The following is a 144179-nucleotide window of genomic DNA, read 5'->3' on the forward strand; positions in this document are numbered from 1 at the left end:
TCTATTTTCCTCTCTTTTTCTCTCTTATCTCCTCTCTTTTTTTGTCTTTTTTCTCCTCTCTTTTCTCCTTTTTCTCCTCTCTTTTTCTCTCTTTTTCCTCCTCTCTTTTCCTCTCTTTTCTCCTCTCTTTCCTTCTCTCTTTTTCCCCACATGAAGCTTCAATAGCCTACCATTAAGCAAGTAGATACAAACTTCTGTCACTCTAATTCAAAGAATGCAAGAGTCTGTAAATGCTTGCTCAATGTCAAGCTGTAGGATTCTAAGCTTGCTCAATGTCTTACAGGTATTCTAAGCTGTAGGATTAGTGTACCAATAATCATGATGTGTTAGTGTAATTATGATTATGCTATATTATTGACATGACTTCTTTGTTGCTTTGAAAGAGGGGAAAAGAGAAAGAAAAGGGGGAAAGAGAGGTGAGAATCATCATGTATGTTTGAGAATCATCATTATTCGAAGCCTATGTATGTTTGAATTGTGATAGGTTGCTCCACAAGATGTTGCCTGCACCAAATACCATGCCCGCATCAAGAGATGAAGTGAAGAAGATGCTAACAACGGGGGATATGGATTATGATACCATCCATGCTTGCCGTAATGACTATATTCTCTTTCATCGTGAGCATGGAGATTTGGCTAGTTGTCCAAAGTGTGGGGAACAACGATATAGAGATGACTTGTAGGGTGGGTAGATACCGGTAAAGGTCTTGAGACACTTTCCCATCATTGCAAAAGAATACAGCACATGTTCCGATGCAAATCCATAGCAGAGTTGATGACTTGGCATGCATCTCATCGGTCCACTGATGACACATTGAGGATTCCCACAGATTGTGTAGCTTGGAAGCACATAGACAATCAGTGGTGGTCGGAGTTTGTGAGGGAGCCACACAACTTACATCTTGGGCTCTCGCCATGGACGGCGTGAATCTTTCGGCTTACGCTCGACATCTTGGTCGACATGGCCCATAGTCTTGGTGAATTACAATATCCCACCATGGCTAACAATAAGGAAGGGACACCTCATGCTTGCACTACTTGTGCCAAGAAAGTACAAGGCCAAAAATATGGACGTGTACATGGCACCTTTGATAGAGGAGTTATAGATCTTATGGAGAGGAGTGCGAGTCTTTGATATTTCTAGAGCTCCTAGACATACCAATAATATTTTGGTCAAGGGTATCTTGATGTGGACCATGCATGACTACCCAAGATATGGAGAGTGCGCAGGTACGTGGTTGTGTCTTTACATGTATAATATAGGATTATGCTTTTATGACTCTCTTTCGCACACATGTCTTATACTAACACATTCATGCACGCATGCAGGACTTGTTACAAGTGGGTACCATGCTTGTCCTATTTGTGGATCGGGTTTGAAATCGCTTGCATGATACTCCAAACATATGAGGAAAAATGCTTATGAAGGTCATGCTCGATACCTTCTACTGGACCATCTTGTGCGTGGAGGTTAGCTTGATCCACCACCACCACATTTGAAGGCAAGTGACTAGATTCAGGCTTGGAGGGTGAATGGAGAGGAACCTCCTCATGGTATGAAGAGGCTATCTATCTTTCATGAGCTTCCTTATTCGGGTCAATTACAAATCAATCCTCTCTTGGATCCCATGCATATCTTCAAGAATGTTGGGGCTACTATTTGGGCACACTTGGTTGGTTCTAAAGACTCGAGAGGAGTGCACAAAGACTTGCATGCTATGAATAGGATGTCTTGTTTGTGGCCCCAAGTGCGTGATTCGGGAAAAGTTATCCTCTCGAAAGCAACATGGATCCTCTGCACAAGAGAGGAGGCAGCGGCAGTCAAGGCAGACATTGCCTCTTTTCAAACACCCACAGGGTACATGCGTTGCTTGAAAGGAGCATTTTCAAAGGACAATAAGCTTAGTGGGCTCAAGTCCCATGATTGGCACAAGGTCTTATAGGTATTCTAAGCTGTAGGATTAGTGTACCGATAATCGTGATGCATTAGTGTAATTATGATTATGTTATATTATTGACATGACTTCTTTGTTGCTTTGATAGTTCATCCTCCCAATAACAATAAAAGGGTGCTTACAAAGAAGATGTTAGAAATGCTATATTCAAGATCAGTGGTATTGTGAGGTATGCTTACTATCAAATCGCATTGATTGCATTTTCTTCAATTTAAGCTGAATAATCTATAGATTGATTATGAATATATCTTACATGGGCATGTGAAATAGATGGATATCTCAAAAAGACATCTCCATATCAAGCATCGAGAAGGCTAGGGTGGAATCCATTGAAGCCGTATGCTTGCTTGAGAAACACTTTCCCTCGATCATTATGACAACTCAAGTGCACTTGCTTGTGCACATAGGTGATGAGGTGGCCATTGCAGGCCCCCATTCATAGTCGGTGGATGTTTTTTCTCAAGCGGTTTATGAAAACTTTGAAGCGATTTGTAAGACAAAGAGCAAGACCAGAAGCAAGCATAGCAACACTTAACGAATCCCGCTTTGGTTACTGATGATTAGCGCCCCGTGCACGCTAAACATTGATAATTAAGCATTGGAATAGGGCCCGTGTCTAGTAGTGATTGAGGGGAGAAATCCTCTACCTTTCTCAATCCCAAAAGTTGGATGAAAAGACCCATCACAAAGTTTTGCAAAAGTTTACAAGTTGAATTATGTAATATCGTTGCTCACCTATCCAACAAGAGGTGTTTAGATCAAAGATGTGCATGCCACAAATAGTCTAATCGCATTAAAAAATGATGGGTAAGAAAAGTTATTTTCAAAGCAAAAAGGGAGAACTTACCAAATAATTTTGTATATGTGAACTCTGTTGTGGTTTCAAGCCCATATTTCAATTTTTTCTCCTAAATTCATCATCAATGCAAAAAATGATTCCTTCAACTAAGTATAGATGTGAAAATTCCAATTAAATGATTGGAAATTTCTAAATGAGTGTATCCATGCTAATGTGGAACACTTTTTGGCCTATATAGTTGCCTCAAGTTATCTTCCAATTTGGGGCCTAATAGTGGAATATCCAGTATTAAACATTTTTTAGTTTTAAACTTCAGTTACAACCCATGCATAGCCTTTGAATTATGGTATTCCAAGTAGATTTGGTAAAAGTCTATTCTATTACTTCATTGCAAAATCATTATTGTGACCAATTGGTTTGGTGTGTCATCCTTTCAATCTAGATTCTCTCCTTCTAGGTTGCCTTTTTAGTCGCTCTTGCCATCCAAGATGTTCTTCTACTTTTCTCTCTTTGTTAGTCTTTCCTTCCAAGTTGCTTTTATCACTTCCATTAGCTTCATGGCAAAGTCTCCAAGCAGCTTAAGGTAGCATGCACAAAAATGAATGTTCCACCTCTCAAGCGCATTTTTGTGACAAAACAACACAAACGGTATGGGTTGAGGTTAATAGGGATGAATGCAAGAGACTTGAGCATCCAAGATGTACCAAACTAGTTATGGCTGGCAATTTTTTGTGAGATCAAAAGTGGCAAACGACAACACAACTCCTTTTTTGAAAAAAAACAAAAAAAGTAGATTTTTCCCAAAATATGGAGACAACGTATTCAATTTTATGTCAAACATATTTTTAAAATGGCTACTTTTATGGAAAAAATGTTACTTACATCTTACTCTAAAACATAAAAATGTCCAATATTATGAATTGGTAAAAGTGTTCTAACGTGTATACTTTGGAAAACATGACAAATTACGAAGGAGAAGTAACTATTCTATTCAACTGGGAAAGTCCTTGGACCTTTTGCTTTAAAAGATCAATTATTTTTTGTGCTTGATTGTCCAAATTTTTTAAAGTCAAAACCATACACAAGAATTTCTACAGTTTGCAATTTAAACATTTCTACACATTGATGAATTCCAATTTTCTTTTATTTTTATTTTTTGAAAGCATCTTTGACTCAGCTTTCCATTGAGCACTTTTGTTAAAAGAGTTTTATACCAATTACTTCCATATAAGTAATAGCATTGCCCTCAAGTATAAGCTTTGTACCAATATATATTTCCAAACTCCATGTTGTATGTAATGTGCTATCCATAAAGCTATAGGAATGCATTGTCATTAAAAGAATCTTTTTTTTTATACAAGGTTATCCAATGCTTGAATTTAAGAATATCTCAATATTGAAATAGGTAGTTATATGGAGTTCATTGCCATAGAAAAGGTTTGTTCAATGTAAAGATGTTTTCATAATTAAATATTAACTAAAGATGTCTATCATCTTACATTATTTGGATCAAATAGTATATTTCTGATCTAAATAGTCACGATTTTAAGTTTATCAATTTACTTTATTTTAATCCAAGCCGTTGTGATGTGAACTTGGATTTTGGAATCTAAAATTGCATGAGGGATTGATATTTCTATCATCGGAGTGAAATTTCCATCCAAAAAAGGAGGAAAAGAAGCATTCCAAAATGTGTGAAATCGTACTTTCGTCCAATCAAACTTTCAGCGCCAAAATCTGTCGCGGATGAGAAAAGAATCGTCCAAAAATTCCGACGGAAGAATTTTCATCCGTTAGAAAATTTATGTCGACTAAAATTTTTCCGTCATCAAAATCGGGATTCCAGAATCCAAATGGATTCTAGAATCCCAAATTCCATCGATGGAGAAAAAGTTTCCGTCGACGGACTGAGATTTCCATCGTCGACGGATTGAAATTTCCATGGACAAAAATTTCAATCCATCGACGAGATTTTTTCTCCCATCGATGGAATTTGGGAATCCCGATTTTGATGACGAAAAAAAATTTCCGTCGATGGAAATTTCATGACAGACGGAAATTTTTCCATCAACGGAATTTTTGGATGATTCTTTTCTTATTGGCAAGAGATTTTGGCGCTAAAAGTTTGATTGGATGAAAGTGCAATTTCACACATTTTGGAACGCTTCTTTTTCCCCTTTTTTTGGATGGAAATTTCACTCCATGGATGGAAATATCAATTCCTCATGCAATTTCGGATTCTAGAATCCAAGTTCACATCATTATTTTTTAGCAACAATTGTTATCTTCATGACTTAGAATTTATTTTTTATAAACTAGAAGTTATATTTTTTCGATGGCTTAGATCGAATAAAGTAAACTCAAAACTTACTACCATCTAAATATTGACCATTAGGTTGAAATTGAGCCATTTGGTCCAAATGACAATAAATTGTATTACTTTCTTCTCTAAACTTTGGCCATTTAGATAGTTTAGTTACTATCTAATTCTAGAGACAATTTAAGTTTCAATAAACCTCTTCTATGAGCATGGACTCCATATACTTATTATCTTAACATACAAAATATGCTCTAATTCAAATATTGGAATGAACTACACTGATTGAGATGAAATTGTTAAATTTATTGTAGAAAATAAAGCATATTTTGGTAATTACAAGTAGAGGATGTATTATACATTTCATAGTCATGCACGAAGTACTAGTAGCTCTTAAAATATTGAATCTTGTCATTGACTTGGTTTTAATATTTGTTTTGTTTGGCATGAAAAGCAAACAAAATCGCACCTTTAAACTAGCAATATGTAAATTTTTTAAAAAGTTCAAAAGTATACTAAGTTTGCAAAATTTATGAAATGAGTTCTCTTTAATGTCACCAAAATATTGTAAAATTGATTAAAATTTAGTAGCAAAAAATTAGATAACGTGTTGCAAACGACAATTCATGACTCGTTGTTGTTTTTCATGACTTGTTGTTTTGATAGAAAATTCAAAGATGGAATGAGCACAACAACGGATGGAACACTCCATGCTAAGGATTTTGAAACTTTTTCCCTACACATCGTGAACAATCAAATGTCAAGTCCATGACTAGGCCTATCGGATTTCAAGGCATTGGGTAATAGCCAACCATGGAATATTCATTATGTCAAAGACGTCCTAGATAATCGGAAGTTGAAGGAAGCCTTGGAGGAAAATTAGTTAAACACAGAGGTTGTGAATAAGGAAGCTAGAGAAAATTGCAATACGCAAGAAGGACTTGCACTGAGGGGCCAGGGATATTCAGTATAGGATCAAAGCCAAATCTCTACGTTTAAATTGAAATGTTGTAGTTTAGTAAGAGCCTCCTAGTGGAAATTTGTAAAAGCTTGGACCTCGATCTTGCCAATGCAAACTAATGTCTTGCATGATTAGTGTCTGCTCCAAAATTAGCATATTTTAAGAAAAGCTATTTGTAATCTTTTTCTTGTAGGAAAAACTATTATCCATAAATCTAGAGTTGGACAAGTTATAGGTGCACATGGAGTTGATTACAGATATGTAGAGACTTAGTGATAATAGGCCATGCATTCTTGTCCTTCCTCTTGTTTCAAAGATCGTACTTGCAACGCTAAATGAAATGGATGGTGCATGCCATGGACGTGAATCTAGCTTCACAAATGATGATATGGTGGGTATTTGTGTGCTGCCATGCAAACTCTGGAAAACAAAATGTATAGTCCTTCAACTTTACTTGAAATGCTGAAATAGCAAGCAAGAATCGAGAGAAATGCATGAAAATGTCCATTTTATCCCTCGTGCAACATCAAATAATGTGTTTGACTAGTACAAGCTGTCCATAAATTGTAGGTTGGGCATTTTGGAATTTGCATAGGTTTTTTTCATGACTTGGAGGACATTAAAAGCATTTATGAATTTTATTTTGATGGTTTTGTTGTGTGGTTTCGTCTCCAAAGTTTTCGGGTAATAAGTATAAAGTTTTCATGCCTAAAGTTTACAATTTATACCTATTTGCCTTGCTTGCATCATTAAAGGAGACAATGCCATGATGGTAAGCATCCTATGTATTGATTTATATTTTATGGTCTTTTAATGTAATGTGCTTTGTTAGGTCTGCTAATGTAATGGTTGTTGAATTGATGCAGGAGGCATTTGAGATCACTCATTGGTGCACTATATTAGTCGAGCAAGAGAATATGTTGTGGTCTTCCACATCCAATTTTTAGAATGGCCTACTTAACTACTAAAGTGCATCAAAGTATTGACAGCTTGATCATTGTGATCCACATCACATGGCTTCCCTATTGCATTGTATCCCATTGGCAATGGTGTAAAAAACTTTGTGCCTAGCTACCCTGAGAGGAGAGCCTTAATGGTATTAGTATTAGGATCTTACTTGGGAATTTCAAAAGCCTCTTTTTTCTATGTATTAGAGATAGCAAAGAGGAGGTACAGGCTATGAAGAGTCTTTGTATTTGAATGGAGAGATTATAATACAAAAATGTACATTTTATCACATTCTCTTCCTTGCAAGATACCATGTCATAAGCAATAATTTTGATTCAGTCATGGTTGAATTTTTGAATGTGTTGTTAATTCAATATAAGGTAATATCACTTTGAATTGTAGAGTATTGAATACACCACCTCCAAGTTGTTGTGTAGAGAGGTGAACCTTTTAGATGTAAACTTGTCCCTTTTCCTTCATTTGTATCCAAAGTAATTACAAATTTATGACCCCCTGAAGTTGTGACTGATTTTTGAAGGTCTTCTACATTGAATTTGAACATTCGGGTCCATTCAAATATCATAGAGCTACTCATGCTCTTGATTTTGAACTAAAAAAATTTGCAATCGGAGTTATAGTGCAAAAGTTATAGCTATTTTAATATTCTCTTCATATTCCATGCAATTAAGTTCTATTACTTGTATATATATTTTTGTAAAATTAATTTAGGAGAATATTATGAATATTCCAAGTAAAAATAATACTCTCGACCAAGTTTGGTAATTTTGGTGACCATTTTTGGCAAATGTAGTAGGAATTTGACCACAACGCAGAAGGCAAAGTTGGTTAGGACACATCGTGGCGAGTTTGTGCATTTTGGGACACCCCATGATGTCGTGACCAACTTTGCCTTTTGCACCAATCAGATGGCCAAATTTGCATCGTGGCGAGTTTGTGCATTTTTGGACACCCCATGATGTCCTGACTAACTTTGCCTTCTACACCGTGGTCAAATTCCTTGTTTATTTGCCAAAAATGGACATCAAAATGGCTAAAGTTGTCAAACTCCTTCATCTACCCCTTCAAAATCTATATTTCTTCATAGGAAATCATGAAGTGCATCAATCCTTTACAAGGTGATATAATAGCCAACCTAAAATTAAAATAAAAGATACATGGACATAGCCAACCTCCATGACTAAGAAAACATAGAAAATGAAATTTTTAGATTCCTCTTCAAAATATATATTTTCTCATGTAATGCATCAAATTATTTCAAGGTGATTTAGTGATATGAAATCAAATATTTCATTGACATAGCCAACCTAAAAGGTGGCTCTAAAGGAAAGATAAACAAAGAAAATGAAAATTTACAAGGTGATGTAGTGGAAGATCAAAGTCTTCTAGATTAAATGAAAAATTACATTGACATAGCCAACCTACAAGGTTCCTCCAAAGCGCAAGAAATTATATAGAAAATATATTGCCTAAGGGTCTTACCAGAGCTGTGCTACAAGGCACATAAGTTGTCATATTGACCAACCGTCATTTGCTAAGTTACTTTGTAAATATTTTATTTTCCATGTTTATCTATGTTGAAGTTGATGCATCTATAAAGACACATAGATTTCAATCAGGTAGATGAAGGAATTTGACAATTTGGGACATTCCAATGTCCATTTTTGGCAAATGTTGAAGGAATTTGACTGCGGCACTGAAGACAAAGTTGGTCTAGACGTCATGGGGTGTCCAAAAATGCAAAAACCCATCACAGCGTGAATTTGGCCATTTGGAGGGTGTCCAAATGGCCAAATTCATGCCATGGTGGGTTTTGGCATTTTTAACCACCCCATGATGTCCCGAACAACCTTGCCTTCTCTACCGCATTCAAATTCCTCCTACATTTGCCAAAATTTTTTGAAATGGCCAAAGTTGTTAAATTTCTTCATCTACTCGTTCAAAATCTATATTTCTTTGTACAAAATCATGAAATGCATCAATCCTTTACAAGGTGATGTAGGAAAATCTCAAATTTTGGTTTTTAAACACTCCATCTAATCAATGTGGTGCCATGGTCAAATCCCTTCTACATATGTATTGGAATAGCCAAACTCGGCAAACAACATTTTATTGACTTGTAAATTACATCAAAATGTGATATAACTTTTGTGTGCAAGCTGATATAAAAAAAGATGCAATATTAAAAACAACAGATAATTAAAATAGACATAACAAAAGATTCACCATTTGGCCATAGATACATGAAATCTTTTTGCTTTAGATAGAAGAATATTATTAGAAATAGGTGTTTGTATTTCAAATTGTATTACAAAGAGGCTTCATAGCCTGTTTCTTTTCTTCTTCAACTCTAATACACCAATAATAGGGTCTTTGAATCCTCGACTAAGTCCTTAGAAAGACCGCTATGCTATTTGGACTCTCACATTCAACTTGTAAGTTCTTGAAATCTCATGTACAACACATTGGAATGGATCACTTAGGTTGCCTTGTGTCAATATTGTGAATTCTCCATGCCTTCTTGTTCCAAATGGATAGATTCTCCATTCTTGCTTGCTACTACACACATGAAGAAACATCATTTTAGAAATTTAAATTTAAATAGATGTAATGAATCATGTGAATTCTTCTTCTTCAATAAACTTTTGAGCTTCAAGACTTACATTTGTAGCATCACAAGCTCCAGGCATCTCCTTTGCATCACCATTCCCTTCAAGTCCTGCATCACCTCCAAAACAACTTGCTCATGCATGACTTTGTGTCTTTCGATATGAAGAGTCCATATCATCCATGCCCACCATTCTCATATCATCCTCCATGAAGTTCCTAAAAGAACAAAACTAAGGGAACCTTAGCAAAAGCAATGCACCACTGTGGATAATCCAAAGTAAGAAATTACATTGAAACACTATGAAATTAACATTTTATCTCATATTCTCCTCTTTAGAGAACCTACTAAGGTTCAAGATGCTTCTTTTCTTGAAAAAAACAATCATGGATCACATATTAATCCTGCAACTGTATGGTCATATGGTAACATGGGAGATCTCCTCAAATGGTGCCATCAATAGTCACAGAGTTTACAGAGACTGTGATAGGCCATGATAGAAGATAGGTGATGTTTGAGGAGGGATGAGAAGGACCATGAATGATTACAAGGGAGGAGAAGCAAGCGGAGGACTAGGTGTGAGGATGAGGGCAGACAAATAAGCATGAGTAGGAGGAGTAGAAGCAACAAGAGAAGGCATGAGCATAACACAAGAGGAGGTTGCATGAGAGTAGGAGGAAGGAGGAGTAGGCATGAGCATGAGGGAAGATGAGAATGGATGAGTAGGAAAAAGCAGCAAGGGGTGGAAGGAGGAGAACATATGTGGGAAGAGGGAGGAGGAGGAAAAAGCAGCAGGGGGGAGAGGAGGAGGATGCATGTGGGAGGAGGGTGTGGGGGTTAAAGGTCACTGTGCCTTTACCCCGGTTATGTACAATACTCAAACACATATATAAATGAATGAAAAAGAAGATTAGGGTGGTTCTGTACCCACCAAAACTTGTGTGGCTCTCTGTTTCTCTCTCTCCCTCTACCGTTCTTGCTTCCGTTGAGAGCACTCTCAACTGGTATCAGAGCCCGGGTGATCTAGCTGAGCGTGCGTGAATGCTTGAAGCTCAGCAGCTCTGTGGGAGGAAGGAGAAGCTCTGTGGGAAGCTTTGTGGGTGACTTTACTTGCATCCAAGTGTGTAGAGACCTTGGAGGAACCTTTGGAAAAGTCACTTTGGTTTTGTGAAGTGGTTTTGAGAGCCTGTTAAGTGTTTTCAAAGAAAAAATCGTTTTTTGAGCTTTTCTTTGCAGATCTGTCAGTTCTGGTGGACTCAGGAGGTCCTAAAACTTCTATGTTGCTCATCATTCACACTCCGGTGGAGTTTACAAATAGCTCTATTTCCAAAAACGTTTTTCAGTCCGTGTGTTGGACCCAATGATTGAGACCACGGTTTCCAAAACCGTCTGTCCCATTGCGTTCCGGACGCCCAAAAACCCCTATTTGTCAGTTCTTACGCGATTCGGTGGAGGAATTTCAGAGTTAAAGATCTCTGTGTATTCGATTTCGTCTCTCTGTTATGCATTTTTCATTCTAAGGTTTTGAAACCTTAGATTTATGCCACATGGCAGTGGATAAGTGTTGACTCCCATTTCTCACTCATCGGTTGGGATTTTGGAGTTCCGACAGAAGAGAGATATTTGCAGATTTTCTTGCTGGGTCCGATTATGCAATGGCTCCCATGTTTTGAGGCATCTCAGGTTCTATTTTCAGTAGCGGTCATTACCGTGGGACTATGATTTCTTGAGCATACCTTACGCAGATTACTCTGGTTGCAGTGTGCGCTCATTCGTGGTGTGCATTGGGTTGCAGTGGATGATTTATAGGCCATTTGGATGCATTGCGGTCCTTATTAGATGCGCTGATAGGCCCAAATTGCCTTGTGGGATGCTATTTTTATGGACGCTTTGCACATGGATGCTATTTTATGCTGAGGGACAGATTTGACACATTGCAGGTGATGCACTGATAGTGCTATGCTCTCTTGGATGAGATATTATTAATGCATATGCCAGTGGATGGTGTTTATGCTTGAGTCATTTGGCACTTATTGGCATTTTGGATTGCCATTGCAGTTGGCATTTTCTTTTGGGCCAGATTTGCTCATATGGAAGCATAGTATATGCACATGAGTCAGATGCTTTGAGACATGAGTTTTGGTGATATTTCACTCTATTGTGGCATACACATTCGGGTGCACCTGGTATTTGGTGTGATTCTCTCTTGTAGGCACTAGCATTTGGTATTTTGCTTTATTTGCATCATGCATCCTCTTCCATGTCTGAAAAGGAGTTTTCCAACATTAAAAAGTTTGATGGGACAAACTTTTCTTTGTGGAAAGAAAAGATAAGGGATGTGCTTATTCAAAAGAAGTAGATTAAACCCTTGGTAGGGATTGAAGCTAAGCCTGCAAATATGTCTGAGGATGATTGGAATGAGTTCGATGCATTAGCAAAATCTACTATTAGACTTCATCTTGCAGAGTTAGTTTATTTCACAGTAGTAAATGAGCAGACTACGGAAGACTTGTGGAAGAAACGGTGTCCATGAGCGGTAAGCATGTACAATAGCAAGAAACTCCTTATCTTATGTTATAGCTCGGAAGAGTGATGTGTTCTAGGTATTTCAGAAATGGCTGGCCTTGGTTGAGAATCAGTCAAGTAGAACACTTAAATGCCTACCGACTGACAATGGTGGAGAGTATCTCTCTCATGACTTTCAGTATTTTTGTGATACACGTGGGATTAAGAGGGAGCTCACATCCCCTCGTACTCCAGAGCAAAATCCAGTTGCAAAAAAGATGAACCGTACCATTCAAGAAAGGTTGCAATGCATGCTTTCCAATGCAAGTCTTTTTGGTAGTTTTTAGGCTGAGGCAATGAAGACTGTAGTGCATGTGATCAATAGATCACCTAGTAAGAGTTTGGATGGTGGTATTCGTGAAGAGGCATGGAGTGGCAAGAAGCCCTCTTACTCTCATTTGTGTATATTTGGGTGTGAGGCATATGCACATGTGCCAAAAGAGCTTCGAAAGAAGCTAGATCCTAAGTCTAGGAAATGCATCTTTCTGGGTTATGGTGAAAGTGGAGAGATGGGCTATCGTCTCTGAGATCCAGAAGCAAAGAAGATCATACACAGCCATGATGTAGTCTTCCAATCAGAAGAAGATGCATAAGGCACCCATGAGGGATGTGGAAATGAGGAGAATCACTTTCCAGGATGTGAATCCACCTACATATGTTGATAGACAGCAAGTTGTCCATGCACCAAATGTGCAAGAAATGGTACCACCAAGTACTCCCACAGGTATACAATCAAGGGTAGATGATGGATCATCTATTGGTGGAAATGATGAGCCAAATGTGGCTGATATGCAAGTGGGACAGCAAGCTGAAATGCCCTTGAGAAGATCATCTAGAGAGTCTAGACCACCTAATAGGTTTGTTCCAGGGGTAGACTATGTGATGCTTACTGATTGCGGGGAGCCTTCTTGCTACAGAGAGGCTATGATGCGCGAGGATCAATGCAAGTGGGAGTATGCTATGCAATCAGAGATGAGTTCACTTATGAAGAATAAGACTTGGGACTTGGTTTCTTTGCCACATGGAAAGAAAGCATTGCCATGTAAATGGGTCTACAAAATGAAGGTCACATGTGATGATGTGCCTAGGTACAAGGCCCGTTTGGTCGCTAAAGGGTTCAAGCAAGAGAAGGGTGTGGACTTTGATGAGATATTCTCTCCGGTTGTGAAGATGACCACACTTAGATGCATGCTTGGACTAGTGGCATCAGAGGATATGGAGCTTATGCAGATGGATGTCAAGACAGCTTTCTTGCATGGGGATTTGCATGAGGAAATTTACATGGTGCAGCCAGAAGGCTTTGAAGAAAAGGGCAAAGAGCATTTAGTTTGCAAGCTGAAGAAGAGTCTCTATGGTCTTAAGCAAGCGCCTAGAGAATGGTATCAGAAGTTTGATGCTTTCATTTGGTCCCATGAATTTAGAAGGAGTGAAATTGATCACTGCTAAAAGGGCTAAGGATAATAGCCTGATAATCTTGGCACTATATGTGGATGATATGCTATTGGCTAGCAAGAATACTTATGAGCTAGATGCATTAAAGTCCAAGTTGCATGAGGCCTTTGATATGAAGGATTTGGGACTTGCAGGTCATATTCTTGGTATGCGCATCACGCGTGATCGGAGTAAGAAACTCCTTTGGCTTTCACAGAAGGAGAATGTTACAAAAGTGTTGCAACGTTTAATATGGAGGGGGGGAAGGCAGTGAGTACTCCATTGCCTCCATATGTGACATTGAGTCATACAGAGAGTCCCAAATTAGATGAGGAGAGGGCCATGATTTCCAAGGTTCCTTATGCATCAACGGTTGGGAGTTTTTTGTATGCTATGATAGCTACTAGACCAGATATTGCATTTGCAATGGGAGTTGTTAGCCGGTATATGGCTAATCTAGGAAAGAGCCATTGGGAGGCACTTAAGTGCATCATGAGGTACATGAAGGGTACCAAGGAGATGTTGTGGGGATTAAAGGTCACTATGCCTTTACCCCGGTTATGTACAATACTCAAACACATATATAAATGAATGAAAAAGAATATTAGGGTGGTTCTGCACCCACCAAAACTTGTGTGGCTCTCTATTTCTCTCTCTCCCTCTTTCATTCTTGCTTCTGTTGAGAGCACTCTCAACTGGTATCAGAGCCCGGGTGATCTAGCTGAGCATGTTTGAATGCTTGAAGCTCAGTAGCTCTGTGGGAGGAAGGAGAAGCTCTGTGGGAAGCTTTGTGGGTGACTTTACTTGCATCTAAGTGTGAAGAGACCTTGGAGGAACCTTTGGAAAAGTCACTTTGGTTTTGCTAAGTGGTTTTGAGAGCCTGATAAGTGGTTTCAAAGAAAAAGTCCTTTTTTGAGCTTTTCCCTGTTCCATTCGATGACAGAGACTCCGTATTGACTTGTAGAGGCAACTATTGCTTGCTTTTGGTATCCACTTCACTTCAAGAGCTTGGAAACACCTTCATTCTTGAATCTGGGATCTATTTGTGGAAGAATCTGTGTGCCACTTATGAAAAGAAAACTACCTCTAATAAAGTTTACCTCATGAAGAGGTTGTTTGAGCTGTAGATGAAGGAAGGGGTCTCCATTGCTTCTCACTTGAATGAATTCAATATTATTTTCAACCAGCTTCAAGCTCAGAAGATGAATTTTGATGCGGAGACTAAGGCAATATTTATTTTATGTTCATTGCCATCCTCATGGGATACCTTCCATACAACTGTCAGTAACTCTGCACCTGGTGGAGTACTGAAATTTGATGATGTTGTGGGTAGCTTGTTGGCCCATGAGATTAGACGGAAGTCTATGGATGGCAACAAGCAGGATGCAGCCTTAAATGTGCAAAGGGGCTGATCAAAGTTCAGGGGGAAGTCCCAAGAAAGAGGGAAGTCTCGTAGCAAATCCAGGGCATGGAACATTGAGTGTTACCACTGTGGCAAGAAGGGCCATATGAAAAAGGATTGCTACAAGCTGAAAAGAGAGCAAAAGGATAAGAAAAAGAATGCAAATTGGGGTGAAAATCAAAAGGAAGAGAGTCCAAGGGAGGACAAAGGAAAAGTGAAGATCGAGGAGATCAATGCAGTCACACATGATAGTGACAATGACGTTCTCTTCATGTCTAACTTATCTGCAGAGTTGCTTACCACTTCAGATGATGCATATTCCCAGGATTGGATTTTGGATTCTGGTGCTTCATTCCATGTTACTCCCCATAGGGAAAGGGCCATGATGGCCAAGGTTCCTTATGCATCAGCAGTTGGGAGTCTTATGTATGCTATGATAGCTACGAGACAAACATTGCATTTGCAGTGGGAGTTGTTAGCCGGTATATGGCTAATCCAGGAAAGAGGCATTGGGAGGCAATTAAGTGCATCATGAGGTACATGAAGGGTACCAAGGAGATGTGTATCTTCTTGGGTAAAGGAGACATGCGTGTACTTGGGTACACAGATTCAAACTATGCAGGGCATGTGGATAGTAGGAGATCCGCTTCTGATTATGTGTTCACCTTTGCAGGTGGTGCAGTGTCGTGGATGTCTCACGCACAGAAATGCGTTGCTTTGTCTACCACAGAGGCTGAGTATGTTGCAGCCACAGAGGGTTGCAAGGAGGCTATATGGCTTGATCGGCTAGTGGGAGATTTGGGGATTCATACAGGTGTACCGACATTGCATAGTGATTCCATGAGTGCTATTCAGCTAGCACGGAATCCGGTCTTTCATGCAAAGACAAAACACATTGAGGTCAGGTACCATTTCATCAGGGAGGTGCTTGAGGACAAGCGCATAGAGCTTGTTACGGTTCATACAGATGATAACCCTACAGATATGCTGACGAAGAGTCTACCTAGTCAGTGGTTTGAGTATTGTCGTGTATTGATGGGCATTGGATAGTATGCTCACTGGTTGTTCTCCCTTAAAGGCACATTGTCCTTTAAGTGGGAGGTTGTGGGGGTTAAAGGTCAGTATGCCTTTACCTCGGTTATGTACAATACGCAAACACATATATAAATGAATGAAAAAGAAGATTAGGGTGGTTCTGCACCCACCAAAACTTGTGTGGCTCTCTGTTTCTCTCTCCCTCTTCCGTTCTTGCTTCCGTTGAGTGCACTCTCAGATGTGCATCTGCTTTGGTAGAGGAGACATGCGTGTACTTGGGTACACAGATTCAGAGTATACAGGGCATGTGGATAGTAGGAGATCCACTTCTGATTATGTGTTCACCTTTGCAGGTGGTGCAGTGTCGTGGATGTCTCGCGCACAGAAGTGCATTGCTTTGTCTACCACAGAGGCTGAGTATGTTGCAGCCACAGAGGGTTGCAAGGAGGCTATATGGCTTGATCGGCTAGTGGGAGATTTGGGGATTCATACAGGTGTACCGACATTGCATAGTGATTCCATGAGTGCTATTCAGCTAGCACGGAATCCAGTCTTTCATGCAAAGACCAAACACATTGAGGTCAGGTACCATTTCATCAGGGAGGGACTTGAGGACAAGCGCATAGAGCTTGTCAAGGTTCATACAGATGATAACCTTGCAGATATGCTGACGAAGAGTCTACCTAGTCAGCGGTTTGAGTATTGTCATGTATTGATGGGCATTGGATAGTATGCTTATTGGTTGTTCTCCCTTAAAGGCACATTGTCCTTTAAGTGGGAGGTTGTGGGGGTTAAAGGTCACTGTGCCTTTACCCCGGTTATGTACAATACTCAAACACATATATAAATGAATGAAAAAGAAAATTAGGGTGGTTCTGCACCCACCAAAACTTGTGTGGCTCTTTGTTTCTCTCTCTCCCTCTTCTGTTCTTGCTTCCGTTGAGAGCACTCTCAGAGGGAGGAGGAGGCATGAGGACAAAGGGAGGAGGGTGGGGGAGGGAGGAGGGAGGCAAGGGAAGGGAGGCAGGGGGAGGGAGGAGCAGGAGGAGGAATGGGACGTGTTGAAGAGGAGGGAGGAGGGAGACAAGGAGGAGGATGGGAAGAGGAGGAGGGAATTCAAATTCAAATTTCAAAATTCAAAAGTTTGACTTTGGAGGATGGGGGGAAGAGGGAGAGAGAGGGAATTCAAGTTCGAAATTCAAAATTTTGACTTTGGAAAAAGTGCCCCCTCCTTGGTGTAAGAGGTGTAAGAGGTGGGATCAACTGGGCTTAACCCACCTAGGTAGGGGGGGTTAAGACTCCCTTATACCCCACAAGAGGACTTGCATTAGGCCTAATCCATTTCTTAACCCATTCCTTATGAGGCCCTTTTGAGACCCCAATTCTCCCCTAATGCATTGGTTTATCCTGTTGTTAAGGTGAAATGACCATTCCATAGCTTTCTCTCAAAGACACTCCTTGAAATGTTTTTTTGAGCACATCTCATCTGTAATCTAGGGTTTAATCTAGGGTTTAGGAGGATGGTGGAGTACAACTGATTGATTAGATTGGGCTTAAGCAAAATTTGCTCAAAAACGCGATTTGAGCTCTTTATTTGTTTTTCTCTTCCATATCGCGTTTTCTAGCAAAAAGTCCTTTCTCTTGACGCAAAAACATCATGTCCAGACAAGTTCAGGTAAATGCCTAATAGCTGCTGATGTAGTAGAATTAGATAGATCAAGACTATGGCTTTTGCACAAGTATAGGTAGGTGGGGATAATGATGGGAGAAAACACATGCCAAAATTGGTCTTCAAGGTACTATATTTAGAGTAGCTAGTGATTGCATGCAGCTATTTTTAGACCAGACTTTTTAGAGTATCATTCATTTTGTCCTCCCTACAAGCTTGTGCACACCTAGCATGTTTTGCTAATAAACGCGATATAGGGTGTTTTTATGGAAAAGAGCATCAAATTGCATTTTCTAGAAAAAAAAATGTTATCCTCTATGGACCAAGTACTAGCACCTAAGAACAGATGAGGTCTACATAATCACAAATCAAGAAAACACTAATGCAAACAAATATACCAAATTCCTAAGTGGTAGAATGAGTACCTTGATTTTTTATGTCTATGACTTGCCCTAGTGACTTGTTTATGGCTCTTACATAGGTACAATAAGGGTGGGGGGGGGGGGTTGGGGGGATGATGGGAGTAAGGGGGGGGGATGATGATGGCAATGATGCAAATCAGAACTGCTAGAGGGATGGAGGAAAGTGTAGATCAAAACTACTAGAGGGATGGAGAAAGTGTAGATAAGAGGAAAGGGCACTATTTCTAATGAATGTCACATCTGTCTTGTCAGCCACACGTGTGAAAAACGGTCTTCTAGGTTCCTATGCATTTATTTCCTCATCATTGTTTGCACAGATTTTGAGACAAAACCCCCTCTAAGTGGAGCTACCCTTCATTTCATTGCTATCTCTAGTTTCAGTTGCCTCCAACCTCACCACCTCCAGCTCCAACCTCACTACCTCACCACCTCCATCACAGATTCCCACTGCAGCTCCAAATCCAACCTCCCTCACCAGCTCAACCACCCTCTGCAGCTATAGCCACAACCTCCCCAAGTCCATCTCACACCTCCCCAACTCTAGCTCCAGCTGTACACACAAGCCTAGGTAAGCAATCTGTCACAAGTCATTGGTTTTTCCTCTTAGTAAGGTGAAATGACCATTCCATATCTTTCTGTCAAAGGCACTCTATGAGTTGTTTTTCTAAGCACATCTCATCTGCATTCTCATCTGCATTGTAGGGTTTAGGAGGATGGTAGAGTCCAAACTGATTGATTAGAGTAGGCTTTAGTATATTTGCTGAAAAATGAAATTTGAGCTTGTTCTTTGTTTTTCTCCTCCATATCGTGTTTTCTAGAAAACTTTTACCATGCTGGGTGTTCCTAGGGTATGTCCAAAAACATTTGTTGAAAAACGCAATTTCAGCCTTTTCTCTATCTTTTTACACCATATCATGTTTTCAAGCAAACTCTTAGGTTGCTGATTTCCTTGTGATGTTTGGGTTTTTTTCTAGGAGAAGAGCACAATATACTATGGCAAGAACCAAAGCAACAGCTAGAAGGAAAGGAAAAGGACCTGACATTGCAAGGGCTACCACGGCTCCTCCAGGAAATCTTCAAAGAAGGGGAAGCATGTGCACATGCTAGCAAGGAACAAGAAGAAAAGAGTGAGCCAAAGCAGATCTATCTGATGGAGATCAGAAAGTCTTAGAAAGCCATAGGATATGCAGTACCCATGGCACCATTCCACGGGCTAGTCAGGGCAATATGCATGAACTAGCATGTGGACTTTAGATGGCAAAGGACTACACTACTTGCTCTCCAAGAGGCTGCTGAAGAGTGGCTCATAGAGTTTTTCATGGACACCATGATGGTAGCAGCACATGCACACAGGGTCACCATCATGAAGAAAGACATCCAAACACTTGTCAGGGTTAGATATAGATATGACAAGATCCTTAATGCAGAGGATTGGGATGATCTAAAAATGAGAGATATCTTGTTGATACCTCCAGCCAGGAAACCTAAAGATGATGGATTCAAGGTTGTAGAGGTGTTTCACCAACTTCGTACCAGAGGCAAGGTTGCCTATGAAGAGTCCCTCAGGGAAAGAATCAAAGAAACAGTGTCTGTCTTGCAGTCCCAGACATTAGTGAGGATGGTGCAAATTCAGCAGAAGCTCCTACAACTTGGACCAAGGATCAGAGTAGCCATCCAGATTGTGAATGATGACCTGACCTAGGACTTGATAGAAGACTGCATCATGGCTTTAGCACAGAAAGAAAAACATGTAACTTGCACAATCATGCTTGTAGCTCTATAGTAAGTATATCTTTCTATGTCAATTGTGTTTATGTCTCTGTAGCATTCACTTTTTCATAAGCTAAGTGAAGTTATTTTTTGTAGTTTTTTGAAGAGTCAGATCCACCAGAGCCTTGAGCACTCTGTGTATATAGTTGATCTAGCTCTATCTTTCAAGCTGAAAGATAACAAGACATCAACCAAAAGCATTTCCAAGTGGTTTTCGTTTTGTAATTTTGATGTGGTTGATATGATTCTCCTCCCATATTGCTCAAAGTATGTTCCCTGACCTTTTCCACTACTACCCTCTGTTGTCAAAATCCTGATTGTTTAAATATAATTTACAGTTCCATCGAGTCTCATACCTGAGTATCAAAAAATATGTATTTGCTTGCTCTTACCATACGTTCCTTAATTAATATTATTCACTTTAAGGCCCGTGCAAATTTTCATACCCATCGAACACCGTTTGCATGGGTGGGCATGTTTATTTTCTTGTTTTCCATCACGTCTCATATACCTAAGTGACAAAAAATATGCATCTGCTTGCTCCCATCGTACGTATCTTTGTACGATGGGTACAATACTTTGCACACACCTTAGTCTTATTCACTTTAAGACCCGTGCAAAGTTTCATGCCCATCGGACGTCATTTGCATGGGTGGGCATGCTTATTTTCTTATTTTCCACTGAGTCTCATACCCAAGGATCAAAAAATATGCATTTTCTTACTCGCATCGTATGTGCCTTTTTATGATGGATACTATACTTTGAACATGCCTTACTCTTATTCACTTTAAGGCCTGTGCAAAATTTTGTACCTATCAGACACCGTTTGCATAGGTGGGCATGCTTATTTTCTTGTTTTCCATTAACTCTCATACCCGAGTATCAACAACTATGTTGGTCGAAGAAGATCACTTGGGTGATCAAGAGTGGGGCATTTTAATTCCCGGAGGGCAATATCAACTTGTGAATCCGAGGTGAGTTGTTAGTTTTCTATATGTCCCTGATTTTGGCTCAGGGAGGCCTTGTTGGGAGCTCATCCTACTAACGTTTAGAAAGGTTCATTATGCTTAACATTGTGATCAATCGAAATTTTATGATTGGACCATCATCAAGCTCACGTGTTGATAGGTGAGCCAATGCATGGTAAGACATGTGGTTGGCAATGGTTTGCATGCAGGATGTGAAAGACCCCTGTGGTGGTTTGAGTGGCTCTTGGCGGTGAACTAAGGTGGAAATCGACTCTTTTGGCTCCTATAGTTCTGCAAGAGCACGAGCTCTGAGGTCTCTTTACCGACCTGAGCAAGTCCGGGTGCGTGTGTGTCTCATGAGAGTCGGTGTAGTGCTTTACATATAGGGATGTTGTAGAGTAGTAGATATACAGCCATGTTCTTGCACGAGCTCCAACAAGGTCGGTTGACCTCAGAAGACAATTATGGCAGTCTTGATAGTTTGAGTCCTTTTTGCTATGTGTATTCTTTGATCATGCATCATATAGAATTAATAGAAGGCTTTTGTGAGTTTATATTTTGAGCAAGTTATCTTGTCATTTCATGTGAGTTAAATGTCATTTTATGCAGTTCAAGTGTTTCTCTTTGCCCACTAGTTTTTTAAAAATCTACTTCCCTTCCTTTTTTCTATAAGAAAAATCATAAGGAATAGCAAGATATAGTAAAGAACCATAAGGTTTTGCTTCAGCCACCACTAGTTTTTAAAAAACATTTGAGGTGTTTGCTTTGTTTTGGTGTCGGTTTCTTTTGCTTCACCCACACTAGTTTCATCCTTTATTCTTTAGCTCCTTCTATTCTTCTCTCTTTATATTTTTTATATATGTTGCAATGGCCATTTGCTACCACCTTAAGTGCTAGAAAATGTGATGGGCGTAGGACTCTTATCTCCCTTCACTCACTCTCTCTCTCTCTCTCTCTCTCTCTCTCTCTCTCTCTCTCTCTCTCTCTCTCTCTCACTCGCTTTCTTACTCTCTTCCTCTTGGTCTCTCATTCTCTTTTTAGGACTCTCTCTTTTCCTGTCGTTCCCTCGTTCTCTCTTTTATCTTTTGTTCTTCTCTTTTCCTCTCTTCCTCTCTTCCTCTCTTACTCTGTTTTCCGCTCTTACCATCTTTTCTCTCCTTTCCTCTCTTACTTTCTTCCTCTTATCCTCTGTTTCCTCTCCGCCTCTTTCTCTTTTCCTCTCTTTCTCTCTTCCTCTCTTTTCTCTCTTTTCCTCTTGTTCTTCCATTCTTTCTTTTCTCTCTTTTCCTCTCTCTTCCTCGCTTCCCCTCTTTCCTCTTCTTGTCTTTCTCTTTTCTTACTCTTTTTCTCTGTTCCTCTCTTTTCTCTCTTTTGTCTCTTGTTCTCTCTTTTCTCTCTTTTCCTCTCGTTCTCTCTTTTCCTCTCTCTTGCTTGGTGCTCTCTTCCTCTCTTCCTATCTTTCTCTCTTTCCTCTCTTTTCCTCTCTTTCTTTCTCTTTTCCTCTCTTCCTTTCTCTTTTCCTCTTTTTCTCTTTTCCTCTCTTCCTTTCTCTTTTCCTCTCTTTCTCTTTCCTCTCTTTCTTTCTCTTTTTCTCTCTTTCTCTTTCCTCCTCCTCTTGTTCTCTCTTTTCCTCTTCCTTTGTTCGTCTCTTACTCTCTTCCTCTCTTTTCCTCTCTCTTTTCTCTCTTGTTCTCTCGTTCATCCTTCCTCTCTTTTCCTCTCATTCTCTCTTTTCCTCTTCCTCTCTTACTCTTTTTCTCTTTTCCTCCCTTTTCCTTTATTCCTCTTTCTCTAATTCTTTCTTTACTCACTTTTCCTCTTCCTCTTACTCTCTTTCTCTTTTCCTCTCATTTCCTCGTTCTCTCTTTCCTCTCTTTCTTCTTCTTTTCTTCTCTTCCTCTCTTACTCTCTTTCTCTCTTTCTCTCTTTTCGTCTCGTTCCTCTTTTCATAATCTTTTCCTCTCTTCCTCTTTGTCTCTTCCTCTCTTTCTCTCTCCCTCTCTTCCTCTCTTTCTCTCTTTTGTCTCTTTTCCTCTCTTTCTTTCTCTTTTCCTCTCCTTATTTCTCTTTTCCTCTCTTTTCCTCTATTTCTTTCTCTTTTCCTCTCTTTTTCTCTCCTCTCTTTCTTTGTCTTTTCCTCTATTTATTTGCAAATGCGAGTACAATTATATGCGATGAGTAATTCATTTGTCATGGTCTTAGTTTGTAATGTGTTTTCTATGCCCCTACTTGCTTGTTGTTTTCTACTAGATTAATGCGCCTCCTAAATCCTTGGAAGTCTTTAGTATACCCAAAACTTCTTCCTCATGTTGCCACGATATGGCATTTGGAAGCCCTACCATCCCCTGTCAAAAAAAATTTTAATACAACGAACAATGGGTGAAGTTTAATGTGGAAGTCCATGCATGTGGGTGGGATCAAGACAGAGCTTCAGAGTTACAAGATAACATGAGGAGCCTCTAGAAGCTTTTGAGAAATCAGCTCGAGCCCAAAATTAATAAATTCTGTACCGTGAAGGAGATAACCGTTTGTGTTAAGATCTTCTTTGGACCATGAGTACATCATCCAAGAAGAGTACTAGTATATAGAATAAGATGTGCAAGATGAGGTCTTAAGTGACCCTTCTAGCCATGATGAAGAGAGCGACCATACGAGTGACAATAATGCAGAGAGTAGTAGGCAACTTTTTTCTTCAATATATACATAACATTTGGAGACCAATTTTGTTTACGAATCTAGATACATAATAATGTCTTTTTTGGAGACCAATTTTGTTTATCTTGATATGAATTCTGTTTAATGCAAATTGTTTTCTGCTTTTATCTTTATTTTCTATTTTTGTGCTAGATGGCATGTATAATATAAGATAGTTGTAGGCAATATATTTTTTAATACATGATGAGAGAGTTGTAGAAAATTTTGTAGCTCAGATGGAATGTATTGATCTCTATACTACCTTGTAATAAAATATACACAGTGGCAAAGAATGGGGCTATAACTAGCCCTATTCTACCCCACCAAGAAAAATTTGTGTTGATATATACTAATAATTTTAGTATTGGTATATACTGAGACTAATACCGATGCACATTTTTTGACACTTATTCTAATGATTTTTCAATGCTTTGCACCACCCAAAAATAATTCTAGTGTAATTTCTATCGATATTAGTGTCAAAAACTAACCAATACATTGTGGTGATTAGTCAAGGGAATCCTAATCAATGAACAAAGTAAATTCCTTAGAGTTGGGTAAATGTAAATTTCATGCATAAGATCAGAGGAGTAGGGTATAGTAGATTTATATATGGAGGATATTAAAATCTCAGGTGGGTCACTCATCATATGTAACCCTATCACATGATTTCAACAGAAGGACATTTTTAATATCTAAATTTTACAAAAGTTAATTTACATAAGGGAGTATTTACAATAATTTTGGAAAAAAATTACAGATTTGTATAGAAAAAGGATGCATTTTATTAATGAAAATTTACAGATAAGGGATTTTAGAAATAGGCCTTGAACGCACGTGATATAGAGGGTTTATACATAGTGACCCCCCCGAGATTAAAATATTGGAGGTCAGCCAATTCATTTCATCCCTAGCCTCTTGTGAATTAAATAGAGCATCCTGGATCCTTCATAATTTTGTCAAATATAATAATTCTACAACAAGCTCCCTTACAAAACCCTCAAACTCATGTAACAAGCACATCAACAATTCATGATCAAGTTTTTAGAGTTATGAAGTAACTTGTGCCCATGCATCCTTGGAATATGGTTCAACACTTTTCATATTTTTGCCCTTACTTTCTTGTGTTGCATCAGCCCACTATCCAGCGACACTACATGGTTCCAGGGCCTTTTAGTCAATTTCCTAAGCTTAGTTCCTGACAGTTACAAATTTTTCATTCCCCTCCTTAAAAGTTAACCAAAGGTCCAACAACACTACATGGTCCGAGGGCCTTTTAGTGAATTTCCTTAATCTTAGTTCCTGATAGTGACATAGTTGTTCAATCCCCTCTTAAAACTTAACCAAGGATTGTATAGAGTAGCACCAAGGTCATGCCTAAAAATTCATCCAAAAATTAAATGCTTGATTAAAACATTGAATTCAAAGAATCCCACCCTACGCAAGAACCAGTATAGCAACTTTTTTACAAAAAATTATTCAAATGAAGGGTTTTTTAATAAAATGTGGATGAAACCAATGCTTTGTTTTTTTTCAGAGTGAGAAAAGATAGACTGCCATGGGGTGGAGAAGCAACTCATCTTAGGGCTAAGTCATGTATCTACAAGCACTCAATACGAATCATCATAGAGTATGTGTTTAATTAGCATCCTGCTAGTTGCATTGTGCATAACTAACATCGTCTTTCCACCACTCAAAATCTTGGATGCTTTTATGTGAGATTTTGCACTATCAAGGTGGACTAAAAATTTTGCTTGAGGTTGCCATTCATTTCTCCTCAAAATAGTAGTTTGAATCATAGAATATGCCAAGGAACCACATGATGCCCTTCCTCTAACCATGTTGCCCCTTGATGAAAGTCGCTCTCTTTTCACGGGGCCCACATTCCTAAAGCTGGTCCCCTCTGGTATCCGTATTATTCCTTCACCACCATAAGAGTAAACCATAGTTTAATTTTGTGGAATAAAAGGCAACATTATGTCCTTTTCCAAGTTCTTCAAAGTGGTAAGAATGAATTTCCTCATGTAGAAAAATTTGATGGAGGCCTTCCCAAACAACACCATATTAATAGTCTCCATAAACATTAAAAATAATTTAAAGGACACCTTCAAAGTTATCCCTGGGAAGAAAGTAGTTAGATTATTCACTGTGAACTAGATCATTGTGTGGTCAAACCACAAGGTTGGGCCGCTCCCACATTCTTTTATTTTCATCATCAACTTCTGGTAGTTTGGAGTGTGGGCACAAGGTTGATAGAACAAATTGCTCAGGGTCGACTATGATAGAGGAGTAGAGGGAAATCAGGCCATGTTGTGTTACTAGAATCCTATGGCTCATTTTGGACCTAAGCCTCGTCTGGCTATCATGAATATTGAACTACAGGATGCTCTGATCCTATTTGGGCAACATCGAAGTAATACGTCGAGTCAAACAAGGAGGAACTAGCTCCATATTAGATGGATAGCTCTGTAGCCGACTTTGAAGAGATGGTTAATAGAACAAATTTGGAGCGTGGTCACAAGGTTGAAAGAACAAAGTCTAGTGCTGGCAATGAGTGTATCTACATATTCATGAGCCTTTTCGGGTGGAGTCTCTAGCTCAGATGTATCTATTGGCATAGTCATCCAAAGTAGAAGCACGAAAATCATATTTGAAAAAGCGTGCCAATGCATGAAGGTCTATAAGAATCCTCACCTGAGCTTGAAGGTAAGGTCCCTTCATCTCGAAGGTTTTTCTCTAGTGCAGAGCTTCATTTAGCCGCCGTGAAGAATGAAGTTCATTGTTTCCAACACGGATTAGGATAGATTTGGGGGGTATAGTTTGTATAAGGTGGGTGGAGGAGGGACCCATGCAGGCCAGTGGATTTTCACGATGTCGGTCTGGCAATTATAAACAATTGTTTCTAGTCATATGTTTATAAACATATGACTATAAATTTCTGCATGCAAGCATGTGATAGTGCAGTGGTAGAGGCTTACAAGGAGAACTCAGAGGTTGCAGGTTCAAACACCATCGCTTATAATTGCTTACAATCTTTTGTCCATAACAATTTTGTCATTTTTCAGTCTCGATCGCGCTAGTCCCCTGCACACAAAAAATGACAAACCATACACCCCGATATCTATCCCCAAGCTTCCAACACACAAAGATAAGTATATTTTAATGCTACTCATCCCTCTCTTCATGGTCATGTCCTTGTTTCTCCATGCAGGGAGCTCGGAGGGCCATCGACTCAAAAGATTAGGGAGGTTGTTTGAAGGAAGGTGGAGATGTACTCGCTCACGTCTATATCTTGCAGTTCAATTACACGCAATTGTGTAATAGGCTTCCCCATCCTTTCCAACTCTGTATTGGTCCTCGTGATCTTTTATGATCATTCTTGGAACCACAGTCCAATCAATCTCCAATTAACTAGAGATTTCTTCCTTGAGCTACACGCCCAAGTACTAAGTCAATATCAATGTCCCTTATTAGTCCTGTCTCTCTCATCCAAGCGAGAATATTTACTAGAATATTTCTTACCCTTGGGCTTAGAAGGTAGCCATTACCCCATGTGTTCCCAACCCTCCGTGGAGGGATTTAGGAGGCTTCTACTTGAGCATCAAGGTCTAAGAAGTACTTCGACGAGCTCCATGACTAAGTGGATAGACCTAGGGGTCCAAGTGTCACCCTATGAAGTGGTGGTCCAAAAGATACCTAGGGTCCAAAAGATACGTATTGAATATAACCCATGCTTTTCTTCCTGGGCTAAAAGATCTTTAGGGGGATGCCTAGCTTCCACGGGTCAAAGTAGGTGCTCTAGAATACTGTCTTGGTAAAGTCTACCCCCGTTAGAGCCAAGAGATACCATCTTTTCATTATCAAACATGTAGAGTAAAATATAATATGTTTAATCCACTAGAGGGCATAAGAAATCAATAGGTATTTCTTTCAATGACATGGGATCAAAGCCAGTAATCATTGCATGGGTTATCCAAATATCGATAACTCCAAGATCACAAGCATCCTTAAGGGGATGTGTGTGTGTGTGCGCGCGCTTGGGAGAGGGGGGTTTGGGTATGCAATAAGAGAGTATTTAAGAGTGAAATTTCCCTCTTACCATAATAAACTTGCCCCACTTGCATATACTTATCAGTTTAGGAAAGGGGATCTACTACTAGGAAACCATATAAGGAGAATCCAATGGTAGGGGAGCTTCAATGAGACCCTGACACCCTCTTCCATAATCATGCTCAAAGGCTCAGGTAATGGCATGAAGTAATAGAGTAATGTCCTAGTAAAATTCCTAGTAATAGAGTAATAGAGTAATGTCCTAGTAATATGGTTTCATGAATAATAGAGTAATGTCCTAGTAAAATTCAAAGTAAAGGACAACTTTAAACTTCATCCTAAGCTCCACAACCAGCAAAGAGATCCATATCTACTATAAATAATTCAATAATCAAGATTTGTAAAAAACTTGATTATAATGACACATAAACAATATATAAGGAAGGAAAAAGGAAGCCTCGTCTAATAAGTTAAAGCTTACAAACTTAATACAATAAATAGTCTCATTTATTTTCTTTAAATTATTATGCACAAAGTGAAGAGATAATAATTGAACAAGAATTTCAAAAAATTAATTACCATGACAATTAAATACTGTGAAGAAAGAAAAGATATCTCACATTAAATAAAAGAGTATAATGTCATACACCAAATATGTATTCTATCAAATGAAAGATTTCACATCTTAAATGTCATACAACTAATCTATAGGCTTCTCAATAGATTGTTAATTTTCTTGCACTATAGAATCAGGGACAACCCCTTAAGGCGGCTTCCTCAAAGAGCTCTATGAGCTTAGATTCTTCATTATTAAAGGTAGGCTGGGTCTCTCTAGATGCCATTTGCATTGTTGCATTGTCATCACTATTGTATTTTGCTCCAACTTCCTTATCAACATCAAGAAGATCATTGATTGCACAGACACTGTGCAAGATTAATGTAGCTTGCATAGTATCCTTCACAATAGAAATATAGTTTATATACTTTTGTAAAGCAAGAAACAGTGGTTATTCCTATCCCACCAAAAAAGTCACAAACCCAATAATCTTGCACTGTAAACAAATTCAAAATCTTATATATCAAACATTGTGGCTTCTAGTATAGATTAATGGCGGATTTGTTACTACCAATATACCTAAAAGTTTTGAGTGATAGGAAGAAAATGAAACACACTATTATAGTTTCTACGAGGAGAATGTAAAACAATTCTACAGTTCTCCATTATGGAAAAGTATCCAATAAACAGCATGTACCATCTATTTCCTGGTACATGCTTTAGATTGGCCTTTACCCTATTAAGCAAATTAATGAAAGAAAATAGCATAATATATTCAAAGGTGTCATAATAAATCTCAGTATACTAAAATTCATGGTCAAAGTTCTGAGAATTTACCATATAATCTTCTCCCATGAATGGGTATGATCCATTAGAGCTTGTGCAACTGATGCTGCTTATGAAAAATAATAAAGCTCCACACATGAGATGTGTTATGTGCTCGTTATGTGCCTTGACTGTTGACACCATGGCATCTATCTATTTGTGTCCTAGATCTCAATATCATTGACACTTCCCTTGAATTTAAAACCATAGGGAATGCTAGCTATAGCTAACTTATAGCCACATTTAGGGACATTAGCTACAAAATCTTTCATATCATAGCAAAGACATTGTAATAATTGACCCTTAGGGTCAGAGAGAGGGCTAAAGCTTTTCATGTTGGCATCCTTCTCTAAAATAAGGAGACCATCTCTCCTCTTGTTTTCAATCCCTACTGTTTCAATATGGGCTTGAAAATTGCTTTGGACAAGGAAAGTCCAAGCTATTAGATTTTGCTCTAGTTTTTTGCATTATAAACAACAGAAAAATTAGACAATGCTATGCTTCAATTATATAACCTTTTCAAATAAGATATTTGATGATATACTTACTATTTCTTGACTGCAATAAAGAATGGATTCAGAGGCTCAAATGCACTAGAGATTGGATAATCTGTTACTAGATCCCTATCCCCAAGATTGTACATTGAGTCAGACCATCATTTGCTCTTGCATTTTCATGTAAATCTTATGGTTGCATTAAAAAAGATACATTGAATTATATTACAAATCTTAAAAACATATATAAAATAAATTTATTTAGAAAATGAGCATAGGTGCTTACTCTTCAAAAAATTGAATGTTTTTTTGAAGATATTCCATCAAGGGTCAATTCTCATGCCTTGATCTAAGCCAATGTTGAAAGGATGACCTTTATTCCTTGCATAGATCTCCAAACTGTGATTTTCATATCCTTTTATAAAGCTTTGATACACACATCACTTCTTTTGCTTTGTCCTTTAAAAATGATATTGGGATCATCTTTGCCCTTCATTTGCTTCTGCCCCTTCCCTTCCCCCTTTTCCCACATGTCAAATATTTCATCTTGTAAATCCCATATTGGTCCTAATCTGAATGCCAATTAAAAAAATTTATTGTACCTCCTCATGGCATCAAAACATTTTGTTTCGTCAAAAACTAAAACTACTTCTTGGCAACAATGAATCCTAAATTGAAGAGTGACCTTCTCAATAATTCTCATGAAGTCTAGGTATTCATTGTGGAAGAAATAGATTCTCTAAATAAATGTCATACCCTATTGGTATTCATTGTCTTTGTTGTGATCCCACGCCAAAAAGGTTAGTTTCTTCCCTAGTTAGACCAGCATATATTTTAAAATGTGGGGAGTTAGGATACTTAGGGCATAATTGTCTCCTAGCCTCTACACTATGACACCCTCCAATAACAAAATAAGCATACGTATTTGTTTTGGTCAGTTTAAAACTGATCTTATTATAGGAAATTGAGCTAGATCCACCATGACCAAAATGGGACCACATTAGCAAAAGGGTTTATCTTCATCTTTGACTTTAGATGTGACACATGTAGATGGTGAGGTGGTCTGTTTTCAAGATGTTTGGGTCCATAGGAGGCCAAATAAGCTTCCTTGTCTGAATTAGGAATGTCTTAGCATCAACAAGCTTTGTATTGTTTATCCACTCTCTTAAAACATTATGTTTAGTATCAACTATGCCTAAAGTCTGTTGCATGCCAAGAACACCACATCCTTTAATCTTGGTGCTAAGTTAGAATCCTAATTCATTGAGTTTGATTTTTTTTCTTAACTACCCCCTTTGCATTTCCCTCTACTAGCCAAGGTGAGGAGTTAGTCTTGGTCATCTTCTTGTTCTCAGCCTATAAGGGAGGACTTCTTTCTTTGTATCTCCATTGACACCTTCTTTGAAAAAGTGTAAGGGACCAATTTTGGCAAGAGGTTGGAGTTGGTCCTTGTTGTTTCCTTTACATCTTCTTTCAATTAGGTAGGCTTAATCTTGTCAAAATCACAATTGATCTCTATTATTTATATCTCCTTGATAGTTGAGCCCACATCCTTTGAAACTAAAAGGCTACAAAATCATTTTCATCCTCACTGTAAGTGAGTGACCTTACAAGACCACAACACTTATAACTCTTCTCATTCTTAGAGAAAATAAAACCCCTTAACAAAAACGATAATAACGCATTGTCCTTATTCTCCAAATACCACATATTGTGAGGGTACTAGTGGGTGACCTCAAAAATATATTGGGGGCCTTCTTGGGGGGACTACTCTACTGCCAACACTTTTGATGACTAGGTGTCTTTATCTAAGCATCCCTCTTTGCTAACCTCCATGCACAAAGAGATTATTTTGAGCTATAGGTGAAGAAGCTCTGGACCTACTTTTCTTGGTCAGCTTGGTATGAGTTTGAAAAGGAGAGGAACCTAAAGGGTCATAGTCATTAATGGGCTGCTTGATTTTTAACTTGATTGGTCTACAACAAGAGAAACATCACAAATTTGTATTTATGTTAGAAGATTCATAGGACAATGGATTCACAAGTTCATAGAAAGACAAGACACATTTCTTTTAGCATTGATTAGAAGAAATCTATAGAAAACTAAGGTTTCTTAGATGCAAATATTGGAAATTTTATTCAAAGTTATTTGGTAATCTTTAGAGAGGAACCATGCAACACAAAAGGTTGAGTTATGGATGCCTCTATGAAAAGCTTGGTAATCCATCAAACAATATCTGCATTGGAAAAGATTTCCTAGGAAGACTGGGATATTCACCGATTATATTTCATCTAGTTCTCCATGACTTGGAAATATAATCCTTTGTGGGGCTGCTCCGTTAAGGGAACTCTTTAGCTAAATGAAAGGGGGGCTAAAATCTAGAATGATTTTTTAAAATGAGATTCCATAAGGCCAAAAAATAGATCAAATAAATTAGGCTGAGTATGAATGTCATGGTTTTGACCTTCAACTTATCCATGATAGGATAAGTCTAAGGGAAATGCACTCATATGTATGGGAGGTAGAGTGCATAGGTAAAGCAATGCAGATTTATTTCTCAGGTTCATCTTTTTCCAGTCCCAGTTCTAGGAGGGGCACACCTTATCTAGTATCTAAATGAAAATGGCACATATAAGAGCCATTCAAAGTTTGGGGCCTTAGTATGGATGAAAGGATACTTGAGAAACAATCTTGCTTTTTGTTATTGATAATACATGCAAATTTTAGGTCTAAAAGCAAGACTCATGTGGTAGGGCAATGTGATGGGGTATGCTATAGGTGCCTTAGAAGTTAAAAAGATCTCCCTCACTTTTTTTTAATGAGAGGGGTCTAGTGACAGAAAGTATGGGAGGTTGTCAAATGCAATATTGGTCCCGTTCAATTTTCCTCATAGAATATAATGGAATTGGATTGTTCTCAGAAGCACTATCAAATAAATTATATGCTTGTTAGTTTGTGAGTTCATGGATGCTGGTCAACTTACTATAATTTTGAGGTGAAACTTTACAGCACTATAAAATACTTATTCAACAATTACATTCAGGCCTTAGAAAATACATTCAACTAGCTATGAAACATTTGGAGCTATCAAAGAATTTGTGTATTTTTTTGTGTGACATCATCAACACTAGCAACTTCCAAAACCCAATTTGAGAATATATTACATGTTTTTTGCTCCATACGGTACATATCCACACGATTATTTTTCTAAGAGCGTAATGTTGCAAAAATATTTAACAAACCACTCAAAAAGTGCTTTTTGAGGAACATTATCAACCTATTAGTTTGGCTTAGAGGAACTTCATTCCCACTAAGGGGTGTGATGGAATGTAATGTTCAATCCTTCTTGAAATATCATATTAAGGGGGCGTGAACTTCGTGATCATAATGTTGAGGGAAGGTGTTGAATGAGAATTTTTATCCCTCTTGTTTTTTTCCAAATCAAAGTTGAGTTATGACAAACTTTTAAAGAACCTAGTCTACTATCTCTACTAATTTTAATATAGATCTGTATTTTACTCTTGGTCAGTCTTACCACCATGATGTATAGTAAGGTTGCAATGATGTTTACAGGGGGGGTGATTAACATTATTGAATTGATGATCCTAGAGTCTTAGTTACAAGGAGAGGAGTCAATAAATTGTATTTTTAAACTTTTCTATCTTAACGATCCGAGAGAAAGCAATCTCAAGGTCCCACCATGTCTGAAAATGCTCAATAGGGAATGATTGTATCTTCCAGAAAAGTATGTAAGATGGCATGATAATTCTCAAGGCCTTTCAAATCCCTTGGCTTTTTAGGCTATGGGAAACTCTCTTACACATACTTTTGCATACTCGTGTAGTTGGACTCTCTCTATGGAATTGAGAACTATCTCTTACCACTCTAGGGTTTGAACTTGTTGCAAACGTTAAAGCACCCCCTAATCGAATGGTTCCATGGGGACATATGGTGGAAAGACCTAGGGGAGGAAAATACCATTGGGGGAGACCATACTAGTGCACAAATTCACTACCAATGCAAACATAAATGGAGAGTGCATGGAGGTGTTGAAGGTGCTAGCTAAACTACCAATGAAAAAGGGGTGCAAAAGGAGATGGAGCATGCATAGAAAGTGTGGAAAATGTTGAACGTTGTGAAGGCATTACCAATGAAAATGTAAGTGTACATAGAAGATGCAAAAGTCATTGAGGATGCAAGAGTCGTTAGGAAAGAGAGAGATGGAATAGAAGCAATGTATGATCTGTAATAAGCAATAGAAAGGACATAGACACTTGGTATAGCAAATTAGAGAGAATATGGACAATGCAAGGGACATGATCAAGATAAAATGAGAAATATGGAGTAAAATGGGTGTAGAAGCTAAAATTGGTAGGAAACCAAGGTTGTTGTTAGCATACTAGAGGTAGCAACAACCACATTGGCTTGCATTTAGGTAGATGCTATAAACTAGTCACCAACCCTAACCAAGTAGCAGCTAATGAAAACCTACTTGTAGGAGAGGAGAGGATGTCTTCTTGACCTTTGTAAAATTTTGATGAAGTCTCATCCTCCTCGCATTTTTCCTTCACCTACTCTCCACTTTACACTTCTCCCCCTTCAGAGTCTTGACTTAGATACAACAACCATAGACCTTGTCTCAATAACGCTTTGGTTAAAATGGTAGCTCTAGTGATTTCTCCAATGGTTTCACTTTGTGCTTAGATTGCAAACTTCCCAAACCTTGAGGAAGACACAAATGTGACATTGACCTAACAAGAAGAAAAACAAAAACAAGGGGCACCCCTTCCTCTTCTTTCATTCATGAATTTCTTTCTCATTGGTTTGTCATACCCCCTTGCTATATTTCATGCTCTTTGACCCTCCTTGTTGAGTAGCCTGTTGCCCTTGCCACATTTGCAATCATACACCCTATCACATTTTGCTTAGATTATGTTCTACATAGTCTACCCTATGTTTTTATTCTGATAACCAATAAAACCCAAGCATCAAACTCAAATTTCCAATCACAACATTGATAATAGATGACAATGTTTATTTGCTTGAAGGTTGTTTTTCTTTCATTAATAATGGTGATCAAGAAAACTATCTTAGAAGTAGGACAAGCCCTTTATACTCCTACAGTTATACCCTATGATCCTTGATGGCCTATACTGGGGGGAGGATACATTTACAGTCTAGCACTTCTACTCTTTAAATCCTCGATAGCATGTGATTGAGGCACAATGCCTAGGAGAATACCTCAAGGAGTTTACCAGAAAAAAATGAGTGTACCACGTGCATTCAAAGGGAGGGGTATTCTAATTCAACTTTTTGAAAAAATTTAATAGAATTACAATAACAAAAGGGGGTTTTCAATTCAATTTTTGAAAAAAATCACTTAGCTCATAAGTAAAGAGGGGTGTTTTTATTGGGGTGAAATTTTAGTTAAGGGAGTTTTTTAAAACCCTTTGTACACAAGTGATATATAGGGTTTCTAGTAGTGTACCCCCCGAGGAGAATACTCTTTATACTCTAACACTTTAGGGAAATGGTCCAACCCATACACATGGAGGGACTATTTCCCTCCTTGTGATGGTTTGGTTGTACCACAGCTATGAACCATGGTAGCTAGGCAAGATTTACAAACACTCACGCACGCACGCATGCACAAGCACATGCATGCTCAAACACACACACACACACACACACATGTACATACGCACAAGCACACACTGAGGAATCCACCATTTTGTATAGTAAGGGAGAAAACAATAACACAATCTCTTTTAGGGTGAGATTATGGCCTCTTTCAAAATGTGCCTCATCTAGAGATGATGGAATGGCAAGATATGTGATTTAGATGTAGTAGTGATTGACACTTTAGTGATAATACTGTGACATGAAGTTGGGGGTAATAAACTTCACGCACCTCTTCACTTCCTATTGCTTTCGAACTGAGTGATAGAGATATTCATCACTGGGAAAGGGACATTAAAAAGAAGCTTTTATATGAAGAGACCACACCATACTATCCTCCCTTATATGAGAATGAAGATGGTAACATCCCAATGATGTTGTACCCAAGCATAGGGAGAAGGAAAGGATCAGCGGAGGCCATAATCTTAGCAAGCCGGTCTGTGCCAACAAAGAGAAGAGCGATACGTTGTTGAAAGAAGATCTTGCGGCTCAACATGACATGAACTGATATATATCGAGGAGTTTGAAGGGGCTGATTGGGTCAGATGGGTAGGTTCCGGGAAAACATTGCACCTCCTTCATAGATACCTTTACAATTACCTCAAAACACTCTACAAAATATCATAAGACAGAGAGACCTATAACTTTCACCAAAGGCATAATATCAAATATTCAAACACTTATCAAGATGCACCTTAAAATGGGCTTCGCTCTTATATAAGTTTCATAAGAAACAGAGAAGCAGTTGAAAAGATATAGGCAGTTTATTGAACGGGGGTAAAAACTGTCTGAAAAAGAAATAGTCACACGCACAGAGTCATAGATTTTTGGTTTGACATGTAAATCAATAACTGAAGTAGCATGATGCTCCTTAAAGAGAGCTTCGCGTTGATATAAGTTTCGTCCAAATCGGACCACCGAGCGAAAAGTTATGAGCAAAATACTGACAGGGGGTCAAACTGTCATGAAAAAACACCTACTCCTTCTACTGGTGCCGACTTGGGAGAATATTACCTCCATGTCAAATCGTGGGATCGAGCTCTCCTAGTCACTAAGAAAACATCCTAATACAACACTAATCTAAGGAGGATGCAACCTAAGTGCAAACATGATGAAGAGAGTGCTCATGACATGTACCTCAAGTCAATTAGGTTCCAAGATAGATTAGCTTGGACTCATAAAGAGAATCTTGAGATAGTGCAAAGTGCTTGATTGATATTACTTCAAATGAACCTCCCTTCTAATGTTAATTTTTCTACAAAGCTTTACTCCATTGTAGATGAATATTGAAAAAGGAGTCATGCTGGCTCACATGTGGGATATCTCCTCCATGCCATGTGGCAGCTTGCCCTTTACTCAAACCTTTGCTCTACATGTGCTCATGGCACCACAACTCTCAACACCTCCCCTTGGTGCCATGATCCTTTGGCTACTGCAAGGTGGTCAGATGTGAGTTACAAGATCAAATCATCCCCTGGGTGCCTACATGGCTACTCTTAGGTGGTGAGGTTTGATTTACAAAATATAGGCAAGGTTGGCAAGGTTTTTGTTTGTCGATGGCATTCGCTTCTTCTCTTGACGTAGCTTGATGCATGATGCTTTGTTCTTCCATGTGCCTTAATGCTTTATGTGTGGATGCCATGCTATGTGCTATGGTCATCTCATGCACTTGTGCTTTTGGCATGCTTATTGCATTCATGCGTCACTTTTCCATTTGTTGCAAAGGTCTTACCATGAGCTTTATTTTGCTTCAATCGCATTGTCTAATTGCTAACAATGATTCTGACTTGATAGACGCGCAGAGCTTGAAAAGACAATCATTTTTCCTTTTTGGAGCACATACAAATTCTTCCTGTATTGGAAGTTACAGCTTGTCGAAGTTCTTGTGAAGAAGAGGGGCTTTGATGATGTGTCACAGGCATTCATATGCTGCTTGCAGAACTGTGCTTGGCAAGGGGTCACTGTGCTAAGGTGGCACTACTGACTGTGCATGCTTATGTGGCACAACTTTAACCAAACTGAAACTCAACCAACCTGTAACTGAACCAAACTTTTTGAACTCAAGGTTAGCTAAACTTAACCATGGTCCAACTAAACTGAACCTAACTATAAACTTAACCAAGGTTGAACTTAACCACAGTTAAAGGCCTTATTTGCCACGTATCCTTATCCTTGCACACCTTGGGTCAAATGAACTTAACCAAGGTTTAATGTTATCCTTCCACGTGTCTTTGACATCTGCTGCCACGTGTCTTAAGGTTTACAACCTTAGAAAAAAAAAAGCTTTGAAGCTTTCTCTAGAACGCAAGATGATGGCGAAGCGGTGGGCAGGAGTCTAGAGCGTTGTAGTTTGATGGAGCTGTTGGTGAAGCCGAGGTCGCAACGAGCTAGATGCTTTGTGTTCCAAGGTCAGGGAGAGAGAGAGTTCACTCAGAAAGAAGAGTAGAGGCTCTGCTAAGGCTGCCATCGATGACTGCACTTCAATCTGTTCGGTGATGAAAATCCTGCGGCGAATTCAACAACCTACGAATTATATTGGATTACCTAAGTGGTGCCTATTCGCAAAAATGTGTTCATCTCTGGGGGCGATCTGCTAGTCGAGCGCGATCTGCAACCCGTCTCTAGAGCGCTTCTCGATTCACCGAATACTCTGTGTTCTGGAGAACATGCGGAAAAGGGAGTCGCTCGTCTTCTGACTATAGAGGTGCTAGAGGGCACTAGAGATGGAGAGCTACTAGAGGGTGCCACTGCTTGGCTAGGCATTTGGTTGTCGAATGTCTGTGAGGCTTGGACGTTGCAGCTTGTTTTGTCAGTAGGAGAGCCGTCGGAGCAGTGGTCGCTGGCTTCTGCTTATTGACGAGTGGGCTATGTGTTTGGTTCCTAGAGCTGCTATAGGAGGTTCATGTGCAGGTTGATGGAGCCGCTGGGGAGGCGCTAGCGTTGATGGTGGTTGTAGCTAGAGGTGGCCAGCAGTTGCTGGGCTGTTCCTCAAAGCCTTAGTTGCTGTAGGAGGTGGTGCACGTTGTTGCAAGACCAGTCCTTTGTGGGTGCTGCTACCATGAGCCCGTGAGGCTTAAAGTATGGGAGGAGCCTTTGAAGATGCACATTGATGGAGATGTCTTGCAAGTCAGCTACTTGCGTTGTTAGAGAAGTCGGCATACATAGCTCTTGAAGAAAGTAACTCTTTCCATGAAGAATGTGTCAACAAAACAAATCACAAAAGAGAACAGTCTCTCAAACTCAAGCTAAAACTCAAGCTAAAGAATTCTCTCAAGAGACAACCTCTCATGAGGAGCTCTCAAAAGCTCTCACAAACTCTCAAACTCACAAGATCACGAAGATGGAAGGAACTCTCCCTCTCGAAAGAAGATCTCTCACAATCTCTCAAGAAATGGATGGACGGAAAATATCTCTCTCAAGGGACGAAAATTTGTTCTCAATCTAAAACTAAAACTAACCTAGGAGAAAAACATGAGCTCCTAAAACATGCCTACAACTAATCTAGGAGACTAGACCTAGGCTCTGATACCATGTCAAATCGGGGGATCGAGCTCTCCTAGTCACTGAGAAAACATCCTAATACAACACTAATCTAAGGAGGATGCAACCTAAGTGCAAACATGATGAAGAGAGTGCTCATGACATGTACCTCAAGTCAATTAGGTTCCAAGATAGATTAGCTTGGACTCATAAAGAGAATCTTGAGATAGTGCAAAGTGCTTGATTGATATTACTTCAAATGAACCTCCCTTTTATAGGTGAGGGTAGTTACATCCATATGCTTGCTCACATGTGGGATATCTCCTCCATGCCATGTAGCAGCTTGCCCTTTACTCATACCTTTGCTCTACATGTGCTCATGGCACCACAACTCTCAACACTCCATGCTTAGAATTCATCAACGATCCAAAGTCCCATAGAGGTTGCCTAAGGAGGGAAGGAAGATTTCCTAAGGAGGGAAGGAAGAACCCCCTTTGTGGCTTGGGAAATAGATAAACCATGTATGCGCAATGAGCGGCCGAATAGACAACACTTTTGAGCACTTTGGAAGAGAAAACAATGGAAAAAGGGAAGAGACACTCAAGAGAGAGAACCTGAAGTGACCTTCATTACCAATAGAGTGAGACTCCACTCCAATGCAACTCAAAATACTACAAACACAAGGGAGAAGAAGAGGTTTCATACGTACAAGAGGGAGCAGAAGCTCCAAGACTACTCATAGAGAGAGAATGAACTAGAGAGATGGATTCAAGAGTCTACATAAGAGAATATCTACAAAAGGGAGAGGAGGCTCATGGAAGAGGCTTAAGGAGACTAGAGCTATAGCAACATGAGGCCTAATGGTGGAAGAGATGCTGGAATAAGGGAGAGGAGGGCTCCTTTTATAGAGATTTTGTCACCCTCCACCCATTTACAATTGCTGCCTGTAGATTCCTTTCCCCATCCATCACCCATATGTCACCATCCATGTCCTTTTTGGCTACTCTTGCCATGTGTCCCATCAAAAGATGCTCAAGACTCTTAAAATATTGAGAAAGTTAAGAGTCTCCCCACATGGAGCCCATAGGGACCCTCTCTTTTCCATCCTTATTCCACATAGGAATTCTAAAAGGATTCCTCTTGACTCCACACTCCTCCACATGCCTTCCACATGCTTGGCATGTGGCCTCTCTTATATTATTGGAACACATGGACATGAGCCCACCTCTTTATATGACTCACTCTTCCTATTTTCTAAAAACCCCATTATATCCCATACACAAATAACTCTCACCCCATACCAAGGTATTTATCATTCATACACATGGTATTTACAATGATCCATTCCACTCATCCTCTCAATCCCATACAATATCTTAGAAAATAGAAATAAGTGAGAGCCGCTACGCTATCACTTGATACTCAAACTCTTATCAAACATAGAAGAAAACAATACCAATGCCAAATAAAAAATATCAATTTTTGGCGTCACAGTATCCTCAGTCATTTTATCATTACTATAGAGATCTTGTTACTGCACCACCAAGCACACTATTTTTCCAATTGTGGTTTTCTTCAAACATGGTTCATTCGATATCTCATTCCCAAATACACATCAGCTACTACTACTACATCCATTGTAAGCCTTCCTTGCCCATTTGTTTTCCACCATGTATTCAAGTGTTCAAGGCCATTCTCCATTGACTTTGGTCAAATCCTACATTCCAAATATTGAAAGATCATGATTTTCACCAAATTTTTAGCATAGTTAACCCCTTTTAGACATGATTTCAAGACCCAAACTAAGCAATAGTTCCCATCACTTATTATAATTGGATGTAACTTCACCAACACACTAAACCATTCAAGGAGAATATGCATAATTCTTTAGCTCATTGGGCAATTTAGCAAAATATTACTCAAGGGGAAACACTTCATCGACAAAGTAGCATTTTTTATCAATGACATCAACAATTCAAGAGTTTCAACATCAACGCAAAAACAAGCTCATGAAATCCACATTAGCAAGGACCATCAACTCATTTCAATATCAATTAAAAGAATTTTGCGACAAAAAGAGTAAGATCAATCAACTTATGCAGCTCAATTGACATTTCAAGCATTGAAAAATCAGCTTGATTCATCGGTGGAACATCCAACAAAGGGCAACTCACATTGATTAAATTCTTTTAATTCGTGCACATCAAGCTCAAATTCTATACTTGAGATAGATACTTTCAAGATTTCATCAATGATTGACCTAAACCTACTTTTATGTGCAACTTACTCAATTTGTGCAATGTCAAGAGAAGTAATGTTTGTCTCTATAAACAACATCTACAACAACAAAGAGATTATATCATCTTATTCATCAAGAAGCTATCTACGACAATCAATTCACTCAAGTGACATCATCAAGCATCAACATGACTCAAATGACTTCATCAACTATAAATGATCAAAAGAACTAGTGAAGAACACTTGCTTTATAACAATTAATATCACCCAAATGGCTTCATCGAGAAGCTATCTACAACGCTTAATATCACTCAACTTAACTTTTCAACAATCAATATCACGCAAATGACTCCATCAATAGTCGATGATGAAAAAAACCAGTGAAAAACACTTCCTCTTAGCAAGCTATCTAAAACAATCAATATCGCTCAAGTGACTTCATCAACAATCAATGCTTAAAAGAACCAATAAAGAATACTTGATTTTTAGCAAGCACATTCATTTGAAAGAGCAATGGATTTCAATGATTTTTTCATCATCAACAAACAAGGCATTTATGTTAGCAATTTTGATCCATGTTGGCAACCATCGACAAAGAAGACATTTATGCTAGCAACAATTTCCAGAAACTCAAATTTTTTGAGATGAAAAATCAATTGTTTAATCATTACAATGGGATTGACATAAAAATAAATTATGGTTTTAATGATGACAAGTCAAAAGCAGTCACCAAATACTACACAAGTATGCACTGCTCAATCAGATTCCTTGAAGCATGAAGATCTCTAAGTAAGAAAAGATACTCCACTTTTTTAGCATGATCTAGATTTGGAGATAATATAGACATATAAGCATTCAGTTATGACACTTTTCCATTAGCCTATAATCAATTTTACATCAATTTTGACAACTTGTAATAAATACACAACAATGTGCATCATCAAGATACAAGTCAAATAATGGACTTAGATATCAAAGAACAAATGCACAACAATGTGCATCATCAAGATACAAGAAAGTCTCTACTTAGATATTTGAGAAAAACCATTGCCATCAACTTTCATTATAAACTTGAAGAGATCACCAATTCATTAATCACTATCTTAAATGTGTGAAGTTCAATCGAGACAATATAGAAGATCAACAAGATGCAAGCAAAGACAATAATGAAATTAGATGCAAATATATCATCAACTTTTTAAGAAGCAACATTCATGCAAATGTCAAAGAAAATCAACATCTATTACTACTTCATAATGAATTAAATACTTCATTAAACCAATCTCAAAGTCATAATGCATTATCGTGGAAACAACCATGCAACATATCAATATATGTCTAACAAAACATGAGTATCTTAGGTAGTAGATACTAGAAAAGTGAAAGAAGCCTGTAGGCTATAGGTACTACACCAAAAAATCAAAGGCAAGCTGGAAAACATCATATAACAAACTGAAAAGGCTGCCACATCTAGGAAACAAAACTGAAATGCATCACAACCGCTGAGGCTCAAGCCTCAAGTTGCATCCTCATCCTGTGCCTCATCCTCATCATCATTAGCATCAACATTCATCCTTCTTGTAACAAGAGGAGATGGTCCGGCTGGAATCTCTTCTTCTCCCTCCGTAGTCTCTTGCAAAGCAATCAGCCTCTCATCATCCTTCTCCTTGTTGATCATTTCCAAGGTCACTTCTATCTTCTCAAATCCCCTTTCCTTGATTTTGGAAATCAGTCACAAATTTGTATGGATGTATACTAATTTTTATGTATTCTTTGGAGAGCACTCGAATAGCCAACTGCTACAAATTTGGAGTGTGAGCCCCAAATGTCTCCCACCACTTCACCCCTTGGTGCAAATGTGCCTGACATGGACTTGTAAACATCAAACTCATCAAATAAGATGCCCTATCTCTCAACATCATACTTCGTGTACCGCTCAATGACATCCATCCACCCATCACCTCCTTATCACCATCTAGATTTTTCTCTCTCCAAATAGAATGGAGGACCAAAGCTGTTGCAGGTAAAGGAGAGTGCATCATATCCAACCTATTATCACACAAGGCTCCAACATTAGCCAACTTTGAGGAGTCTATTCCTTCTCCACCATTCGATCAATGACCTCATAGACAAGTCCCATGGTAGCCCCTTCCCTATCAGCCAAACGAAGGATCTTTAGAATAGGTGCACATATCTTCACTATGACTCTTGCTTCCTACCAGAATGAGGCACCCAATACAATGGAAGACACCAGTTGTGCTTTCACAGTGCCTGATACTTTCTTCCTATAGTACTCATCACTCACAACCATACGAGGCAATCCATTGTAGACTCTTTTATCCGACAAGTTTGCTAACACTATAAACATTTAAGCAAACCGAGTCTATGCAAGTTTCACTAATTCCTTCTTGCTGAAAGTTCTATATAATGCGAACACGTTGTGCTTCCAAGTAACAAACATCACAATCATGTTAGCATGTACTAACACTGGCTTCACCCAAGCAAGTTGCCCAATGTCCTCAAACAAGAGGTCAAGGCAATGACATGTGCATCTAGTATAGAAAATATGGGGGCATTCCTCTACCAATTCTCCTACTCGCACACAGTTAGATGTATTGTCCATGCAAACCTGCACCACATTATCTGGCCCAACATCAAGAATGGTATCTTTTAATATTCCAAAAATGTATTCCCCTGATTTATACTGCCCACTAGTATCCATAGATTTCAAGAATACTGAGCCAAAGAACATGATATTAATGATAGGCCTACGCTGAGTGTCAGACCAACCATCACACACTATGTTGCATCCATACTTTTTCCCTCTCTCTCGAAACAATAGCAACTCTTGATCCATGCATACCACCTCATTTTTCATCTCCAAAGTGCACAAGGCTTTATAAGATGGAGACTTAAAGCTAGGCTCAACTTAGCCAATTGCATGAACCATTTCCAAAAAATATGGACGACTCACCTTCCAATGAGGAATGAAAAAGCGCCGAAGAGCAATGTAGGCATCCTTCCGTGCCTGGGACTCCCATGCCTTGGCCAAGGATCCCTTTGACACCTTTTGTTTCTTCTGTTTTGGTTCATGTGCAGAGATGTACTTGCACTTGCAACACCACTCTCCAAGGCATCTCCCAAATCTGCTACATCTGCATCAAGCTCTTCTGCAAATTTATTTTTACCTACCTTTGCTTGCAACCTTCTACAAGTGTCTTTCACATTTTCAAGGGGGAGGTAAAAGGGTCCAACCCCAAGGCCTGTCAGCCCAAGAAAGTGTGCTCTTATGCGGGTAGGTCATCCATCCCATTTTTTAGGGAAGTACTTGCATTTACAAGTGAATTTCCCCTTTCCCAAACGCTTCAGTGTCTCCACAAATTCCATTCTTCTCCTTTCTTTCTTCCCATCTGCGAGAGAGAGAGAGAGAGAGAGAGAGAGAGAGAGATATTAAAATCTGAAATTTAAACTGAGAAGAAAACTCTTCAAGACTCAAGATACAGACATGGGAGAGAGATGGATAATGCCTAAATGATTTAGCATTTTTTAAATAAAATTTGATGAGCTTGAGAGGTGTTCTAGGCTAAAGTGGAGTTTTAACCATTGGTTGGATCAAATATTTGTGTTTCATTAAGACGCATTGGTTGACTTATTATCATTTGAGAATGGAATGTCTCTAGGACTTGAAGATGAGCCCAAAAAATAGTGTGCACAGTTTAGAGAATTGGCCATAAAGATTCCTTGATAAAGAAAATAAGCTTTTATGTTGGTAATTGAAAGAATTTTTATGTATGGAGGGGATTATTACTAGCCTTCTTTAAATGACCTTTGTGAAAATTGATCTGATGTCGTTAGCTCTCTTTAAATTATCTCTTTGAAAGCTGCTCTAATGTTGAATTTTCTTGCCATAGTGTGTACTTGCACATGATTGCATGCGAATAAGTCTTATTATCAATGTTGATGATATTGAGAGTTCTGGTGCCATGAGCACAAAATAGAGGCGAAGATATGAAGCAAGAGCATGCTGCCACATGGCACAGAGGCATTATCCCACGTGGCAATGCAAGTATATATAAAAGGATGTTTGTGCATACCTTGCTACTTAAGGCGGTTAAGTGTGGTATTACAACATGTACCTCCCCTAGGTACTTGCATGGCTACTCTCAAACAGTTAGTTAAAGTCTACTCATATGGTGACCTTTTACAATCATGGGCTAAAGTGGTAAGGTTTTTTTATTGCTTCTTTTTATTAGAGAAGTGAGTTTCTAGGCCGGCTTCTTTTTAATCGAATTATGTACATTCGTATCGTACGTGTACGGCACGATATTTCGTATGTTTTGTTTTTGCCTCAAAAAATGCCAAAGTTGAGAGTCCGTGATTTCGCCTGTACATTTGCACATTTCATGCATTTCGAGGCCGTCCGGACTCCATACCCTATCTGCCGTACGCATTCGTCTCCAAGCCGTACAACCAATCGTACAGCAGTGGCACATACACCGTAAAGCTAGCCAGCCACCTATACAACCAACCACAAGCTCAAGCTTGAGCCTGGCCTTCAAAGTTCATTAAGCTCCTTCAAGAGCTGAGAGGAGTCAAGACTCAGCCTTCAAGACTCATGTGTTTTTCTCATACTAATGGCGTCTAAATAATAAAATTAAATCCCAAAATATAATGCTTCCGAACTCGAAGTGTGTGTATTACTGCAAGTACCTTTTGTCATACACATCATAATTAAGCTCAATATATTTCAATCGTCTACTTGACCTTCCTGCAAGAGATTTGCTTCAATACAACCTCCAACTAGCATCGGCTTGAATTATGAAGGGTTTTTTGTAAATCTGGCATGACTAAGATTGGAGCTGAAGTAAGGACCTTCTTCAACTCTTCAAAAGCTACCCTCTCTTCCTCTTTCCAAAAAGCCCTAGTCTTTCGTGTCAAATCATGCGAACGCGAAGCTTTACGAGCAAAGTGATGAATGAACCTTTTGTAAAATGAACACAATCCTATAGAGGGTTGACTTCATGTACATTCTTTAAATCTGGCCATTTAAGTGTTACCTTTAGCAGATCCATTTTAATTTTTCCTTCAGATACTATATGTCCAAGAAACCATTTCTCAGATAAGAAAAACTCACCCTTCTTAGCGTTTATGAATAACAGATTCTCCCTCGAGATCAAACACAACCTTCAAAATTCATTCTATCTTCCTCTTCATCCACAGTGAAAACAATGATTTTGTTTAAAAATCTTTCCACAAAAGATCTATGTTTCTGAAATATTTGGCTCATCATTCCATTAAAATAGTGGCATCGGGAAACTGATTCTAGTGACAGCAAGAGATAAAAAATGGAAAGAGATAAACTGGAATTGTGAAAATTTGCACAATCGTCCAGCAGAAAAGCAGCTTCTTCAAATTGCAATTGATTCGGAAGAGGAGAACTGTGTGTACGCAAACATCCTGGAGGTTTGAAGTGAAATCAGGCGCCAAATAGCAGCAAAAGGCTGTGAAACTGATTGCAGTTTGCTCTGGAGATGTTTGATGAATGGAATAGGTGCCTGGTGGTCAGCAGGTCTCAGGAATTGAACTTGAAATTGTTGCCCTGGGTTTCAACAGTTTGAAAAACGTGGGAGCATCCAAGATCTTAATAGCAAGTATGCCAAAATGAGATAGCAAAAGGAATTGGAGCTTTTTGAAAAATAAAATTATACTTACAGCTTAATTAAAATATAGATATATTCATTAATCAAATATTCCTATCATATATAGTGGAAAATAACTTTAATAATTTAACTAAGTAGTTTTGATTACCTTTTTAGAATTTCGTCCCATAACCCCTCTATCCATGCACATAATTAATGGACAATTAGGTCTAGAATATTTAATGGTACCCTAAGGTCATATCTCGAGCTAGACTTATCAGAATACCCAAACTAAACCCAGTAGTTGCCACTCATTGTGTACTATGTAATGTGCAGGTGAGTGATCAGGGTATGGATAATTAGGAGATTACATCCTTGTCACCACTTTAACCTATGTAATCTCACTCTCTGTTCTTAAGAATCAACATTACTGCCTAGATGCACCAAGGCTGACCTCCAAGACTTCAACTTTGTAACCTCAAGAATCGATTGAAATTTGAAGGAGGACCGAGGTCACTCCCTCTAAGCCCACTGCTAACGTCTCCAAAAATGACTTTTTCCTCTAGCAAATTTCACTCTTTTTACTACTAGGTTACAACTTAAGAGCAGAAACGATGGTTAATTTGTATTTCATGTATAGACTTCCACAGCATTGTGGGAGGATAACTTCAATAGAGCATTTGATTCTTCATTTTCTTCAAGTCCCTTGACAAGCACGTTGATGCCATCTATTCCTGAAGGTTTAATCAAGACCAACGCTATATTTTCCCTTAGAATTCTATTGTAAGGCACTCAAGCATCAAGACCACCCTAAGCGGTATGCGGCTAAATGATGAAGAAATGAGAGCAAGAAACAACCATGACACAAAACTGTCTGAGTGAGAACTATGGAGATAGGGGAAGGGACAGAATACCAAGGCTACGAACTAGGTAATTCATCCACAAGAAATCAAGTATACAAAAATAAGAGGGCCGCCTAAGGGCTTGTCACGCACTCCCAAGGTTCATGAATCCAGTTCAAAGAGGGTCCATTTAAGGAAAGGACTAGCTACTTGAAGCCAAAACAAGTTGAGGTTGGGGGTTCTTTCAGCTCCCCTTTAAAGGGAGGTGTTCTCTAGACCTACTCATTTCATGCAGGTTGCCTTCACATTGCGAGAGAGTAAAAATTATATGGCACCTTATCTATTCAAATTCTATAAACATATACACAGATGAAGAAAAGGAATACCCTAAAAGATGTCAAATCTTAAGTATGACAAGCAAGGAAAGATCTAAAACATTGATCGCTTTCCAAAAAGTGCTATATACAAGCCATTCACAGATTCCATTGATTAAGCATCTCGATACATCACTCACAAAGAGGTAGAACTCTAGGCTTTTACAAGTTTATATTGCATTCACAAAATCATAAAAATGATATTTGGTTTCTCAAGCCAATCATGAGTTTATCTCCACAAGCATACACTTTTAACTCCAGACCTTCGCAAAATTATTCCATTCATGAAATCTCAAAAGAGTCTTTGAGCTCAAAGACCTTCATGAGAAAATCTTCCATTATTACGTGCTCCCTTTCTGGGCTTGCCAATAGCCGACAGCCAAGACAAGCACAAGATCTTACAACGGCAAGTTCTCTCTTTACAACAATCACAAAGTCAGTGACTCGAGACATATGCTCCTTACCAGTACTGCTCTTCATATATCATTCTATGACAATAACTCTGCCCGGCAGGTTTAAGGCAGCCTACCTGTCAGCGTTTTCAGAATATATATGTATACATACAATATCAGATGTGTAAACAAAAAAAACAATCATTGACTGTACAATCAATAGTTACTCTACCTTTTCTTAAATGCTTTTCCACCTACGGCACCAACGATGAAACCCAAACTGAAGAGTAAGCAACCCAGCGAGGTTCTGGAATAAGTGGTTTTCAATTCAAAGAGTCTGTCCCACATCCTCAAATCAGTTCTTTTCTGTTGCTTTGCCTCAGTTAAGTTGTCGCGAAGAAAACCACTCAGCACATCCAGCTGTGTTGTCAAATGGCGCTGTCCTCTACCAAGAACCCTTACCTAGAGTTGATTTTAAAGTGCCATCAATGATCCAAAGTAGTCAATATGCAACCTCTAGAAGATTCCTGACATTTAACAAACTCCAAGCCGAGTAAACAATAAATTTTCAGAAGAAACTCAAAGAAAGTAGCCAGTGCTGCCGTACCTCCTCCAAAAATAAAGAATCTGTAGCTGATGAGGTATTTGATGCTCCAAGACCAAGAGTAGAGCCGTTTGTGTATCCATTGCTAGTAGATGCAACAGTAGCTAGGGAAGGGCCTCCCTGAGTGGACAAATTTTGTAGAGAGTGTGTACGTCCCATGGAGACAGTTGATAGTTTACTCTCCAACTCTCCCAACCTCGATAAAATCTCTTCTAATCGCTCATTCAAGCTTGATAATTTATCTAAAAGACGTGTATGCCCCTTTGGAAAAAACCAACATTTCAGCTTACTCTGAACAGAGCCACAGCTCCTTTTTTCAAGCTGCAAAAATGGCATCACTGCTGACAATTAAGCAAAAGGAAGCTTGCACCATTTACCTGATCACCATCTGGTGTTGCCGGTGAATCAAGGAGCCTATCTTCATAATGTTTGCCATTTGCCTGTATCCAGGAAAGCTGTGGTTTTACAAACTGTCGCCCATGCTGAGGGAGACCTTGAGAGCTGAAAAGCAGAGAACATCACACGGCGTCAAAAGTAAACTTTTTGCTCAGTGTACCTCTAAGAATTGCTAGCCAAACTAGACATTCATAAATGGGAGAGAAATTGTATCTGCATTCCATAGAAAGATAATTAAGTGCATCCAAATATTTTCTTACCCAAACAGAAAGCTCATATGATTGGGAATTATACCTGAGAGAGATGTCTTTGGCTTTATCACGTGTCCAGCTATAGCTGAAAATGAAAAAATAAAATTAAAGGTGATAACGCAAAGTATGCCAAAGAAATAAGGTGGTCTGATCAGAAATGGGAAAATATGATTTGTATGACCTGTATACAATCATAAGGCCAACGAGAACAGAAGACCTAGTACACATTCATTCTCCTCTACATCACAAGAATTTTGATTCAATCACCTCTTGCTGTATATACTCTTGCTTTCCTCCTTCTTGCTCACTACCACAGAACTTAGCGATCGTGGACTTGAAACCAGATCCTCGTTGATACTCAGCTTTGACTTCAAATCTTCAGAAGGTGCCTTTAAAATTTTAAAAAGGAAAAACCATAAAATCCATAAAATTTTAAAAGGAAAAACCATAAAATCCATTTCACTCCTCTTCTTTCTTCTTCCATTTTTTTCCTAACTAATGCAGAGCGATATTTGTCGAGGAGCTATTGGGTAGCCAACAGAATATTCCCATAATTGGCATTACAACACTATTTCTGATGTGTGAAAATAATTCTGGCGGCATACCATTAATCCTGATATCAGCTTTTCCAACTGAATTTGTTCTATGTACGAGTGAGGTATGTATGATCCCTCTAAACCTAAATTCTTGGCTGCTTCTGCAACAACACTTCTGTCCTTGCCTTGAACCTGCAAAATCAACTCCTTTGTGATGTGCACACTAGCAAGTAGCATACCTTCACAGATCATACAAGCTACCAGAAAAGTACAATAAATGATTAAGTTACCTGCACATACTTTCTCTGTAGTTGTTCCAACTTATCAATTTTAATGCATACTTTCTCATCTGAGAAGACATGACTAGTCCTCTTTAATATAGTTGCTATCGTATACCCAAGTGCCATCAGACCTCCAAGAAGCCGGACACTCACTTCAAAAGTTATCCTAGGAGAGATGATAAATGGATTGTCTGTGACCATTTCCTACACACAACAAATATCTTAGTGTCTTATAAAAAATGGATCCATGCGCCACAAATTCCAAAGCAGCATTGTACACAGATATCTTACATGCACCAAATGACAAGAGTCAAAATTTACATTATTTGCAAAGTTTTATCCAGGTGTCTGCAAAATCAAGTAACGTGTTGTCATGAGGAGAGGTTACGATAAGAACTTCAAGATACTAGTGTGTTGATTTTTCTATCAGGACAAAGTTTAGATCTTACATTGTACATCATGAAGCTAACACTGGCAGGAATTACTTCTCAATGATAGAAGCCAGGAGTAACCTCTTTTTAATGAAATCTCTAAGCCTTACATTAACAGAGTCCACCCATTAAGGTCCTACAATGAGATCAATTGTTTTGCAACTAATCACAGTAAAAATAGATGTTTGAAACATGATATAGTATGCTCTGACATCTAAGGTCTTTCATGCCTATTTGTTCCAAGCCACCTCCAGGCTCCTCTAGCTACAACGGCCCTTGTGCAACTCAAATCCTTTGATTCACTTGCTGTTAGGCATTTTGCAGCCAGTGCTAAGGATTGTACTGCACCAAATATTGTAATAAAGGGGGGACACAGGCCTAGTTAGGGATAGCCCTAGGGGGGAAAGGGAGTTGAGAGGGCTAAAAAGGAGGACTATGTGAAGAACCAGCCTTCTCAAGAATGCAAATGTGTGCAATGCATGCAGAATTTGAATGCCAATTGGCCCTCCAATGGGGAAGAGCACCCTCGTGACAGTACTTGTTTCTATTCTCGACCTGCATGCAAGGTATGTGAGAGATGGTGGATGAATGCAAGGTGAATAGAGAATGCTACGTGAGATTCACAATGAAAGGGTGATACCCTTTCATTAATGTCCCTTGAGATCACTCAAGTTTCATCTTCCCATTTACACCTACCCTGAGCCTATGATCCATGCATCTACCATTCAATGCACCTTAATGCACCCTTCCCTTCCTATTGCCCCTAGGACCTAGACATGTGTGTGCACATTTTTATTAATAAAATAAGTATCGCATGTCCAAATTTGATGCCGTCTGAAGCAGCAGCTCTAGCTCGACTAGCCCTATCTACTCAGATGATCTACCGCCATAACAAATCGGTCGGTGTCCATCGTAAATACAAATACATGTTACGCTATTGGCATATAATATATAATAATGTTTTCATGTCTACTAATCACGGATTAGTGATTTCTCTTGTCATGACACTCCCTCTTGCTTGAATGGGCAAAAGTCCTCTTCTGGTTCTGGATCCTCTCTTGTCTCTTTCTCTTGCGTACGCTTCTCTTTTACTTCTGCAGCTGCATCTCCTCTTCATAATTTGCAAATAATCTTGTCTTGGTAGTACACGATCTCTTCTGAATCAGAACTTAAATCTCATCTTCAAGTTCTGGTTCCTCTTGATGCTGAATATTCAAAATGCAGAAGTACCACTGCAGTGCCCCTTCAATATCTCTTCATGCTCAGAATCCTCTTCTGAATACTTAGCGGTTAAAATCTCTTTATAGTAACCTACTCAATAAGTTGAAACATATTCTCAAAAAACTGGTCAGTATTAAAACAATTCTCTCACCCAAATGTTTCTTTGAACTAGGTAGAGCTTGGCTATAAATGATTTTGCGATGGAGAGCTACTTAGTCTATAGAAACTATAGACCTTCAATCTCTTTTTCCAACTCTTCTATTTCAGCCTATTCATCCTATAAGACGCTCTACACGGATTTTTCTCCGTCTATACTCTACAATGAATATGCCTACTCTCTATTCAGTTCACACATCCATACACCAGTGTTGGCTGAATGGATAGTATTTACTCTTGGTTCTCTGTTCACCGTAGAGTCCTGGGATGAGGAGGTAGAAGCCTCACCCTCCTGCTTGCCTTTCCCTTTTACAGAATTGGTTTTGGCAATTTTGGCTAATAGAGTAGGACATTTATGCCATGGATGCCCCGGCTTATGTTTCTTACGTCCGAAACAATTACCCTCCTTAATTAGCTTTTCTTTTTCATCATCAGTCATGGAAGGAAATGGTATCCATCCATGACGTGATTGGCTGTTAACATTTTGTACAATAGCTTTCTCTTTTCCTTTGTTGAAAGATTTGTAAGAATTCAATTTCCTCTCAGCAATCTCAACCAATTTAGTGAGGTCTTTCAAGGTGGTTGGGTTGAACATTTCAACCTCATACCAATAGGCTCTTTTCCTGTTTGTGATAAGGACCACCACATCGAAGCATCCTTCTGAAGATGTAGTGTGGCAAGAGCAAGCTTCTCGTGGTCGGTCTTATCTTGATAGGCAAACTATAGCTCAAAATGGCGAATCATATTGAGGATTTTATCTGCCTCTCTTGCTCCATCATATTTTGGGAACTATTCTCTCTCAAGGTTGAAATTTGGCTCTCTTCGAAGGGGTACCTAAATCTTCATCCCCAAAATTCAGCACTCTCTTAGTCCCAAATTTTGTCATAATGGATTGTTCAATCATATGGCTAAGCTGAGAAACCAGATTACTGCCTTCGCATTTCGGAGGAGGGATTCATCATACCACCGGGGTACACTGAGCTTCATATGCCTCACTCACTACGGATCTCCATCGGACAGTTTCGGGTATCATCACACCGCCTCTGCATAGAGAGCGGCAGAGCAGAGGGGATTCCTAGGGAGCATCGCTTATGCATATTGTGCGACTGTCAGGAGGTTGAGTCGGAGGAGCATTTTATTTTCAAGTGCCCACTGTACTACGAGATCCAAGGTCGCTATCACTCCCTCTTCAGAGACGGCTCCAGGCTCCTTTCCAGATTCCTCGCCTACCCAGATCCGAAATGCATCGCGGCCTTCATTCACGAGGGAGTCCGACACAGAGAGTACTTACTCAGGCGACGGGGCTTGGCCACATCATCAGACACCTCTCAGAGCAGGATCACAGAGTTCTTCCCATCGAGTGACATTGATCGTCCAGTCTCTAGCCGCAGACGTGACAGAGACCCCGACCCAACGATCGCAGCACGACACACGAGACATCGAGGGGACACACAGATCACTCTAGGGAACCTCCCGTCATTGTTTAGACCCGGGATACGTCCCACAAGAGTCACGGTGGCTCTGGTCTTGCGTCGAGCCTCGTCCAGGAGACCAAGACGCACGGCACCCCTTGACGGGCACCAGGTTTTCTTTTCATTGTTAGATCCAAATGTATTTGATTATGTATGATCAGACTTAGGATTTAGCACGGGTGATGATGCTCGTTTCAGTAGCTCCACCCTTATTGTGATTTGTATCAGGTTTTCTTTCAGTCTCATAAACCCATTGGTCTTCCGAAGACTCTAATAAAATTTATTTCTTTCTTTCTTTCTCTCCCTCTTGCACTTGGATTATAATCCATGTGTGCGGGATTTTGAGTTAAAGGCGTAAACTCAACGCCTTGATCTTGGATGGACTCGTTTCTCCCTTCATTTCTGAAGGAAAACTCCCTATCAAGAGATTCTTGAAGGAGAGATGAAGGTAATTCTATACGTGGGTTATCATACTCAATATGTGTGTAACTCTCATCTACATTATTCTCTTCAGGAGGAGGTGATGGTGTTCTCTCCCTATCTCCTTCTGGTAGTGGAGGAAAAAGGACAAGTTCATTATTAAATATCCCTTCTCCTTCCATTTCTTTCCTTTTCGTAATACAAGAGAGAAATTGACTTGCTGTAATTTCAGAAAAAGGGTTTATTTTACAGCAAAAGTCAAATGTTGTAGAGTTGGTGGTACTTATCCGACTCCCACTTTCCTTGTGTCCAAAAACCACGTCAAATGACCTCTTCTTGCTTCTCTTTTAGGCTTTTCTTCATGTATTTCTGTTGTAAACTGGTGCGCTCCGTTTGGACTATGAGTGGATTGGAGCTCTAGATACCGTTATAGGGGGTGCTTGGTGGGTGGATCACCCCCTTAAAATCTTGTTCTGATCCGACTTTCCGTTCGGGAGAACCGCGCCGGGGGGGGGGGGGGTCTCTTTTCCCCACTGTTTAAGGATTTTAAGGGTCTATTCGCACGGGGGGGCCACCCCGTTAGGGCACCCTGTTTGTCGGTGTCCATCGTAAATACAAATACATGTTACACTATTGGCATATAATATATAATAATGTTTTAATGTCTACCAATCATGGATTAGTGATTTCTCTTGTCATGATAGACTATATAAGTCCTATTTCTGTAATTGTGTAGGTTCATTTTGATGTGACACTCCTTATCTATTGTACAACTTCCTACCTCCAGTGCTCTCTCTCTCTCTCTCTCTCTCTCTCTCTCTCTCTCTCTCCATGGGGATGATGTTGCCCCTGATGGCTGTATAGGACTATGGTGACATGACATGTAAAATGATACCATTGACTATGTCTACACAGTTTTTTTCTCTAGCATGGGTTAGGATGCTCGCTTAGTAGCTCCACCCTTTTTCTCATTGTATCAGATTTTCTTTCCGTCTCTTTAGCAGACTTTAATAAACTTTCTTTCTTTCTTTCTTTCTTTCTCTTTCGGCTTAGTTGCAGAGATGATGACATGGGGAGGCGACAAAACAAAGGAGGGGCTCACTATTCTAATAAATAAAGCACTGAAAGAGTGGTTCCCCAAAGTGTGGCAAGTCAAAAGAATAGTGTCAATCCACAAGGGAGGGGACAGCAAGAGAGCAACAAACTACAGAACCATCATGGTGACTAGTTTGCTGGCTAGACTGTACCACAGGAAATCAGCAACTTTGGGTAGAGGAACAAGAAGTAAGGGCACCATCCTAGCCCAAACATTCAACAGTGGACCATTTGGATGCAACAGAGGGGATTAAGAATACCAAGAAAGCCATGTACTGCTGTTCTGTGGACTTCAGGGAGGCATTTGACACAACACCAAGCAAAAAACTGTGAGGAACGCGAGAAAAGATGCAAGTCCTCCATACCACTCAAAGAAGCCATCTTAGACTATATGAAATGAGAAGGTGCTAGCTGAACTAGCACAACCACTAGTTGATGGCACCTACAACCAAGGGAAGGTAATCATGAGCATTGACATAGAAGTCAAGCAAGGTTGCCCTCTATCACCAACCCTATTCGGATTGTTCATTGATGAATTGGAAGAATGGATGAGAGTCCATAGTGGAGGGGAAGTCCAGTTTGTGGGCTACGTCCTCTTATTCGTCTGCGTAAATGATGTGGTCCTCTTTCATGTTTGAAGAGGAATACTTGGAAGCAACCACTGTTAGAATTATTGACATATTCTAGGCAATGACCAATGTAATCCATAAGTGAGTTAGGGGCACTTTTCCCTCACTAGAGGTTTTTTCCCCTAACCATTGTTAGTCGGTTAGTGTGGTTTTGTCACTTAGACAAAACCACCTCCACTCTTATATCTATCTATCTTCTCTATTGCACACTCTACGTTTTGCTCTCCATCTCTCTTGCTTCCATCTATTTTCTGCATTTCTCACATTTGGTATCAGAGAAGCTTTCGGGACCTTCTCATCCTCCAGTGCCCTGCAGCCCGCCGTACAACTCCTTCACGCTGTGTGTCGTACCCTACTGCTCCGTCCATACAGCCGTACAATCTACGCATCAGTCGTCCGTACCTGCGGTACAATCTGCGCATCAGCAGCCCGTACAGCCTCGCAACGACATACCTGCTTTTCATACCAGCTTTGCAGGTGTTGTACCATTTTGTAGGTCCGTACACAGCTCCGTCGTACATGTGCCGTGCAGTCAGAGCTGTCCGCACAGGTTCTGATACTTTGCACATACACCTGCACCGCACGTTCCATACAACAAAGCCTGCAAGTGCGCTGCCATCTGGACCTAATGTCCATACAACATACATGCACTTTGCGACGTACAACCGTACGGTTGTCAGCACTGCACTGCCGTACAATGCAAGACTTGCTTCGTGATCTGCTTGTGCATCTGCACATCTTCCGTACAAGTTTTCTTTGCACGATCATTTTGTAGGTGCTTTTCTTTGCAGATGTTTCTTTTTGCATAGAAATTGGGGCTTCTGAGTCCTTTGCAGGCACATTGCAATTTTTGGGCTTTTGTGCATTCTTGGACAGGCATTGCAAGCAGATTGCAAATTTGTCTAGAAATTGGGGCTTTTGGTCTTGCATTTCAATATTGCATACAAATTTGGGGCTTTTGCAGGTAAAGTGTAGTTTCGGCAACATTTGGGGCTTTTACACAATTTGCCCTCTTTCAGTTGCATTTTCTTGCAAGAATTTGGGGCTTTTGCATTTTGGATGTAATTTGGCATTGGACAAACAATTTGGGAGTTTTGCAAGCAATTTTGGACTCAGATTGAGTCACATTGCAGACATTTGACATTTTTTATAGAGATTTTGCAGATTTTGGGCATTTGCAGAGCATTCTGGTGCATTTTAAGCCTTTGATAAGCTGTGACAGCAAGCTCTCATTTTGGGTAGATTTTTTGCAGACTTCGATTGTGCATCTTTGATCTCGGGAAGGGATTTCACTTGTCAGATTTGCTGCATTCTTTGTTTTATCTGGCAAATATGGCTCAGAACAACCCCCAATGAGGTTTTTGGTGTCCTCACACAAGAGGATAAGTTGGATGGCACCAACTACTCCTTAATGGAGTTTTAGGGTTCGTAATATCTTAGTAGCAAACACCTATGGGATTATGTCAACGGAGATGAAACACGACCAGAGCCTGTGGTTACACCTGTCACTCCTCCTCAAACGGTGGAGGAAGGGGAAGAGGTCAAGCACAAGGTGCAAGACAAGTGTTAGGTGCAGCAGCTGCTGCTTTGGTGCCTCCCGCACAGGAACAGAAAAGGTGGGATTCACGTGATGCACAAGCTCTTTCAACTATCTCCCTTTCTATCAAAAGGTTTATTATTCCGCACATCCGGTCATGCAAGACCTCAAGGGCAGCTTGGGATATTTTGGAGAGTATGTTTGCAGCCAGAAATGATGCTAGGGTCTCTTTCCTGAAGAGAGATATCTCACACACATATGGATGAGGGTGACTCAATGAATGATCACCTCACCAAGCTTCAGGATTTGAGGGAGCAATTACTGAATATTTTTTGCCGAAAAAACAGCGCTAATTATATTACTTCGAGAACAAGATACAAAAGGTCAGCTTGTAGCTGACGGGCTGCGTTCACAAATCGGACACAGCCCTAAAAGGTAACACAATAAATCACTCTCTCACTTCGGGATAAGGCGAGTGTGAATGAACAGCCATCGGGGTGGTGAGTAGCACCACCGAAGGCCCTGCGAGGTCTGCTCGAAGAAGAGGCCCTGAGTGTTCCAAGCCCGAAGGAAGCGTCTCCGCTTCTCTTGACCGGACCGGGAATCTCCCTGAATCTGGTCCCACTGGCCTCTGAGGGTATGAATAATCTCGCACCAAATATCAGTCATGACCTGGGCAGTCGATAAGGAGGTGCCACCGAGGATCTGCGCGCAACGCGAGGTCCAAATGTGCCACCCTGCTATGCTGCTGATAATCTCCCAGACTGGCTGCCTCTCCTGAACTCCTGTATCCGCCTCTGCTAGGTGCTGCGGGATACCCTCGAGCAGCCCCCATGTACCCTGCGTGATAAGGAAAGTGGGGTCCTGCTGGCATGCCTCGAATAAGTGATGTAGACCAGGTGCGGTGCTGCACCAACAGAACGCGCCCCACGTGATCAAGCCTAGCTACACCTCCAGCGGCGTCTGCGAGATCAGCCGTCTCCAAATATCTGTACATGTCCCTCCAAACTCGAAGGGACCGGGCTGGCCCCCTCATCCAACCATCCCACCTGATGTGTGATCTCTCCCCCAACTGAAGGCCCTCGGCATCTCTGACCTGATCGTTCCAGATAAGCGGCTGGCGATCAATCTCCTCCTGACAGCAAGGAGGGGACTAAATAAGACTGAGGCGGAGCCGCCTCCAAACCATGAGGAGGCTACGAACGAGTGGGGAACGGGACTGAGTAAGTGGGACGGAAGTCAAGATCCACCTGAGGGACGGGAGCCACTCTCCACCTCGTCGTGGGACACAAGAACCGACCCCCTGCTGAAGTAGCATCTTCCACGTCTGCCCCCCCGGGGTCAAACCACGGATGACTAACTTGCCTAGCAAGGCCTGACTCTGCAGCTCTGGATCGATGACTCCCAGGCCTCCCTCAGCCTGCGGAAGAATAACTGTCTGCCAAGCAACCCTGGCTCTGGTATCTCTGAGGCCATCCTCCCCGGACCAAAGGAAGTTCCGAACCAGCCTCCTAAGCTGTGCCACACTGGATCTCGAGAAACACCAACAGAAAGCCACATACCAAGCCGTGGCAAGGAGGACTTGGTTGACTACCAAGGCACGACCTGCAAGGGAAAGCTTAGCAGTGCTCCAGAAAGCCAGCTTCCCTCGGATGGAATCTAGCACCGGGAGAAACTGCTGAGCTGGCGTGATGTCCAGGCCGACCTGAAAACCCAAGTATCTAGCTGTCTGTCCCCGCGGGATCCACCTGAAACCCAAAAACCTCCCCCACTGAGAACGCGCCCCGGGGTCTGTGAGGAAACCAACTGATTTGTTCCAGTTGATTTTCGCACCAGCAGCCGAACAGAAGACCTCCAGGGCCAACCTCACCCTCTCCAGCATCAACTCATCGTCCTGGACATACAGGGCTGTGTCATCCGCGTACTCCGAGTCCAAGAGCTCCGTGTCCTCCCGGAGCGAGAGGCGAACACCCCTGATCCCTGTAGACCTCGCCCGGAGATAGTAAGTCATAGCCTCGGCGAAGAAGAGAAACAGGTAAGGGGCAAGGGGGCAGCCCTGACGCACTGATCTCTCCAAACTAAAACGCTCTTCCATCCTGCCTCCAATGATGACTCTGCTAGAGGCTGTCCTGTACAAAGCTGAAATGCCCTGAATCCAACCTGCTGGGAAACCTAGCCGCTCCAGAGTCCCCTCCAGAAAGGACCAGTCCACCCGATCGTAGGCCTTCTCAAAGTCGAGAAGTAGGATGGCAAGGTGTGATCCGCTGTGCTGAGCCCACTCTGCCGCCTCTGAAAAGATGAAGACATTGTCCAGGATACTGCGATCCTGAACAAAGCCTGTCTGAGTGTCGTGAATGATGTCTGGAAGTAGAGGCCGAACTCTGGCGCTGATCATCTTGGCTAGGATTTTGTAGGCAGTGGTAAGGAGAGTGATCGGGCGCCACTGACGGATCTCCTGTCTATCTCCTCCCTTCGGGATGAGGCAAATCAATCCCGAGGAGAGGCTCTCTGGCATATAACCGCTGCTGAAAATCCTCTGAAAAGCTGCTAAGAGGGGCTGATGGATCTGGTCCCAGAAGGAGGTGAAGAATGCCCGGGATAGCCCATCCTCACCTGGGCATTTCTGTCCATCAATGGCCATCAAGGCCTCCAGCATCTCATCCGTGGTAAACGGTGCCAACAGCGTCGCCTGCATGCTAGGCTGGACCAAGGAAGGAGTGTGTCTCCACACCTCCTCGCGGGCACGACGAGTGCGAGGAGCAAGTGGCTCCTGCTGAAAAAGGGTCCTGTAGAAGTCGGTGGCCAATCCCAAGACCTCTCCCGGATCCGTGACAATGTGTCCCGACGCTATCCTGAGACTCCGAAGCTGATCACCTGCAGCTCTCTGGCCATGTGTCCTGAAGAACTCCCTGCACATCCGGTCCCCCTTCCGAGCCCAGAAGGAGAGAGAGGCGTGATAGGAAAACTTTGAGCGACGCTGGAGTGTCTCCTCAAGAAGGGCTCTGGCTCGAAGGGCCTAGATCCGAAGCTCCTCTGAGCCCGGGGATGCCTGCTGGAGCCGCTGAATGGAGGCGAGGTCTCTCCGAAGGGCTCTCTTTCTACCCCACCACTCCTGTCGAACCTGTAGGGCTGCGAGCTGGCAGATCTGGCTGGACTCCTGCAACGCCTGCGCCACCGAATCAACCAAGTCCTCGCACTCGCCCCAGTCTCTGTCCCAAAGATCACAAATACTGCGGCGCACGTCCTCCCTCGAGAAAATGGAATCGGGAATCCGGCAAGAGCGGGGGGGAAAGGTCTGAGCTGTCGAATCTAATGATAAGAGCACCGGCGCATGGTCGGAGAGTGTCGTCCCTGGAACTATACCGGCCTGACCGCCTCTGCTGATGGCCCAATCACTAACATAGAATCTATCCAGCCTCTCCAGGAGTCTGCCTCCTTCCCTGCGGAAACCCCACGAGAAGTCCAAGCTCCCGTGCCAACGCCGGAAGGACGGGTCTCGCCAACAGTCCCTTCCTCCTGTCGCAAAGATAAAAGAGTCCCAAGCGGACTGCTCTGCCTGAGCCATACCTGTAAACTCCGGTCCTCTGCCCTGCTGGTCCTCCAAGGTCTCCAAATTGTTGAAGTCACCTCCAACAATCCAGGAATCCATGTCTAGGAGAATCCCTGTAAGTGTCCTCCAGAAGGTGGCTCTACAACGGAGATCTGTGGGGGCATAAATGTTGAGGATTCCAACTCTGGAACCCTCTAATTCCAGGCCTACCCAAAGGGCACGACCTGGAATCAACGTGCCATGATCGAAAACTCCCTGGGCTAGCTGCTCTCCCACGGAGGTACAGACACCACCACTCCTCCCCAGTGCGCCGATCGAGGGCTCCCAATAAGTGTGAGAGCGACCAGTGAGGATCTTCCCACATCTACGGGAGTGAGCCCCCGAAAGCTTGTGTTCCTGTAGCAGAAGTACATCCACACATCCTATCACTGCTGGCTGAAGTTCCTGTCTCAAAATGAGCTTCCTGGGACCACGGGTGCCAGAAGAGTGAAACCCGTTCACATTCCAGGATACGAGGTGTAGGCTCATGGTGAGGACTGGGAGGCAGCGAACAACTGTCTGCTCGCGGTCGAGGTCGAAGAAGAAGCTGACATTTCGGAGGAGAGGCGCTGGCGCTTATGGGAAGGTTTGGAGGGGGAAGCGGGGTCGTCCTGCCCGTCCTTCAACACCTTCAGCAAAGGCGAGAGGCCTTTGGTACCATGAACGAAGGCTTTCTCGAGCCAGCTCGAGATCTCTGAGGTGGACATCCCGTAGAAGGCACGGAGTTTCTGAGGCGTCCAGGCTCTGACATCTTGGGGGAGGGGCCAAGACAGGGGGGGCCTGAGGATCACAATCAGTCTGAATCGTTTGGCGGCGCAACACCACCGCAGGCGCACGTCACCCTCGGACCACTGAGTCTCGAGAAGCTGCCCACCGGACGGACCTATCCAGGAACAAATCTGAGCATGTGTCTGCTCCCTGAGAGCCTCCCAAACCGAGTCGTCTGTCCAGGTCTCGATGCCGTCACTGAGGAACGTGAAAGTAAAGCTAGGGCCATCCCTAGGAGCCAAGGCGGCTATCTTCCCATCCGCCCCTTTGCGGAGCAGGAAGATACTGATGTCGAGGCAAGCAGGGAAGGTCTCGAGGTCGGCCACATCCAAGTAGTCCCAGGGGCCAGATCTGTAAAAGTCGCGGGGGAGCTCTCTCTCCTGAGGCTGAGGCCCATCAGAGTCTGCCATTGAGGGGCTAGCGGACGGAGAAGCCTGCACCGGTGGTGGTGGAGACTCCGGGTGTCCTATCAGCGGAGGGGGAGGGGGAGGGGGAGGAGGCTGGGGAATAGGCAGCTCAGACTCCTCAGGGGCGACTGGCGGAGGAGAAGAAGGAGGGGGAGCGGGAACTGCCCTCGGCTGGGGAACCGACGGAGCAGCTAGCTTTGCGGGAGAACTGAAAGAGGCGGGGGGGGGGGAGGGATGGGGCTGCAACTGGAACTGGGGCTGAAAAGGAGGGGAAGAAGACTGAGGAGGACGCGGGGGCTGAAGCTGCGGGTCGGGAGGCAAGGGGTGCCGTTGGGGGACGGGCTGGGGCTGGAGGGGGGGAGGCTGGGGAGAGGGAGAGAGGGGGACCTGAGGCTGTGGAGGGCGGGCTACCGTCGAGAAAGATGCTCTCCCAAGTCCCTGGGGCGGCTGCCTATCGGGTCTCTGGGGTGCAGCTACAGGCGGGGTAACCTCTACCTCCTTGCCTTTATCTGAAAACTTCTTGTTCTTTCCCTTTTTTCTTCTAACCTCAGTCCAGCCGCCAGCTAGCTCTTGTCCGGGCTCCGGCTGCCTCTGCTCCTCCTGGCGTGGCTGTCCGGAGGGGGGAGGAGGGGGCGGAGCCGGGGGAGGCGGGGAGGACCGAGAAGAGTTGGCGAAACGTGGGCAGGCAGCCGCCAGGTGTCCAAAGCCGTGACACCTCAGACACTGTCCTGGCTGTCCGGTGACTACCATGCTCTGGGTGATGCTGCCGGCACCTGTCACGATCTCGATCACTGTCGGGAGAGTCGCAGGATCCGCCACAGCCACACGGACTCGGGGGGCTCCTGCCGTAGTCACCGCATCGGCGAAGGTATCGTGCATAACCCAGCCGAAGTGGGAACCAAGGTCCCTAACAATCGGCCGCAGCTCAGCAGCAAGACCAGGAAAAACCAGCGTCACTGGATGGCGAGGTATACGGAATCGGGCATCAAAATCTGCTGCGCTGAATCCACGGTACCACGGGACTATCATGATAATCTTTCCGTCCACTGACGTGGGGGAGCCAGCAATCAGGTTGCTCGCAGCTTTCGCACTGGAGAGTTTGAGCCAGAAGATGCCCCTTCCCATAAGGGCCACCTCCACAATATGGCCGTCCTCTAACATGAGAGTGGACTGGAGCCAGTCCCTGATGGCTGATCTGGAGGGGGAATGTCCAATGACTCTGCCGTAGACTGACGTAAGAGCAAAGTCATTGGCCACCTCCTGAACCCGAGATGACTGCTGCTCAGTCAGGATGACGCGGTAGGCATCTGGAGAGGAAGGGACCGTCTGGGCCTCCGGTTCCGGGCAGGGAGCCGCCATACCGCCAAGACAAACTGCGAGGCTTCCGATGAGGAAGAGGCTGTCACCCAAAAACGGGGGGGGGTAGAAGCAGGAGGGTGGAGCTTGGGTGTGGCGGGAACGGAGGTGGCGCACTAGGTGGCGGACGGGGGGTGGGGGGGAATGGAGAGGCGGAGGGGGCGGGGTGGGGCGAGTGAACGGGAGGGGGGCGGGGGTGAGGGCGGGAGGGGAAGGCGGAGGTAAAAAAAAAAAAAGGGGGCGGGGCGGGAGGCGAGGGGTGAGTGGACGGGCTGGCGGCGGGGGTGAGCGGAGTGGAGCGAGGGGGTGGCGGGCTGGGGTGGGGCGGTAGCGGGACGGGGGTAGCGGGGCGGGATGGGGCGGTAGCGGGCTAGGGCAGTAGGGCGGTAGCGGGGCGGGATAGCGGGGGTAGCGGGGCGGGATAGCGGGGCGGGATAGCGGGGTAGCGGGGCGGGGTAGCGGGGCGGGATAGTGGGGCGGGATAGCGGGGGTGAACGGAGGGGGTAGCGGGGCGGGATAGCGGGGCGGGGGTGAGCGGAGGGGGTAGCGGGGGCGGGGGTGAGCGGAAGGAGTAACGGGGCGGAGGGGGAGGTAGAGGTACGGCGGGGGAGGAAGGGAAGCTCGCAGCAATTGCTGAATATAGATGAGATCATTCCTGATTCAAAGATGATTGTCACCACTCTGAATTCTCTTCTTGAGTCGTATCTTGGTTTTCATACCTCGCTGAATTTGTCGTTAACGAGGGGTGGCAATCCTCTCTCTTTTCACAAGTTGATAGGACTCTTGTTGTAGGAGGAGCAAACCAGGAAGAACATGGCCGCACGGGCTGGTGAGCATGCCATGCTTTCAAAATTCAGGCTCAAAGGGAAAAAGCAAATCAGCCTACACATCAGCATCAACTGACAGCCCTCTCACAAGGCTAAAGGTGATGCAGAGAAGCCAAAGAAGCAGGGTATTTGTCACTACTGCAAGAAGCCAGGTCACTACATTGGTGAATGCAAGAAGAGAATAGCAAAGGAAAAGAAAAAGGATTCGGGTATGGCTGTCTCAGATGCATCAGCCCCTCATGCACATGAAGGAGCTAATGTTACAGCCAACTTTGTGGAAGAGGATTATGCCTTTTTGTCTTGCATTTCAGATTTTCCAGTGGCTGGTCCACATACTACAGCCACTCTTGAGGATGACTCTTATGCTTTCCTGACTTGCAGCTATGTCCCTTCGAAGGATGCATGCACTTTCAGTGTCAATGAGACACTAAACACATGGTATTTTGATACCAAGGTTGAAAATGAGACAGGACTCAAGGTGCAAACACTTCGCACTAACAAAGGGGGGGAGTATATGTCTCATGAATTTGAGGCATTTTTGAAGGAGAAAGGCATCACACATCAGCTTACAGTGAGGCTTACCCCTCAGCAAAATGCCAAAACTGAGCGGAAAAATAGAACTCTCATGGAGATGGATAGATGCATGCTCACTAGCAAGAAGTTGCCTCACAGATTCTGGCTCGAAGGGCTCATGTGTGCCAATTATGTTTTGAATCGGGATCCCACAAAGGCTTTGAAGACAATCACTCCCTACGAGGCTTGGCATGGGAGAAAGCCTTCAGTGGATCATTTTCGTGTATTTGGATGTGTTGCATATGCCCACGTGCCTGTGGAGTTTCGACATAAGTTGTCAGATAAAGCACTGAAGTGTATTTTTGTTGGGTATAGTGCAAAGAGCAAAGGCTATCATCTCTACAATCCTGCCACACGCAAGATTTTTGTGAGTAGAGATGTAATCTTTTCAAAGAATTCAGCCCATACACATGCTGAATTCAAGCCATAAACATGCTGAATTCACTATTCCAGCTTCTTCACATGATGTTTTTGAGGGGTTACTTCCCATTGTCTTTGGTTCCCCAACTGATACTCATGCTGAAAATCAGCATTTACAGCAGCCTCCTCTTGTTCCACATACCCTGATCCAGCCACCTGCTGATTTTGTTCCTCCACAGGCAGTGGATGATGTTGTTAGGCAAGAGATTCACGAGATACATGCAGCAAAAACAGTTTCAAACTGGCTGCTACAAACTCTCAGAGAGAGTAGACTTGAGGCACCTTTGCCTAGCAGGACTCGTAGTGCAGCAAGGCACGAAGGGGGGGCTCTTTCCGTTGAATCAACTTCTGCAGGTACTCTTCTAGAACCTGATACTTTCGAAGAAGCCAAGAATAATGTGCACTTGATGAATGCCATGCACAATGGATTGCAATCCATTGAGAAAACTCAGACTTGGGATGTTGTGGATTTGCCACCAGGAAAACATGCCATCGGTACCAAATGGGTTTTCAAAGTGAAAAGGAAGCCAGATAGGTCCATTGATCGGTACAAGGCATGGCTTGTTGCCAAAGGATATGCTCAGAAAAAGGGCATAGATTATGAGGAGACTTTTGCTTCTACATCCCGGATAACAAGTATCAGATCAGTTATTGCAATGGCTGCAACTTTTGTTTGGAATGTTCATCAGTTGGACATAAAAATAGATTTTCTTAATGGGGACTTGTAGGAAGAGGTTATGTCAAACAACCTCCTGGCTTTGAGCTTTCAGGTAAAGCACATCAAGTTTACAAGTTGAATAAAGCTTTATATGGGCTGAAACAAGCCCCACGTTCATGGTATGCCAAGATTGATGCCTTCCTAGCCAGCAAGAAGCTGCATAATAGTCCAACTGAGAGCACCTCTACATCAAGAAGGATGGGGGGGATATTTTAGTCATCATTCTTTATGTAGATGACATGCTGCTCACAGCGTCAAATGAGGAAATAATTGCAGATTTCAAGGCTGAATTTGACATGATAGATTTGGGCGTGTTAAATTTCTATTTGGGGATCCAATTCATACAAGACAAGCGTGGCATCATTATGTCTCAATCCAAGTATGTGCAAAAGCTCTTGGATAGATTCAACATGCAAGATTGGAAGCCTACAACCACTTCCATGGAGCCAAGGCTGAAGCTTACCATGTACGATGTAGGTGAATCAGTGGATGCCACACTTTACAGCCACACTGTTAGATGCCTCCTTTATTTGTGCAATTGTCACCAAGCTGTAAATATCTTAAGTCAAAGTATTGAGTTGACCATTTATTTGATCATAATTAAAGAGTTTTCCATTTGTGTTAATTATTATCAAAGAGTTCCTTTAATGGTCAAATAATTGACTATGATTGTTATACTCTAGCCGAGATAGCATGACCTTGGAAAGATCGGTGGGCATTTTCCCTTAGATGACCGACTTTTGTAATATTTTATGTGCGTAAATAAAATGGTCAAGGGAAGTAACTGCCAAGGTCCTAGGTGAGGGTGTATTGGCATCGACTAGGTGGTTCTGAGTGCTAAGGCCTAGGTGCACCTAAATGTGTAATAATGCCAAGGGGCAAATGTTTTAATTGTGCCCCAAGAGAGGGGTAAATGGTGTACCAAGTTAGAGGTCTAGAATGATGACATGTGGCAGAAGGAACCATCTAGGGAACTGAGGGCTTGTGGATAGGCATGATGGAATAAAAGTTACGTATCTTTGTGTACATGTGATTCACAAGAATGGCTAGGTGGGAAAAAAATGCGATGCTAACGCCTGTGAATTGTATCCGTAAATCGACAGAAACGCTGAGAGATTAGTTAGTGTTCGTTTCATTTGGTATCAGAGCTTCAGGCCGGACGAGGGGACTCATACGAGTCACGTATCAAGAAGGCGAACGACGTGTGTGTTAGGTGGCTCTATTCGTGAGGCTGAGCCGTTGATGGATTCGCTATAGGAGAGCAAGAGCGGGTACAGTTGCAGACTTGAAGCGCAGGGTGGCACGGACGGCCATCGAAAGACCAGAGCGCAGGCACGGGATGCGTGACTGTTCGTGGGCTTAACGGAGTGGTCTGATCAGCGCTGGCCTACGCAAATAGCTTGGAATTAAAAGAGCCGCTGATGGAAAGGGAACGTTCATCGAAGAGATTGGCAATTCACAATTTGTGAAGTTTTACCACCACAGGACTTGCGTGATATCGCCGAGTATCCTATTCGACTCCAATGGTGAAAGGGCGTGCTGAGACAAGGCACGGGACTGCTGTGTGTCCCTGGTGAAGGAAGAATCCCATACTATTGAATGAAGTCACCCATGACAGAATTGGGAGCCCAAAGCTTGGTGAGGCGATGTCAGAATTAAGAAAGTCGGACTAGATGCAAATAGCGCTACACGCAAGGCCTAAACACGACATATGCTTAAGCACCCACCGTTCATGGATGATGTAGCATCAAGCTATGCAGAAAAGCTTGACTTCAGTGGCACAGGAATAATCCCGACAGTCCACATATAGATTTGGGAAGGAATTGTCAGCGCAGCAACATCTACATTGAGGAGCAGACGACTGCTTTGAAGGAAAGCGGGATATCTGCGCTACGTGAAGACTCCAGGGAGCATTTTATTTCTTCTATACAAATTTTTAATTTTCAGTTTGCAGTCTATTATTCCTATACAGCAAAGGGGAATTTGAAGTGGAAAAAAAAAACCATATAAATTACTATTTTCCCTTTTGAAACAATGGAGGCAGAAGGACAAGATTCCAGGGTAAATCCTGGTGAATCTAGAGCGCGATCTACGCAAGAAGTGTCCCATCACACAACGCCTACTCTAGTGGGTAGGATTTCTGTATTAGAAGATGCTTTACAGCAGATCATGAACCAGCAGCTTCAAGTGAACGCTGTTCAAAATGAAATTAGGGAGATGGTGCAAGCCTTGTCGGCTAGACCATCTAGAAATGAAAAGGGCAGAGCTCCAGCAAAGCCAGAGCCCAGTATACACTCATCAGAACGTGCGAAGGTCAAGGTACCTAATATTGCCAACTATAGACCGGAGAAGTACGCTGGTCGGATGACCGAGCGCAGTTCTGATGTGATCGAGGTTTGGTTACACAAGTGGGAAGAAGCCTTCGCCATTTGTGAGATCAGATCTGATCTAAAGAAAATCTGCGAGACCACTCACCTGTTTATTGAGGCAACGGATAGGTGGTGGATAAAGCAACTGAAAGATCAAGTTGCCCCTACCACCTGGGAAGGGTTTAAGGCTGAATTTAAGAAACACTTTCTTCCACCTGACGAAGAGTCCCGAGCTTGGGATGCTTATAGAAACCTTCGCCAGAGGAATTTGTCGGTGGCAGAGTACACTAATAAGTTCAGAGAATGTGTTATGAGGATAACAGACCCTCTCCCTATGTCGGTTCAGTTGAAAGACTATATCTATGGACTGAACGACAAGATTAAAATGGAAGTTCGGGCTAAATATGCGACTACATTAGATGAATCTATTGCAGTAGCCCTGAACTATGAAGATGCTAGAGGCAGACCTAGTGGGTTTGTGCAGGCAGGGACTCAGCATGAGTACCCGAGAAAAGGGGGATTTCACAGGAAATGGACTTCAAAGACAAGTGTCTCGCAGCCGAGTGGCCAAACCAAGCAGGTGAAGCCGGTTGAGGGACCAACAAAGACAAGTACCACCGTTGGAGTGAAAAGAAAAGTAACTTCAATGGCAGCCTGGGCTTGGTCAAAGTCCTCGTTGACCCCTGAGCAAAAAGAGAAAGCTAGAAAAGAAGGATTGTGCTTCGGCTGCCTTCAGCGACATCAGTGGAAAGCTTGTCCACTGAACAAAGACCGTCGCACGGCCAATATGATAATATCTGAATGCGACACAGAAATGCACGAGAGTCCCAATGTGGAACATATGCAGATGCAATTGGCGGGACCTTCTCAGAGGTTAGTACCTGTGTTGTTAAGTGTGTATGTTACTAAGTTAGTAAGCGGTGCACCTAATAACATCCTTTCAAAGCCCGCAGCAACGGGGTATACGGTTTTCGATAAGCCCGAGTTGATTAAAATGAAAGGGCAAGTAGCCAATCATGATGTGATTGTGTTGTTTGACTCAGCGTCAATGCACAATGTAATTAACTCGAAGCTTATTAAGAGGCTCAAGTTGAAAATTAGTCCGTCTGACTATGCTTATACGGTCAGGATGGCGGACGGAAGTTCAACTGAAGTATGGGACCAGAGGGTTACCCAGTTGGAACTTCGAATTCAGGACTATGTTGAGAAGCTTGACTTTGAGTTGACCACGCTTGCTCACGCAGATATAGCCCTAGGTATGGCATGGCATTTTTGGAAAAATCCAGCCATTGATTCGAAAAAGCATATTTACTAGTTCAAGATGAACGGGGTAGAATATGTTTACCGAGGTGAAAAGGATTTACCTCGAGGACCATTGATTTCAGCCATGGAAATTCGGAAGACTCCCAAAGAGTTTCTGTGTCTGTATATAGCATCGGTAGAGTCGATTGATGATGCGTCGACTAGCACTGAGGCTACCCAAGATGGGGAAATGGCTGAGTTGGCTAAAGAGATATCGGAGAAGTTCTCTGATTGTTTTAGGGATGAGTTACCTTATGGGTTACCTCCAGAGCAAAATGTTCAACATAAAATTAAGCTTATCCCGGGGGCAGAACCTGTAAATAGACCTCCCTATAGATTAAGCTTTACAGAAGAAGCTGAGATGCGAAGACAACTGGAAGAATACCTCAAGCTGGGGCAGATTCAACCCAGTTTTTCACCTTTTGCTTCGCCAGTGATATTAAAGAGGAAGAAAGATAATACTTTTCGTCTCTGTATAGATTACAGAGCATTGAATAATATCACTATTAAGCACAGGTATCCGATGGCTCGGATCGATGATTTGCTAGATGCATTACATGGAGCCGTAATTTTCAGTAAGATAGATCTTAAGTGTGGCTACCATCAGATCCGGATTAGAGCCGAGGATGTGCATAAAACCGCTTTTAGAAGCAAGTTTGGTCATTATGAGTTTTTGGTAATGCCCTTCGGACTTACCAATGCTCCAGCAACATTCGTCATGCTTATGAACGATTTACTACGTCCATATATCGAAAAGTTTGTAGTACATTTTATTGACGATATTATGGTATTCAGTAAAAGTATTACTGAGCATCGCGAACACTTAAGAATAGTGTCTAGTACTTTGAGGAAAGCCAGTCTTTATGTAAAAAAGAAGAAAACTATACTGTGTATGGTTAGACTTGAATATTTAGGATTCATAATTACTCCAGAGGGGGTAGAAATGGATCCAAAGAAACTGGCTGCGATACGGACTTGGCCAGTCCCTCAGAGTCTGACCGCTTTGCGATCATTCTTGGGATTTGTCCAATTTTATCGAAGGCATATCAAAGGATATTCCGAAATAGTATCGCCATTGACTGATCTGACCTCAGATAAAGTACCTTTTATATGGGGACAAAATCAACAAGAAAGTTTTAACACCATAAAACAAGCTGTGGTCACAAGACCGGTGTTAAAAATAGTTGATCCCCAGAAACCGTTGTTCTTGGAAACCGATGCAAGTGGCATTGCGGTAGGAGCAGTTCTCCTCCAAGAGGGAAGGCCAGTAGCCTTTGAAAGCAAGAAGCTTTCTCCCTCTCAAAGGAATTGGCCAACTCATGAATTGGAGTTGTGTGTTGTTATCCATGCTTTGAAAACATGGAGACATTATTTGTATGGATCAGAGTTTTATGTGGATGTTGATCATCATACTCTGAAACATTTTTATAAACAACCTGACTTGAGAGGCCGCCAAGCTAGGTGGGCAGAACTCATGCATGAGTTTAATTTGACGATTCGGTACCGAAGAGGAAAAGATAATAAAGTTGCTTATGCGTTGTCACGCATTATGCATAACATGAGTTTCACGGTATTAGAGAGTGCTCTAATGGCCGAGATAAGAGAAACTCAAAAGGTGGACGAGTTTGTCCAGAGCCTATGGCCTAAGGCTCATGTGTTAAAACCCGGGGAAAAGGATGACCTGGCATCCAAAAAAGGCCAAACGTATGCAAGATATGCCATAAGGGATGGTATGCTGAAAAGAAATGGCAAGGTAGTAGTACCTAGTCAGAATGATCTCAGGCAGAGAGTCATTCGACAGTGCCATGATAGCCCATGTGCGGGACATCCAGGAGTTGAGAAGACATATGATCTCGTGAAGCGAGATTTCTTTTGGCCAAAGATGAAAAAACATATTCATGAATATGTGACACGTTGTTTTTCATGTCAGGTAAGTAAGGCAGAGCGGGTGAAGCCACTCGGACTTTTACAGCCCTTGGAGATACCGCTAAGTGGGAGACCATTTCCATGGACTTTATTGTAGGTCTACCTACGACACAAGGGGGATATGATTCTATCCTTGTGGTGGTTGATCGTCTTACCAAGATGGCTCACTTCATTCCAACTAGAGAATCTGTTAGTGCCCCGCAAGTGGCGGATTTGTTTATTAGACATATATTTCGTTTGCATGGATTACCCAAATCCATAGTGTCAGACAGAGATGTCAAATTTACCGGTCATTTTTGGACTGCGGTATTTGAGACACTAAGGACTGAGTTGGGAATGAGTAATGGGGATCATCCAGAAACGGATGGTCAGACAGAAAGAGTCAAACGGATGGTCAGACAGAAAGAGTCAAACAAATTTTAGAGGATATGCTTAGAGCATATGTGTCATTGAGGCAACATACATGGGACAAGTGGTTGCCATTGTTGGAGTTTGCCTACAATGATAGAAAACATTCCTCTACAGGGTTCAGTCCGTTTGAGCTGAACTATGGTTATAGACCAGCGAATCCACCTATAGTTGAAATACCTCAGAAAGTGCCTAGTGCCGCAAACTTTGTGGTTCAGATGCGGGAGATGCTAGCACTTGCGAGAGCTAATATTCGCCAAGCTATGGATAGAGCTAAGGCGTATGCAGATGAAAACCGATCCGCTAGAGAATTTAAGGAAGGAGAAAAAGTTTTTCTCAGAATTCCTTCGCACTCTAAGTCTTTGACTGCAGGAGAGTGTGCTAAGTTATCACCTCAATATTGTGGGCCATGGTTAGTTCTAAAAAGAATAGGCAAGGTAGCCTATAAATTAGAATTACCACCGGGGTGTAAGGTGCACCCAGTGTTTCATGTTTCTCGTTTAAAGAAATTTTGGCATACAGGTGACTCACTAATCGAAGGTGTTGTTTTGTTTCAGGAGATAGAGGATAATGCAAGACGCAAACCAACAAGAATCCTGGACCGAGGGACAATGCAAGTGCGCCATCGGAAGATACCCACGGTGTTGGTTACATGGCATGGTCTACCTCTATCGGAAGCTACCTGGGAATCCGTATACCAGTTCCGGAGAGTGTTCCCAGATTTCATCATCGAGGACGCTGATGCTTGAAGAGGGAAGGAATGTTATACTCTAGCCGAGATAGCATGACCTCGGAAAGATCGGTGGGCATTTTCCCTTAGATGACCGACTTTTGTAATATTTTATGTGCGTAAATAAAATGGTCAAGGGAAGTAACTGCCAAGGTCCTAGGTGAGGGTGTATTGGCATCGACTAGGTGGTTCTGAGTGCTAAGGCCTAGGTGCACCTAAATGTGTAATAATGCCAAGGGGCAAATGTTTTAATTGTGCCCCAAGAGAGCGGTAAATGGTGTACCAAGTTAGAGGTCTAGAATGATGACATGTGGCAGAAGGAACCATCTAGGGAACTGAGGACTTGTGGATAGGCATGATGGAATAAAAGTTACGTATCTTTGTGTACATGCGATTCACAAGAATGGCTGGGTGGAAAAAAAATGCGATGCTAACGCCTGTGAATTGTATCCGTGAATCGACAGAAAGGCTGAGAGATTAGTTAGTGTCCGTTTCAATGATCAAAGATACTTGACTCTGGTCAAGTAAGCCAGATTTCGATCGGGGAGACTTGGTTTATTACCAAGAGGGTTAACTGCGGTTAACCAGAGAACCACAGAGCTGACTATGGTTAGAGAGTGTTGACTTCGGTCAACGAGACTTGGCATGCGCCAAGAGGGTTAACTATAGTTAACCAAGTGGTGCCAACTTCGGTTGGAGAGACTTGGCCATAATTAAGGTGCCTCGGCCATTGGTCAAAGCCCCCTTAATTATGATCAAGAGCGTTGACTCCGATCAACCAGAGAATATATATATATATATATATGTATATTTGTTATGTGCGCACACGTGTTCAGTGGGGACGCCCACAGTGACTAGAATTAGTCTAGAGATTATTTGCATGCAAAAGCACTAACTATTAGTCTAGAGATTATTTGCCTGCAAAGGCCTTCTACAACCAATTCATGCCTAAACAATTCAGAGCTCATGTCCTTCATGGTTGGGACAGTTTACATATGGATGCAGAAGATACAGTGGAGGTGTACAATCAAAAGTTTTGGGATGCTTATTTGCAGGTTGCACCTTTCAAAAAGATCTCCAAAAGAACCCAACTGAGAAAGTACAGGGCAGGTCTCAATTCAAAAATTCAAGCAATGGTGAATACTCGAGGTTGAAGAGCATTCAAGACATTATGCATTCAACTTCAGTAGCCAATCTCATGCATATGCAAGATCCAGCCACAGTGCCATCCTTGCAAGCAGGGGATACTGAAAGAAAGAAACTTGATTTTTCAAAATCAAAAAAGAAAGAGTATCCCAAGGTTGAGAAGAAAGGGTTTCAGCCTGAGAAGCCGAGGGGTACTCAATTTTCAAAGACATATAAAGACAAATCCCAATTCACTCCTGAACAGATAGCTGAATTCCGCAAAGATGGAAAATGCTTTAGATGTGGGAAAGAGGGGCATATGGCTGCCCAGTGCCCTGAGAAGCCTTCGGGTTCTGAGGAGCAGAAAAAGCCACAAGTACCACCGAGACCAATGGTGGGAGCAGTCCCAAGTGTTTTGGGTAGTATCTCAAACCCAAAGGAAAAAGAGCTTTTGCTATCATGGGGAAAGGTAAGAGATCAGCAAGCATTAATCCTATTTGATCCAGGGTCTAGAGACAATTTCATATCTGAGGACTTAGCCCTAAGATTAGGGATTAAAAATGAAGAGCTAGGCAAAGCTCTTGATGCTGATCAGATGTTCCATGGGAATCCAGTGCAAGTCACTCCTTTGATTGGAAAGCTTCGTGTCCATGTACAGAGTTATATAGATCAGGAGGAGTTCTTAATTTCTGCTCTCAAGCAGCATGATGTTGTACTTGGTACACCGTGGTTCCATCAAAAGAAAGTAAAGATAGAATACCTTGAGAGGGTGCTGAATTTTATCCATAGAGGGAAAAACCAGCGTTTAGTTGCCACGAATAAAGGGGAAACTATTCCCATTGTATCTGATGTTACATGTGGTAAAGCAATAAAGTCTGCAATTTCCGCGTACATGGTTTTTGTAAAAGAAAAAGAAAATGATATGCATGCTGAAATGAATGATGCAATGATAAATTTCAGTTTCTTGTGAACTTTAAAGATTGTTTTTCACATGCTTTGTCAGGGGAGTTACCCCCAGAGAGACCAAAAGATCATCAAATAGAGTTAATGCCTGATAGTAAGCCACCAAATAGGCCCCCCATACAGAGTTAGTGCAACTCAACGAGAGGAGATTATGGCTCAGGTGCACGACTTGTTGTCCAAGGGACTGATTCAGCCTAGTTCTTCTCCTTTTTGCTCCCCTGTACTGCTGGTACAAAAGAAAGATGGTTCATTCCGAATGTGTGTTGATTACCGCGCATTTAATAAGATGACCATCAAGAATATATTTTCGATACCACGCATAGATGATGTGCTTGACGAGCTCACAGGAGCAACAGTTTTCAGCAGGATAGACTTGAAGAGTGGTTATCATCAAGTCAGAATACAACCACAAGATGTGCATAAGACAGCATTTTGCACTACATTTGGGTTGTATGAATACTTGTGATGCCTTTTGGGTTAACAAATGCTCCAACCACATTCAATAGAATGATGGATCGCATCTTTTGATAGTACAAGCACTTCACATGTACTTTCTTTGATGGTATCTTAGTCTTCTCAAGAAGAAGAGCACAGAGAACATCTCGCTTTGGTGTTTCAAGAACTTCGAAATCATCAGCTTTTTGCCAACAGCAAGAAAAGTGAATTCTTTTTGGAAGAGATCCATTCACTGGGGCACATAATATCCAAGAATGGGATACATATGGATCCTGCAAAGATCCGAGCCATCCAAGAATGGCCAGAGCTGAAAACTGTTCATGAAGTCCGTACCTTTTTTGGACTCTACTCCTATTACAATCTACTCCTATTACAAGAGATTCATCAGGCATTTTGCTGATATTGCAACTTCACTACATAATCTTACCAATAAAAATGCAGCCTTCACATGGGGAATGTTACAGAAGAAAGCATTCAATACACTCAAAGAGAAGTTGACTACAGAGCCTATTCTTGTAGTCCCGGATCTTTATCAACCTTTTGATGTTGATTGCGATGCTTGTGGAGAGTGTGTTGGGGCTGCATTGCATCAGAATGGACATGCAGTAGCATACGAAAGCCGAAGATTGTGTGATGCTGACAGTTACTTGGGAATCTATGAAAAAGAATTGTTGGTTGTAGTTCATGCTGTGAATACATGGAAGCATTATCTTTTGGGTGCAGATTTTACTGTCAAAACTGATCACCAAAGTCTAAGATATTTCTTATCACAGACTAAGCTCTCTGAAAAGCATATGAAATAGGCAAACATGCTGTCAATGTATCATTTTCAAATTGTCCATACTCCGGGAGCAAGAAATAGAGTGGCTGATGCTTTGTCCCGAAGACCTCAGGTACATAATGTGACAATTCAACATCACAGGGATCTTGAGGAAATGTGAGAGCAATATGCCAATGATGTTGATTTTGGTGAAATATTTCAGCAAATACAAGAGGGACAGTCATCCAGTCAATATTCAATGAAAGATGGGTACTTGATGAAAGATTTATGCATCACCCAAGAGATGAGGCAAAAGATTTTGGATGAATGCCATGCACCTCCGTATGCACGACACCGAGGGATTGCAGCCACAACCCAAGCTATTGAGAGGTATTTTTATTGGCCAGGTATGCGCAAGGACATACATCAGTTTGTCACAAAATGCCTTACTTGTCAGAAAGTCAAGTATGACAGACATAAGACATGTGGTTTATTGATGCCTCTTCCGTGCCTCAAGCACCATGGGAAAGTATTGCAATGGATTTTATCTTTGACATGCCACGGTCAAAGTCTGAAAATGATGGAATATGGACTATTATTGATAGATTCAGTAAGCAAGCCCATTTTATTCCAGTGCTGATCACATGGCCATGTCAGTGATCGAGAATGGATTTTCAAGCATCATGGTATGCCTAAATCCATTGTCAGTGATCGAGACCCCAAGAACCCTCTTGGTAATAAACCAAGTGTCCTTGACCGAAATCAAGCTTACTTGACCAGAGTCAAGTATGTTTGACCATGTCAAAATTCTTGGACCATTGAAGGAACTCTTTGTCCATAATTAACACAAATCGAAAACTCTTTAATTATGATCAAATAAATGGTCAACTCAATACTTTGACTTAAGATATTTACAGCTTGGTGACATCCCCTCGGCTTCTATTCAGTTGACTTCAACAGAAAAGCTTCCTTGTAAACATCCAAATGCTGTGGATGATCAGACAACATGTCTTCATCCATTCACTTGGCATCCAATGTCGAATAATTCTTGAAATTTACAAGATACCTGTAAAATTCCTTGCCCTGAGGGCCTTTGCGTACAGTATGGTACACAATTTGCTCTGGCTGAAGGACCTCCTCCAGCTCATCCATTTCTGGTGGATCCTCTGCTATTGGCTCTGTCGGCTTTGGCCCTTGGAATTTCTTGAGAAGACTTATATAGAAAGCATTGTAAATTTTCCAATGCTCTGGTAAGTCCAATCTGAAAGCCACCTCATTTATCTCTTTTGTAACCTGAAAAGGTCCATAGTACCTGGGAGATAGCTTAACATAAACTTTTTCTTTACCCTTGAGCTTCCTGAGCCTTGCTTTCTCAAACTTTAGGAGTCCCAGTCTCCTTCTTTGAGATCCATCTGCCTTTTGTGCTTATCTGCGGTTAGCCAAGGAACCACAGAGCTGACTACGGTCAGAGAGTGTTGACTTCGGTCAACGAGACTTGGCATGCGCCAAGAGGGTTAACTACAGTTAACCAAGTGGTGCCAACTTTGGTTGGAGAGATGTGCGAGCTTCGGTTGGAGAGACTTGGCCATAATTAAGGCGCCTCAACCATTGGTCAAAGCCCCCTTAATTATGATCAAGAGCGTCGACTCCGGTCAACCAGAGAATATATATATATAGATATATATGTATATTTGTTATGTGCGCACATGTGTTCAGTGGCGATGCCCATAGTGACTAGAATTAGTCTAGAGATTATTTGCATGCAAAAGCACTAACCATTAATGGGTACCATGGTTGTGCGCTTTAGTTATTTATTGCAGGATCAAGTGGGGTTGAAAGCCCAAGCATTATGGACCCTGACAAGCATCTAGGAGGATGTTCACGTGACCAAGTGCTTCGAGGACTCCAGAAGTTGCCCTTTAGTGGCATGTAACTAGTTTCTAGTTAGGAAACTTGACAAGTGGCATGTTGCCAAGAAAGAGAGCCTGAGAGCTCATGTATTATTACATGTTTGGATTTTTGTAACGGAGCCTCCACGTTGAACTCTCTGTACTAAAATCTTTAATGAATAAAAATACCTTCGGGGGGGTCCAGCCCGACATGTTGTCCTAGGCCTTAGTTGCTTGCAATGAGAGAGAGAGAGAGAGAGAGAGAGAATTTGTCTACAAATGAATGAAGGTTGAGAAAGTGGTTTGCTGTTATGCCATAGTTTGCAGAGTGAGAGATTGGCAAGCTCAAAAACCCACATTCAAGGCCATCTTGATCATCTCTCTTTTATAGTGGGCCCAATACAAGCAGCATATATCATTCTGGGCAAGCTCTACCATAGTCAACACTTGAATTAAAAATGTCCTGAGCATTTTGCACAAACGTGAAATTGAAGTCCGAGTCTCGAGAAACAATATCCCTCTCGTACGTCACTCACAAGCCACTAAACATAGTAAAAAGGAGTTTGTGCATTCTTGCCTCAGAATCCAAAAGAAGGAAACTCCAAATGGAATCTATTGAAATATGAAATAGAATTAGTCTCCCAAATTTTTAGTGCCTAGTCGCCTCTTCTCAAAATGACCGAAGGACCATAAAACTACCATTAAATTTATTTGAACGTTCAAGCACCTCTACAATATTCATCCACATAGATCTTAAGAGAACATACCACCAAGTTTGCATCGTCCAAGACACAAACATGCCTTTCGACCATCTTTAGACTCTACAAGCATCTCTAGTGGTAATGCTTTTTGGCATTACCAATGCTCTAACTATCATCAATAGATTCATGGAAAGACTGTGTAGGCCCGTGTGTGTGTGTGTTTTTCTCCTTTCCCCCTTTCAGTTCTCCTAACTCCCCAGAAGCAATTCGCTGCAGTTCCCTACCAGAAGAAGTGATCAGGTACTCGTTTTCCCTGCTTTCCTCCGAAATTCGAATTCTTATTGGAGTGTATCTGCTATGAATTGAACCAAGATGCTTCCATCCAAATGTGCTCAACTGCTACGATCTCCTTTCATATGCTGCGAGAGATCTCTGGTTGTGAATTCACTAGGAAGTGCTGCATCAGAGTTTTCAGGATGATTACAGATTCGTTTTATGGTTTCCAGGCTGATTGAAAATTGGTTTTATGAATTCCAGGCTGATTTCAGAATGCATGAGAAGAAAACGCATCACCATGACTCTTCTTGATACTATTCTGAGTCTTCATGTTCTCCTAAAGATCACAATCGAAGACAAAAGAGAACATTGGGTGAGGAACAGGGTGGCAAGCATTTGAAAGTGATTGTGTGACGACATGGAAAGACTTCAAAACACATATCCATATTCAAACGAGACATGCTCATGGGTTGGGACATGTTTAGGCAAAGGATGGGAGAGTCAGTATCAGTATATACAGAATCCAGATCAATTTTGAAAGTTGATTTAAACTTTACACAGACGGGTGAGTTAGTGTCAGTTTATACAAAATCGACCCTTGGACAAGTTTATTGAAGATAGAAACCTTCACAACTAAATCAGAGCAAGCAAAAAAGTATTTGGGAGATTTGCAGCGATCGATTTGAGAGGCAGTTGATTAGTTTATTCCCATCATTTAATGGTCCTTGAAGTGGAGACTACACTATAAGCTGTGGAAGATTTGGGAATGGCAGAGATCAGCCGATGGGACGAGAAGAGAAAAGAAGGTTTCCACTTTTCAACCAAAAAGGAAGCCATCTTTAAATTAGCCACGGAAGTGGACAGATCATTGGAGATAAAAAAGAAGAAATGGTTGACATTCAAGAAACTTGTTATACAAGTTTCTTAAATGTCCTTTGTGAAAAGACACCACATGGAGCTGTCCTCATGCTTAAAAAATGGAAAAAAATATGAAAAAGTTAAATAAAGTTGACCACACACTCCAAATCTTGACCCAATCACAAGTTAATGAAGTCTTGGGGGTGCATTCAAGATAAACCAGCCGTGCTTTTTGGCATATGATCAACACAAAAAATCATATACCCTGGCATGGCATCTATCAAACATGCCACTTACCAAGGTATCAATTCTTTAGAGGCTTCAAGGATATGCCGAATGCGGAGCTCTCTCTTGTGAAGGGAAGCTTAAAGTCAATATCTAGACCATAGTTCAAACAGCAGACTTTCACATGGGAACAATCAACCTTGTGGATGCCAGTTTGGCTTTTCCATGGCATTACTAAACTGGGGTGCATTACTAAACTTGGGTAGGTCAATTGGGCATACAATTATGGTCCGGCAAAACGACCACAGCCACATCAACAAAGGATATATTCCTTTTGCAAATCCTGTTTTAGAGTATAAAGTCATTTGCAATTCAATTCATTCTTGTTTGGTCTGCGTCCGATAGAAGATAGATGGATGAGAAGTTCTCCTTTTACTGACTGCCTTATCACATTAGTAAGGTACACTAGAACAAGATTCAAAGGCAATTGTCACCTGCTCAAGCTCCTTGAGCTCTCCATCTCCCTATTGTGCACAGCCGTCACCCCCCACCCCACCCTTTCTCTTTATCGGATTCCAATAGTGATTCCAATAGTTGACACTGCTCACTCCTCCCCACCTCCCCCCTAGTCTTCTCTGCTTTGCATGCATCAAGGCAGAATCTGCTGCCCCGATCCTCCCATGACACTTCTTTTCCCTCCTCCTCCACCTCACGGTGTGACTCGTTACGTTATTGTGGCTAGTGCTGGACTTTGGGCTATGCAATTGGCCTAGGTGGACCTTTGCCTTGCCCAAGGCTCTCTTTATGGGTTCCAAGCCAGTAGACCTCCCGATGCCATTGCAGCCTGGCAGTGTTATTCTCTCAGAAAGAGAGTTGTAGTCAGCTACATGCACCTATCCAGAGCTCAAAAATGAGCTGTAACCACTTCAAGAAGGCTGGAGGTGATCTGGGCAAAGTATGAAGATAAGATCCAACAGAACAACATAGAGTTAGTTTAACACCCCACAGGTTGAGTAACCCTTTTAATTGTTTGATCGCAAAATCTGATTCTATTTGCCCAATTGGTACTAAAGAACTATTCCGTAACAAATTGATTAGCTGAATTTCAAGATTTCTTACTGTCATTGACATGCTGAATCCCTCTATCATGTGAATAAGCCTTCACTGTTGCATCTTGCACCTTGGCCCCTAGAACATTTTGGGTGTGTGGTTTCTTACGGCTGGTACGAGCACGCACCAAGGAAGGTTGGGATATAGGACAAAGAGCACGTGCAGGAGGGGATGTGTTGGATGGCTGCAGCCATGGGTGCAGAGAGACACGCTGCAAGTGCACAAAGGGTCATTGGTCAGGGAACTTTAAGAGACCGTAACTTTCACATCCAAACTCCATATGAGGAGCTACTTAGCTCATTTTGAAGAGCTCGATCATGGGCAAGATGGTATGATGACCGATATCGTTATTTTCAAGATAAATGAAATATCCTGACATGATTTTGCCCTTCTATTATGTTTCTGATTCTTAGCCCCACTGCCAAATATCAATACATTCAGCTATTTCTCCTGTGTGCACTTATTCACATTCTGATTCTATGGATTACTGTGTCATCATAGTTACACTTCCAGTATGAAGATTTCAATATGGCAAAGCAATTGCATGATAAAGTTGTGAATACATTTCATTACTGGAAACCACAATACATGTCATTTCAATATGTCAAAGCAATTGCATGATAAAGTTGTGAATACATGTCATTACTGGAAACCACAAAATATCTGCCACTACTGCTTATCAAGTATAAAACGACCAGGTTAATAAGGCAACAAACCTCAAACATGAGACTGTATTTTCCATCACGATTCCGCATTCTCAGATAAGACTGGCAGGTTTCTGGATCTTCACCAGGTGGCAAAAGATAGATATCATAAGTTTCCTCATGTGCCTCCACACAATCTGGAGAAAGAACCTGTCTTACTTGTTCTTCTGTCACAGTTCGAGCAGACTGAAATGAAACAAAAGAAAAAGGGTTTCGCTAAAGTTTTAAAGTTGCATATGTCTTAAGATATTATTAAAAAGAGATATACAGTTTTAACATACCTTCAAAATATAAGTTGGATTTTGAAAGCCTGAAAATGGATTGAATTTGTTGATTATCTTAATATGTGCGGTCTCCAAATCCGGCTCAATAAAAGCTTTGTACATGGGATAGACCTGCAGAAAATAAGTTCAAAAGAAAGTGAGCCGACAACCAAATTACAGTGCACAATTTCCAATTGCCAAGCACAAATATTGTCTGAAATTACTCACATTAATTAGCAATTCAGGTTAAAACTAGTATGGAATCTCATAAAATAATTACTACTGGCTATAGAACATGGTTTCATACCTATGGATGCCTAGCTTCACTATCTCCAAATGGGTAATCTCTGACTATGGTCACATAAATACATGGTTTTATACCAATGGATGCCTGGTTTCACTATCTTTGAACAGATAATCTCTAAACCATGCGTTGTTTCAGTATCCTTAAACGGATAATCTCTGAACCATACTCACACGAGAAGTTAGCACTTTTCCCTTATAAATGTATTGCATGCTCATATTGTCCATTCCCTCCAACCCTGTTGCCTCAATTAGCTGGCATGAGCTCTTTTGATGCTCTCCATTCCCTTTCCATTTCTATTAGCTTCAATTTGAGCACACTCTTCAAGTTTAAAATTTTATGCGTGTCTAAGTTCTTCAAACAAGGCAATAGTGAGTCAGGGAGACCAGCATTTCCAGGGCCCTTATCCATCAAGAAACCCTGTCTAGGGATCTCCTTGAAATTGTAAGAGCATGGAAACAGCCCCTTCTGTGCCTTCCACTCAATCCCTTGAGGAGAAGCCTTGGAGGATGCAGTGCCTTTACCCCTCATGAGAATATCTCTAGGGATGTCCTTCCTGAAGTGGAAGACCAGGTGAACAGCTCGCTTCTCTTATCCTTCCACTAAAGCCACTCAAGAGAAGTTAATCGAGGATGCACATCCGTAGCATAGGTTTGTATTCTTAGTCTCTCACTACTCATAGCTTGCCTAGGTAGAGCTAAAGAGTAGTTATTGCTAAGATATTTGTATGTTTATTCTGGACTTTTAGTTGTATAGATATTAAGCGTTTAATAACACTCTTCAAATGTGTGCCTAAGCTGCAGACACATTGGCCACCTAGCCGGGGCACATTTTATGATTCATCCCTCCTCTCGCCCCCAGGTTCCTTACCATCAGTCGGAGGAAAGGGGGGAGGAGTTGACCCCCCTCCCTTGCTCCAATCAAGAGCCACAGCCTCCCTAGTCGTAAACCTAGAGCTAGAGAAGGGTAGTTATAATTTATCATGAAAATGGTTATTTTGTCAACCCCCTACATCCCATCAAAGTCACCAAGCATGCAGCAAAGAATCAAAGGAGACAAGCCAAGTGGAGCGTCAGGTGAGGATGGGACCTTAGCTAAACGCCTCCCCATAGGGAGTGCAGCCACAGGTGCCTCAGCCCGAGCACTCGATTACAAGAGAGGAGCAATGCAGCCTAGTTATCAATCCAAATGATGCAAGAGTGGCTGGGATAGCCACGTCAAAAACAGTGGCCAGCACATGGTCACGGCTCCACCTTCTGGATTACTTTCTCTAGAGACAAACACGCGCTCGGTCAGGTTATTGAGCAATCGATCATATCACTGCGTTATCTCCACCATGACATGGACTCCAAGCATTTATGGCAGAGAAGACATATCCCTCACGAACCGATACCGGCCAATGAAAGCTCTGATGCAAGACAGGCGGCTCCTTATTAAACGAGGAAGCTTTGTTTTTATGTGGACAATCAAGGGAGGGGACTCAAGGCCTATGGACTACTAAGAATCGAAACGGGATGAATTTTGAAAATTCGGAAAACTTTGTTTTTTCGAATGAAGGGGGAACCTAGGGCTGCTGCATATTGTCCTAGGGGGCGATAGCAGCAAACACATGAGGAACCCCAATGTCCCTCCATAAATGGACATTAGCATCCATTTGTGTTGTAACCCTCTGGAATCGCCTTGAGTTGGCCGAGAGGTTGTCCCTGATATTGAACCACTCGTATTCCATGGGCAATGTACCGCCGCTTTTTTCCATAGCTCCAAGGAGGAGGTCCTTTAAGAGAAGAGAAGATCCTCCTTCTGACTTTCCCAGACGGAAAACCAAGCGCGTTGCCCTCTCGTACCCGCGGCGGCGAGATGATCCGAAACGTAGGAAAGGCCTTCACTGCCACTGCTGAGGGAAGCAGAAAGGGAAAGCAGAAATGTTTGAAAGGCCAAATCGTGTTGGAAAAGAAAGTGCCCACTTCTGCCCAGCCAAAGTAATCTGCAAATTCCTCCCCGCCTGCCCAGCCTCTCTCTACCGAATTCTCCAGGAAAAAACTCCTATTTCGGCTTGGCACCAAAGAAGACAAAGAATCAATTCTCGTTGTATTTACCTTTCATCGGATATATTCAATCCCGTGAACTTTTCCTCCGAGTTCAGTGTAAACCTGAGCAGGAAGCGAGGGAATTCAAGCATATTTTAACGGGCTAGCAAGCTAACTTGCTTTAGTGAGACCTACTAGTCCGAGAGGGAGGTCTGGGAACAGAACGACAACAGGTGTTTCTGTGGAGAGTTTCATTGGGAGTTTTCCCATCTGGGCAAGTTCTGGCACGCAAACATATTGCTCCGGCTATTTGTCGCAGATGCTTAGCTCAGCGGGAGACAGTGCCTCACCTTCTTTGACACTGCTCTCATACACGTGGGCCAGCGTTTGAGAATCAGATTTCCAAGTTTTATTATTGGGAAATGCTTCTAGTTGTTTGGGATTCACCCACCTAGACAAGATTTTGGTTTGTCTTTTCTTTGGGTTAGATATTGGGCAGTTTGGACTCCGTGGAAAGACAAAAATCATAGAATTTTTGTTGATCCAATTTTTTCACCTTACTCTTTCTTCAGGCACTCTTTGCAGCAATCTTTTCATGATTGCCTACAAATGCCTGATAATCTTCTGTAGTATGAACACAAGCCTAGGAAACAAATGACTTCATGCACAATTTTCAGCTCTAACCATTTCTAGATGGCTTGGATCTTTGCCGGGTCCATTGTATCCCATCTTTGGATATTATATGCCCCAAATAGTGGATCTCTTCCAGACTTTTCTTGCTGTTTGCATAGAGCTAGTGATTTCGCAGCTCTTGGAAAACAGTAGCAAGATGCTCCTTATGCTCTTCTTCAGACTCTGAGAAGACAATGATTTCATCGAAGAAGATACATGTGAACTGTCTATAAGGCCCGAAGATACGATCCATCATCCTATTGAAGATAGCCGGGGCATTCATTAGCTTAAAAGGCATCACCAAATACTCATACAGTCGAAATGTAGTGTGAAACGGTGTCTTGTGCACATCCTCTGGCTGTATTCTAACTTGATGATCACCATTCTTTAAATCTATCTTGATGAAAACTGAGGCTCCATTTTTTTTTTGCCAAAAAACAGTGCTAATTATATTACTTCGAGAACAAGATACAAAAGGTCAGCTTGTAGCTGACGGGCTGCGTTCACAAATCGGACACAGCCCAAAAAGGTAACAAAATAAATCACTCTCTCACGGCGAGATAAGGCGAGTGTGAATGAACAACCATCGGGGTGGTGAGTAGCGCCACCGAAGGCCCTGCGAAGTCTGCTCGAAGAAGAGGCCCTGTGTGTCCCAAGCCCGGAGGAAGCGTCTCCGCTTCTCCCGACCGGACCGGGAATCTCCCTGAATCTGGTTCCACTGGCCTCTGAGGGTATGAATAATCTCGCTCCAAATATCAGTCATGATCTGGGCAGTCGATAAGGAGGTGCCACCGAGGATCTGAGCGCAACGCGAGGTCCAAATGTGCCACCCTGCGATGCTGCTAATAATCTCCCAGACTGGCTGCCTCTCCTGAACTCCTGTATCCGCCTCTGCTAGGTGCTGCGGGATACCCTCGAGCGGCCCCCATGTTCCCTGTGTGATAAGGAAAGTGGGGTCCTGCTGGCATGCCTCGAATAAGTGATGTAGACCAGGTGCGGTGCTGCACCAACAGAACGCGCCCCAAGTGATCAAACCTAGCTCTGGTGTTGCGCGAGTGAGAATCCCGAAAGTCCACCTCCACACTTTCTGGGCGCGAGTGCAGCTCCACAGGCAGTGTTTTGGTGACTCCTCAACCTCATGGCAGATCTGACAGCGTCCGTCCTGGCCTATCTGTCTCAACCAGCTCCCCACCGGAAGACCTTTGTGGGCGAGAAGCCACAGGAAGTAGGAGATCTTCCGCGGCCGCCAGCTCTCCCACAAGGCCTTCCAGAAGGCCTGCAAAAAGAATCTGGAAATACCCTGTGCATACCAGCTGGGCCACTGGGTGGGGGGGCGGCTCTGCATCCTCCCAAGAACTCGCCTGCCCAAAGTCGTGCTGTAGGCAAAGAAGGAGGTCGGCCCCTGTCCTGTCACAATCTCTGGCCAACTCCACTCTCCTGGGTCCCAATCAAGCTCTGACAAGGCCCGCCCCTCCCAGAGCCAGAGTCGCCAAAGCTGCATCTGATCCTGCTCAATGCTAGGATCGGTACGCCAGACCTTCCCCAAAAGGCGAACGACCCGAACCCTCAGCCATGGGAGTAGGGGGTCGATGAGTGCATCCTCTCTCCTGAGTCGTCCATCCCCCATAACCACGAAGAAGGAAATAGAGGAGTCGTCCATACGTCCTGCGACCACCAGTGGGATGCCACGGGGGGTGAACTGTCCCAGCCAACGGTCGTCACCAGGCATGAGGATCTGAGGCTCAGGTGGAACCAACCAATCAGCTGGGATCGCGCCGTCGATCTCCATGCGTCTCGCCTGGGCTCCACGTGCACCTCCAGCTGCGACTGCAAGATCAGCCGTCTCCAAATGTCTGTACGTGTCCCTCCAAACTCGAAGGGACCGGGCTGGACCCCTCATCCAGCCATCCCACCTGATATGTGATCTCTCCCCCAACTGAAGGCCCTCGGCATCTCTGACCTGATCATTCCAGATAAGCGGCTGGCGATCGATCTCCTCCTGACAGCGGGAGGGGACTGAATGAGACTGAGGCGGAGCCGCCTCCAAACCATGAGGACGCTACGAGCGAGTGGGGAACGGAGCTGAGTGAGCGGGGCGGAAGTGAAGATCCACCTGAGGGACGGGAGCCACTCTCCACCTCGGCGCGGGACACAAGAACCGACCCCCTGCTGAAGTAGCATCTTCCACGTCTGCCCCCTCGAGGTCAAACCGCGGATGACTAACTTGCCTAACAAGGCCTGACTCTGCAGCTCTGGATCGATGACCCCCAGGCCTCCCTCAGCCTGCGGAAGAATGACTGTCTGCCAAGCAACCCTGGCTCTGGTATCTCTGAGGCCATCCTCCCCGAACCAAAGGAAGTTCCGAACCAGCCTCCTAAGCTGTGCCACGCTGGATCTCGAGAAACACCAACAGGAAGCCACATACCAAGCCGTGGAAGGAGGACTTGGTTGACTACCAAGGCACGACCTGCAAGGGAAATCTTAGCAGTGCTCCAGAAAGCCAGCTTCCATCGGATGGAATCTAGCACCGGGAGAAACTGCTGAGCTGGCGTGATGTCCAGGCCGACCTGAAAACCCAGGTATCTAGCTGTCTGTCCCCGCGGGATCCACCTGAAACCCAAAAACCTCCCCCACTGAGAACGCGCCCCAGGGTCTGTGAGAAAACCAACTGATTTGCTCCAGTTGATTTTCGCACCAGCAACTGAACAGAAGACCTCCAGGGCCATCCTCACCCTCTCCAGCATCAACTCATCGTCCTGGACATACAGGGCTGTGTCATCCGCGTACTCTGAGTCCAAGAGCTCCGTTTCCTCCCGGAGGGGAAGGCGAACACCCCTGATCCCTGTAGACCTCGCCCGAAGGTAGTAAGACATAGCCTCAGCGAAGAAGAGAAACAGGTAAGGAGCAAGGGGGCAGCCCTGACGCACTGATCTCTCCAAGCTAAAACGCTCACCCATCCTGCCTCCAATGATGACTCTGCTAGAAGCTGTCCTGTACAAAGCTGAAATACCCTGAATCCAACCTACTGGGAAACCTAGCCGCTCCAGAGTCCCCTCCAGAAAGGACCAGTCCACTCGATCGTAGGCCTTCTCAAAGTCGAGAAGTAGGATGGCAAGGTGTGATCCGCTGTGCTGAGCCCACTCCGCCGCCTCTGAAAAGGTGAAGACATTATCTAGGATACTGCGATCCTGGACAAAGCCTGTCTGAGTGTCATGAATGAGGTCTGGAAGTAGAGGCCGAACTCTGGCGCTGATCATCTTGGCGAGGATTTTGTAGGCAGTGGTAAGGAGAGTGATCGGGCGCCATTGACGGATCTCCTGTCTATCTCCTCCCTTCGGGATGAGGCAAATCAGTCCCGAGGAGAGGCTCTCTGGCATATAACCGCTGCTGAAAATCCTCTGAAGAGCTGCTAGGAGGGGCTGATGGATCTGGTCCCAGAAGGAGGTGAAGAATGCCCAGGATAGCCCATCCTCAACTGGGCACTTCTATCCATCGATGGCCATCAAGGCCTCCAGCATCTCATCCGTGGTAAACGGTGCCAACAACGTCGCCTGCATGCTAGGCTGGACCAAGGAAGAAGTGTGCCTCCACACCTCCTCACGGGCACGACGAGTACGAGGAGCAAGCGGCTCCTGCTGGAAAAGGGTCCTGTAGAAGTCGGTGGCCAACCCCAAGACCTCTCCCGGATCCGTAACGATGTGTCCCTCCGCTGTCCTAAGACTCCGAAGCTGATCACCTGCAGCTCTCTGGCCATGTGTCCTGAAGAACTCCCTGCACATCCGGTCACCCTTCCGAGCCCAGAAGGAGAGAGAGGCGTGATAGGAAAACTCTGAGCGACGCTGGAGTGTCTCCTCAAGAAGGGCTCTGGCTCGAAGGGCCTGGATCCAAAGCTCCTCCGAGCCCGGGGATGCCTGCTGGAGTCGCTGAATGGAGGCGAGGTCCCTCCGAAGAGCTCTCTCTCTACCCCACCACTCCTGTCGAACCTGTAGGGCTGCGAGCTGGCAGATCTGGCTGGACTCCTGCAAAGCCTGCTCCACCGAATCAACCAGATCCGCGCACTCGCCCCAGTCTCTGTCCCAAAGACTGCAAATACTGCTGCGCACGTCCTCCCTCGAGAAAATGGAGTCGGGAATCCGGCATGAGCAGGGGCGAAGGGCCTGAGCTGCCGAATCTAATGATAAGAGCACAGGCGCATGGTCGGAAAGTGTCGTCCCTGGAACTATACCGGCCTGACCGCCTCTGCTGATGGCCCAATCACTAACATAAAATCTATCCAACCTCTCCAGGAGTCTGCCTCCTTCCCTGCGGAAGCCCCACGAGAAGTCCAAGCTCCCGTGCCAACGTCGGAAGGACGGGTCTCGCCAACAGTCCCTTCCTCCTGTCGCAAAGATAAAAGAGTCCCAAGCGGACTGCTCTGCCTGAGGCATACCTGTAAACTCCGGTCCTCTGCCCTGCTGGTCCTCCAAGGTCTCCAGATTGTTGAAGTCACCTCCTACAATCCAGGAATCCATGTCTGGGAGAACTGTAAGTGTCCTCCAGAAGGTGGCTCTACAACGGAGATTTGTGGGAGCATAAATGTTGAGGATTCCAACTCTGGAGCCCTCCAATTCCAGGCCTACCCAAAGGGCACGACCTGGTATCAACGTGCCATGACCGAAAACTCCCTGGGCTAGCTGCTCTCCCACGCAAGTACAGACACCACCACTCCTTCCCAGTGCGCCGATCGAGGGCTCCCAATAAGTGTGAGAGCGACAAGGGAGAATCTTCCCGCATCTACGGGAGTGAGCCGCCGAAAGCTTGTGCTCCTGGAGCAGAAGTACATCCAAACGACCAATCACTGCTGGCTGAAGTTCCTGTCTCAAAATGAGCTTCCTAGGACCACGGGTGCCAGAAGAGTGAAACCCGTTCACATTCCAGGATACGAGGTGTAGGCTCATGGTGAGGACTGGGAGGCTGCGAACAACTGTATGCTCGCGGTCGAAGTCGAAGAAGAAGCTGACATTTCGGAGTGGAGGCGCTGGCGCTTATGGGAAGGTTTGGAGGGGGAAGCGGGGTCGTCCTGCCCGTCCTTCAACACCTTCAGCAAAGGCGAGAGGCCTTTGGTACCATGAACGAAAGCTTTCTCGAGCCAGCGCGAGATCTCTGAGGTGGACATCCCGTAGAAGGCACGGAGTTTCTGAGGAGTCCAGGCTCTGACATCTTGGGGGAGGGGCCAAGACAGGGGGGCCTGAGGATCACAATCAGTCTGAATCGTTTGGCGGCGCAGCGCCACCGCAGGCGCACGTCACCCTCGGACCACTGAGTCTCGAGAAGCTGCCCACCGGACGGGCCTATCCAGGAGCAAACCTGAGCATGCGTCTGCTCCCTGAGAGCCTCCCAGACCGAGTCGTCTGTCCAGGTCTCGGTGCCGTCGCTAAGGAACGTGAAAGCAAAGCTAGGGCCATCCCTAGGGGCCAGGGCGGCTATCTTCCCATCCGCCCCTTTGCGGAGCAGGAAGATACTGATGTCGAGGCAAGCAGGGAAGGTCCCGAGGTCGGCCACATCCAAGTAGTCCCAGGGGCCAGATCTGTAAAAGTCGCGAGGGAGCTCTCTCTCCTGAAGCTGAGGCCCGTCAGAGTCTGCCACAGAGGGGCTAGCGGACGGAGAAGCCTGCTCCGGTGGTGGTGTATACTCAGGGTGTCCTGCCAGCGGAGGGGGAGGGGGAGGAGGCTGGGGAATAGGCAGCTCGGACTCCTCAGGAGCGGCTAGCGGAGGAGAAGAAGAAGGGGGAGCGGGGGCTGCCCTCGGCTGAGGAACCGTCGGTGCAGCTAGCTCTGCGGGAGAGCTGAAAGAGGCGGGGGGGGGGAGGGATGGGGCTGCATCTGAAGCTGGGGCTGAGAAGGAGGGGGAGAAGACTGAGGAGGACGAGGGGGCTGAAGCTGCGGGTCGGGAGATATGGGGTGCAGTTGGGGGATGGGCTGGGGCTGAATGGGAAGAGGCTGGGGAGAGGAAGAGAGGGGGACCTGAGGCTGTGGAGGGCGGGCTACCGTCGAAGAAGATGCTCTCCCATGTCCCTGGGGCGGCTGCCTGTCGGGTCTCTGAGGTGCAGCTGCAGGCTGGGTAACCTCTGCCTCCTTGCCTTTATCAGAAATCTTGTTGTTCTTTCCTCTTTTCCTTCTAACCTCGGTCCAGCCGCCAGCTATCTCTGATCCGGGCTCCGGCTACCTCTGCTCCTCCTGGCGTGGCTGCCCGGAGGGAGGGGGAGGGGGCGGAGAGGGGGGGGCGGGGGAGGCCGAGAAGAGCTGGCGAAGCGTGGGCAAACAGCCGCCAGGTGCCCAAAGCTGTGACACCTCAGACACTGTCCTGGCTGTCCGGTGACTACCATGCTCTGGGTGATGCTGCCGGCACCTGTCACGATCTCAATCACTGCCGGGAGAGTCGCAGGATCCGCCACAGCCACACGGACTCGGGGGGCTCCTGCCGTAGTCACCGCATCGGCGAAAGTATCGTGCATAACCCAGCCGAAGTGGGAGCCCAGGTCCCTAACAATCGGCCGCAGCTCAGCAGCAAGACCAGGAAAAACTAGCGTCACTGGATGGCGAGGTATACGGAACCGAGCATCAAAATCTGCTGCGCTGAATCCACGGTACCACGGGACTATCATGATAATCTTTCCATCCACTGACGTGGGGGAGCCAGCAATCAGGTTGCTCGCAGCTTTCGCATTGGAGAGTTTAAGCCAGAAGATGCCCCTTCCCATAAGGGCCACCTCCTCAATATGGCCGTCCTCTAGCATGAGAGTGGACTGGAGCCAGTCCCTGATGGCTGATCTGGAGGGGGAATGTCCAATGACTCTGCCATAGACAGAGGTAAGGGCAAAGTCATTGGCAACTTCCTGAACCAGAGATGATTGTTGCTCTGTCAGGATGACGCGGTAGGCATCTGGAGAGGGAGGGACCGTCTGGGCCTCCGGTTCCGAGCAGGGAGCCGCCATACCGCCAAGACAAACTGCGAGGCTTCCGATGAGGAAGAGGCTGCCACCCAAAAAAGGGGGGGGGGGGGGGGGGGGGTAGAAGTGGGAGGGTGGAGCCTGGGTGTGGCGGGAACGGAGGTGGCGCGGGGTGGAGGCGCGGAGGCGGGGAACGGGTGAGGTGGGGAGGCGGGAGTGGAAGCGAGGGCGGGGGAGAGGCGGAGCGGGGCGAGAGGGCGGACGGGGGGCAGGGGGAAGGGAGGGACGGAGGGGCGGGGTGGAGCGAATGGGCGGGGGGGGGGGGGGGGGGCGGGGGGGGCGGGGGTGAAGGCGGGAGGGGAAGGCGGGGGTGGAACGGGAGGGCGGAGAGGCGAGAGGGGGCGGGGGCGGGAGGCGAGGGGTGAGGGGGCGGAATGGGAGGCGGGGGTGAGCGGAACGGTGGAGGGCGAGGTGGAGCGAAGGGGTAGCGGGGTGGAGCGGAAGGGGTAGCGGGGCGGGGGTGAGCGGAGCGGTAGCGGGGGCGGGGGTGGAGCGTGGCGAGGGGGGGCGGAGCGAGGCGGAGGTGAGGCCGGGAGTGAGGGGTGAGGGCGGGGGGGGCTGCGGTGAGGGGGGGAGAGACGGAGGTGCGAGGGGGGGTGAGGACGGAGGGCAGGGGTGAGGCGGAGGAGGAGCGGGTGTGGCGAGGGAGGGCGCGGTGGCAGCAGCGGGTGAGGGGAGGTGAGGCGGAGGGGTAGGGGCGGGAGAGGGCGAGGCAAGGAGGGGCTAGGGGGAGGTAGAGGTACGGAGGGGGAGGGGAAGCTCGCAGGAGCTACATATCCATTTCAATAGATTTCGCAAACTGAGGCTCCATTAAGCTGGTCCAGCACATCATCAATGCGTGGAATTGGGAATATGTTCTTGATGGTCATCTTGTTTAGGGTGCGCTAGTCTTGGCACATACAAAATGAACCATCTTTCTTATGTACAAGAAGTACAGGGGAACAAAATGGAGAGGAACTGGGCTGAATTAGCCCTTTGGACAACAAGTCCTACACTTGGACCATGATTTCTTCTCGCTGAGTTGCACTAACTCTATACGGGGGCCTATTAGGTGGCTAACTGCTAGGAGCTCTATGCCATGGTCTTCAGGTCTCTCAAGGGGTAACTCCCCTGACAAAGCATCAGAAAAACAATCTTTAAAGTTTACAAGGAACTGAAATTTATCTTTATCTGCCTCATTCATTTCAGCATGCATTTCAACATCTCTTTCTTTTATAAAAACCATATACGCTGAAACAGCATGACTTTATTGCTTTTCCAACTAAAACTGTAAACATTAGATACAATGGGGATGGTCTCCCCTCTATTCCTGGCAACCAAACGCTGCATTTTACCCCTATGTACAAACTCAAGCACTCTTTCACGAAGGGCTTCACTGCCTTACAATGAAACCAAGGCATTCCCAAAACTACATCATGATGTTTAAGTGGGGAAATAAAGAAATCCTCCTAATCAACATAACTCTGTACATGAAGACGGGATTTCCCTATCAAGGGAGTAATAGACACAGGGTCCCCACAGAACATCTGGTCAGCATCAAGGGCCCTACCCAACTCTTCCATCTTTATTCCCAGCCTTATATATACCTTTGTAAGACTAGAATAAGTCCAATCATACAAATTTAGATTTTTTGTTGTTCTAAAGACCAAAAATCTACACAAAAAATAAAAGAGAAAATGAAAGAGAAGAAAAAGAGGTAAACAAAAACTTTTATGAAAAACAAAAGGAAGACATACTTAGCAAGCAAAGCAACACTTATGTCATCATCAGTGCCCAAGCATAAGCAGCTATACTGGGTTTCTAAAGACCCGCGGAGTCTCTCGGGCTAAATCTTTTGAGATGAAATTGTATGTAGCCCCGGGATCAAACAATATGAGCACTTGCTTGTCTCTTAACTTGCCCCAAGAAAGCGACAACTCTCTTTCCTTTGGATTTGTCACTCTGCCAAAAACGTCCGGAATTCCTCCTGCCATTGGTTTTTGCTGTCCTGGTGGCTTTCTTTGCTCCTTAGAACCCGAAGGTTTCTCAAGGCATTGGGCAGCCACATGCCCTTCTTTTCCACACCTGAAATATTTCCCTCCTTGCAGAAAATAGCTATCTGCTCAGGGAAAAACTATGATTTACCTTTGAAGGCTTTCTGTGCTTGGTTCCCCCTTGGCTTCTGAGGCTGAAATTCCCTCTTTTGAGTCTTGGGAAACTCCTTTTTCTCAAACTGAGGTGTGGCTGACTTCTTGTCTGCTGTCCCGGCAAAAAGAGAATGCACTGTGGTGGGATCCTGCATGTGCATTAAGCTTGCCATAGTCGCTGCATGCATGATGCCTTGTATGCCCTTATGTTGCTAGGTATTAACCACAGCCTATATCTTTGGAGTGGGACCAGACCTGCATTTTCTTACCTCGGTCTTCTTTGAGAACCTTCTTGAAGTGAGTAATTTGCAGTATGCATCCCAAAACTTCTGATTATAGGCCTCTACTGTATCTCCTGCATCTATATGCAAACTGTCCCAAGCAACAAGGACATGGTCTCTAAACTTCTTAGAAATGAACAGTTTGTAGAAGGCTTTCTTGAAGCCCTTCCACTTCTTGAGCAAAACCAGCTGTGGTCTGTGCGCTCCACCATGCACTAGTTGTTGCTGTCAGGTGTAAACTAACCATGGGTAGCTTCGAGGACTCATAAAAATTCTATGTGCCAAAAGTTGCATCAAACTACCTAATGAACTGCATGGCCTTTTCTATATGACTATACTGGCCATCAAATGTAGCAAACCTGACATACTTCCCACCTTCTTTGAACTCCTTAGTTTTTTCTTTCTTAGATGGCTTGGCTCTTCTTCTTATGCTTAGGCTTCGATGACCCAGAAGAAGAAGACATGAGGAAAAAGAGGTAGAACTGGAAGAAGGAGAAGAAGAACTTGAAGAGCTATGGTGATGCTTGACCTTTTTCTTCTTGGAATGTGTACTCTCTTCCTGACTACTTGCTTTCGTCTATTTGCTGTCCTCATTTCGAGTTTCTTGCTCTTCCTGGATATATCATTTGGAGGAAGAACAAGAACTGTATTCAGAGATCTCTTTTTGGCTGTCATCTTCTGGGTTGCTCCAAAAGAAGCTCGCCTGCACAACAATGGATCCCTCCTAGCTTCTACAAGTTGTGCCAATAAACGTTTGTAGGTTGCCTCAGTCTTTGACTACACACTCTCCTCTTGTATGGCCTAGTCATCCTAGCACTCTCCTCATGGAAGGACATGGGCATCCTGCTATGAAACCCTCTTTGCAAACTTAACCTGAAATTTGCAAACTCTCACACAGATTTTATGTAACCAATGCGCTCATCTAGCCTTTCCTCGACAAGAGGTGTATTGCATTCACAAACTTGTGTCAGTAACTGGCTGTCACCTCAAGGCATAAACGCTAGACTTAATGTATTTTGTAGCCCCTTGACCAACATGCCAGCGTGGAGAGAGCTCCTATAACTCTTCTAGAGAGAGGCAGATGCAACAAGGAGATAGGATGACATGACAATTCCTCTAGACCACGGTTCCCACATCGGCAGGGTCCCAATTCATATGATTGAGAGATGAGGAAAGCTAGATGCCCTAGGGTCCACATGATATCCTAGAAATGACTACCTCTTTAACCGTAGCTCTTTCAAGAGAAGTAGGAGACCCCAGAGGTGCTGGCAACCCGAGAGGAGGTTTGGGCCCAAATCCCCTCTGTGGTCAACTTGGGCCATTATGGCTGAATTAAAGTCCCCTTCACACATGAGGGGCTCTTACAAGCCTAAGCCTGAGGTTCCATCCACACCTCCCTGACGTCATCCATGACACCCAAACAAGTTTGCTTTAGAGAGAAGCATCATGAAAAAGACCTTCACTTTTGGGACGCCACAGGGAGGCTATCCTCTTGTTGAATTTTGAGAAGGATTATGACAAGTTGGATTGGCCTTTCTTAGAGGGCATCATCTAGAGGTTGGGCTTTTCGGTCCAGTGAGTGCAACAAGGCTGCCCCATAGTCCCCTTCCTTGTTGTAGGGATGCTGGGGTATTTTCTTTGATCACGAGCGGTTTGTTGGTGGGTATGTGCTTCCTAATCTGACAAGAGGAGTTGCTAAACCCTGAGTTCGCAAATGATACAATCATGTTCATGGAGGGCTCATCCAAGAGTCTAGAGAGGGTTCACCTCGTCCAAGAGGTGTACAATTTGGCTTTGGGAGCCAAGAATCAGATGAAATAAGTCAGATGGTTTTAGCACAAGCTCCGAGGAGCTCTAGGTGTGGGGCACTCACCTTAGCTTCCATTGGATATCCCGCGTGGTAGAGTCTGGTTCAGCAAAGTAGCAGATTGCACCAATGTTAAGAGTGTTCATCACAAGACTTCTACTAGAGCTCGGCTACTCTCATTGGAGCTAGGTCCTTTTGGCGACATCCTGATACATCGCCTATGTTTGGTGCTTCAGAGGGGTGATGGGGCAACTGAGGCACTTGGTGTGCAATTTCTTGTGGAAAGGCTCAGGCGGCAAGAGAAATACCCGAGCTAGAGTTGCCTAAAAAGCAGCGACTCTGTCCCTCCTCTGTCCGAAGGAGTGTATCATCAATCCAGAGATGCAAAGCAGTGACCATGTCCCAAGCAGGGTATCGTCAATCCAGAGATGCAAAGCAGAGCCATGTTGGGAAAGCTTGTTGTCACCATGGCTCCAGGATCCAAGCCTTAGAAGCTCATTATCAAGGGTTTGGCTCTAGGCTCCGAGCTTTGGAAGGTCCTTCTATGGCAAGAGCTTTGAAGGAACATGCCCCACACAAGTGGATAGTGATAGCAGTCTCACTGATGGCTTTTCATCGAGGCCCCTCTCACAAAGACCAGGTTTCGCCACCACTAATGCAGAGCTTAATGAGAGTGTGGCGGCAACTCTCAAGTAGCCACATTTGGGTCGGTTCCCCAAGGCAGAGACGAGTATGAGCAACAGCCCCTAGTCTAGCACCTGGAAATTCGAGACCAATAGGGTTGTATGCTAGGGCAGCGCACGCATTTTGGGTGGGCAGAATGGGACAATGTCAAATGAGATATGGAGTCAGCTCCCCCAACAGCCCAAGGAGAGGCTGAGCATGCTCACCCACCTAAGAGGAGCCAATAGCAGGATTAAGGAGATCGAAGAGGCCATCTCAAATGCATGGTGAAAGGGTTGGCTGGTTTGGGTAGTCTCCAGGTTAGAAGTTCCTCTCTGATTCTTCTACCTGCAACAGGACTACAATAAGCCCTGTCCGGCGGTCTTCTTCAACCTCGACTCAGGTAGGTTACTCTAGGTGGAGTTAGAGCGGGGTCTTGGAATCAATGGAGACCCAAGGGACAGCGGGGTCTTGGACTCAATGGAGTGGCAGAGGATGACAATAGTTGGCCGATTGGGGCAAAGCTGAACAATCAGATCAAGTCGCGTGCCCTCCTCCTACACCACCTGCATTGGTGGACAACTTCATCCAGACACGTTGGCTTGGACCCCCTCACGGGAGTGCCGGAAGGCCTTTTGTACATTCTCACAGATCAAGGAAAACGTTGGTTACATAGCCCTCCACCCTAGTTGTTGGCCCTTGTCTCTTGGATACTCTAGGCAATGATCTCGAATTCTGAGGAGTAAGTTGCGTTGCAGCCAGCTTCCCATTTTGATTGGTCAAGCATCCAATGGATTGCTGATCTGTATCCTTTTCTCAAGTTTTCTAATAGAATGTTCTTTTTTTTGTACTCTTAAAAAACTTCAAAGAAAGCCACAGCTTCATCTGCAAAAGGTGATGACTGCTACAGGGATGTTGTTTATAGGAGCTATACCCATTGATAAAATACACCCCCCCCCCTTGTGTGTGCGTGTGTGTCTATATAGAGTGACATTGGGAATACATCCCATTCGCAAACAGCTCCTACAGCACACTTGATTTTAACTTCACTTTTTGCCTTAGGAAAGACTGATATAAATGCACGGATGTATGCCTGCTCATATGCAAGCACTCAATCATTGCTTTCAAAATTCCTTGGCCTTTCACTACAGCTTATTCTTACATATAATGATCAAGATGGCATAAGTAAACACTATGAGCAATGCATGTTATCCACAAGTGTTCAAGACCACATGAGTCAAACTATCACAGCCACACTCACTCCTAGCATATCCACAAATGCAGAGGGTACTATTCAGGTTAAGAGCTATGGACCTTACGCCATGGAGCTTATGACTGATCATTCTTACACCTTTGGTGGGGCACATCAATTGTACTTTCAAGTCAGAAATATCGGAATCAAGACTAAAGAGCAAATGATATTTACCTTCTCAAAATAGTAGCAAACATCAAGTAATTGAGCCAACAAAAGTGCATCCTAAACAAGCAAGAAAAATAACATTCCAATTTATTGAAGGTCTGTTTTGCAACATCCTAATCTCACGACACTCTGTGAAAGTAAAGACCAAGACAGTTCTACAAAGTGGGCTGCTAAGCAAGTCCAACAACTGTAGATGCAGAACCTACACCAGGAAATGTGACTTTTTCTTCGAAACGGCAGCCCCTAAATCCATAAATAATCACTGTAGATAAGGAAACACCACGCACATCCTGTTATATCTAATAGTAATCACTTGGACACGCACAGTCTCTGATATCTGATGAATAATCTCTTCGGGGTCCTGGCCGGCCCGATTGATATCACGAAGAACTCTTTTTATAAGATCAAAATGGACCCCTCCTCTAACAGCTACACGCAGGTCCAAGAGAGGTCGAAGCTTTTCACTGAGAGCATATATTCCTTCAATTACCACAATTCTTGATGCTGGGACTTTCAGGACTCTGCACAGAATGAGCACAAAGCAGTATGAATGTCCATAATAATAATTATCACAAATGAGCGTACCATCTGCACTTAGATCAAGTGTAAAGTAGTCCATTTCATTAGGCAGGAAATACAACCTGTGACCCACCCGACTGCTGAGCTTGAAATCATAGACAGGGACTTGAACATCTTTTCCAGCTTTTAAGTCATTTATGTTTTCAAGCAGAAGATCATAATCTGTCAATCTAGGATCTGCAACAAGGTGCACAATCCAAGTACTGTCTCTCAGCTCATCGTATTGGTTCAAACACTTTGCAATCCATCATGATTAGCTATACTGATTTGCACTAAATACATCATTTCCAGGTGCAGGTGCAGGTCTAAACATTCCAGATTGAAACTAATCAAAATTTACATGCTGCTTTATTGTGCCGATTCTGAAAATAATTGAAATGATATTCACTATGAAAGCTTTTCATCTGAATAACAAGGCCAAGAAGCAAGGAAATCATATACCTTCATAAGAAGTAATATATCCAATCTGACAAATTAAATATTTTTAATAAAATGAGCAAAAGAGTAACACATGATCCAACGGAGCCTTTTGGCCCTCGTGAGAGTCAAAAGTACACTTCATTTGCCACCATGCAAGGAATTGAAGAAGAGGCAAGGCAGGGCTATTTCAGATGCAGCAAGGGCCAAAAATGCCTACACTGCTCCTCTCAAGCAACCACTGTGAAGGCCTGCACATCTCCCCTTGCCTGTCCGCACAACTCTACAAACCTCCAGTTGCCTGTCCATGCAGCCTCCCACACACGATGAGCCCTTAAAATGTACACTTGCCCATCCAGCCCAGCTAACAGCCTGGAAACTTCCTCTGCATCTGAGCTTGATACCTTGATGGTGGCTGCTGAATCAAGTCCATGATCTGTACTACTCCTAGTGCATCCAGCTAGCTGGATATGAGGATTAAAGAGAACAAAGCCCTATCCAACTCTTTGTCCCAGGTGATAATCACCTCACCATAGAGCTTCAGCAACTTCAACATCTTCATCATGTTGTTTTGCAATGCCACAATAAGGATGCACTCAGCCCGGGGTTCTAGTAAAGTCGTCTTCTTTCCCCACTTCAACCCCTGCCCCAGCCTTATAGGGATTTCTGCGTAAGTGTCATCATTTTTGTAACATGCCTACACATTTTCCATTGACATTATACTATATTCCCTATTTTTCATCTGACGTTTATTTATGTATCATGCACATGCTTACTGATGACGTGTGCGAGTGTTTCATGTGAGTTCTTTCTTACTGGACTTCACACATTTGGCTGGTCCTCATCTACAAATCCAATTCATTGGTCTTCTTTGATTCAGTGATCATTTTACCCATGGTTCTTGCACCATTTAGTGGCTCTTTTCCTCTGACAGAAGGATTAGCCACAGCTGACACTTCCTATGTGTACAACCTCTCACATTACGGTGACAGGACGATGAAAGCTAGTGCATGGGATGACTCCACTACATGGAGTTATTTCACAACCCGTATGGTGTCCAAGTCATTATGACTTGATGATTCTGTACCCAATCACCCTCCACCTCTAGCATGCCTTACAAGATTGAGATGCTCCACACATCCACCGGGTTTCCGTATCCAACTCCCACGAGTTCTATACCCTTCAGCTCCTAGTTCTTTCACATTGGCTTCCACAAGTTCATGCCATCTCGGAAGCTTGTCATGAAGAATTAGCTGCAATGAAGGATGCGTACAAAGAAGTTTCAAATTTCTCGTATATGGACAGATTTAAGTGAAGGCAATGGCCACAAGGATCATTTGTGAGATGGATATCTTTGGAATTGGAATATGTGTGTCACCGGCAACATGAGGGAGAACGTAAGGGAGGAATGCCATTTGGTCATAGTGGAATGCCTCCTCCCGCATTGGCTCAACTTGAAAGTTTTGGCCTCAGATTAGGAAAGATGTATGTTGTGCCTTGTCCCATTCGTCAAAAGGACAAGTCTGATCAAGCAAAACCACAAGGGTCATTGCAACCTTTGCCACTTCTGAGGCACATTGGGCGGAAATTGCGATGGACTTCGCAACTGGTTTCCGCGATCTCCCCAGGGATACGATATGATATGACAGTTATTGACAAATTTAGTAAGCAAGCTATTTCATGACACAAGCCACCTCTTTATTCATTAACAATAGCTTTTTATATCATGGAGTTCCCAAGACCATAGTTTCTGATCATGACAATAAGTTTACCATTGATTTTTGGAAGCATTATCTTTTGATGGACAAAGCGAAGCAGCAAATGAAGTATTGTAGTAACTATTAAGGAGGTTCAAGGCCATCCACAATTATGGGGAAAGTAGTTACTGATGGTTGAGTTTGCTTACAAGAATACTGTCACTTGACTACAGGTAAAGCACCTTCTGGAATCATCTATGGTAAGCCTTTGCCTGTGCCAGTCTTGCATACCAAAGATAAATTATTTCCTGCTGATCAGTTCATTAAAGATCAAAAAGCCCACCAAAAAAAAAAAGAGAGAGATTTAAAAGCGACTTATGATTATCTGCGACAGCATATTTTCCAGCCACAGGGACGCTTGAGGACGTCCCGTAGTAAGCGACAGAGGGCAACTGAATATACAGAAGGTGATTGGGTTTTGCTGAGATTCAACAAAGCAAGGTTAATCCTTCTACAGAAAGGTGCCTATGCCATGTTAAGATGGTAAAGTCTCATGTTGTAAGAACTATGAGTAAAATGATCACTGAAGTCAAGAAGACCATGTGGACAGTCAGTCGCATTCCGGTAACATGATGATTGGACCTAATGCACGGAGTGGAGTCCGCTCATGAAGGTATTTCACAACCCATAGGTTGTCGAAGTTCCTATAACTTGATGATTGTTTACCCCATTAACTTTAACCTGCCAGCATGCCTTTACAAGATTGGGATGCCCCACACATCCACTGTGTTTCCATACCAAACTCAAGGAGATCTCTATCCTTCAGGTCTTAGCTGCTTTCATACTGGCTTTGGGGGTAAGCCTTGTTGCATCTAGACAGTAATATTGATTCTTATAAGCAGAATGTGATTACATAGGTTAAACCTGTGAAAAGGATGTAATCTCCAGAACCATTAATATTATCTATACCCTAATCATTCACATGCACATTAGATATGCACAATGATCCGTGCCCGTTAGATTCAAAGGGCATAGATTTGGATAGGTCTAGCTCAAGATGTGAACTTAGCAAGCCTAGGTATAACTAAATGTTCTAGGCCTAACTATGGGTAGAGTGGGCCTGGAGCGAAATTCTAAAAAAGGAATTAAAAACTATTTGATTCAATTATCAAAATTATTTCCTACTGTTGACTACACGGACTTCATTTATTATCGTTGTTCTATTTGTTGAAACATTTGTAATTCCCTCCTACAATTATAAAGGAGTGATTTAGTTCTTTGTTTTCCTAGGACTTCAAAGGTTCCATTCTTAGTACCACGGCTAGAGTTTGGCAGGGGTATTGCTAGACAGAGGTTCCAGAGTAAGCACTCAATATGCATTCAAAAGATTGGGACTTTCTGGTCTGGAACCTGCTCTGTTTCAAGTTCGTATGGTGGATCAAAGAAGGATTCAGCTGATGGGCATCATACGTAATCAAGTGATTCCCATGCAAGGCATGGTGTTCCATATCAATTTCGTGGTTCTTCAGATGGAGGAGGAAGATGTGCGGTGCTCTTAGGTAGGCCATGGTTCAAATCTGCCAGAGCAAAACAGGACTGGGGTTCCTCAATGATTACAGTAAGGAGCGGCAAAAAGAAGTTCAAGATGCAAATGATTCCCAGTCCGGTCCTGAAGAAAAGAGAACCGGCAAACTCCTCCAGTTGAACACTACCTTTCTAGGATAGAGCTCAGCAACCTAGCCATAAAACTCCTCTATATAGATCCAACCTAGCCATAAAACTCCGCCAACTGAACACTACCTTTCTAGGTAGAGCTCAGCAAGTCTAAGCCTACAAGATGACACCTACCCATTAGTGAGCCAATAGTGACAAGCAAATTGTGTTGAAAACGTCCCACTCGCAAAAGGAGGTAGATTACACTAGACAATGCCTTGACAGTCATTTGCAAAACATTGATCGGAAATATAAAGTAGGAATACCAAAATAGCGGCATATAAAGTAGGAATACCAAAATAGCATGAGTCAGTGCACAGTCTGAAAGTGCTGCTAGCAGCAGCTGATCACACACACGTCCTTTGTACATGGCTGCCACGTGGTCCAGGCCTTGGTAAGCAGCTTGCATCTAGTCATCTAGCATATGTCTCGATGGACCTTACAGCTTGCATCTAGTCCTCTAGCTAACCCAATGGAATTTGAAATTCCAATTTTAGGCAACTGGTTAATCAAAGCCCAATAATGGACATTCTTGAAAAGAAGGGCAAAACCCACGTTACAGCTCCAATAGCACATGAACTTCTCATGTACAATTTTACGCTCAGCTTCATTTAGATCGACAAAGGAAAATAATTGATAATTAAGATCAGAAGAATGGATAAAAAACCATCGTTTAGAGCAACATATTTTGTCGAGCATCATATGGTTAAACATTTTGTATTTCTTGAATCTGTGAAGGAAAAGTATGAGAGTTCTCACCATCAAAGTTGCCATCAATCACACGGCTAGAATCATTGTAATTGTCCATAGATATAGTGGCAATTCCAGGCATGAAGCCCACAAGTTTTTCTGTGAATACAGTTTTACCAGCTCCAGAGGGGCCAGCAAGACCCACCAAAATCACCCCTTCCATTTTCTGAGCCAGAAGTTGACATGCTCGGATAAAGATGAAGAGACCCTTCTCGAATGAGAGAGGGTCTGCAATAGGCACAATCTCATAGCGGTCAGAATCTCTTCTCTTAACTAGCTGCAACTGATGTTTCAGGAGTCCTGCCCTCCGACTGTGTGTCGGCAAACAATTTCTCATTGTGCTGTCCATCAAGTCAAATGATCACACCTACAGGCAACAATTCAACCTTTATTTCTGCCATGTGATGCAAGGGACCTGACTGTTCCATTATCACAAAATGCCTTGAAGAATTGAATACAGATTCTACGTCACAGTAGAGAATTTTTTCACATACCTAAACAACTCGAAATAAATGTCAAAAGAAATTAAAATCTGGATTGACGCAGCTTATATTAATTCCGTCGAATTTAAAGAATAGTTTAAGCTCCCTTCCTTGTCCACTCATTATATAAAATGATTTCAATGCGTGCGCTGAGTGCAAACAAGCCCGAATCGATTCCACATATTCAGAACACTCTGCGCACATACGTCACTTACGACTGGTGACATTGTCTCGGCATAACAAACGCAAAGTAACGTCGGAAGCATCCCCCTTCCCGTCTTGTTGGAAAAGGAGAAATATGCTTTTTCTTCCCCCTTATTTATCAGGTCCTCTGGGCGACAATTTGACAAATGTTAGTTCGGGATGAACGCTTACAGTAGCGCACCTCCGAAGGCTCGCTTGGGCGCACCAGAGAAACACTTTAGCTGCTAAGCGAAGTTCGTGAAGGGAAGTTTGCAGCACCTCTGATACAGCCGTTCTTTATCGCAAGCTTGTCATAAGAAAGACCACGGAAAAGATAGATATCGTTCAAGCTTAGACTTAACATTCAGACTTTCATTGACTAATCACTGGAATGTAGATCCCGAACCGTCGGATTGCAGGAAATTTGAAATGAATCATGTGAGCATAAAAATGATTGCATTATCCGTAGAATAGAATAGATAAAGGAAGAGGAGGTGCAAGTCCCTTTAAAGCAGCACAGGAATTTTTCAATCAAGCCTTTCTCGCACTCATTGCTAGAAAGAAGTGGGGGTTGCTTAGAGAAGAATTGAGAAGAGGTAGAGCAGATGCTTCTAGGGCTTGGAGACCCACTTTGCGGAGGGAGGAGTGATCGGTACAATTCGTGCGATGCTAGGTGGACATGGACAGTCAAAAGGTAAGGTTACTGTCCGATCGTAGTGCTGCAACGATGGCAAAGCAGCGCATGCCACACTTTTCTAGCTTTTGGAGGATCGATTGCGACCTCCCATCAACTCATTACGTCGGTGAGTATAACAGCGACAGCAATTGCTTCGTTTTAGTAGGCAATTGCAAGCTTTGCCGATGCAAAATGCATCGGCAAAGTTTGTAAGTGCCGACTAAAACGCATGGAATTCTGCAATTACGAACTCAGTGCGCAGAGAGAGAGAGAGAGAGACGAAGAATCGGACATACCGTGTCTCTGAAGACGGCCCGATTCTGGGGATTGTTTGAGTGCGCTCCTCTCGCCATCATCGTTATCGTGTTGTTTACCTTTTGGTTCGTTCACCCTGTCCGTCCCTGTTTCGCGTCTTATCTCCAGCAACAGTTAAAGTGTCAAATCGCCTGGATTTCCTTCTCCATTCCTGCGATTCTCGCTTCTCCCACTGTGTGATCGTTTATTCTCGGTTCCAAAAACGCCTCTGATGTGCTTGTGCTGTCGTGTAACCTCGGATGCACGTTCCGATTCTGTTGTTTGTGCTGTCGCTTGTCCTGCGAGTGACAATACGTTGAGAGGATGATTTTCTTTGACAGATTTGAGAGCAGAAGAAGCTGGAGGGGAGGAAATCGGGAGATGAACAACAGAGTTGTCCGATTTTCTGATGAGATTGAACAACAGAGTCCTCCGATTGTGATGAGGTTGAAGCATCTGGCTATGGCAGACAAATGGCTTTCGTTGCACAGCCAAGTCCTCACTAATCCTGTTTAAGTCCTTAAACTATCCCCTTAACCCTTTTCATTAAGGAGATTCCCTTTTTCAAAATTCCTCCCCAACTGTTTTAGGGCCTTCTTCCACCTACCAAGCGTGCCATTTCCTACCCTGTCTGAGTGTTCACACAAAAGAGGCACAACTCTCGGGAGCGTTTCACACCTGTCGGCGAACATTTTGAAGAAAATCAGCCCATTCATTTGTGCTTAGTGTCGTCCTCGTGTCGCCACCGACAACAACTATCCTAGCTGGTCAGATTGCCAATCTTGGCTATGGCAGGCCCGAGGTTCAGGTCTTGTGCAAACCGCAAAGTGGTGAAGGTGCCCCGAACACTCAGCTAGGTGCACCTATGAGCCGAAGAAGAATCTGTCTTCTGTGGTACAAAACCATTTTTAGATTTAAAGAAGGGCTTTTTATCAAATCTCTTTTTCTTATGGAAGGGTACATGCCGTTCCAGATCTTTTCCTTCTTTTGGGATCCCATTATATTTATGATATATCTTGCTTTGGACATTATTATTTTTAGTCGAGTGTGACTATGGCAAAGTACTCCATAGGAGCGCACCGGACGCGGCAGGGATCCTAGTGGATACTTTGTGTGGTTAGTTGGGGACGCCTGACTAGCTTGTGGTTTGCCATGCTAGATGATCGGTATTGTGGGTGATTCCATGTTAATACTAATGTCGCTAGTATTATTGGTGTTGTGCTTAATTATTGTGCTTTGAGCGCGATTATGTTGGGATCGGTTGATTCAGTGATTCGTTCAATCGATTGTTAATAACTAATGTAATTGGCGGCTTGAGTACAGGTGATGGAACTCATAGCGAGGATTGGAGTTAGTGCGAGGGTACCGATCGAGGTGTCGCACAGCGCATTATATATGGCCATGGGCCAATTTTGTATTTGTATTATTATTGCAAGTTTGAGCAATATATTTTGTTGAGGACATAAATCATTTTTGGGCCCTAAGATGGCTATGTAAAGCAAATCCCTCATTTTTGGATGGGAGGGATAATTTTGGCTCCTTGGTGCTTTTATGAAATATCATAAATACTCTAGATGAGGAAGCGTGAGCCACTCATCTAGGGGGGGGAGATTGTACCCATTCTGCTGTCGTTTTCATGATGTGATTGTGTTCTCCTTCTCCAATTGATTAAGTGGTGAATTTGTGTGAAGATAATTACCTTCTGGTTTCAGGCATCTAGGTAGATCTATTACTTGCCCCTATATTGCAACTTGCTACAAATTTGGTTTTCACACTTCCTAAGTGGGCATAGCTAAGTTAGCAAGCTTTTTGTTTCGTATAGCTAACTATCTAGTTTGACTTTTGGCTTATCATATACTATGCATAGTAATAACTGGTAGTTTCATTTTTGGCTTATCATATACTATGCATAGTAATAACTGATAGTTTGACTCACATACTATGCATATAATGACCCATAAACCATTAAACTTGACCGTTCTAATCTAACACATTCTCTCAAAATTGTAACTTTTTGACAAAATAATTTGCAATGGTGGCCTTGGTAGGATGCTTGAATTTGTCCAACTAACAATAGATATGCTCATGTTTTAGTAGAGCATCTTGCCAAATGTTCTTGGCAATATATTATTTCTTGATATTAAATATCACCATATAGTTATCATATATAAGCTAGTGGTGGTAGGAAGATATTCCAAAGGAATTACTAGCTACAAATCCATAGCTAGAATTACTAGCTACAAATGCTCAACTTGAATACCGATCTCACTTTTAGATGGTGGGTTGATAACTCAATGTTGAATTATAATATCTCTCTTTGGATGGTGCAATGGCAATAAGTGGAACATTATGTTCTTTCTGGAACTTTAAAACAATTTCTAACTCATCTTCTTGAGAAATCCAAGCCACCTTGTAAGGAATCACTCTATAATATGGCCTCTCAAGGAATCCAAGTCACCTTCTAGGGAATGACTTCTTGCATATTTTCATTGGGCAAGTTCTTGGTTGGTTCATCCCTTGTTGCATCCTTGGGCTTTCACCTCGATTTATCACATTTGCATTCCTTAACCTTTCATGCATGGTGATTCTTTCACTCACAAAATACTAGGTTGGTGCAAAGTGATTTACTTCCCTATCAACTCATAGAGTGGCTCTGCAATTTGAGCAAAGTACTCAATGAACCTCCTATAGAAGATGATAAGCCAATGAAAGATCAATGTTGATGGAGAATTTTATGCTTGAGAAGATTCCTTATTGCTGCCATTTATGAAATACCTTACCCAAACATGGAAGATGTGCTTCCTCAAGGCTGCCTCAACAAGGAAGATGATAAGCCAATGGAAGATCAAAGTTGATGAAGAATTTTTGGCTCAAGAAGCTTCTTAATTGTTACTATTATGAAACACCTTACCCAAATATGGAAGATGTGCTTCCTAAATGGCGTAGGCACAAAAACTATTGATGAACTATTACCATGAACTCTTTGAGACAGTTTCAAAAGAGCCAGTACAATCAAGAGAGAAGACATGTGGCATTCATTCTATGTTAGTAGCCATGTAGATACTACCACATCATCACTCAGCCCATTGCAAATCCATGTCACCATCATTGCTATGTCAACGTATAGCCGCACACACCTGCCATTGGCAATCTTGCCCAATCACCATATACAATTGACTTGTCACAGTCATCACATTTGTCATAGTGATACATGGCACATCTTACACCTGCCCAATCAGCATAGTGTCTCACATTAGCACCTGGCATTTAGTGCCAGGTTAGTGCCACTTCCTTTTTATGTTGCCACATCACCCTTTGGATCAAAGTTAGGCAAATCTTTTGATTGCCATAGCTTATGATCCGTAAGTTTTCTAGGAACAACATAGCATCTACCTGAGATTCTGTAGGTAATGAGTTGGGTTCTTCAGGAACAGGCTGTTTTTAGCTAGATATGTTTTCTCTTTTCCCCATGATGAGCACCTTTTGGTCTGCTGATTTGCATGGCTGATTCTCAAGACTTGAGAAGGTTCTTTTCTCTACGTTTAAAACAAAAAAAACATAACATCTTCTTGTTAAGAGTAGACAATGATATGTTCCCAAATGCGTATGATCCTATTAGATGGTAACATTATATACCATTATTGTATCACAATTTTGATCATTTGCATCTCAATTGTTCCATCATGTCTTGGATTAGACATTTTGGAAGAACTCCTCTCATCGTATGGAAGTTGGAAAATGGTTTGTAAAATAGTTTTCTTTGAGATGGAGTATTAAAGGTTGAATACGTTGAGCATAATCCTCAAGGTAGCTTACAACATAATCCCATGAGGTAGCTTAGATTTCTTAGGATTCAACTCCTGCTCTGATTTATGGATTCTCATAATTGGAGTTCCTTATTTCCATAGTCAACATCCCTCCATAGTGAAGTATCTTTGTGTTCTCATGGGTAGACACTTTGACAGCATAGGGATAAGCCTCTACCATAGAGCCAAGCAAATAATTTCTAGCATGGAACCATTCACATTGTGATATATTCCACTAACGAATTTGATTAAGATCCATGAGTGGGAAGAGAAACTACTTTGAAGTACATCAACATTACAAAACTCAAAAGAAGCTAGTTATATTATTAAAGTAACAGTGGCTAGAGACTTACCTCTATCGTAGGCTTTCTCCCAATCAACCTGTACTCCCTCACTCTTAAGCTTGTCAAAAAGAGCGCGAGTATTATGCAAACAAGCATAGTTATACTCATCCTCAGTTAGCATACAAGAACCACATGAATGTGCAACAACAAGAGTTGTCCATGAGAGAAGAGAAAGGAAAGAATAGCTTTAAAAAAGAACACATCAACAACGTGCATTAATTGACAAGATGATAAGTAATAAGATACAAAATACGATGTGAAGTGACGCTTGACACTACTACTAGTGTGAGAAGGTCAAGCCTTTTGTTGTCAGGCATGTGCCACCTTTGTTACTAGAACCTTGCAAGAAGAATGGTGTCTCTAGGACCATAATCGGCATGGCAGATGGCTTTGGGTGATCTTATCGAGCTAGATATGGGCTCAATGTGGCATGGCCATCCCACTAGCTAGCCACATATCAAGGCAATTCAATGGATGTTCTCAACAACCTCAATGGCCCCTTTGCAACAAGTGCCCTTTTCCTAGGTCCTAATTGTCCTCTTGTCCAGTCCACATGGGATCAACAACTTAATGGTCCCGTTGCAACATATTTTCTCTCTTTGGCTCCTAGTTATCCTCTCGTCCTCTCTATGACATGGCGATGTGAGTGCCATCCAATGACGCCTCATAAAGAGGCATCTAACTCAATTGATGGTGGTGCTCTCACTTTACCTTTAGATTTTGGTCCAAGGCCTAAGCAATACAATGTTGTTCCTTTTACGGATGGTGCAAATTGCACCATCTAGATAGGGTGTGGGGGCAAAACCTAACCCTAACCCTAAGGGGTTCTCATCTATATATTCAAGTTCATGTTCAATACCACATAGTGTACATGTAGCTATATTGTGTGCACTCCTCTCTCTTTGTCTCTCTCTCTCTCACTCCCAACTTCATCATGGTATCAGAGCACCGGGTGCTTCTAGGCCCTTGCACCTTGTCAAGGCACTAAGCCCTCCTTGTGTGAGGCATTCTCCACTCTTTGTGAGATCTTCTTGAGAGAGTTTTCTGCTGTGAGAGAGAGTGAAAGCCCTTGCACCGTCAATGCAATAAGCCCCCGTTTTCCCACATCTAATATATGGAGCTCAAGTTATGATGTTCCGAAGTTCCATAGGCTTCTTTGAGAGATTTCATGAGTTTAGGGTGCAAATTTATGTAAGGTTCAGCCTTTGGGTTTCATCTCTGGTATTGGCGACTACGACTCACATGGTGGCTAGCCAACATAGAGGTAGTCATAGAGGTAGCTATGACTCGACCCTCCAGCAGCAACTCGCTATGCAACAAAGTCTTTATGGCAGTCTTTTTAAGCTACTCCATGCCTGACTACCTGAGCTCTACAAGCAATCCACAGCCAAGGCAAAGTGATTGTGATTGCACCCGACATAGCAATGACCTAGCCGACTCTCACGAATATCAATTGCCTCCCACGACCATAGGCAACTCAACAACCTTGAGCAATGAGCAAGCCTCCACGCTACTCTCCTGCAATGCCATCGACTAAGAAAAGCCCTAGCTTGAAGCAATCCCACAAGCACACGGCTTCCAACAGCAGCTCCCAAACGTCCAACGAGCCAACAAAGACTCAAAAGTGCAACAAAGGCTCCAGCATAGCATACGGGCTCCTAACCTCAACTCATATGAGCTCCCAACAAGCTTCATCAATGCATTCAGTGGCACATGCAACAAGCACTAATGGCTTCACGAAGCTCCTCTAACGACACAAGAGAACCTAAGCGCAAGTACATCCTCTAGCAACAATGCTCCAATGCCAACTCAAGACCTCGCCACAAGCAACCGACGGTTCAAACACCTGATGGACTAGCCACAGCAAGCCTTTGACTCCAACGCATCAACTTGCATGACTACTTGACAAGTGGCTATCTAGCTCTACAACGAATGCCTCATCACTCCATCGCCCAAACGATCGCGACACCCTCAGCTTCAATGATTGAGCATCCAAAATGACATCATCGAGCTTGGCTCCTACTTACAACCGGGCACACGACTTCTTCAAAGTAGCCCTTGCTTCACAACGGCTTTCAATAGTGACTCTTGCATGACTCTGTCATGGCTCCAGTCGAAATATTATTGTCGATGAAATCCTGAGATTCTGTAGCTCCTTGTCCTCTGGGCCATGTGGCCATACATCCACCACACTCCCATGGTCACCTAACACTTAGGACTTGGTAGCCAGATTAACATGTGGCAAACACCACGTCAACCACCCTGCCACATCAGCAAGGATGTCCCATTGACCATATCATCAATGACACATGGCAACCTTATCTACCATGTCAGCAATGGTATCCTTAGAGAGCCACATCACCTTATCTGAAGCACCACATCAACATGTGACTGTGCACAGACTCATCATCATGGCCTACTAGTGCCACATCATCCAAGTGTCACATAGGCAGTCACATCATCACAGCTCTTAGACTACCACGTCAGCATCTCGACCCTACTGCCACATGATCTGCCAACTTAGAAGCATCACCATAGCCATGCCATCATAGGTCCAATCACCTGCCACCTCAACATCTATATGCCATGTCATCATGACATGCATCAAGGCACACTTGCCTCTCCACAGGCACACCTAGCCTCTACATGTGAACACCAGTGCCACACAGGCACACTTAGCATCTACATGTGACACACAGTGCCACATCACTCTCCATGCCATCTCATCATTTTGACCCCCTCCTTGGACAAAGTTTCGCATAGATTTCAAACGGCCATAACTTTGATCCAAAAGGAATTAGCAGGTGATCCAAAAAGTAATTTAAAAAATCCCGGATCGTGCTCTACGCACTTAGCACCTCAGATATGCCTTTTGAATTTTCCATAGGTCAGCATCATCTAATCCTCATCATTAGAACCACCTCATGATCCATTGTAGCGTACCCATCACATAAAATGAACAAACTAATATTCATTTTGCTGCATTTTACTCTTTGGCATGTAGTCTAGCTATAGACTAGCACATCCATAGAGTAGTCTAGCTATAGACTAGCATTTTACTCTTTGGCATGTAGTCTAGCTATAGGCTAGCTATAGACTAGCACATCCATAGAGGAGATTGAACTCCAGCAAGGCAAGTAAGCCATTGCCACATTATCCGATTAGTTTCTAGCGATGTCAGTCCCTATGGATCTATCATCGGTATACACACTCAGACATCTGACACCAGCTCAGTCTCTTGGGGATTCTGCAGTTCAGCACTTTAATGTGACACTTGGCTGAGTGATCTTCCTCCGATTCAGGATTGTCGCACACATCTTGCACACACATGCCACCCATGTATAATATTATTTGTTGTTGACCATTTTTTAGCATTGGTTCCTGCACACATACATCAATCTTGTGTAGCCTCTTGGCTACGCCCGACACAGGCTTGATCCTTGGCACATAGTTGTTCTTCCATCACATGACTTGGTTCAGAGTTTGACAGGTTTAGCATAAGCCCCCCCTCAGTGGTGGCAACTTTTACAGTGTTCTCATAAGTAGACACTCTCCCTGATACACGGGTAAGCCTCTAGGACAAAGCACTAGGGATAGAGCACCAAACCGCCTCTAGAATGGAGTTATTTACATCACACAATTGTTGATGATATACCAATCGGACGACATGCGTGAGTGGAAAGAGAATCTACTTCAACAACTCATTGCCACAAGGTATCTACTAGTTTATAATGCCAAGTCGATCATTGGTCTTGAGAGATTAGACGCAGATATACCACATGTTAGCATGGACTAGTCCATAGTTTTTGATCATGCACATTTAATTGTAAGCCCATCACACGAGGCATATTCGACGGTAAGTCCTTAGCATGAGGCACATTTGATGGTAAGCCCCCTACAAAAGGTAGCCCCATCTACATTAGCACAGTTTGATTCTAGTGATGTACATCCATCACATTCATGCATGGATCCAACTCCATCTATTGCCACCACAGATGATGAAAATACACAGCAAGAGTTCACCAATGATCATGCAGTTTTTCAGCAGATAAGTCCTCAGTAGGTCCTTGCATTTAGCTCTTCAGGTGGCTACATTCTAGCATCCATCACTGTGGGGGTTAAAGGCCACTGTACCTTAACCCCGTTTTTATGTACAATACTCACACACATATATATATGGATGACGTAGAAGATTAGGGTGTTCTGCACCCACCAAAAAACTTGTGTGACTCTCTCTTCTGGCTCTCTCTCTCTCTCTCACTGTTCTTCCATTCCGCTTCCATGTTGCTAAGATCTCTCAACTCATACTAGAGGGTTGCAAGGAGGCTATATGGCTTGATCGGCTAGTGAGAGATTTGGAGATTCATACAGGTGTACTAACATTGCATAGTGATTCCATGAGTGCTATTCAGCTAGCACAGAATCTGGTCTTTCATGCAAAGACCAAATACATTGAGGTCAGGTACCATTTTATCAGGGAGGTACATGAGGACAAGCGCATAGAGTTTGTCAAGGTTCATACAGATGATAACCCTGCAGATATGCTGTGACGAAGACTCTACCTAGTCAGCGGCTTAAGTATTATCGTGTATTGATGGGCATTGGATGGGCATTGGATAGTATGCTCATTGGTTGCTCTCCCTTAAAGGCACATTGACCTTTAAGTGGGAGGTTGTGGGGGTTAAAGGACACTGTACCTTAACCTCGGTTATGTACAATACTCAAACACACATATATATATATGGATGACATAGAAGATTAGGGTGTTCTAGACCCACCAAAAAAACTTGTGTGTGTCTCTCTCTCTCTCACCTTCTTCCATTCCACTTCTGTTGTGCTGAGATCTCTCAATCACTGATGCTTTCACCTTTGACACATAGATTACCACATCCTTGGACACAGCTTCCATGCAGTTCAGATCAACACATCGGTCTTTAGGACATTTCAGCATTGGGTCAGTCATGCCACATTGCACCACTCTTGGATCCAGTTATCACCACCTTCGATCAGCAGATCATTCCTCATCATGAGGACATTTACGCATCAATGTACTCCTGGCCCAGTACAGTGGACATCATCAGGTTTAGCCATAGCGCAACCTGGGGAGACTCAGTGTTTCATCATGCACTTATGGCTGTTGTATACAGTCCATACTTGATGCATAGTAGTGGTTAGATCCAGGACTACAGATTGCAAGACATCATCATTTGGCACTCCATATGCCTCAAGGACATCATATGTTTTTTCAAGCTTCTAGGCCTTTATATTGTTAGTTCTACCTTGAGCCTATACAGATGCTACATCCCATGCTGATGGATGTTTAGCCATGCACACATCAGATCACCTTCAGCTCATGACAGTTGAGCATATAAGTTGGATATGTTCTTATACCTTGTCATTTGTACGGGCCTCTTCTTTAGCAGAGAAGAGTATCAAAATTGCACCTATAGTCCTAGATTTTCAGCCCCTGGATCACTCTATCTACATCAACTATGCGGTCTTCTTCAACATCGCATCATATGACAAAGATTATTCTATTGTAGGCTGCATACCTCGGCCATTGCTGTCAGTTCTTTTGGGTTGGTGACACCCTTGTTTGTCACAACCTACCGGATTCTTTCTCCATAGCTACATCGACTAGCCTCATATCTGGATGCCTCTTCTAAAGAGCAGCTGCACAATCCATGACATCTTATGACATGTTTGGCCTTGACGTGTTCAGCACGCAGCCATTCATGCTGATCTACTAGTCTTTGATCCAGGTGGACATTACTTATTGCATATTTCCTTCTTCTTCCAAGAGGGGGTATTAAGGATGGTGTAAATTGCACCATCTAGATAGGGCATAGGGGCGAACCCTAACCCTAACCCTAACCCCAAGGGGTTCTCATGTATATATTCATGTTCATGTTCAATACAACATAGTGTATAGGTAGCTATATCGTGTGCACTCCTCTCTCTCTCTCTCTCTCTTGCTCTCGCTCTCTCTCTTTCTCTCTCTCTCTCTCCACTCAATACCTTCTAAACAAACAAAAAATGAAGCCCACTTTTGTCAAAACAAGGTTTTGATTGAGATACATGCTCCCCACATGCTCAATGTCCAAAGCATGATCATTTTCCAAATTGCCGTCATGAGAGAGCTTAACTGTTGTTAGAAACTTATCACAAATCATCAATATATTCAATAAGTTTTGTACATGTCCATAATTCAAGCTTTGACCCACAAAATCTTCATAAATCTTAGAAAATTTGAGTTAATGAGAAATTGGACCTTTGACGTGCACAAACTTACAATTATTAACTTAGCTCAAAACTTCTTGTCTTTTTTAATTTACCACTTGAATTGCAATCTCTTGATACAAGTAACAATCTTTGAGTTCTTGTTATGTTGCATTGTGAATGTTAATAATTGCACCTTGTCATAAATTCAATTGATTCATCATCCTTTGTCGCTTAATAATGGTACCTTAATGCCATAAATTATAGTGACACACTTGCTAGTTGCTTCATCACACCTTATCCAAAGAGAACAACGTTGATGTCAAATAGCCTACCTTTGGCCTCCTCATGCATAGTGCTCTATTTCTCTTTACTCCTTAACCCAATTTCATATGGTTGATCTTCAGGAGTTGAAGGTCTAGTCTTCCCTTTTTAGAATTATACTAGCACATCAGTGCCACTCTTAAAGAGTCCACTATTCAGGAGTTGAAGCTCCAGTCTCCCCTTTTTAGAATTATACTAGCACATTAGTGCCACTCTTAAAGAGTCCACTATTAAGATCATTTCCAAACATGGGCAAACTCTACTTTGAAGTTTCAAATATGATTTGATCCTTTGAAGAAAACATGACATGGAATTGATCCTTTGTCAAGGTAGGCATACAATTAAAAGATCGAGAACGTCATAAAGTCATTGGGGAGATGCAAAAAGGGTCGAACAAGGGTAAGATTCAAATTTTGAGGTCAACAAAGAGTCAGCAAATATAAGAAGCAATATCAAATCCATGCTTTTAATTATATAAAATAAAATGACGTATAACAACACTCCAATAATGCATAGAGGTTGTGCTCAAACCTAGACAAAATATGGGTCAATGCGGGATCACATGAGTTTAAAGATGCAAATTGTATAGTCTCTAGCCACTATCAATTGTCTACAATAATATGCCTATGTTTGTTGGCTTGTTATGGGCTGTTAAGCTCATTTAAGAGAATTGAAATATTTTTAAAGGTCTTCTACCACTATACCTTCTCATTTGAGGGTGTCATGTGAAAGATTTTTATAAGGCCTTCTATGACCATACCTTCCCATTTGAGGGTGCCATTGACCAGTTCTACCCTTGGCCCTAAGCAAGATGTTAATCAAGGAATTTATAGCCTTGTCTTTAAGGCTTCTTCAAGGACTTATCGGGCCTCTCTTGACAAGAGGAAAGTATCAAATCAAAGCCTACACATTATTGCACCCTGCTACAGTTGGGGAGGGGCCATAACTAGACATGCTAAAAAATAACAAACTATGATAAGGCATAGTTGAATCAAATTGAGCAAGGTGGGATGGGTGTCAAAATGATAGAGTATATTAAAAACAATATTAATAGGATGAGAGCTAGGCCATCATCTCTTATACTAGTGGGATGGAGACTAGAAGAATCACATATTGAAGAGCACAATGCATAAACATTTAAGAAGCACACATGATAAAACATTAAAGAGCATAATATATATCCATTCCAAAATCTCCTTACATTCCCAAGTGTACTCGACCTTTACCTCTCTTTATTTATCTTTTCTCATAATCACTCCCACTTTCTCTTTTCTCTAACCTTCACTTTCTAGATTGTGCATTTTACCACTCTTATTTACAAAATTGCCTCACTACAATAAATTGCTAAACTTTATTATCGTCCTTGCTATGATTTCACTCAAACAAATGAAAACTAAAATTTTTCTTGATATTTCCAACATTTGAGGGACACATTTGCTCATTATTCCCTATGATTACTTGAGTATCAATGATTCTCAACCCCTCATCCTCCCTCTTGGGATGTGCAAAAAATATAATTTTCGTCTTTATTCTCAAATCCGTACTTTTCCTACTTATGTCTCGCTTGATTCTTCCCTTTTGAAAATACAAGAAACTTTGGCGACACACAATGAAGCACACAAACCCCCACAAGCCTTACCATAGCTCTTCTTATACGATGGTCCATAGCTCTTGTTATACAATGGTCGATCGCTCTTTAAGGTTTCTTCGAAGATTTTAAAATCTAAAATATTAGAGACTTATAAGAATGGATGATGAACCTATAGACAACAAGACAAGGACCAATGGCCAAGGAAATTCGTTCCATGGATACAAGTCAAAATATATGCTTTAAAGAAATAAAGTGTGAACCTGTTGTGTGGAGTCCAAATTTTATTAAAATTTCTTTGAGATATACTATAGTCATGCTGTATAGGTTGGAGGATAGCACTTTCAAGAGAAGAACAACAATACAATTCAGACTCCTTTGAAATATGGGTGCAATCCAACCTCCTTCGAAATCATGATGCTTGTTGTAGTCTCCAAAAGACATTCTAATGGTGTCACATGTTCATAGGTGAGAAGAATGCCTAAAATTTAAGCAACCTATTGAGCAAGTATTATTGTTTGAGACTTCAGGTTTGGTTGGCTTAACTTTTTGTGATTGCCTAGTCTAAGACATGAAGTCACAAGACCTCAACAAAACCAAAACTAATAATATTATTGCCCTTTGGACATGTGCACTGGACGTGGATAAAAAACTCCAACTTAATTTGTATAAGAAGAATCAATAAATTTTTGAAGAGGCACGAAAACTAGCACAAATCATTGAGATGCATAGGAGTAAGGGAAGGAAGAGGGTGGGTATTCTAAAGGCTAGAAAGAATGGCATGGAGCGTGGATTGCATAAATTAAAAGTTTTAAGAGTGATACCTTGCAAAAGCAAAATTTGTGTTTGGTAGACAATGTCGGTCAAACATAGAATTGATGTAATCAACAAAATTTGAGTCGAGGCTCACATTTTGTTTGTTCACATGCATGCACCCGCTCACACACTCGTGGCTAATCATGAGGGGCCAATAGTGTGTGGCCTATGCCTTGAAGGAGTACGAGATAGTGAAACGTTATGATGATGACCCACATTGCGTTGATGTCGTTTTGGGGGCGTAACATTTCTAAGTGAGGTGTGTGGGGGATAATGACAACAATTGATAAGCCGATTGTTCTCGACTTGAGTGGAAGGCACGGCACGTTCACATGAGAACTTTGAGATGTCGGGCATCTTCAGGTTGATGGCTTTGGTGCACACACGGGAAGCTTTCCACTCACACTTGACTTTGGGGCTTAGAAGTGGAGCAACGGTAGCTGTGGCAGTTTGGAAGTAGCTAAGGTGTTTGGGCATTTGTGCTGTGTGGGGGATAGAGCGTGTCGAGGATAATGAGAGCAAGCACTAGAGGAAGGCACGACATGTGCAACTGTCACACGCAGGGAGCATCTTTGGTGCACAGATGGGAAAGCATTGGGGTGGAGAGCAGTGGGAGCTGAGGCGGGTTGGGTGGGGGGCAACCACCCAGCCACCCACCCACTGACTGGGGGTGGCCACAATCGTGGCTCAGTGTGTGTGTGTGTGGGGGGGAGGGGGGAGGAAAAAAAAAAAACGCTGGGGCTTTAGAGAAAATGCCAAGGCAGGAATAAAAGGGGGGAAAAAGCCACGTCATGAATGCCACGTAAGTAATACCCTCTAGAAAAGCTTGCAATTGAGTCACTCATCTTCATCTTCATCTTTCTCTGCAACGTTTTTTCGATGCTCGGTTTGGAACTTGCTCATCATCAGCATTGCTTTTGCACTTCTCGCTACCTTCGGAGGAATCCAATCTTTGCTTTTGGCACCACTCATCTCAGGTATTCGCTTCCATTTTTCCTCATCCTCCGCCCTTCCTCATTCTTTTGATCTCCGAATTAGGGTTTCCCTTGGTTGCGCCCATAATTCTTCGTCAGAAATTTGTGAACTTTTGGTCGCATTCCTGTTTGATGATCCGATTCTTTAGCGATGATCCGATTTTTGCGAATCGCTCTTCCGAGTTCGAGTTTGTAGGACGGCAGGTCTCTCCTCAATGGACCTCCGTGGACGCGGATAGGAAAGAGTTTTTGGTCGAATTGTAGAATTAGCGGCTTTTCCTTACGGGGATCGATTGGGGCTTGTAATTTGTTTGCGTTTTCTCCTAGCATACAAGAGTCGGGACCTGAAGTTGTACTTAATTGAAAGGCGGGGCAAAGAGTCGAAGTCGGAGCCAGATCGTTTGAATCCGATCGGATACACTTAGCGTTTTGATAATAGCGCATTCTTTTCCGGTAGCTCTTACAGAGAGATATCGAGTTGATTCGGATACAGGCAAAGGATTTATACAGGAAAGTGATTAGTTGCGGGTGCTTGCACAGATTTATATTAGAGAAGCGATGCAGCAAGCTGGGCATTATGCAGGGAGCCCCTACGCTTCCGCCGCACCTTCAGTCCCTGATGTAGGTGGCCTTTACTCTTCCGCAGCACCTTCAATTCCTGATCTTGGACACTCGTACAACAACAATCCCAGCATTCATCCTTCTTATGGATCCGCACCTCCTTACACTCCCCCACCCACCTACTATAGCACTCCTCCCGCCGATCCTTCATATCACACCCCTGCTCCGTCCTATGTGCCGCAGGGTCCCGCTTATCAACCCCCCGCCACTTTGTCATATGCGCTACAGGATTCCTCTTATCAAACCGACGCTGCTCCGTCCTATGCGCCTCAGGCTCCTCCTTACAGCTCCCCACAAGCCTCATTGGCCGATTCCCTTGCAGCATTAAACATTGCCACTCCAGCAACTTACACCCCGGCCCAAAATTCTTATGCACCAACCGTTCCTTCCTACGACCAATCGTTTCTTGTGCAGACAACCCCAGGTCCCAATGCTGGAATGCTTCAGGCATCTACTTCTTCTCAGCCTTCTAATTTTACACCAGCAGGACCCTCTTATTCAAGCGTTGTATACGGTTCAGGTCCTTCACAAGCAGGTTACTCTGGAGCTTATGGAACAAATCAACAGGGCATGCAGTCGTATGACCATAACATTGGCAAAACGGGTGTTTATGACCAGGGAGGTGGCCTATATGCTCAGGGCAGGGGTTATGAAAGGCCTGGATATGGTCAACCACCAAGTTTTGATCAAACTTATCATGAAAAGCCAGGTGTTCATGACCGAGGACATGATAAAGGCAATTATGATTTCGAGGATGGTGGGCTTGGAGAAGTCTTTGCATATGATGGGGGACGTACAGAGCCTTATGGTGCTAGAGGTACTGGGAGCGGCAGTTGGGGAGCCCTTGACAGTTTCAACTCGTCTTCAAATGGGAATTTTAGTTCTTTTGCAGACATGGGAAGCTCTAAGCTCCCAAAGGCAGTCCCAAAGGTCGAGATGGAGGATAGAGGCAGTGGAGTGCAAAAGTATCGTGTGAAGCTGCTTGCAGATTCCAGCTCAACAAGTGGGCCTCTGGATGTCTTATGTCAAGTAAATTTTCTCTACCATTTTATCTTCATATATGTCTTATGTCAAGTAGGTTTTTTAACACCCCCGTCCCTTTCTATACACGAGTCACAGTTGTGTGCAAAGCGTTTGCTAGGATCTACATTTGAGATAAAATAATTCTCTATACCTCAAAATTAAATCTATATAGATTTCTTTATGTTAGCTTTTTTGAGATAGAACCTACTTCCCTATACATCAAAATTAAATCTATAGGGATTTCTTTGTTGTATTTGTTTATCTTGATCTATGGAGCTTTCTTCAGGTTTGCTGTAAGCTTATCTATAGACCGTTTAAGCCTCTTTTTGTTTTCTGTGTTTTGTGCTTTTGAGGTTTGGTAATTTGCTTACTGACATTTTGCTGAATTATTTTGTTCTGCTTGTATAAGATATGTAGGCTATGGCCTCTGCCAGATGTATTAGGAAGGTTCTCTTTGGATATAGTCTTGACACCTTCAGCATAACTCTCTTTTTCCTTTGAGCTGCCTAACTCATAGGACTAATATTTACTGTGTGGGGACCTCCGCAAGCGCCTTTATTCAACATCCCTCTTTGAAGAATGGTGATCCGTATTCCTCTAAATGAATTGAGGAAATGGAGCCACAAATATCCCACATAGGTGGGTGGCACACTAGACACTGGACAGATATAGTGACTAGTGCACCATTCATTGCTCTTTCATATCTTTGGTATCGATGCATGACTTCGAATTCCTGCTGATGGGGGTGACTGCAGATTCTATTTCTATGTTCCTGACATGCTATTGAAGCATCTGTGGCTTTTAAGAAGCGGCATATCCCACTTTCATGTTTTTATCTAGGTATTTGATCACATGTGGGTTTGATCAGCGGCACCATGGAATATCATTTGGTGACACATTGCGACTATGAGCCACAAATATCCCACGTGCTACAGTTATGGTACATGCAGCCCTTTAGTGTTAGCCTTCGTCATGGCTGAGTTTTCCCTTCACCTCCGGAGTGCCGACAGAAACTCAGTACGAAGACTTTGTATAAATGGATGCTCAAGTATGTGTGGGTGTGTGGATTTGTATGTGTGAGAGCATACTTTTATACTATGGTCTACACCCACTGTTGGGGGCTGATGACGTCAGTGGGGATGTCATAGTAGCTAGTCCCTGCTATGCGTGATGGAGTTTATGGTTTTCAATCTTATGAGTGACTCTCGTGAGATTGAAACTGCACTATGTTGTGTTTTTAGAGGATGAGTTTGGGAATGTTCCTGGATTCATCTAGGTATATGGTACATGCAGTCTTCCATATCCTTGGTACCAGGTTTTGGAGAATGTGTTTGGAATGGCTAGATGGTAGGGGAGATAATTCTTACACATGGCTCCATGGATACATCACCATCTGGCACTTACGTTCATGTCCGCACCGCTTTCAGGTGAATTCAGGAGATATGGAGATTGTACTTCCATGTTTCAACATTAGTCTTGTTTTATTTTCTGGCATAACTTGGAATTCTGTTGGTGTGGAAACATCTCTGGCTTGTGCTTAAGAAAGGCCACTGACATTGGCCTTGAGAAGTCCTTAATAAATGCTAGGAAGTAATGTGCTTGTCCTAGAGATTTTGGTTTGTGTGGGAGCACACGCCACTATGAGTTAATTTAGGGCATCTTTTGTCCTAGGAATTGATTTCCAGCTAGCTGCTTTCCCAAATTATGTGCTTCACATACCTTGTGTGCTCCTCTAATGCCTTGAATCATTCTGAACTTTTAACTGGGTCTATCTTTAGCAAGACACCATACAGGATTTCGTGTGTGGCTCATCGATTTGCCAACTGACAATAAGCCGCCAAGCTTAGGAACATACATATTTGATTTGTCCTTGTAGGCATAGGGAGAGGTAGCTTACCCACTCCTTGGGTTTTGTGTGGTGAGCTATTTCCCATGCAAACCTTTGGTCTAGTTTAAAGAAACCATTCTGTTTGACATGTGCAATGAGTCAATGACCGGGGCATGTTGACTCTTGAGCCAATTGGCCAAATATGACCAAACTGTCCTTACTTTCTCAACACAAATTTCTAGGACACCACCTTCAAGAGACACGTCTTAGTTTGGTTGATTGTGTTGAGCGGCATAGCTAAATCTTTTCATGGACACCCAGCTGCAAACAAGCCAAGAGATGTAAAGTAGGCTCACAATAAGTAGACGCTGTAAAAGAGAACAAAAGCTCTATTGCAGGGTGCACCAAAGTTTGGACAGAAAGTATGGGTGTTGGACTAAGATTTCTATGCTTGATCCATGTTCTTATGAACTGTTGAGTGCTTGTTGGTCTCTCATCTGAAAAATCCAGTCTTCAGAAGCTATCTATCTAGAAGCACCCATGTCAACATATTGTGTCCCAAAGAGGCTCTGGAAAAGCAGATGCAAGACAGCACAGTAGAGTCAATAGGGTGGGACGGCATGATATTTTTCTGAGTACGGTGCCTCATGTAAGTTAGTTCATACCATCTAAGTTGTATTCTATGAAAGCTTTCAAATGGTATATACTGTCATATGGGAAGTCCGCATAAGAAGTATGGGTGCCATCGGTCATCAGCAAGCTTGCCCGATTTCTAGAAGTCTCCAATCAAAGAGAGCCCACTAAACTGCTCAGACTTCGGACCTAGCGAAAGCATGCATTAATCCATTCTCAAGGGAAGTATTTGGGCTGGTATACTTTGACAAGACATATAGAAAGAATGGAGCAAAGAAGTTATACTTGTGGGCTAGTGGCTTGTCTATGGATTTGTTTAGAAATGGAACTACCATTTCGCATGAGGGACTTGATTAGACCCCAAAGCTTAGGTCTTTCCTCTGCTTTAATATTCAAAAAATTTGTTGCTGATTGAAAGTGTCAATTTGAATGTCAAGGTCCACGAACTCCTTGGATCTGTCTACCTAGGAATAGTCAGAAAATAACAAGCTATAAGCATGTATTGTGATACTGTGATTCACAAGAGAATAACTCCCTTGGAGAGGAAAATTGTTGGCGCAGGACGTGCCATGTAGCAGCTGGGAGGTGGACCGGGTGCGTGGTCCCCGAGTCCCGCCCCATAGCCGCCCACCAAAAGCTCCATAGCCTCCCAAAAGCCGCGAGAGGGGATGACTGTGGAGCACTCAAGAGACTAATATATTCAAGGTCCTCCAAGGGTAAATATTGCTTATGGGATGGAACTCCCCTTTAGTATACGTGTCAACAGCGCAGGCCTCCTCCAGTTCTTCATATTTTTTCATGGACCACTCCGTGTATGCGAGGGTGAAGGCCACCACCTCCAACACCTCGGTCTTGTGAACCGTCATGCAGTGGTAGAGCCAAGCCTCTACATCATTCAACCAACCAAATATTACCAATTGTCCCTCCGTGTTGGATCAATCAATCACAATGAACTCTTACGTGAACCAATCACCCTTTGAGTTTTTCCAACCCCTCCAAAGCTTAGGAGCATAACTGCCCCCCAATGAGGCTTGCTGCCAACATTCCCCCCTAGAAGCCGAATGGGGCATAGATGAATACAAAATAATAGGAAACTTCGTGGGATCAGAATGTGATTACCCACAGAGAGCTGAATCACCCCTAAAATGATTGTACACCCACAAAGAGCCAGTACAATCCAAAAATGCACTGCAAGGTTCTAAAATGAACTGCCAGCGAACCAAGAACAAAACGTTCGTCAAGATCAAACCATCTCCAAAACTCAATCTAGCTGCTATTCGCAAAGAACCAAGCTAGAATGGCCAAACTGGCTGCTCACAGAAAGTAGACACATCCACATACTCATCCGCCACTGCAATCTCCTCATCATGCAAATTCCACCATTGGTGGAAGAAAACGTTCTTTCACCATGGTTTGGAGCTTCTGAAAAACTTCACGTACATGAATGGTTGTTGCTATATCAAAAAAATCCACACTCTGTTGCATTGCCGATAAGAAGCATGAGCCTCCAATAAATTCTGTGGTGCTGATCCTGGACTAAGGGAGACACAACATGTGAAGTTACTTTCTCGATCCTTTGAATAGGTGTGACACGCCTGTCCAACAAATCAATGCTTGCATAATCTGACGGAGCTTCCTCTATGAAATTTGTTGTTGGGCAAGGATCCAACCAGCAATGGACACACTCTTGACGATAACTGCATCCACTAACAGGCACGCACAAATCCTTACTATGGTGCTCTTCAAACGACTTGATAGTATCTTCAAGACCAAAACACCAAACGCTCTCCCAAGAATTACAAGAACCAAGCTTATGCAGAACCTCACAACAAACTCTCATGAGAAGCAGTCAAGCCCCTTACCGACAAAATCTCTGCAACGACTAGACCCTTAAAAGTACTCCTCACATGTGGATGACTCCTCTTCAATCTTTCACAAACCCTCACGATTTGCTTGACGATAGTTATGTGGGCCCTCATGCAATTTTCATGCAACGCAATCGCAAGTCCTCACTATTGCTCCGAATTGTCACAGGCCCTTTGAACCGAATTGCTCTGATACCACTGTTAGCAAATTACATTCATTAGCTGAGCTTAATCCTTCTAACACAGAGAACAAAAGAGACTAACTCTTATTGACGTGATGTTTTTATATAACATGAAGAAGACTCTACCTGCTCAAGCCTACGGGCTTTGTTGCAGGAATACATGTGATAAAAAGACTCAGTAATTGACTCGACTAGGGACCCTATGACCTTTACGAGTAGCTGATCTACAGAGAGATGTCAACCGACTCTCATCACGACAAAGAGAAGTTTCTCGAGGCAGCCCATTGTATTTATAGAAGCCAATGTCATCATACTGATCCATACGCCACATGTATAGGTAGCTGCCTCTTGTGAACCCGCCATGCCGTGGTAGAGCCAAGCCTCTACATCATTCAACCAACCAAATATTACCAATTGTCCCTCCGTGTTGGATCAATCAATCACAATGAACTCTCACGTGAACCAACCACGCTTTGAGTTTTTCCAACCCCTCCAAAGCTTAGGAGCATAACTGCCCCAAATGAGGCTTGCTGCCAACAGTAATGTTATTCTTTCCATACTTGCACTCTTTTTGGACCAGATTTTCCCCCCTTCATATACACAGAGAGAGAGAGAGAGAGAGAGAGAGATGCTTTTATTGTTAGAAAAGCTTGCATGAAGACTCAGAGACTTGTTTGTGTGAATTGTAGCTTGGCTTTTTTTCATTACCTTTTATATCTAGAGATTAATGACCAGATGGCTGTGTAGATTGGATTGGATGGAGTGCGGATGATTGCACCAAGCACAAACAAGACAGTGCGGATCTACCCTTTGGAGACTATCACAAGATGGGAGGTAAGCACTTTTGGCTATATTTAAGGAAAGTTTTTTAGCATCTGCACAGCCCTGACGTCTCTACAGTGATTGACATCTGCTTGAGATTTGACATTGTGAAGGGCTTGACCTGTGTGAGCAGCTCAAATAGGCTTGTTAGCATTGTACAATAGTAAAAGGCCAATAGAAAAACGGCCCAGTGCTTTTTTTTGGTGTGCACAAACATTAACCATGGTTCCCTTTGCAGTGCTAGTCTAAGTTTTGGGAGCACCCAAGTCCCTATCATCCTACATGAAGAACTTCACCAATCAAACTTTCACCAGTTCAACACCCGACCTTTTTCTCCACTAACCATTCACCACTTTTGACACCATAGTTCATGATTACAGGTGTGTGGATTTGTATGTGTGAGAGCATATTTTTATACTATGGTCTACACGCACTGTTGGGCGCTGATGACATCAGTGGGGATGTCATAGTAGCTAGTCCCTGCTATGCGTGATGGAGTTTATGATTTTCAACCTTATGAGTGACTATCACGAGATTGTGTGTTTTTAGAGATGATTTTGGGAATGTTCCTGGATTCATCTAGGTATATCTTCTGCATGAAGGATGTACCAAGAGCAAGGCTGCTCACAATATTCTCCATCTGTACTGCCGACCCAAGGAGGGTTGGATGAAGGTGGAAGGCATCACCACTGCCCTCCTCTTTCAAGGCTGGCCTGCTGCCTCAACTGGCTGTGTGGCTGCTGCTATCTTTAACTGCTGCTGGGCTGCTTGTGTGGCATTGTAGGTTATCGTTCCCTGGTTGAACTGCCCTAAGCTGTTGGCTGCAGAGTCCTCACTTCTGGCAGTGCCGTTGGTGCCCCCTTTTACATGCATTCGGGGGTCATAACTTGAGAGGCTCTGCCTTTCAAATGTCTTTGTACAGCAGGATCTTTACTAGTTAAGGTTGAGCACACGGATATGCTGAGGCTGTATGGTTCTAACTTTTTGTCTTTTACATCAGGTCAGTGAACCGTCAATTTTCACATTCTGGGCCAAAAGCGCTGTAGATATAGAGCCCAGAAGGATAAGGTTGCAGTCAGGCAGCTACACTACCAATGCCATTCTCGACACACTGACAGCAGCTTGTGTGCAGGTTGGTTCCGTTCAATATTTTCATGCCTGCATATTTACTGTACCAACAGAAGGCGACATGGGGTAGTATTAATCATGTTTTGGTATTGACAGCTCTCAGAAATGGTGAGCAAAGATGGGTCTGTTGATTCTAACAAGCCGTCAAGTGATAGCGGAAAGGGCGCAGAACAGAATTCAGAAAAGAAGAAGGCCACATTTTCAGACTGGATCACATTGAGGAATCGGCAGAATTTACCTGCTGAGGAGAAGCAGCATTGGGTAAGTATATTAAATAGTTTTGCTATGTGGCCATACAGTTGTTTGGCCCTAAAAGATAGGGGTGAGATCAACATTGTATGTCTAGTATGTCTCCATTCCATGTTGATGGGAAGCTTTTGTGGCAGGTGCCAGATGAAGCAGTGACAAAGTGCACAGCATGTGCATGTGAATTTGGAGCATTTCTGAGACGGGTAAACAACTTGTCTGTGCTTCTGGTTTTGGGTCCAACATTGTCTGTCTCAAGTCTGTTGACATAACAGTGTTCCTTCATTTAAAGGTATAACAAAATTCTATTGAACATTCTTTAGCATTTCTGGTATGGACCGGCTATACACATACATTTGAACTGGACAGATGCACAACAATCAACTCTCTCTCACACACACACACACACACACACACACACACACATAAATCCACTTGGCATTATATTACTTAAAACAGTCCCATGAAAAGGGACAGCCAGTCTCTCTCTCTTTCTCTCTCACACACGCACACGGATATGCACAAATTTGGTCAAGTAGAAAATGCTACAGAAACTATTGCAAGACCTGGGGCAAAAAATGCTGTTTGTAGAATTAATCCAATAGACAGATGTGAAATGTAAAAGGTATCTTGGGGAGGATATAGCAACATTTAATTAAAAAGGCATTTAATTTGAAAAATAAGGACCAGCTCACATGACCTAGAGCTGGAAATTGGCAGGTGGGAAAGCTCTAGGATCCCAATGCAAAATCTGCCCCACAGGAGATAGAAGCAGTATGTGGACCTATAGTTTTGAGCCTATGCAGACCAGGGAAAAAAATGGCGGCAGCACTTAAACCCTAAAAACCCTGTTAGCTAAGCAAATACTCACAACATAGAAAGTTTTGTAAAGATTTCTTAATCTGAAGGAACCACTATTAGTTAATAGAGGTTACCAATCCCATAGATCCTGAAGGTTCTCAAGTGGACATTAATACAGTCATCTCTCTCTCTCTCTCTCTCTCTCTCTCTCTCTCTCTCTCCCTCCCTGTCCAACCCACTAAAACACATACACACAACACACACACACCCACACCCACACCCACCCATTCAGTCTTTGACTCTGCAACTCTAGGCTACTTTGTTTACTAGGACAGAGATGTGTGTAATGGTTGTTTAGTGTCTTGCTGTTTATCTTCTAGAGTGAGTCTTAACTCAGTTAAGCTGAGGTATCCGAGGTATCTAGAGTACTCTAGCTTATAGAGCTTTTTTTCGGGAGAACCATACACATGGCAAGATCTAATCAGGTTGGGTTTAGGGTTTTAAAAAAACAAAATCATGCATTACTTCTGCTCACTAACTTTCTTTTACCCGCCAATGGATTTGTTTTTTTATTTGGGTCATAAGAAAAGTTCAACAAGGCTTATTGCCAGCTTAGATCTATTTTAGCATTTTATTGTAATTTATTAATCTTGCTTTTGCTATTTAATATGGCATATATTTGAAATATACTTGTATCTTTGAATGTTTTTAAGCTAACTTTGCAAGCCTTATTTAGAGAATTTATTTTGCCTCTCATTTTACTTATTTAGTTTTACTTTTAACTAATCCACTCTACCTTTGGGGATTAGAATGAAAATTTTACTTTTAAGAAAGTTTTGATTCTTCAGAATTAAGTAGGCTTCTACACAAGGGCTTATTGTTTATTTAGTAATTTGTTATAAACTCTAGTACCATTATGTAACGGCGATTGCCACAAAGAATCCTTACCATGAGTATGATATGTGAAAATTAAGGTTTGTCATGGGCCTCCTTACTTGCACTTTGTGTGATTTAATTATTCACATAGACATATAAAAATAAATGTTGAGCTTACTCTACCCCTCAAAATCCTTTTGTCTAGCCAAGTCTATTTCGGTAATACCAAACCATAGAATTGGAACCTTGTACAAGCTTCTGGCAATATATCCCTTGCCTCTTAATATAGTTACTACTCCACTTGTCCTGACAAATGACTGCCCACAAGCTTCCTAGCAACGGATTTGCAACCAGAAGATCTTTTTTGTAGTGTTACAGGACATGAGAGGCATGTGGCCTGTCTATTTTACTGCTCACTGACTTTGACCATCTGCTTTCCCCTTCTTCACTCACCCCGAGATCATTGGGCCCCCCATTTGACTTGCTCCCCATCTCTGTTCTTTATTCGGATAGCACATGCACAGTTTGTGTGTGCATGCATGTGCATAGTTTGTCCGCTTATGGGTGTACAATGGCTTCTCAAGAGTTTGTGTAAGCATTTTCCATCTGTATGTATATATTTTCACATTAGATTCTCTCTCTGAGTACTTATGTAAGTGAGCATGGTTAATTGAGGAAGGTTCCTCATTACTTACGTTATTATTGACAGCACTTTATGGTTGAGTAAATTGAGTCTTGCATCAGTAGGTGTTTTGTCTTTGTAAAGACTTTGCAGTAAGTGCCACTTTTGAATCCAGTTTGTTTACCATGATCATGATTTAATTCTATTTGCTCAATTCTGGAAGCTCCTGCTCACCTTGATATTTTACCTCAACAGCACCATTGCAGGAATTGCGGGGATGTCTTTTGTGACAAGTGTACACATGGAAGAATCACCCTTACTGCTGATGAGGATGCTCCAGTTGTGAGAGTCTGTGACCGCTGTCTGGTAGGATGTGAGTTTGCTGAAGTAGCTATTTCTATTCTTGTAAGGATGCTGGTTAATCATGGGCTTTAATTTCTTAGGCGGAAGTGACACAAAGGTTGAGCAATTCGAAGGAGAGCAGCAGCAAGCCGCCTGCTCCTCGTAGTCATGAGGATCTTGCAAAGAAGCTCCAGGTTTTTCACAGAACCTGTAAATGATTATAGAAGCATTTTTAAAAGGAAAGCACTTGCATAGTTGCTCTTTCTTTTATGAAACAGCATAGCATGACACATCTTTCTATGTGATGACCTTGTCGTATCTTTATTCATGGTTTCATTCATTTGCTTTGGCATGATGTACTAGCCCTTTCTTTATCCATTCAAGCCTAGATACTGTGAAAGTTGGGTCATTCCCGCTTTTGTGAAGTATCATCTGTATCATCTACAACTATTGTGAACGAACCGAAGACTTTCCCATGAATGCATGAGCAGGGAGCAAGCCAAGCCCATGTTGGGTTGGAACTCACCTCATAGATTCTTTGGTTACTAGTGTGCCGTGAGCGTGTGCACGCGCATGTGCTTGTGTGTTTATGCATGCATATTACGTTTGATGTTCATTTTCACTTGTTATCATTGCATCAATAATTTGTCGTATGTTTCGTATGTGTTATGGGTGTGTGTGTGCATAGATGCATGTGCGTGTGGTGTTAGATGTTCATTTTCACCTATTATAGGTGCCATTAATAATTTGTGGGATGGCATATGTCCTATGCATGAATAGGAAGAGTTGGAGCGCAATGCCTCGAGGAGAGCCATCACAAGTACAAACAGCAGCAGTGGGAAAGAGAGATCTGGGCAAACTACGGTTTTGAATTGCAGTGCTTGTGGCTCAATATCTCTCGTTAATGGAAGCAGCACACGGTGCCCATCTTGTGGAGTGGATTCTTCTGGCAGTCGTAGTTCAGGACGGGAGGGTGGCTCTACCCTAAAAGGTCCACCTCATCTTTGGTCTAATCAATCAAGCTCTGAAGGGTCTGGCAAACGCATGCGGGAGGTGGCCTGTCCAACGTGCACCGTCCACCTTCAGGTAAACATGCATATATGGTTGTGGATTTCTAACCCATTCGCCCTTTTATCCATTATCTCCTCTCCAAACCCCAAATTCCTTCATGCTGTCAATCCCCTTCCCCTGCTCCTTTCTTTCGGTTCCTGCTAGACAATTGTCTCTCCTTCCTTCCATCATTATGAGGTAACATCACCTCCCTTCAGAATGTCCAGACAATCTGCAATATTTGCCATTATCTTCATCGGAGAATGCAACACCGGCCTTTTATATCACGTAAAGCTGCTTGAGTAAGAAAAAGCTGTGTCATGTTCTCAACCAAATCAATACATGTTTGTATTAGGATGGTTTTGGGAACAGATGATGATGCACATCTTTAAATCTTCCTGTCTGACAGTTATCTCACTGCAGAATTGCTACATAGGTTTGTTAAAAAATTGACTACATCAGCCTAGCTGCTTATTCTGGATTGATCTGGGCATCTTTTTAAAGCACGTGTCAAATACTGACTTTTTAATTTGAAGATAGAAACCTACTCTACACTGTCATTCTTTATTGTTTATTTGTGCCCACAAAGTTCAAACAGCTCACTATGGTTATTGATGCTTGGATTCTGTTTTGACCTTCTATTATTTGGGTGACAAGCCACTTATGGCTTTCATTTTTATTGACAGGTGCAAGTGCCGAGCTTTGGTACAGAAACTGTTGAGTGTGGGGTTTGCCAACATCCTTTTCTTGTGAGTGCACATTGAAGCAGATAATTGAAAGGTCTTTGTGCAAGCTTATTCAAAGTTGAGATCTATTCTAAGTGATGTGCCGTTAATAAGGAAAGTTGTGTGATTTAGTAAAATATTACAATCATGTGACAGTTCTTACTCTGTTGATGTAAAACCTAGCATCTCAGACAATTTCTGGGCATTGCAGTATATGCCCACATATATTTGGTGATTTCTGATGCTCCTAAGTAGTGATCTTGCCTAGGATACTGTCATTGTTGTAATACCGTAAAGGATATTTTCTAGGTACTATAATTTTTGGCAATTTCTGCCTTCTGCTATGGTTTCTTTTGGGCTTTATTACACATTGTTTGGAGCTTTGTAAGGTGTACATTTCCTTTTCCAACCCATGCATCTAATATAGGCCCCCACGACGACTTTTATTCACGAATTAGCAATTACCAGCGGGAGGCGCGAGAGGAGAGACAAATTAAGCTAAGGTTGATACAGCTCCCACGATTAGGCTGTCAACCTCTTTCTCGAAGGTTCTCGAGCTCCCTCTATATATCAGGCGCTCCCTCTCAGTGCTCATCTCTTCCCTTCTCTCAGCCGCCTTATCTCTTCCCTTCTCTCACCTGCCTTCTCTCATCCCTCTCACCTGCCTTCTCTCATCCCTCTCACTCGCCTCCTCTCTTCCCTTATCTCATCTCATCTGCCTCCTCCTCTCCCGCCTCCTTCTCTCAAACATCAAGACAATGGAAATAAGCATAGGTTAATTGAGTATAAGAACAGGTTAATCAAACATTAAAAAAAGCAAACAATTGACAAACAGAGCTGGAGGGATATGTAGAGGGAGAGAGAATGGGAGAGGCGCAAGGAGGGGCAGATGAATTTCGTGCTCAAAATTAGAATACATTCCTAGTTGATTCGAGTTCAAAAGCATGTTATGGTGATCGAGAATAGGGAGAATATGCTTGGTAGGTTTCTTTGTTTTGTAAAACATACATGCTTATCTAGAATATTTGAGATGTGATGAAACTTGCCTGGGTCCAAGTCCATTTTGACAGCTCCTCTAGCTTGACTTAGATTTTTGGAACTCGATCTACTCTTGGCTTACTCTTGGCTTGGGTATCTTCAATGCCATTTTATTTTTTGCTATACATATGCATTGTTTTGTAGTTGTCTCAGTAACATCCATTTCTCTTGCATTTGACTAATTGTCTTATTTTCTTCTTTTTCCTATTTGTTTTACTTTGGTTTTCCATATCTGGATACTTTGTGACCATATCTACGTACTTTGTTTCCCATGTAGTTTTATTCTCTAAATGATTCAGACAATTGTCATGTCTCGTGAAGTATTGGTTTTGCTTGCTTTGAATTGATTGTTCTTCCTTGAATTCTATTTCAAGGCTTGCATCTTTTGGCTTTCATGTTAGGTTCAAGGCAAGTTTCCTGACCTTGCCTTCTGTTGGATTCCATGTCGTTGTTGGCATTTTCTTGCGCTTCTTTGGGTTCCAATCATACCGATTGAATTCGATGTTTTTGGTTTGCATAGATGGTTGTGCTATCGTTTTCACATATGACTTTGTCGTCGTTTCACAATATTGTTTGCAATGTCTAAATTGTCTTTTCTTTTTAGAAGGTCTTGAAGTTGTCTTAGGGTCTCAGCTCTTAATTCTTGGGGTATTTGTTTAGGGAAGTATTGTTTGCAATGTCTAAATTGTCACTTCTTTTTAGGAGGTCTTGAAGTTGTCTTAGGGTCTTAGCTCTTAATTCTTGGGGTATTTGTTTGGGGATCTTGGTTGTTGAACCTATTTGAGTTTTTCCTTCATTTGTGCTTGCAAATTACTCGATTTGGCAAATGTGTGTTGGCCATTGTTTTGTTAGTTGATTAATTTACCATATGAATGCCTTCTTGACATTTCATTTTTAGGTGTCACTAAATTTGTGTTTTGAAAGCTAAGCAAGATGGCTATTGGACTTCTATTCATTAAGTAAATTGTAATTTTGCCTGCTTGTGTCCAATATGGATGGAGAACATTCTTTTCATCCATCATACATATGACTAGTATAGTCTTCGTTTGATTCAAATATCTAGACCAAATGTTATGCATTAATTAATTAGTTTTGGTGCATGGAGGCTTGATTAAGCTATGTTTGTCTATGGCTTAATTTATACATGCTTTAATCAAGTTATGTTTCTCTATGGCTTAATTTTAATTAACCTATGTTTCTCCATGGTTTAATTTAATTTACATAGACTATTTAGAGGGGGGCTTCCCCAAATGTTCAATTAAAGGTTCAAACCCAAAACCTTCTTTTCCATGTAAGCCCTACTACTAAGCTATAAAGTAATATTATATGCCCATTTTCTTATAATAATATTATAATGCTTCCTCATCCCCCTCCCCCTCTGAGATGTCCTTCCCTCTTTAATGCTTGGTCCCTCCTCCCTCCCCCTTCCACTTTAATGCGTGGTGCCTTCCCAATCTCACGTCCCTTCTCGTTTAATGCCCTTATATTCTATTATTCCTTAATTTATCCCTTCCTCCTTTATACCTTAGTTCAATAATGGCCTTGTCCTCTTCCTTTCTCCACAACTAATTAATAGGAACTTTCCATTTTTCATATGATGAGAAGAAGAGACTTCTATTAAGAAAGAAACTCGCAAGAGCAAGCTCTGTGTGATGATACAACATGCTAGGCATGTAATAAAAATACCTCAGAGGAATGAGGTAGAAAGAAACCAAGGCTGAGGTTGAAAATGCCAACTCAACCCTGTAGAAGTCTTAGCAAAGAAGGGAGAATCTCTCCAATCTCTGAGAAAAGTAACTCTCCTAGAGGAGACTACTCGAGATGAACCTTGCATGGTCGCCTAAATGGCCATCACAGTGTGTACCGTATCTGTCCAAGTACTGGCCAAGATCTGAGAAGGGTGAACCTGAGAACCCTCCAAAGCCTCAGTGCACCTGGCTCTCCAAATGTGCCATGCTATAATGCTAACTAAGACCTCCCATGGAGAGTCAATTGATGAATGAGCAGCCCTGAAGATAGAGGCCGGAACATCCTCTAGAGAGCACGACTCCATAAGGTGTCGTCGGATGTGAAGAGCCTAAGAGGAGTCAAGTCTCTCAAAGAAGACCTGGGGCCCTGAAAGAGTGAGCCAAGCCACTGATCCCCATGTCATATAGAAGGGTAGGTGAACAAAAGTGCTGAAAAGTCTTGCAATCCCCTTCCATATGATTCTCCCCTGTCTGCAATCCCAAAGGCAGTGCTGTATTGTCTCCAAAGCAGAAAGGCAATGAGGGCAAGACGGGTCAGCTCCGAACCTGCATCTCCAATGGTTCACTACTATCCCACCATGAATAGAAAGCCAAAAGAAGAGAGTGATTTTGGGATTTCCAGAGCCTCTGCCAAAAGATTTTCTGCAAGTCAGTAGAAATCTGAAAGTTCTCCCAATGATGAGCTTTGGTAGGCCTCCAACCCCTATAGCTGAGCTGGAATTTCCTGGCATTACTGACCGTGTAACGAAAGAAAGGGATGCCCTTCTCTCGGTGCCCTTCATCTATCCATTCCCATTCCCCAGGGTGCCACTGCAAAAATTTAATTGGGACACCTCCATAGAGCCACAGCCTCCATGAGCCCAGGGTGATGAGAAGCGGGTCAGGATCCAAGTACCACTGTGAAAAAGAGCCATGCTTCATGAAGCCTACTATCCTGACTGGCTGAAACAGTACCTCCAACAAGATATCCTCTGTGGATCTGGATAGCCTGTCCCTCGAAGAAACATTAAAAACTAAGGCATCCTCATGAGAGTCATGAAAAGCAATCACCTGTAAAGGAACTCCCAATCTGGAAAATGCCCCCATCCAGGTGGAGCAAGTAAGAGGCATGTCATCTGTGTCCACCCAATCCAAGGGCAAGGCTGCATCAATGTGTTGGACTCTCCTTGCACTCCCTCTGAGATTAAGAACCATCTGGGTCTGTCAATCTGCAGAAAGATTCTTGAAGGCTTTCCATGCTCCCACGGTAGATGCAAGGCCCCTCTCCCATCTTGGCCACTGCATGTAAGGAGAGGCTCCAAGTGGTCTGCCATGCTCATCCAAAATACTGTCATTCCACATGATAGGTTGCCTTTCAATCTCTTCACGAGTGGATGGGGGAATCCTGTGAAGAGTACTCCTGAAGCTGGCCCATGCTTTCAGGATAGCAACCATAAGAGGGGAAGAGGGAGATCTGAGGTGGGCTGTGGTGAAAACCCATCTGGTACTGTGTGTCCAATCCTCTCCTGAAGTGGGCGTGCGAGATTGAATGCATCTGATAAAGAAATCCTTCCAAGGCTCCTGCCCTGGCATAAGTCCTCTCACAACGACCTTGCAAAGTAAGGCTCTGCACTGTAGATCTGGGTCGATGATATTCAAACCCCCTTCTCTTGTAGAAAGAATCAAGGTCTCCCAGGCCACCCTGGCTGTAACATCAGTTGTGCCATCTAGACCACTCCATAAAAAGTTTCGTATGGGCCTCTTAAGCTGAGTGGTACAACCCTAGAGTGGCACCAACAAGAGCATACAAACCATGCTGTGGCTAGAAGAACTTGGTTAACCACCACCATCTTGGAAGCTAAGTCGAGTTTGGCTGAGCTCCAGAAAAGGAGCTTTCTTCTAATGCTCTCTAACAGCGGAGCAAACTGTTGTGAAGGAGAGATGCCCACCCCAAGCTAGTAGCCCAAATATCTGACGGAGACGCCCCTCTGTACCCAGGTGAAGCCAATATCATTACCCCAATCTAGGGTGTCATCATCGCAAATCCAAAAACCATTGGATTTATGCCAATTAATGTGTGCACCTACAACCGTGCAAAATAAATCCAATGCTGTTTGGAAGGAAGTGAGTGTCCTGGGGGAGGCATCCAAAAAAATAGCCGTGTCATCTGCCAACTCACTATCCAGGAGCTCTTCTTCCTGGCGGATAGGAAGCCTCAGCCCGTAAATATTAGCTTGAGATCTAAGGTAGATACTCATAGCTTCCGCCACAAATAGAAAAGGATCTAGATTTTGATCAATTTTCATTCAATTTAGGCTTAAATTGAGTTTTTTGTGGGACTTAAAATGTTATGAATGTGTTGTGAATTAGTTTATATCTAGATTTATTTTTTAATAACATTTTTGAATTTGAAACTCAATATATTAATTTTGGTGATTAATGTAAACGTAGATGTGGCATATTAATGAGGTTAAGTTGGCATGGTTGATGTGGATTCTAGATTGGACCTGTTTGATACTACCTTGGCATTGTGTTGCTTCATGTCAGTTGGGCTGGTGTTGATGTGGATTAATGATTTGGTGATCACAGGCTCTATCTATGGTACTTTTTGACATGGCTTATCTACCGCTCTTCATTTGCTTGTGATTGTGATCAACCTCAACCTTGTTTAGAAGATTATCTTCTTGTGGGAATTCAACGTTGATCTTGTAGTGAATCATGTTCTTGTGGGGGTGTACTAGGACATACATGTTTGCGTGATTGCGATTCCTTCCCTTTCCTTCCCTCACTTTCCCCCTTAATACTTTAATTTTCATGTATTTCTTTAAATTACAACATGAAAAACTTCATTTATGATTCATTAGATAATCTTGAAATGTTTTGGCGTGGAAATTCTTAATGTGTGTTGAGAGAGAAGATGCTTGGAATCGATATGATGACTTTAATGATTTCTCCACAACTTATGATGCTTCACTAATGGGGACATGATAATGCATTTTATGAGCTTATGGGACTTCAACATGCAAATTTATAATGAAATTATAAAGTTCGTTGTGCATTCTTTTGAAATAGCATTGCATTTCACTAGATTTATAGATTTTTTTAGAAGGATGTGTAGTACAACTATGAACTTTTTGGCCTGCCATGGGTAGGCCTTAGTGAAGGTTGTGGTTTTGAGATGGGAAAAATAAAATTATAGTTATTATTTATGCTCTGTTACTTGTTAATTTGTGGTTGGTGCACTTGTTGCATGCATTCATTGTCAATTGGTCGATTAGTTATTTTTGCACCATTTTTAGCATTCCTTTCGACGATTATTTCTTTGCATAGAGACGAATTAGGACCTTCATTAAATACTATGTGGAATTTCAACAAGGTCGACTAAGGAGCTTCGATGCGGCTATTGAATTCATTGTCAAAGCTTTTGTCTTCTGCTGCATGCCAATTTTATTTTTGGTGAGGATCATACATTTTTGACGTCTGACATCTAAAACAGAGCTAGAGCCATCTTCCTTTCCAAATCCTCCAGTGTTACTTGAAGCTCTTGGATTCTTGGTTGCCTCGAACCCCTACAACCATCTTCTTCCTAATCGATGGGCAAGCGGCCGCTCCAATTTGAGTTGTTGCTCTAGAGGTTTGGAGCAGACTCTACAAAGACTCAGGTCCTCTGACGATAGGCAAGGCACTATTCAAAGGGGTTGCATAAGTTTTTAAGGAAGCGGAAGGCATGGTCATGCTGACTATTGTCATATACTGCTTGTACTTGTCGTCTTAACATTCAAAATTGTCTCTGCTGAGGACAACAAGGCGATGGGGACAGACATTGCATTTGCATTGGGAGTTGTTAGCCGATATATGGCTAATCTAGGAAAGAGGCATTGGGAAGCAGTTAAGTGCCTTTCATATTCCTACCCTTCACTTAAGGCACACACAAAAAGAGAAGGAAGTGACTTAACAACTAGAGAAACTCACAAGGAAGTGTCTCATGCAAATTTCTCATAGGAAATTTGCACAAAGACAAGTGAATATCAACACTCATAACACACTTCCCCAAAGATGCCAAGGAAACCTTTTACTATCCAATCCCTATAGATGATGCGATGACAAACAATTTCAAACAAGTGAAAGGTGAAAAGAAATTCAAACTTGCTGCAAATATACACACAAGAACAAAACTTGCAAAATTTATAGTACTCACACGAGACTAGAGACTATCCTGACTCTTACAAGGATAGCGACTCCTCGTCACTCACATGTGGCATAGATAATGATTCTATTTTGAGTTTTCACAAACACATATGTCCCTATGGGATAACTCTTCATAGCTCTAATCTAGGGGGCCGAAAAAGAAGACTTTTCAATCTTTTCAAAATTAATGTTAAGAAGCTAAACCTAGTATATAAAGCCCAACAAGCTATGTCTCTGTCAATGTTCTACTAGCCTACGCCTAAGCACTTTCTATTGAAGGTGAACTAACCAATTATGGGCCCCTTTCCTAGGCTTATCACCACTGATACTCAATCGGCCAACTTTTCCAACTATAGCTCACACCAAACAGGCACATCCCAAGTGTGCTCTCTCAAGCAAACACTACATATGGACTCTCTACTATCTAACACTCCCTCTTGAGCTATATCATCTATGTTTACTCACATCCAACTTTACTCAAGGAGGTTAAGGGCCAAGCTCTGAAAGCAACGTAAAGGAAGCACCAAAAGCAAGAAAAGGGACAGTTAATCAATATGAGCAAGCACTGATTAGGGACTTCAAATCCAAACCCAAAGACCCTCAATCTTAAATTGATGTTATAAAGGCCACCTTATGATAGTATTAGAAAATTTTATACCGTATAATAATTCAGGTCGTGTGCACTCCCCTGATTCTCTAGTTATCCAAATATAATCACTTTTTGGTGTTTGTATCATAGAGTATTTTGCATACATTAACCTCTCTCTCTCTCTCTCTCTCTCTCTCTCTCTCTCTCTCTCTCTCTCTCTCTCTCTCTCTCTCTCTCTCTCTCTCTCTCACTCAAGCCCACAAGACACTACAACCACTAGTCAAGAGCTAAATGATTCCCACTAGCATCCTCACATTAACTCCAAACACTCTATTTAGTAGGGATGAGCACAAATACTCGCAAGTTAGAAGGGTCGTGTCCTCTTGCTTATCAAGGACATACCTTAGAGAAATAAGCTCAAGGGTCTATGGTCATTCAAAACGTGCAACCAATATCCAACGGTGTTGTTGACCATGTTAACAACCACTTGATAGCCATACTTTTCCTATATATCACAAATGCTTCTAATATACATACTAGCAAAAATATTAAACAAAAGTGAATGGTTAAACCTATAGTCCAATATTCACAATCAATGTTGAAGCTCTCTAAATACTACAAAATAGTGCCAAATGAAGAGTCATAAAAAATAAGCAACACTCAAAAGGTAGTAGATGTTCAACAAGACATACCCGCACCAAAATACATGTCCACATTAGTGAAAATCTAGATCGGTACTATGTTCTTCCTATCCAATCTAAATTTCTTATGGGACCAATTAGTTTCATCTAGGAAAAGATAAATGGAACCAAGGACCATATACACAACATCCACATGTTCAACCAACATTCTATTTCAGAGTTGTACCGAAGACTTGTAACATTAGCTCTATACTAGCAACATTTAAAGTAAACACAACCAACACATCATGCATATAGTTAATTAGCATCTAGAAACCAAGGTGATTCATCAAAACCCTGATTACCCAACAATTTTTGTCAAGAAACATTGCCTATGAGCTCATATAGATGTGGGCTATGTAGAGTAAACAAGGTGAATGATATAAATCGGCTTGCCAGATTGTAGACATGGCCAAAGAATACAAGCATCATTGCATCCTTTTCTTTGAACTCAGCACTCATTGCAGCTCATGTCTCACCGAATTATAGATCACCAAGATGCCTATTGACAGGAAAAAGTGTGTGTTAAGACACAAGATGACTAATGTAATGAAAAAAATAGCACATAATTGTAAAGTGAAAGTTTGCAAGAGCATGAAGAGATGACTGTGTTCGCCCACTACGATAAAGATCAATTACAGCTCGAACAAGAGAAAAGTCCCATTGTGATCTTACCTGACCAGTAAGCTTTTAGGTGACAAGTGTTGCCGCTCTTGCAAGGTTTGGGGGAAGCACAAGAATTGGTTGATGGACGATAAGAGAGCTTGATGATGTAGGGGGAGGCAAACACTCACAAAGCATCAAAGGGTCTTAAAACGATGATGTGGATTGCTCACACAGCTCTAGCAAGGTGCATTTGTTAATAAAATTCTCATTTTTTTGTTGCAAGACAACCATTTGTGAACTAGTTGAGCAAAGAAAGAAATGTTCACAATTGAGCAAGGCAAGCAGAGGTGACACTGAGAAGATGGGAAAAATGCATGTAAGCTTTCAATTCAAAACAAAGCAATGGTAGAAAGGAATGCGATGCTTTTGTGAATAAAGTCTTCCTATAATAAAGGTCATGAAAACCTATACATCTTCTTCTCGCTTTTCCAAGCGGAGAGAGATTAAGCCTCCAACATCTCAAAACCCTACAAACCAGAGCATCTGCATGTGAAATTAGGGTGAGGTTATTTGGCTGGAATCTAGCCACAAGGCCATAGCAATGTATATGTAAATCAATGCTTCGATGGTTGGTTCCCAACAATTAACACCAAGTCTGCATCCACCCTCTGTCGAGTGAGAGACTACATCAAAACTTGAGCGGCAATACTCATAATCTCTTAGAGTTTTACATATAGAGGCAATGGAGTACTCACTGCCTTCCCCCCCTCCATATTGAAATGCTGCAACACTTTTGTAACATACTCCTTCTGTGAAAGCCAAAGGAGTTTCCTACTTTGGTCACACGTGATGCGCATACCAAGAATATGACGTGCTGGTCCCAAATCCTTCATGTCAAAGGCCTCATGCAACTTGGCCTTCAATGCATCCAGCTCATAATTGTTCTTGCTAGCCAATAGCATATCATCCACATAAAGTGCTAGGAGTATCAGGCTATTATCCTTAGACCTTTTAGTATAGAGAAAGTGATTAATCTCACTTCTTCTGAAACCCTGGGACCGAATGAAAGCTTCAAACTTCTCATAACATTCTAGGTGCTTGCTTAAGCCCATAGAGACTCTTTTTTAGCTTGCAAACAAAATGTTCTTTGCCCTTTTCTTCAAAGCCTTCCGACTGTACCATTTAAATTTCCTCATGCAGATCCCCATGCAAGAAAGCTGTCTTGACATCCATCTGCATAAGCTCCATATCCTCTATTGCCACAAGTCCAAGTACACATCTAAGTGTGGTCATCTTCACAACTGGAGAGAAGATCTCATCAAAGTCCACACCCTTCTCTTGCTTGAACCCTTTAGCAACCAAATGGGCCTTGTACTTCGGCACATCATCACTTGTGACCTTCATCTTGTAGACCCATTTACATGGCAATGCTTTCTTTCCATGTGGCAACGAAACCAAGTCCCAAGTCTTATTTTTCATGAGTGAATTTATCTATGATTGCATAGCATACTCCCACTTGTGCTGATCCTCACGCATCATATTCTCCCTATAGCAAGAAGGCTCCCCGCCTGCAATCAGTAAGCATTACATAGTCTACCCCCGGAACAAATCTCTCAGGTGGTCTAGACACTCTAGATGATCTTCTCAAGTGCATTTCAACTTGCTGTCCCACTTGCATATCATCCACATTTGGCTCATCATTTCCACCAATAGATGATCCATCATCTGCCCTTGATTGTATACCTATGGGAGTACTGGCACCATTTCCTAACATTCGATGCATGGACAGCTTGTTGTCTATCAACATATTCAGATGGATTCACATCTTGGAAAGTGATTCTCCTCATTTTCACATCCCTCATGGGTGTCTTATGCATCTTCTTCTCATTAAAGACCACATCATGGCTTTGTATGATCTACTTTGCTTCTAGATCCTAGAGACGATAGCCCATCTCTCCACTTGCACCATAACCCAAAAAGATGCATTAACTACACTTAGAATCTAGCTTCTTCCGAAGCTCTTTTGGCACATGTGCATATGCCTCACACCCAAATATACACAAATGAGAGTAAGAGGGCTTCTTGCCACTCCATGCCTCTTCAGGAATAGCACCATCCAAACTCATACTAGGTGATCTATTGAGCACATGCATTGCAGTCTTCATTGCCTCATCCCAAAAACCACAAGAAAGACTTGCATTGGAAAGCATACATTGCAACCTTTCCTAAATGGTGCGGTTCATCTGTTCTGCAAGTGGATTTTGCTATGAGGAGATGTGAGCTTCCTCTTGATCCCATTTGTATCACACAAAAATGCTGAAAGTTATGAGAGATATACTCTCCACCATTATCAGTCCGTAGGCATTTAAGTGTTCTACCTGATTGATTTTCAACCAAAGCCAACCATTTCTAAAATACCTAGAACACATCTCTCTTCTGAGCTATAGCATAAGCCCATACTTTCCTAGTTGCATCATAAATGAATATCACATAGTATTCATCAGCCCCGCCTACTGACTGTGTAGGCATGGGACCACATACTTTTGAATGCACCAAATCAAGCTTTTCAAGCTCTTTCTTTCCCCTTCTTTAATGGGGTGATTTAGTCTGCTTCCCATAGAGACAATGCTCACAAAATTCAAAATAAAAAAAACTCAAATGATGGAGTACTGAAGTTTGTGATGTTGTCGGTAGCTTGTTGACCAAGGAGATTAGATGAAAGTCTATGGATGGCAACAAGCAGGATGCAGCCTTAAATGTGCAAAGGGGCAAATCACAGTTTAGGGGGAAGTCCCAAGAAAGAGGAAAGTCTCGTAGCAAATCCAGGGCACAGAATATTTTCTTGTGGTCTCCATTGCTTCTCACTTGAATGAATTCAATATTATTTTCAGCCAACTTCAAGCTCATAATATGAATTTTGATGCGGAGGATAAGGCAATATTGCTCTTGATTGTGTACCTATGGGAGTATTGGCACCATTTCCTGCACATTCAATGCATGGACAGCTTGTTGTCTATCAACATATTCGGATGGATTCACATCTTGGAAAGTGATTCTCCTCATTTTCACATCCCTCATGGGTGTCATATGCATCTTCTTGTCATTAAAGACCACATCATGGCTTTGTATGATCTACTTTGCTTTTGGATCCTAGAGACAATAGCCCATATCTCCACTTGCACCATAACCTGGAAAGATGCATTTCCTACACTTAGAATCTAGCTTCTTTCGAAGCTCTTTTGGCACATAAGCATATGCCTCACACCCAAATATACACAAATGAGAGTAAGAGGTCTTCTTGCCACTCCATGCCTCTTCAAGAATACCACCATCTAAACTCATACTAGGTGATCTATTGATCACATGCATTGCAGTCTTCATTGCCTCATCCCAAAAACCACAAGAAAGACTTGCATTGGAAAGCATACATTGCACCCTTTCCCAAATGGTGCGGTTCATCTGTTCTGCAACTGGATTTTGTTCTGGAGTATGAGGAGATGTGAGCTTCCTCTTGATCCCATTTGTATCACACAAAAATGATGAAAGTCATGAGA

General features: G+C 42.8%; 2 protein-coding genes across 6 annotated transcripts; one reads left to right on the forward strand and one right to left on the reverse strand.

Moving 5' to 3' along the window:
• Window positions 1-45303: 45303 nt before the first annotated feature.
• LOC147899299 (inorganic pyrophosphatase TTM1-like) lies at window positions 45304-105432 on the reverse strand. Of its 5 annotated transcripts, none has more exons than XM_087377870.1 (14): window positions 104965-105432; window positions 103337-103694; window positions 98813-98927; window positions 98497-98692; window positions 81902-82015; window positions 81633-81806; window positions 50209-50403; window positions 49988-50110; window positions 49650-49771; window positions 49426-49467; window positions 49113-49236; window positions 48739-48996; window positions 48364-48593; window positions 45304-45400 (listed from the first exon to the last, which is right to left on the reverse strand). In XM_087377870.1, the coding sequence occupies exons 2-14, from the start codon at window positions 103674-103676 to the stop codon at window positions 45319-45321; spliced, it is 2115 nt and encodes a 704-aa protein (XP_087233996.1). In that variant the 5' UTR covers window positions 103677-103694; window positions 104965-105432; the 3' UTR covers window positions 45304-45318. The 5 variants fall into 5 exon arrangements, with proteins under 5 accessions (XP_087233996.1, XP_087233997.1, XP_087233995.1 ...); XM_087377871.1 differs by lacking the exon at window positions 104965-105432 and adding an exon at window positions 104195-104643; XM_087377869.1 differs by lacking the exon at window positions 104965-105432 and adding an exon at window positions 104185-104643.
• Window positions 105433-118921: 13489 nt separating this feature from the next.
• On the forward strand, window positions 118922-132146 carry LOC147899300 (RING/FYVE/PHD zinc finger superfamily protein). The gene is made up of 10 exons (XM_087378006.1): window positions 118922-119036; window positions 119574-120683; window positions 125933-126019; window positions 127008-127139; window positions 127232-127396; window positions 127522-127587; window positions 129936-130046; window positions 130124-130216; window positions 130803-131108; window positions 131759-132146. The coding sequence occupies exons 2-10, from the start codon at window positions 119592-119594 to the stop codon at window positions 131834-131836; spliced, it is 2130 nt and encodes a 709-aa protein (XP_087234132.1). The 5' UTR covers window positions 118922-119036; window positions 119574-119591; the 3' UTR covers window positions 131837-132146.
• The last annotated feature ends 12033 nt before the right edge of the window (window positions 132147-144179 follow it).

The sequence above is a fragment of the Dipteris shenzhenensis genome, chromosome 8 (assembly GCF_047967505.1).
Source record: "Dipteris shenzhenensis isolate YYH24624 ecotype China chromosome 8, Dip_SZ_1.0, whole genome shotgun sequence".
In the NCBI taxonomy this organism is placed as follows: domain Eukaryota; kingdom Viridiplantae; phylum Streptophyta; class Polypodiopsida; order Gleicheniales; family Dipteridaceae; genus Dipteris; species Dipteris shenzhenensis.

Coding starts and splice junctions, on each gene's coding strand:
- LOC147899299 (XM_087377870.1), bottom strand. CDS start 103,676: ATGGACAGCACAATGAGAAATTGTTTGCCGACACACAGTCGGAGGGCA. Junction 50,111..50,208: donor TACAGAGAAAGTATGTGCAG/GTAACTTAATCA, acceptor TTGATTTTGCAG/GTTCAAGGCAAGGACAGAAG. Junction 49,237..49,425: donor GCCAAAGACATCTCTCTCAG/GTATAATTCCCA, acceptor TCTGCTTTTCAG/CTCTCAAGGTCTCCCTCAGC.
- LOC147899300 (XM_087378006.1), top strand. CDS start 119,592: ATGCAGCAAGCTGGGCATTATGCAGGGAGCCCCTACGCTTCCGCCGCA. Junction 126,020..127,007: donor AGACTATCACAAGATGGGAG/GTAAGCACTTTT, acceptor CTTTTACATCAG/GTCAGTGAACCGTCAATTTT. Junction 131,109..131,758: donor CGTGCACCGTCCACCTTCAG/GTAAACATGCAT, acceptor TTTTATTGACAG/GTGCAAGTGCCGAGCTTTGG.